At 41.5% G+C, this 144,179-nt stretch overlaps 1 protein-coding gene across 4 annotated transcripts; it reads left to right on the plus strand.

Annotated features, from left to right (window-relative positions):
• Window positions 1-303: 303 nt before the first annotated feature.
• BCL11B (BCL11 transcription factor B) lies at window positions 304-97,256 on the plus strand. 4 transcript variants are annotated; one of them, XM_031049332.2, is made up of 4 exons: window positions 304-1,179; window positions 14,704-15,072; window positions 42,747-42,962; window positions 90,118-97,256. In XM_031049332.2, exons 1-4 carry the CDS (start codon window positions 1,122-1,124, stop codon window positions 92,127-92,129), a joined length of 2,655 nt encoding a protein of 884 aa, XP_030905192.1. In that variant the 5' UTR covers window positions 304-1,121; the 3' UTR covers window positions 92,130-97,256. The 4 variants fall into 4 exon arrangements, with proteins under 4 accessions (XP_030905192.1, XP_030905193.1, XP_012984616.1 ...); XM_031049333.2 differs by having other exon boundaries at window positions 14,707-15,072; XM_013129162.3 differs by lacking the exon at window positions 42,747-42,962.
• Window positions 97,257-144,179: the final 46,923 nt, after the last annotated feature.

Here is a 144,179-nt window from a genome sequence, read left to right on the forward strand (position 1 = left end):
CACCGCGAAAGCGAAGCTGCACAAAGCCCGGAGCGGCTCCGAGCCCTGCATGGGCTCGACTTGGTGTGTGTGCGGTGTGTGGTGTGTGTGCGGGTGTGTGTGTGTGTGCGCGGGTGTGCGCGGTGTGTGCGAGTGGCGTTTCGTGTTCTCTCGCAGGGTACAGTGTTAAAAAGCCACCGCTAGTCGCCCCCAGTGCTCCTACTCTCTGGGTCTTTTTGTCTCTAGTGCAGATTAAACGTCACGTCCGCACTTGAACTTGAATTTTATCCCATTGTACAGAGGCAGCCCCAGCCATAGAGAGACAGAGCGCTCCCAGAGAACCAGGACTCCGCCATCTTCACATTGCAATATATAATAGTAATAGCCAGCACCAGCCCAGCTGCACTGGGGGCTTCCTTCCTTCCAGTCCCAGTGCCAGGCGAGGGGGGAAGAGTGCAAAGTGGTGCAGGAGCACTGGCAAGCCAAAAGCACCCGGGCAGAGCAGTGCCACTTGAACTGGGAAAGAGGAGACACAGTTTTGGCTACCCCTTTTCAAAAAAATTCTCTCTATATATCTACCCAGCAAGGGTCAATTTCTGAAAAACATTTTTTTTGGCAATTTTTTTTTTTTGTGTGTGGGCAATCCCAATTCTAGTACTTTTTTTTTCTTCCTGCTTTTCAGATTTTTGCTTTTTTTTTTTTTTTAATAATTTCTTCCCTTTTTACCCTCCTGGTGGAAAAGCGCACTTGCCAATTTGCCAAGCACTCTGGAAAGAGGGAAAAAGAAAAGTGTCACTGGCGGTGCATATCCTTCTAAGTTCAAGAAGAGATCTGGAAGTCCAAGTGGCAGAAGCAGTGGAGAAAAGACAGTGTGTGAAAGAGAGAGAGAAAAAAAAAGAGCGAAAAAGAGCTTTTCTTGATGATGATGATAATTTTTAATTGAGAGGGGATCCCATCCAGTGCACCACAGCAGCGACAAAAAGGAGGCGTTTTTTTTTCTTTTTCTTTTATTTTTTTTAAGAAGAACTCGATAAAGAAGAAGAAGAATAAAGAGGAAAAAAAACAGAGGAGGATCGCCCCCCCACTACATCCCCCCAAACCAGTGCAGCTCTCCAGGCGATGCCAGTGTAAATGCCAGGGCAATGTCCCGTCGCAAGCAGGGAAACCCGCAGCACTTGTCACAAAGAGAGATTATCACACGTAAGTTTGAACTTGGAACCAGACCGAGCCGAAATCGAGGAGCAAAATTAGGGAAGGGGAGGAAGCTGGGGGGGGGGGGGGATATGAGGAAAGACTCCAGGAGAAACCAAAGCTGGTAAATGACTTCAGAGAGAGGGAGAGGAGAAGGGAATTAAAGAGGGGAGGGGGGTGTGCGGCTAGGGGGGATGGGCTGGGGGTGGAGGGGGGGAGAAGCCCGAAGTTTGCTGTGCGTTTTTGCAGCGGTGCGGAGGTGAGGCGGGCAGGCAGGCGGCGTGGAGCGTGGAAGGCGCTGCTGGCGGGGCGAGCGTGGCGCGGGGCTCCCCCGAGGAGCGGGCATGGGGGGCGGCGGGGAGACGCGCGCTGTTCCGGGCTGGGCCGGGCCACCCCGCAGGGCTCTGCTGCTCGCCCCCGGCCCTGCTCCTCTTTCCCTGCTCCTAGGGTAGCGCGGAGCAGTGGGAAAAGTTGCTTCTGCGTGACAAGCGGGCCGGGGAGAGGGAGGCGGATCAAGGTGGGCAGCGAGGGTTGGAAGCAGCGGAACGGCCGGGGGGGTGCTTAACGGAAAGCACATGGAGAAGGTGGCCGGCCGGGGCAGCGCGGGCCGGCAACGGCGGGCGCCGAGCTCCCTTCGCGGGGCCGCGGGGCAGGTAGCTGGGCAGGCTGCGCCCCGCCCGCCCCAGGTGCATCGCCGGAGGGGGAGATAGCTCTCCTCCAAAGAGGGGAAGAAGCAGGATCAGCTCGGCTGGGGTTAGAGGCAGGACAAGGGCTGCAGAGCGGCCGGGGGCGGGAGGCAGTGTCTGTTGGTGGCGGGGGCCTCAGGGAGAGCCGAGGCGGGGGACGGGGCTGGGGGGCCCGAAATGCGGGCCGGGCAGCGGCACCGGCTCCTATGCCGGACCAGGAGCGGAGGCTGCACTTTCCCGAAGCTCCCATTGTGAAATGAAAACGCACACATACCCGCCCCCCCACTCCCACCCCCCTCCACCCCCCGAAAAAAATATAGGGAAGGGAAAGATAGAGCGGGGGGAGGGAAGGAGGCTCCCCCCTCCCCCCTTTCCAACTCCAGCATCCCCCCTCCTCCCCGTTCCCACCCCTAAAGCTCCAGGAGAGGGACGAGCGCCTGCAGGCACAGTCGGGGGCAGGTCCCTGCTCCGGGCACCCCGCTCCGCTGGTCCGCCGCTCCTGCAGAGCTTGTGCCGCGGGGGAAGAGGAGAGGGTCTCCTCCCGGGGCGCGGGGCCCCCAGGGCTCCCCGATGCTCCGTCGCCACCGACGGACGGGGAGGGGGTGGGAGGTCAGGAGGTCCCCATTTCCCTCCTGTAGCATCGGACCTGTTTCGGGGGAGGGCGGGTAAAAAATGCCCGGGGCTCCGTTTCAAGGACTGGGGGGGCGGAGGCCGGGATGGGGCCCCGCACCCCGCCGGGAAGGCCGGCCGGATGCACACCCCCCACCCCACCAACCGAGTCCGCAAGTTGCTGCGGGGGGCGGCGGCGCGCACGGAGCCAGCCCGGGGCTGAGCCTGAGCAGCAGCGGATCCGAATATTTATGTTGAGATTTTAAAGAATTTAAATAAATAAATAAAATATTCCCCCGGCTTCTCTCCCCTCCCCTGAAAGCCAAGAATAGGAGCCATCTGCCAGGAGCATTTGGTGCTTGCGAGCTCCTCTCTTTCTTTGTTACCGGTGATAAATTTCTGTTTGTAAGATTTCCTTGGGAATCGAGATATATATGTGTATATAATTTTTCCACCTCCTGTGAGATTTTTTCCTTTCCGGAACGGAGGGTTGTGGGGGGACGGTTTGGGTCCCGAAATCGCAATTTCTTTCGCTCTGTCTTTCCTTTTTCTTTTCTTTTATTTTTTCTTTTTTTTTTTTTTTTTTTTTGTGTGTGCCTTTTATTTTTTAACCCATTTTTCCTCCTCCCCCCCCCAGCCCATCAGCTGGTGGAACACAAATGAAGATGCATCTGGTATTCAGCTCTTTCTGGGTGTGTGTGTGTGTGTGTTTTTAATTCATTGTTATTTTGGAGCCAGATTTGCATCACCATAAAAGATGGCTTTCCCCCCTCCTCAATTCCCTCCCCTTCATTAACTGCATTTTTGTTTTTAACCATCCGGTTTGGAAAAAGTGTTTCCCTTTTTGTTGGTGGCTTCTTAATTTCCCCCACTTTTAAATTTTTTAAAATTATTTTTTAAGAAAAAGCATCCACAACCCTCTAAATCCCCCTGTGCAATTTCTGCTACTTTTTTTCTGTCTCACTTGTGAGGAGATGTGGGGTATTGAAAGGGGGTGCCTGGAAAATCTGGTTTGTTGCACACGTCTGAATTTGTTTAAAGGGTGAAACACTTATTTTCTCCCTGCTTTTGCTGCTGGTGAGGGTGGGGGTGGAGAAGAGAGCCAGGTAGGTTTGTTCTTCCAATTTGATCTCCTTTTCTGATCGCTTTACTTGAAAGTAAATAATGAGGCAGGAGAGCATTAAAAGGTACCAAGGAGCTGCGTGTACAATGGGTTTAGCGGGGAGGCTGGGGAGGAATGGAGAGCAGAGCGGTACGCAGCTTTCCTCCCTCCCCTCTTGCATTTATCTCTCCATCCTGAGGAAGCTGGCGGAGCAATCAGGCTGCATACTGAACAGTGGCAGAAAAAAATGAAGGTATCCAGGGGCGGTGGGGGCCGGGACGGGGGCACCGGGACGAGCAGCCTTGCAGCGCACAGGCACTGAGCCTGGGCTGCGAGGGTTGCAATCTCCGCACTCCTCGGGAAGGTGTCTGTCATTCCTGGGGAAAAGCAGCCAGGGACGCTGTCCTCCCTAAAGGGGAGTTCGGAAAGAGGAGGGCAACGGAATGGGAAACATTGCAACAAAATAAAGCTAACTCAAGCCAAGCCCCCAAAGCTGGGATGAATTGGTACTGTTTTAAAAAATCTTGCGTTTATGTCATGCTTATCTTGGGCTTCCCCCCCCCGCCCCCCTTCTCCGTTTTTGGCATCTGTGAGGAGAGTTACATTTCAGGATGGATTGGAGGTCTGTGCCAGGCAAGGGAAGAGATTGGGAGAGAGATGGGAAGAGAGGGAGAAGGGTTTTCTGACATTGCTCAGCTGGAGTTTATTGGGTTTCATGCTCTTGGTGTTTAGAGAAATGTTTAGATCCTGAGCGTAAGAGAAACAAACAAACACAGAAAGCAGGGAGGCTGCAGTGTAGCTGTGCTCCAGAGTTGAAGCGTCTCATTAGCACAGTGGTCTTTAAGACTACCAAGTGAAGTGGCCTGTTCGTCCTCACCAGGCTTACTCAGGTAGCCTTGCAGTGGGTGCATGTGTAGGACCAAACGTGGGGAAACACATGGAGATGAAAGAGAGCTCTGGACCTTTCTTCAGTGGTGTTGGGCAGAACAAACTTTGTAGCAGAGCTCACTTAGATGGCTGGACAAAGCAAAAGGGGTGATGATGTAGAGAAGAGGAGGCTGAGCTGTTGAGCTGCTCCGTGCAAAGAAACGTTATTTTGGTTTGATTCAAATTGCTGATTTTCCAGCTTAAGTTCTTTTTTTAACTTGAGAAATCTGTTTTCGAACTAGCCCTGCATTTTGCATTTGAAGGAAATTTGAAAGGCGAGAGCATGTGAAAAGCTCACTGGTAGCAGTTTTGCAGAGGGTGGCAAAGCAAGAACATTTTTGTAGAGCAGCAGCAAAGATAGGGAGGGAAAGGCACAGTAAAATCATACAATTCCAGGTAAAGCACCAGGTTTCCCAAGGAGGCTCTTCAGTACCTGGTCAACAGGTTCCTTAGGAAGAGTAATAGTTTCCTTTATTGCTTTGTATTTGTATGTAGTCATTAAAAACAATAATAAAAACCTTATGATTTTTTGCATGTCAAAGTTTTGCAAATTGCTTCGAGGAACTTCTCTTAAAATGCACTTAGATTTAGTGCAACTAATGCGCTTTTCCTGCAGGAAACCCCCACACCGATGTAATCAACTGTAATGCAAAGAAAATATAAGTGATGACTGGAGAATTGGTGAGGAAGTTATTATTATTTTGGAGATGGCTGACTTTTTCATAATATCCGCATAGTTGTGCACAGAGCAGCTTAGTAGCTTTTAGAAGACATTACATGTGTTGGCTTTAAATAGGACAGGAAGGAAAAAAAGGGTTCTGTGCTGTTGACTTCTATGTTACCTTTCATTTGACTATATTTGTATCGGGTTTACAGGATAGAAAAATAAAAACTGGCACATTTTCATAGTTCCTGGTCTTTTAAATTATTTTGTAAAAACCGGTGCAGGGTAACTGGACTGTGGATCTGGGTTGTTCTGTCCTTTTTGGTTGATGTGCTCAGTGGCTTAAATAGATGTACATCGGGTGAGAAATAATTTGCATTTTTTTGCTGGTCGGCAGATGCAGAGCATATTTTGTCAGCCTTATTTAAATACCGAGAAATAAAAGTCTTTAGGATTTTGCAACCTGGCTGCCTTTAGTAGGAATGGTTGGAGCCCTTGTCTTGCACAAAATTAATTTCTCTGCAGAACAAAGAGTTGTGTAGTGGCGTATTTGGTAATAATTACGACTTAGAGGAGCGTGTGCTCATACAAATTATTGATACCGGTTACCGAATTCAATTGACACCTCTTCGGTGGCTCTTCTAGGGCTGAGCTTGCTGCTACCAGATCCTTTCGCTTAAAGAACGCCTCGCACGAGATGTTCGCTTCTCTCCCACATTTCCTACCTGGATAGCTTTGCTCTCGGTGTTGTTTGTTGATGGAAAAATACTTTCCAAAATAAACTTTGCTGGCTTTTTCAGTTGCCTCGCAGAGTCTGCCTGGTGCACCGACTGCCAGTGGCGGGTGCTGGCGACTAGGGGGAGCTCCCGGCCCGCCGACGGTCGCCGGCGCCGGGATGCTCTGCCCGGGAACCGGCCGCCGCGGCTCGGGCCGCCGGCGCTGCTGCAGAACGCTTCCCTCTAAAGTTGTAGTATTGATTTTCATGCGAAGATCTATAGAACGCTCGCTGAGAGGGGCTGCCAGCCAGACAAATCTATTTTTAGCTAAAACGCAGCTGATTAATTGACTCGGGCGGACAGGAGTTTTTTAATTAAAATTAGTTTTTAACAGCGTCTTTTATTGTCAACACACGGGCTCTAAATTCTCCATTTGTTGTCAGATAGTGATCGGGGTAATGATACCTATACATGAGCGAGTCTGTGCGTGTGTGTGTGTGTGTGAAAACCCATGGAGATCCGTTTGTTTGCTCCAGTGGGTGTAGAAACACAGAGCGAGGAACCTGGAGTTCTAGGAGATGTGTACAGGAATAAAGCAGACATACATGGACATAATTTGGCATTGTCAGAAAGCCACATGTACCCCCACAGAGGGGATGTAACATTAGATGGTTTACCGTACTTTGAGCCTCAGGTCTTTATAGCAAAAAATCTGTAGCTCCTGCAAATGAAAATAAGCATTATTTATTTATTTCTTTTTCCTAGAGAATTAAACACAAAATTGCATCTGTCATATAGAAGTTGCTGCTGAGCAGCTCCCGGGCTGCTCCTTGGTGTTTGTGCTGTTCTCTGCTGCAGTTGGCTTGTGCAACGTGGACGGACTTTAGCGGGACTTTTTCTTGCCTAACCATACAATTCCGTGGCATACATATGGGGAGCTTTGATCAGTGGAAGTTTATTTTACCCAACCTGACAAATTCAAGTTATAGCATTATTAACATAGCACAAGCATCTTCTTATTTTTAGGGTGCAATATGTGGATGGAGGTTATCTTTTGACAGGAAAGCAAATTTTATTGTAACTTGAAAGAGAAGCAAATTAGGTCAGACAAAAGATCAGGGCTGTCATCAGCTCTACAAAAACCCCTTCACTCTTAGGTAGAGAGGGCCAGCAATTTATCTGATGATTTCTCTACTTCGTTTAATGTTTCAATTGAGCTAGTTGGAAGCATATAGACTGCAACCAGCTTGTTTGGCAGACGGGTAAGCTGAAAAGCACAATTCTCCGGGCTGCTGCTGATGCTAGTGTTCCCCAGCCACGGGGAAAACCTTCCCTTCTCCCCTCCCGAAACCTCAGACGTTGCCGACTGTGGCTTTCCTTCCATTCCATGACTGTTAACTTTTACCAAGAGAAGCAACGATCCCCCTGTCCTCCCCGTTGCTTCTGCCTGTCCAGCTCACACTCTGCCTCCCACTCATCCCATTCCCCCAGGTCGAGGCCCAGTGGAAAAGCCTCCTTGCAGAGACCTGCTACCCCAAAATGGCTTGCCACCTCCTTGCTGGAGTATTTCCTTCTTTCTGTTGCAGCTTGGTTTCCCTAGGGTTGTGTTGCAGTTGTCAGTTGAATCTGATCTCCCCTCGGCAGCCTCCAGAGAAAGCACACAGAGAAATAAATGGGGGCTGGGGGTTCCTGCCTGCTTTAAAGTTAGCTATGCTGTAAAAGCACTTGATGAAGCATCAGCATTGGCTGTAGACAGATTTATATATATGTATCTTTTTAATGGGGGAGGGAAAAGGCATCAATAATTGTGTGCATTGATAAGTGCATGATTCATTCAGCTTCGCTTACTACGGCACCTTCCTCTTTCGTGTTTATTTACTTTCTTAAAATGTATCTGGGCAGTCTGCACACCGTTCCTCGGCACCCACCGTTACAGCCTCAGAGGCAGTTGTGTGTTCAGCTCCTGAACATCAGTTAAATTTGCTCACTCTCTGCCCGTCCTCCCTCCCGAAAAGCTGGTGCGTGCACCGTACTGGAGACCCTTGCTGGAGCTTTAAGTAGCAGCTTCTTTTTTTTTTCCTTCTTTTTTTTTTTTTGAAAGGATATATAAAAAATTCCTAAAGCAGGCTATTTGAAAACAAATTAAGGCAGAGGGATGCACTTCATGTGTTGCAGGCACGTGCCAGTAGAAGGGGGTTAGAAGAATATCATCATTTTACTGGCAAAAGTGACACCAGATCGGGGATTTGATTAATGGTGTAGCATTCACAGGGACTTAGTTCTGTGTTTTTGACATATGCAAGTCTTTTGTGTTGTTGCCTCAGTGCAAGAAATTGTGTTTTTTTTTTTTTTTTCCTGGAGCAGCTGATAATTTGTGTGTGTGCTGAATATGCCCAAGGTACTTTCCAAAGACTAGGCACTAGACAGCATAGTATTAAAAAGGAATCCAAAGTTAAGGGAGAGGAAAAAAACACACTGGTTTACTTAACTTTTTTATGACCCCTTTTACTAAGCCACTGGAAGGAGCCATAAATTCACTGAATGTTATAATGAATATGCTTCAATGAAAGTAAAAAAAAGGCTTAAGAAAATTGTATATAAGCAACAGTGTGCCGTACACAATTGAGAAATACAGCCTCTTTAGAGCAGGATATTTGAGAAAGGAGCAGAGCTGTTGTGTATTTAGTACATGTTCTAAACTAATTACTTAATTTTGATCATGCCTTTTAAATGCCTTTTGATCATGCCTCGGGTAGAGAATCTGTGCTTCCAATATCATTTTCTACGCCAGTAAAAAGCCTGTACCCAAATATTGCTCCTTCTCCTTTTGTGGCACCAAGCGCTCCTTTCTCTCCTTGGTTGTCGTTTAGTTTTAAATAAAACAAATGTATTCACTGGGGAACAAAGAATGCTTTTATATCACATCATCACATCCCATTTTTATCTGCAGAGATTTACAGCTTCTGCAGTCTATAGAGGAGCCTATGCATTTTACACTCTCAAAAGCAGTAAATATTTTTTATGAACGTACAGTTTACTTAAGGGGAGACACGCCACTCCCTTCTTTAACACTGTACATAGTTTCAGATGAAATAGCATCTGATAAGTGCTGGAGAGTCACACTGATCCATGGATATTCTTAGCTTTTGTTCTGTTTGGGTCCAGCATGGTCATTGTGTCATTTTCCTTCTTCTCCATAAACCCTGATGTGTTGGCTGGCTCTTTGTGGAGGTGCTTGGGCTTGCTCCGTCTCAGGTGTGTACGGAAGGTTAAACTGCTTTCTGAGAGATTTAGGCTACTTCTGCAAAAGGTGTCTGATTAAAGGCATTGCAGCAGAGCCCTCTAACTCAAAGCTGTGCAGGGTGCAAACACATTGGAGTGAAACAGGCTATTTCACCCACCCTCCCTGCACTGCTGGGTCCCCATCCCCTCCATCCTGGTCCCCTTGCTGTTGGTACCTAGCAGGGGCTGTGCTGTGTGCTGGGCTCCATCTCTCCTGCTGTGGGCCACCACCACCCGCTATGCTGAGCCACTGTCCGGTGTGCGGGGCTGGTGTGTGTGCTGCGGTGGCGGATGTGACCGGACGGCTTTGGCTCGGCAGCTGCAGAGAGGCCACGCGCGGTGCGGCGGAGTTTTACTGCTGCTCTTGCTGCCTTTGTGCACTTCACACATGCCTGAGACTCACTCGGAAAGTGAGGCAGAGCTGCAGCTCATAACCCCGGTTTCTGGGGCTTCCCCATCACATTGCTTCTTTTGGCCAACTCAGCCTCAGACTTCTGTTTAGAAAAAAACATACCACAAACGATTGTTTTTCAGTCCTCTGAAAAATTAAAAATTGATGGCAGGTAAGCAGTGCTTAGAACTGCTGAGGGTGGTGCTGAGGCAATATGTAGGCATAAGCTCAACTCTGCACCTTGCAGCTGCAGGGTCCTGCAGGAGGCTCTGGAAACAGGTTATTGATAAACTTTGATGGCGAGGAGCTGCATTGCCCGCTTTGAGCAATGCTAGTCTTTATGCAGTGAGGATCCTGACACTGATTGCAGCGATAACCCAGCTGAAGAGTGTGTGATGCGAGCTTTTTCCGTTAAGCATGTTGATGTTAAAGTAAATGTGACATGTGGATGTTGATTGAAGGGACATCATTTTCAGGCCTGCTTTGCCCCAACAACACCCTGAAGAGCAAGTCACTTCTTTGTGCTGACTCCCCAACTAAGCTGAGCTCTTTCTGGATGTGCCTTCAAGACAGCAGTGACTGCATGTGGAGAAGGGTGCACTTGGCACACAGCGGCACACTTGCAGGCAGCTTCCCATGCCTGGACAGCCATGTCCCCATAGTGGACTCTGGGCTGCCCCAGCTTGTCTCAGAGATGGGTGGCTCCTGGGGTAGCCCACACTTCACCCCTCAGGTGGGCACCAGGGCAGGCAGTGGCTGTGGTGGGGTGCTGGGGCAGATAGGGTACGCAGCAGCACCTCTACAGTGAAGGCACTGGCAGTGCTTGCTTTAACCACCCTGTTATCAATTTGTGCAGAAATCGGCCGCAGAGAGGAGGTTTCACACGCAGCGCTTTGCCCTAGCACCAAGCCATTCCATCTACCCCCTTTTCCTGACTCCTTTTGATAGTGTGGGATGGGATAAATAAGGAAGAGAATAGATTGGCAACTTTTTGATCCCTTCTTACTTTGGTTCTGCAGTGCAATAAAAAATCAAGGAAATAAATTAGTGCTGCTTGGATCCAGCCTCACCCAAACCCTGTGAGCAGGCATCCATGGTCCTATCCTCTGAGGACTTGTAAATGATTTTTAGTAACACAGTCTTTTTCACTATTAGTGGGTAGGAATTTGAGACATCTGACAGACAGAAAGTAGTTAACATGTGCATTTGCTTTAATACTGGGCATGAGATTATTGTTTGCATGGGGCACATATGTTCTAATGATGTCACCATGCTGAAGTAGGAGCACTGGTGGTTTTGTGACAGTGCCTTTATGGAATTAAGGAGTTTGTCCACTATATTCTGGCATGGTAGGCAGCCAGAGAGCCTGGAGATGCTGCTTAGAGTCCAGGCAATACGTGTAATGTTTTTACTTTTAGAAGCAAATGATTCAGATCATCCAGTTGCATCAATTTGATGAAACCATCAGGTAACAACAGTGTCACTCATGTCCCCATAGATCGCCCATCCCTGACTCGCTGTTCTGCCTGGGCAGGCAATTCCAAGGCAGTCCTGCTTGAAGGAATCTCTGGGTGCAGGGAAAATGCCGGGCACACCTTAACACACCTGGAGGAACCAGAGCACGAGTCCTGGCTGGAAATAGCTCATTTGCATTTTTTTCCTTTTCCCACGTAAGGGAGATGAGATGTTTTCCATCCTTCTTTTTTGTGTGGTTTGATTTCTCCTTCTTAAAAATAATACAAATTAATTTTAAATAAATACTCATGAGGAAACATCCTCCTCCCCCCAAACCCAGCTACCAACAAACAGCAATAAAACCACAGAGTTAAATTCAAATAATGTGAAGCGACTCATTTGAAACCCACAGACACAAGTGAAGTCAGAACTTTAGATTGAGACTGGCCTAAATTGCCCCATTGGTATTAAAGGACTCCTCAAACAGCCTAAGATCTTGGCTATTGTATTAACCAGGCATGACCCGATGTGTTATGGGCTGGACTTGCAGGCTTTTTTCTCTTTTCCTTTGTGCGTTTTAAATCTCTCCTGTAATGTTACTTGAATGTAGGTTTTTAATGACTTGTCAATAGGAAGGATTTAGGTTTTATTTTTTATTCTGAGTAAAAAAAATGCAAATTGACATGGATAAAATGCATTTGAAGATCTATTCAGTATTTTGTTTTTCATTCTTTTATGCCTGTTTTCCATGTCCTGAATAAGGGGCTATAATACAGCTTCTGCATTCTTAGGTGTATGGCTGGTCTCATGCTTGATGATTTATTAAGCTCAAATCAGAAATAGAGTTGATAGCAAAAAGTCTTTTGATATTTTGAAACCCAATTACTACTGATCACGCAGGCCCAGCATACCAAGAAAACAAAAATCTGATTTTTGGTAATGTGACGACTGACAAAATATGAAGGAATACCAGATGTTATTTAAAAAAAGTGCCATTTCAGAGTCCTTGGAAAGAGAGTGAGCAAGTGTAAGCAAATAGGCATATGTGGATTTAACTAATATTTAGATGAAGTGTAGAACTGAAAAGAAAGAATTTGTAACACTTTACCTGGTCAAACCTCCTTCATGTTTCCACAGGTGCCTGATCAGGACCCTTACCAAGTGCAGCACTTTTGCTACATTCTTGGAAGAGCACAATTTAAATTGCAGGCAGAAAAATGTAATAAACCTCACATAAACAGATAATAAAGTTGAAATCTGTGCTTTTCCTTTTTTTTTTTTTTTTTTGGTACATAGAGATATATATGTATATATATATACATATATATATGCTCCAAAATTCAGCCTTTGTAATTTAAGAGATGCACTTCAATCTAAAGGCTCTACGGGAATGTTAGGTGAAACTGGTAATAAGCATTTTCCCCCTCTGGCACCCTATTTCCTTACAATCCTTGGTTTAGTTCCTGTTTTCATGTTGTCTTTTCCAGTTCTTTGTCCCATCTCCTGCATGTGTATCTGCATGCCTGTGCGTGCCTCTCTTTATGTTTTTTTTTTAATATTTTGACACACTGCTCCCCCTTAATAGGAATTCTTCCCACAAATAGCACGCACATTTCTAAAGGACCCTTTTCATAGTCCTTTTCTTTTGGCTCTAAAATGATGTATATGTAATTGGTAATTAAAGGTGCAAGCTCTCTTCAATATAAACAATATTGCTCAATGTTAGATCATTAAAGGGAACCACAGCACTAAATAATTACCTTTTGCATCGTGACACACTGTTCGCAGGCATCCACTCCCTTCCCTGCAGTCCCTGTTCAGCGCAGGGTTCTGGTTACATTTTCACTAAGGCAGAGGCATCTTTTCATGACATAAATTGGTGAATTAATTGCGTAGAATTGTCTTCAAACTCCTTTTAAACTTAGATTAAGGAAAAAGGTAATTAATGGTTTTCAGAATGAGTATTGTGCTGTGTATTTGGTAAGCTTGGTGTGAGTTAGGAAAACAAAGCCTTCCCGTGTCCATCATCTGCTCTAGCAGGATGGCCTGTGCTTGGGCGCTTCTCTGGGGTCCCCGTTCTTTTCTGCTGTCACTGGTGCTGCTGCGCTCTGCTTTGCTGTTGGTGAGCTGATACAACTTGCAATACAGCTGGTAGATATACTGGTCAATTATTTATTCTGGAAGGCGAAAATGGGGCAATTCTTTTTCTAAACAGCCTTTTTCAAGGCTCAGCCTTTTTTGTTGCCAGGTAATACATTTCACCTTCTACCTCTTGTCCCTTTCCTATGTTTTTTGTTGTTGTTTTGTTTTTGGGAGTTTGTTTTGTTTGTTTTTTTTTTCCAATATGCTCAAGAGTAGGACAAAACTCCTTTTGTTTTCAGCCACAAGCAGAATCCAGACCCGGATTATAACATCTCTTTATCTCGGTCTTACTTCTTTGAGATATTTATGTGACTTATTTTCCCGAGGAAATCCATAAGCAAACCGCTCAGGCTAATAGAGAACATTTTTCCTTCTATTCCTTTAATCCTGATTCGATTAGAGGTCTCAGTCACTGATTTACATACTGTTAGTTCCTGTTTTGTTCAGCCCAAATCCTATAGTCCTTGCAGAGGCAAAACAGCCTTAGGCAAAAGTCAGTGGAAATTTTGCCTGAGCAAAGACCAAGGTTTGTATGATTTGGCAGTTACACAGCAGAACAAGAAAAAACAAACCAAAAAACACATTTTGCCCCAGAAACAAATTCTGATCCATAATTATTTTATTATGTAACAATTATCTTCTAAATACCCATTAAAAACACACTGTGCTTTATTAATTGTGAAATGAGAAGTTGCTTATTTCTTAGAAACTGATGTAGGTCACTCAGAAATGCTTTTCCAGTCTTTGGGGGTAAATGGTATGAAATCCATCAGGTCCATGGGCCAGACTTAAACAAAAAACTTTTATTAATCTATATAGCAACTGTGGGGTTATTGGACATCAGGAAAATTGAGTGGAAGATTTCAGGCTCAGCCAATGTTCCAGTATCTTAAAAAAGTGCCTCATTCTCTTTCCCACTATAGACACTTCTGAAACCCCTTAAATTCTCATGAGACCGTATTCTGTTTACCTTATTCTTGCAAATAGTTTGCTGTAATTCTTGCTAATTGGTGGTCATTTAACCATGCAGGTGTCTCTGTAATGGGACATAGTGATACTAATTTTGCATGCCACAGGGAGCCTGATCCTGCTCATGAGCTTTCCTCCTCTCTGAAATAAGAGGAAAGGTTTGGATGTATAAGCTTTGCTGAATGGGGCATTGGCCAGATGGCTGGGAGACATGGTGGGAAAGAGAAGGTGGGATAAAAAGAGAGGAACTATTTCAGAAAGTGACTCGGGGCTCGAACATTTGCAAAATGGCTCTTTGCTGATATCCTTGCAGTGCTGGCAGCAGTGGGAAGGAGCTGTCAGGAAAGCTATGCCAGGTCAGCTTTTCCATTTTGTTTCAGGCAGGCTTGGTTACAAAATATATTGAAATCATTCTGGGAAAGCAGAAAAGCTGAAAAATAAGAGAAAGATCTAATCAAGCTTGGCTTTTTCGGGCAGGGGGAAGGAGGCTGAGCCTCTTGTGATGCATCCTTCAGTCTGTGAACATTCAAAGCAATCTCTTTCTCTTCTCCCCTCACCCCTCTCCTCTCTTTCTCCTTGTCCACGTAAAGCAGAGGCTGACCATGTGGAACCGGCACTCGCCGACGAGGATGAGAGCCTGGCAATAGCAGAGCCGGGTGGCATCAGCATCGCTGCAGGCGGGACAGACCCCGACTTGTTAACCTGTGGACAGTGTCAGATGAACTTCCCGCTGGGAGACATCTTGGTTTTTATAGAGCACAAGAGAAAACAGTGCAATGGCACTGGTGGTGCCTGCTATGAAAAGAGCATGGATAAGAGCAGCCCTCCCCCCTCCTCACGTGCCGAGCTCAGGAAAGTATCAGAGCCAGTGGAAATCGGGATCCAAGTCACACCCGATGAAGAAGACCGTCTTCTCACGCCTACAAAAGGAATTTGCCCCAAGCAGGAGAACATTGCAGGTACAGCATGTTTTACACTCAATCAACTGCCTAGGTAATCTCTTAACGAGAGCCCTCTAGAAAGTGCTGTGAAACAGAGGCTTCAGTAACAGGTCTTTGTAAGAGCCATTTTTCTGTAGGATCCCCATGGCTGCACAGGACTCAGGAGGGCTGTTCACCATATTTAATTACAGCTATTTGCCAGCTCCCAGAGAGAGGGTCCTCTCAATCCCCTGGGAGAACCAAGGGGCAGTCTGTACATGTAGGAAAAAGCAGAAAGCTGGGGTCAGAAAACGTTTCAGGAGCGTCCTTAAGCAAGTAACAGTGGTGGAGGGATAGGGGGCTTTGGTGAGATGCTCACTTCAGTCCAGATCGGATTCTCTTTGTTACATGCAGTCCCACTGGGAAGGATCAAATCCTGGCCCTACTGAAGTCAGTGGAAAAATCCTCTTCCTACTGACCGCAGTGGGAAGAAGATTTGGTTGCAAAGGCTAAAGCAGGGGTTCATTAAGTCCTTGCTTGCTCCTTTCACTGAGGTAGGCATCAGCTTCCTGGTCTGCATTACTTCCTGTGTCTGCTGTCCTGGGTCTCTTCAGACAGCTGAAGTTGGACCTCCCTGGGTCAGAGGTGGGCAGGGGTGTGATGGACCCGCCTGGGTGAGCTGACGCATGATGGTTCAGCAGAGCACCCAGTGTGGGGCTTCCTCTTATGCAGGGAGTTTCTCCCCTTTGCAGTGCTATGTTCCTCTACAGGGGTGAAAGGAAGGCTCTGCTCCCTGCTACTGAGTGGGAGTTCTGTATTACACAGGAGGATCTCACCTCAGACAGGCCTTTTTTGTTCAAATTGACTGTATCCCATACAGAAGACCTGTGGCAATTTGTCTTTGCTACCACTGTCCCAAATTTTCTAGGAATTGTCCTATGGGATCAGATTTGACAGTCCAGGAACCTGCCTGTAGTAGAGATGCTCCCATGAGGGGATTCCCAGAAGACTTGTGGGATGCTCCTATCTTTACAATTGGAGCTTTAGAGATTCCTGCTTTTAGCATTGGAGGTCTCTGAGTCAGTCCCACCATCTCTCATGGGCTTGGCCGTCATATAAGTAAGGAACTGCTGAACTCCACATGATCTGCCTCTTAATGAGAGGCACATGCCACCCATTTACTACCTTGTTGTCTTCTGGGAAACATTTTTGGGTGCAGCCACCATCTTGGCTTGGGGCAGCTCTTAGCTTTGGGGGCATTAGCTCTGCCACCTTGTGCTGTAGTGTTGTAAGCAGCCTTACTGTTGCTTACACCCTTGACCCCATCTTTTCCTCATCCTTTTTCAGCTTTCCCTGTCCTTTTTCAACTTTCCCCATCCGTTTTCAGCTTTCCTCATCCTTTTGCAGTTGTGTATGGATTTCTTGGCAGAGATTACTACCTCATGGTGTAGCAGCTTTGAAGGCTACATTTCATTCCCATTTGGTGAGAACAGAAGACAAGCACTCAGGACCTTCTACTCCAGTCTGTTGAAGTGCTCCTGAATGGTGCTGAGCACTCTCAACAGCTGTTATGCGAGCTGATGGTGCTCAGCCCATTCCAGAGGGTGCCCGGTGCTTAGTAAGGTTGGTCCAGGAGACCTATGCTGTCATTCAGCCCAGATCTCATCTTTTCCTAACCTGTGCACAAATTTAGTCTGTAGTGAAATACGTCAATGTTATACCCAACGCAGAGTGTGCTGTCCCGTCTCAGCTACTGGGGGTCAGCATGAATATCACTAACTCTTTTGCCACGCAGAAAATCTGCTGGGGGAGGGGTGAAAATGTGGAAAAGGCATAAAAAATATTTAAAAGCCAATCTGGAGCACCTAATCTCTTTCAGACTAAACTGAGTATCGAATGAAAATATGTAGGAGAGATTTTGAATTGAGAAAAATAAAAGGGTTTATCATTTGATTGGCATTTTCTCAGCAGTGCATGGAGATAGGGACATCCACTAAACAGTGCAGTAATAATGCTTTCTCAATTAGGAGCCCAGCTCCAAGATAAAAAGGTGCAGTGTCCTTCCATATTTTTTTTTAATAGCAGCGGATAGTTTTCAATAGTAGGATAAAAGCCTCACATTACAGCCGTGGAGGGTAGCCATGAAAAACCCACAGAAGTCATTCACTGGAAAGGCTTTAGTGGGATATACCAAACCCCTTATTTATATTTCAATAGAAAGGCTTTCTGCATTAGCCAAGAAAATCAGAATCTGCATTTAACATTAAAGGTATTTCCCAGTGAGCGGCTGTAGAGCATTGTTGTTAGATTTGTTAAAAAAAGAGACTAAATACGATTTCATAAAAGGGAAACTTAATCTCTAAGGCAGCTTTCTCCCACCCCACCACCCCCTCCCTTTATTTTTTTTTTGTAATAATGTAACAGCCTACAGTATTTTTACTTTATATGTGACGAAAGATATTCTTAGCCTTTCTGTACTGCAACAGGAAGAATGAATTTCTTTATTCCACCAAGAAATATGTAAAATAATCCCTTAGAAGTATGGGGAGATATGTTTGTTCAAAGCATTTAAAATGTTATTTTAATCAAAGGCACAAAACACTCTACATGCTGTGTCAGCTAAAGGAGACCATTACATTTTAACAGCAAATCGTGCTCTTTTTCTCCCCTCCTAGTCACCCCCCCCACTTTGAAACTAACTTTTTTTATTAAATAAAAAGGAGAAAAAGATTAAAGAATAAAAAAACTAAACTTCAGTGGCTCAAATATATAAAGTAATTTAATATGGTGGAAGCATTAATTATTTTAGCTTAATTGAATTCTGAGGACTGCAGTAGTTGCATTTTTGTAGACAAGCTCTGTTTATTATTTCTTTGTGTAGATTAACAGTAAAGGAAACATAGATAACTTTCAGTTATTTATTGTAAAATAAATGTGTCAATTCATGTGTAAAGCAAGCTGTTCAAAGATAATTGAGTCTTTATATTTGAAGAGGGAAGCCAGAAATCACCCACTCGCCACTCCAGCTCCCTGAAATATGCTGCCACCACTGCTGCCCTCGAATAGGTTTCAGCTCCTCTCCTTGATCTTCTGTTATTTTTGTAGACCTTTTTATTTGTTCAGAATGATTTGTGTGGCCTTCTGCAGTGTGACTAAGCCACCAAACCTTACAGCTTCCCATGGCTGAGTGCAGTGGGGGTATGTCAAGTGCTAAGCTTGGCTCTGCCATTGCACCCCTCTTCCCTCTGGGAGTGAAGATGTTGGGATGCAGCACCATGCTGAGCATTCACCCTGGTGCATGGTGCTCTGGAGTCATGAGGTCTTTCTTTTTGCCTTTCTTTCTTTCTTGGTAACTCCATTCACTCTGATCACTGAATGCCTCTTGACAAAGCAGACCTTGGGCCACTCTGAGGAAGGCAAGTACAGCTCAGGAGTTTATGAGAATTTGCATACATGCAACACAAATCTCCAACTGACTTTTCCAGGTATCAGTAGAGACAAAGGCAACTATATCTCTGCAATCAGCTTTTAAAGACTTTCTGACATCGTTTCCTGACTCGTAACTTGCAAATCCAAACTTTTCAAGGCACTTTCATTTAGTTACCGCTGTTGGTAAGGTGTGTATTAGCTGTGCGTCTTAGCTGGCACTGGGAGGACGTGACTTGCTTAGGAGCAGTCTGTCCTGAAAAGTTTTTATCTTTTTTTCAAATTGGCTGACCTGTTTGAAAATAATTTCTGCCTCTTGTACAGAGGGTGTGATAGTATCAAACAGATGTACCAGATTGTCGCACAGCAAAACACAGCCGGGCCAATGAGTTGGCTGCGAGTTATCAGTGCTTCTTTCACTTCACCGCTGGCAGGTATTTTGGAAAAAAATTACACCACTCTTGTGCTTTATACCTCTTTTTATATTTCATATTTATTAGATCTTGGGCCTAACCAGGTGACCTGTCCTGGTTGAAGAAGGCTGCTGCTGTCCTTTGACCAATGGTATTTCCTGGCTCATGGGCCACCAGGCTGTTTGTTAACAGGGCTCTCTGAAACAATCCAGGTTAAAGAAGTATCAGTCAGCTTGTGTTTAATGCTGTATGATTTTAGAGAACACTAGTGCCTCTGTAGGGCAGGCACCATTTGGACCAGACCTTCATCAGATTCACTGACTGGTCTTCAAGGTCAGGGCAGTGTACCTTCGTGGTCAGATAGCCACACAGGCAGCAATGGTTCTTGAAGACAGCACAGCTAATTTCTGCAAAAATGGTGCTAGAGAAGGGGAGAGGGTTGATTGGAATTCTTCGTTCATCCTATCCCGGCCGCCAGTGCTGGGCTCCATACATTATGTACTTGAACTAGATGTGCATCATGAAAAAAGGCTCCCTGTCAGAGGCAGGATTTAACTGCAACCCCTGCTCCATGAATGTTCATTTCAGGCTTTTGAATGGTAAAACTGCCAGTGAGAGAAACTAAATAACTCGCATGTGCTGGAAGCCAGAGATAAACACCGCTGCAGGTTGCCATGAAATAGGCTATTTGATATATTTAGAATTGTTATTTTTCTCCAAATTAAGATTAGTTAAATCCATGTGTGTTGTGTGAGTGATTGTTAACTCAATGGCATGGATTATCCTTTTTTCAAATCATGACAGCTAATTATTATTGCTGTCTACCCTGAGACATTCACTTACAATGTACCATTATGGACCCGTGCACCCATATTAACTGTAGGACTGAGCCAGCCATCGTGATGTGATGTCTTCACACGTGAGGAGGGGGAAATGTGAGCTGAATCAACCCGAGGCCTGTGGCAGCAATGTCAGGCAGGTTGGCAAGAGGTGTCCTGAGCAGTGCCGAGCTGGCAGAGGTCTCAGGGGCCATCCCCTTCCTGAGACTGCATGGCATCCAGTCCTCTTGCCAGCACATCCCCAGGGTGGTAGGTCTTGCAGGAGTGATTTATCAAAGCCAGGCCAGGAAGAACACTATGTGAAGAAGAAGAGGCTTCCAGAAGTGTGTGGTAAGAGTGCCTGAGAAACTCGGGCTGTAGCTGCAATGCTTTTTGTGAAGCTTTTCCAGGCTTGTTTCTTCCCTCGCATTAGCCAGGCTTTCCCTGAGCTCAGAAGAATTACGTGGCCTCCTCCTCCTCTGCTGCTTCACCAGGTATTTAGCAATGTGTTTTGCTAATTGGTGATGCTGAGCAGTGTGGGGGGGATGGTACACTGGAGATGCCAGCCTCTGCTCCTGTGAGAGTGGGGTTAACAAGCAAGCTTCCTGCCACAGGAGACCTCATCTGAGGTCCTGACTTGGCTCATGGGGAGAAAAACAACCTGGGTGATCTCAACCAGAGCCCTGCTTGTGCCTTGAGCATGGCGGGGGGGCACGTCAGGGGAGCCTGCAGTGGAGGCAGCCCTCCCATGGCTCTCTCTGTCTCCAGGCATGGTGAGGGGCTGCTGAAATAGGATCTTCAAGCTTTTAGGCTGACAGTGACCCAGATGGAGAACAGCATGGGGCTCTCCAGGAGGTGTAATCCCCACTTTGGGGGCTCCTAAGGGGGGTGGTGTGGAGGATGCCAAGGGGTAGTTTGGAAGCCCCTGTCATCAGAATGTCCCCCAAGACATGGCAGGGTTGCAGCTACAGTGTCTCCTGCCAAGGCAGCAGTAAGCACCCTGATAAGCCTGGGAAGAGTTAAAGGTGAGAAACCTGCTTACAAAACCCTTTCTTCCCCTTGCTTGAACTCCACCACACCCGTGTGGTACTGCCCCAGCCCCCACTGCTCAGCCCCAGCCCTGGGGCCACTGACCGCCTTCTCCCTGCCACTGTCTCCATCTCAGCTTGCCCTGGTCATTTGCTGCTGGGGCCCAGCTCCATCAGGCTCCAAGGCTTTCCTAGCATCCACCAGAGTCAAGTGTGAGATTGATCACGCGGAGTTTTAAAAGCAGCCTAAAAAGCTACTGAGGAATATTATGAACTCAATCCTCCCTGCCGGTTTTAGCTTTTTGTTTTATTCCTCTCACCATCCTGTTTTTCAGAGTTATTTTCCGTGCCCTGTGAGCTGTTACCTGAATTCCCACGGGCTGGGACAGCAGGTGCTGGTGCTGGAGGAGTGGTGGTGGGGGGGTCTGGTTTGTCCAGCTCTGCCCTGGTTTCACATGGGGTAACTCCCCTGAAACCGGTGGTGCCATGCCAGATTGATCGGGTGGCGCAAGCGGGGCTCTGCCCATGAATGCATGGGGAGCCAAACTACGAAACAGGAGCTCGCTGCTGGTTTTTCTCTGTTATCTCCCTTAGCTATAGTCATCTTAATTTTTATGTGTGACAACGCTAGGTAAAACCTTTTCGACAGAAGTGCCATTTTGTAGACTGATGAGAGGGGATTTAAGAAGGTCATTCAGTACACGTGGCCAGAGCTTTCTTGCTCTGGGGTGGATGCGCAACACGAGTCACTCTTTAAGAGGAAAACTTGCTTGTTTGTACCAGAGTGGCACTGCTGTTACCCTCTTAATTCAGTGGAAGGACTCTCAGAGGTAGAGCCCAGTCAAAATGTCACCCAATAAAATGTTTTTTTTGCCTTTATTTGAGCCATCTTGTGAAATTACTTGGGCCCTGTGTGGAAGACCAAAACCAGTGTGTATATCTCTGACTATTACTAGCATGGAAAGATTGGTAGTTTTTTTAGACAACATTAGTAGTAAATGATGAAAAGGTACTGGTCAGCCAGTCATTACTCACTTTTCTTTATAACTTTGTGAGCAGCTGTTAGGAGTGAAGTAAAAGTAGTGTTCAACCATTCCATAAGCTGCTTTTGCACTTGTGGGAATGTGACTAATAGCAATAGGCTTGTGTTCAGTGGAGTATTGACTGCAAAAAAGGAGTTTGTGTGCATTCGCAGGGGAATTTTGCACTTGAATGTAGCTGAAGGAAAGCCTATTTTGTAGAAGCACTATAAAACAAAAAAGCTCCCATACAGATAAAAAACATTGCTGTTTGTTTCTGATGGTGAGTAAATACATAAAGGCACAGAAATTGTTCCTTTGCTTCAGCAGGACAGAAGTGCCACTATAGCATGAGGTTGTCTCCCCTTGTGTCTTTTCCATAAATTGTTTTTCTTTCTCAGCCTGTGTTTGAACTGCACTGCCTAAACACATAGTGACCAAATCGGCTGTGACATAAAGGTTGAACCTTTCCAGGGATTTTGGAGATTGGAACATTTTTATATCATAACTGCAGAAAAAACCTCTGTGAAGTAATCATACTTTCTGTACAAGAAAGGCTTGGATTTCTGTGTCATGTCACATAACTTCAAAGGGCATAGATTTCAGGCTGAGTTTCTTAGCACTGGCTTCGGTGGCTGAGTGGGAAGATGGGAGCCCAGAGGGTGAGAAGTAGAAGAGTGTTGCCAGGTATAGAAAGAAACCCATGTTTCTCAGTGGGCAACACTGGAAGCTCTCGGCTTGGGAGATGTGCATGTTCACTCCAACAAGAGCATCCTTTTCAGCATGTTTCCTTCTCCCTGTTCCCTCCCACCTTCCAAATGGTAATTGGTGGGCTGTGCGCTAGAAATGTTATGAAAAAAAAAGAAAAAAAAAAGAAAAAAAAAAGAAGAAAAAGTGGGTGGGTGGGGTATCTGGGGATTTGGTGTCTAAGCTCAGGAGTTAAGCCGGAAATCCCAGAGATGTAATGAAAACAAAACGGACTTTTCACTCGCGCTGTGGCATTCTGGCAGTGAGAATGCTTTCGTGAGCCAATGTTTTCATTGTAGGTTTTCTCTCGAGAAGTAGTGGAAACGAATCGTTAACCCCTTAACAGGAATGAATGTGGTTGCTGCAGCAGGGAGAGGAGAGCTCTCTTGGCTCCTAGTTGCCATGTAGCAGTGCTTTGGGGTGTGTGTATGTTTGTATGTAGTGGGGAAGGTGGGGTAGATGCCGCTTGTAAGGAGTTTAATAATGTTAATGGCAGATGTGAAGTGGTTACTTAGTGGTTGTTGTTTTTTCCTCTTTGCGTGTATGCCTTTGCAGAAAAATTGAAGCGCAATCAGCACAAACCACAGTTAAGTTCAACAGCTTTTAAACTCGCTCTTTCTTCTGGCATTTGGTAGCATATTTCTTGACCGAGAAAAGGGGGACACTGCTGGCCAGTCCCTTGGCAGAGTCATAAAAGCTGCAGATGGAAAAGACCTACCAAGTAGCAGATCCCAGTTTTCTTGAAAAGTGGAAGTACAGGATGCGTTCTGTCACAGGCATGTTATGTATATAGCTTTAAATGTCCAGGAGTCTTGGATGGCGTTCAGCCTTGCAGGAGTAAGCCCCTTCATTAAAAACAAGGGAGTTTGGGGAGGAAGGGAGGCAGGAGTGTTTAATCTAATTTACTTTAACAGCCACTTTTGGTGAAGAGATTGTGTATCCCTGTCCTCCATGCTCTGATTAGGATGCATTTTATGTTGATATTTTATTTCACCTTTTGATCACGGTTGGCACTTACCATATTTCTCTCTCCACTCTCTCATTAGGATATTTTATCTGTGTATATTCTTGGAAACGGTACAGAGCATCAGCCCCTGCTCTGGCTAAAGAGCATCTCATCTAGCCTTTAGCATCTTGGAAGGGCAATTAAAATCATTACACACCTTCTTCCAGCTGTCCTAGATCCTGTGGTCCAGTCTTTGCATGCAGGTTGTGGGACTGTCGATGCTGTGCAGACTTTGTATGTAATTGCATAGCTGCTGCAAGGGGCTGTGCCTCTGCAGCTGACCTTGCTCAGTGTGTCTGGCCTCTGAATAGATGTTTGCCTTCTTTCTTCCCACTTTGACAGTTCTCCCCCCCCCCCCCCCCCCCCCCCCCCCCACTCTAGCCCCTCATTCTGCCCCAGCCCGCTCCTTGTCTGCTCATGCTGGGAAAGCATTGCTGCAGCAAGGTATTTGTGGCTGAAACTGCCTTGGAAATGAGCAGAGGCTGAGGAGAGAGTCGGTTCTCTCACATGCCCCTGTTTGAAGACGGAAAAAATAGGAAAGAGATGCTGCTGAATAAATGATAGTTCTACATGTTTTTTATACCACGCTGCTTTCATAATGGTCATTTAAACAAGGTGGTGTGGTGGGGGAGGAGAGAACAAGACGAGACTGCAGACAGGGATTAAACAGCCCTCTTCTTCTTTTAAGACATTTATTATTTTCGGAGTCAAACCTGTAGCCAGCTAATGTAACAGTAAAAGTCTCCTTTGAATTATTGGCAAGGCGCTCTGAAGTCTGCTGTTATAGCTGATGTACTTGCATGCAGGCAAAATCCAGATTTGAATTTAGCACCTACTTGTTTTATTTTCTTTATTAAACCAACTCCTGGCTCATTTTTTCCTTTCAATGCCTGCTTTTCGTTTCCCATTTTCTAGAGTGCCCTATTACTAGCTCATAAAAAGAGTTAGAAACTGAAGGGAAGTTTCCCGAGCAAGGAGGAATTTTGTTTTTTGGCCTTTTTTTTTTTTCTTTCCCTATGGCTTGGCCAGGAGCCAACCTGTCTTTCAACAAGTAGAGAGCCATTCCAAGTTGAAATTTACAGAGGAGAGTCCAGGTTCAAGGGCTGAAGCCCGCCAACAGCTCCAGCCTCTTTGTTACTGATTAATTCTGCAAGCGGTTCAGCTGGTTTGCTCACTTCTGCCCGCTCTTCATAGCACCACAGTGCTTCCAAGCCGGCTGTCCCTGCTTTCCCCCTTGCTTTTCAGCAGGGCTTTCACCTCTCACTGTACAGCATCCCCCCAAATTAATTTTAACCCCATGCAGTCCAAGCTGCACCAATTTGACTTTATGGTAAAATTACAGAAAATTCTTTTCCTCCTGGTTTTTTTTTTTTTCCCCCCATTCTCCCCCTCTCTTCTCCCCCCCTTTTTTTTCTTCCTTTTCTCTAGAGCTAATTTTAAATGTCTGGAGCTTCCCACTTTACTCCAGCTCATATTAACAATTGCTTCTTGGCATCACTTGGAACCCAAGTTCCCAGGTTTTAATTAGTTTACTCAAATGCAAGCAGCGTGGCAAAATAGTTTCTTTCAGCTTTACCTGCAAAGGATGTTTCCTGTCTCAGCAAGGGGGTTTCCCTTGCAGAGGGATTTGAAAGGCAGAAGTTTTCAAGTGGTCTCAATACGGGGCCCCACAAAAGTGAGCGTGGGAGGTGAGGGGGAGAAAGAGCAGGAAGGAAAAAGGAGACAAGAATTAAAAAAAACAACAAAAAAGAGTTGAGGAAAGTACCTTAAAATGAGGATGGTCCCAATCCTGTAACAAACGGGGTGTCAAAGCATAACCCTATTGACATCAGTGGAGCTCTTGCCATTGGCTTTAGGAAATGCAGGATTTCACCCGTAGCCTGCACTGAGCTGTAGGTATGCCAATGGTCCTCTTTCAGTCACCGGGATTACTGATATGCAGAAAGTTAAGCATGTCTGTAAATGTTGGCAGGATTAAGATCTGTGCTGGTATTTTCAGACCAAGTGAAATGCATGTGGGAGGTTTTTAAAGAAGAAAGTGCATGGGAGTTGAAGAAAAAGGAGAATATAGCCGAGCCTGCCATTTTTAAGTGCCTTGGGGAAAAACCTGGGTTGCTATTAAAAATATTGGAGGACTAATGTGTTGCTAATTGTGACACAATTAACTTCTTAAAAGTATTTGATTATGAGTCCCAGGAAAATAAAAAGATGGGGATGAAGAGCTAGAAATTCAGGCCTGTGCTTCAGTTTAAACATTTCTTTTTTATTAACTAGAAATAAAAGCAAGCCTTGAGGTTCACTTGGCCTTGCATTCTGGTTACTCTGCTCCTAAAATTCTACTTTTGAGTAGTTATTTAAAGAATTAAAAAAGAACAGCAACAAAGAAATGAAGCTCAAACCCAGCAGCTGTCTGAGACTCCTAGATGTGGCTTTTCCACAAAGCTCTTTAAATCTTGTTTAAACATTTCTCCAGAGCTGTTACTCAGGAAATAAAAATGTGTGCTGTTTGTCTATAGCAGATTAAAAGTTTACCTTTAATGTGACAGCTTCTCCAATCTAGTGTCGGAAATATGCCTCAATTTTAGGGTATTATGAAACAGGTCTGGAGCAGAAACAATATATTTAACTAAGAGAGAACGAGATAGAATCTGTGGGCTTCTTTCTTTAATGGTTTATAACAAGAAACCTTTTCTGTGTCTGTCTCTGAAACTTCTGTGCATACAAGTGGCCAGCACATGTAAACTACACTTTGAAATTTAACAGCTAACCTTAAAAAATCTTAAGTTCAGCAAAATGGAACATTTTTTTTCTTGGTCTATGGACAGCTCTTTGTAATGATCTGGCAGAGGAATCTAAAGTGTGATGGGTTTTTTTTTTTTCACTCCAAAACATTCATAATTTCAGCAGTAGAAAACTGAAGTACACCCGAGCTCTGAGAAGGCTCTCTCACATCTGCCTCTGCCTGTGTGCCGATTCCCTGGGGTCCCATTTATAACAATCTAACAAGATAGAATCTAGCTTTGAGTATCAGTAAATATGGCTAAAGATCACAAAACTGTACTCATAATTGTTCAAGACTAAAAGGCAGAATATAGTGTTTGATTAATGTTTATGGTACAGGGCCTTTTTGCAGAAAGAATTTTAAACAGTAGCCCCTAAGCCCCCCTAAAAACAACCCTGAGCCCTCACTCCAGCTTCCTCAGCTTCCACTGAAGGATGATACCCTCATTGTGCAAAGCACATCATTTAAGATGATACATTTTATTTTTGATTTTGAAGCTGATCACGGATAACAGATTAGAGCTATTGTAAGGAATGCAGAAGGTAGTTTTCTCTCAGCGGTGCTAGTACACAGGAGCAAGAGACATCTTTACTGGCCATGAGAAACACCCATCCCTCAGGTCAGGGAGCTTTTGGCAGTGCATTGTCTTGGACTGGCCTCATTCTTACCATGTCTGCTCTATAAATGAGGAAAACCAGTCCTCAATGCTCCCTATCTGACAATTAATGTTCATTAGAAATATTAAAGCAGGGACATGCAGTGGTGTCTGTCAGAGGCACCTAGCAAAGGCATTTGCTTATTTTGGAAGGACTGATGAGCTGGATTGATGAGATCTCTATTAGTGCTGGAGCCTTGGGGCTGCTCAGGCTAAGGTTTGTGCCGCTTGACTGGTAGCTTGCAGCAGGCATTACCTAGGTAGGATGATGCCCTGGTCGTCCTCACTCCCTCCATAGGAAGCCTGAGAACTCCTGTTGTCTTTGCTGCTGGGAAACTTCCCTGCTGTCTGGAAAGGTTTATTTTTTTTTCAGCGGTAGTGAGTGGAGAATACAGTACAGATGGATCTGCTTTTGTTTCATTAGCTCTTCTAAGAAGCTTGTTTAAATGTATTCACTTTGCTTCTCAAATGGTGAATGCCGGTGTTTCAAATATCACTGCTAACAAGGGGAAAAAAAAATCTTTGAAAAAGCCCATGCCAGGACTGTGTTAAAATGCTGGTCTAGAAATGGCAAAGGTGAGTCTGGACGTGCACAAAGAGGTGAAGATGCCGGGACAAGTTGGTGCTAGTTTACATTTAGAGTAGGTCCCTTTCCTGCCAGGGCAGAGCCCAGAGTAGATCGTGTGGCCCCAGCCAGCAGTGGAGCTAGAGCTGTGGCTAGCAGGCGGGGATGGGTGCTAGTGAGGGTGTTCAAGGGATGTGCTGAGTGGTGGCTGTGACTTTTGCAGTGAAAACCCATGTTTTGGGGAACAGGATAAGGGTACAGAGAGAAAACCTAGAAAGCCAGATATGTGTATGCTCCAGTGGAATTTGTTTCTTATGGAGGAAACTGTGGTCTTTGGGGCAAGGCAGTAACTGAAGTGTGCAGAGTAGAAATACCACCCCAGTGTGTCACATGGCACAAATCATGCTTGAATACTTGTTTCTCATTCTCATTTCCCTACACTTCTCTTAGCCCTGCCTGTGTGATGTCAGTACTAAGCAGAGCCTAAACCCTGTTCCCCATAACCCTTTTCCACAGTAGATCTTCATGATTTGATGGGTAAAGCAAAGGAGACCACCAGCCCTTTCTCTAGCCCTGCAATTCCACCCTTGTTCCTGGGAGTAGGGTGAGTCCAGGAGTTTTTAGTGCTAGTTGCTGTCAATTTTAACCCTCCCATCTCTGCCCCTGCCAGCTTTAAACCGCCCACAGGAGATATGCACTCTCATTTCTCAGATGAGGCAGAAGAGATGTGAATGGCTTTATTTTCCAAAGTACCAGCTGCATCTGGTGGGGGCTCGGGGAAGCCTGTCATGCTCAGCACCCTTCTGGATGAGGCCACAAGCATTACCATCCAAAATGACAGCAGGGAGCAAGGGTGATGGTGGGGCTATGGCTGTGAGAGCCTGCCCTCTGGTTCAGTGCTCACAGCTCTGCCCTTTTGTGCATGCACTGATATTTTGAACAAGCCCAAATCCCCCTGGGTCTCTGTGCTGTTAGGATGTTCCCTCATCCCCAAACTCCTCAGCAAAAAGGCTGGATTAAACAAATGTGAAATTACAGGCATGGCACTGGGGAGGGTGGTGGGCTGTCCCCTATTGCAGCCCGCATGCTGCCTGTGAGGATGGATGGAGGATGGGAGGCCACTTCCCAAACCTCAGCAGCGTTGCCACTGCAGGCATGGGGCCAGAAGATGCCTTCTGACTCATAACTGAATAGGCATCTAAGGAAATTTCACTTGTGAGTGTGCGATAAGGCCCTTCCTATGCGTGGAGATGGGAGCCCTGCAGCCAGGTGCCTTGGGTGAGATGCTGAGTTTGGCTGCATCCAGCCAAAGCTGGGTGCCCTCAGCTCCAGTGTGGGTGTCGGTCCCTAGAGGAGCAGGGTGTCCTCTGCACTGCACCCCCACAACTGGGTGCTGAGGAAGAGGCAGGAGGGAAAGGGGGGGGGGGGGGGGGGGAAGGAAGAGAAAAGATCTGTGACAAAATCATGCGACACCCACGTAAATATTGTTTTTATGAATTGGGTTCTTCATCTTTTGTTAGCAGCAGCTTGTTAATTAACAGCAGATTAGTGCTGCTTTCTTCTGACACATGAATATATTTTGGGCTAGAAAATACTTGTACTCAATAAAACTGTGTGACTGAACAATTCAGAAAGTACCAGCAGAGTGCCATAATGGATTCCCTTTTCATCCCCTCCCCCTGCCTCCTCCTGCTCTAAATGCAAGCAGATTTCTGCAGTCTAGTGCAGAAGAGACATGTTAAACACAGCTAAATAAATCATGTTTACTCTTGGCGTTCTTGGTAGTGAAAAATCTGTTGGCTGTTTTTACTTCCTTATTTCTCAGCATTTGCTTCCTACCTGTTTTTGAGCCTGTGCCCAGAAATAGTAGTTTTGTCAAACGAGTGGATTATGCCAACCAGCAGTTCCCTCTGCCAAAGAAGCTGCTGGATCACAGACCCTGGTGACTTCTTTCTTACAGTGACACTGAGATTCTCCCCCTTCCTCCCTCCACCCCATATTAGAATATAAAAGTATTAAAGTCTGGAGAGGGCAAAAATGTAAGCAGATCCTGGCAGTTTAAGAGCCCAGATGAAGGAAAGTTGAACTTCTGTTCCAGAAGCCCTCCTTCAAGCTGTTTGTGGAGGTGAAAGCACTGGAGATGATAGCAATAATAGGAACCAGCAGTTTTCCTTTGCTTGTTATCATTCACCCCCCTTCCCTTCCTCCTCCCCCCAAATGGGTGTGGGTTTTGTTTCAGTGCTGGGGTTTTTTGGGTGGATTTCTTTTTTTTTTCTTTTCTTTTTCCCTCTACAGAGAGCTTTACAGCTGGGAGGGAGAGGTAACTAAACTTTTGTTTTAACCAAATCAGCTTGTGAGTTCGGCTGTTGCAGGCATTGGACAAGCTCTGATTTTGGGGCTGAATTCTGCTCCTGACCTTGCTTTCCTGGACCACCCTGTAAACCCCTTGCTTTGGTGAGGGCTAATCCAAAGGGTCGTAGCTCCTTTTGCAAGGTAGGGTGAATGAAGATGTGGCAAACCATGCACAGCTATATGTGCATGTATTTTTACATATATATATATATATATATATATATTGCATCTCTGCTGTCACCGGCAGAGCTGCATCTACTGGAGGGCAGCAGAGCATAAAATGTAACTAACACCATTTTAATGCAATCTTGGGTATTAAGTGTTCTTCTTTGACCTCATGTGGCAACGTCTAGTCTGGACCTATCCTCCTCACTTCTTTTATTCCAGATGTCAGTGATCCCAGATGTGACTGTAACATGGATTATGAGACTGGTGGACTCTGTTTGGTTTTAAAATTAGAAAAAAGATTCTTTTTCCCATCAGAGCTTTGCATGTATTTACTCTTTGATCACATTGGAAGGGCCTTACCCTGTCTCCAGAGGAGCTTTAGTTCTGCTTTCAGTGGTAACAGGGATCTGGCCCATGCTGAATATTAGCATTTTAATGGCTTACTTAAAACCCCATTGCTGGTGCACTCACAGGGCTCCCTGCAGGAGGAGAGTCCAGCTCTGGGGTTTTGTAAAGCGATGTTGCAGTCTGCAATGCCTGCTGAAAGAGGGGAGTGAGGATGGCCTATTTGTCATAGATTATTAGTATTGTCAATAATAACATGTCTACAGTAGCCAAATTAATTCCTCCTTCCGCTTTACTAAGTCCAAGAAATACCAGATCAGTTTCAGAACAGAGGAAAAAATAAACAGAATCAAAGTTTGTATGTTATGATTCCTCTGAATTTCTGGTGGGAATACTCTGTGATAGATATGATATTTCCACAGAGGCTTTGGCTGCCAGTTTGCTTAATTACATTAAATAGTGGTATAAACCTCGGCAGAACATAAACCTCTGTTACAGCCAGTCATTACAATATTGAATCATAAGGAATAATGATACCAGTGCTAACGTGTTACATCAGTCTTTATTATATTAGTGATTAAAGTGTTATTTAAAAAATAAGGTTTGTTGTAGTGGGTTAGGTGTGCATGCATATTTTCTCTGATCACCTATTAAGAGACTAAGGACTGGATTTGAATTTATTACAGGGAAATAAAAGGCTTGCTTAGAGGAAGAACTACTAGATCGCTGCTTATGATTTTACAATTTGATTCCACTTGTCCTTAAGGAAGATTCATACTACTTACTTCAGAAATGCCATCTACATGTAGAAAATTAGGGTTAAAAGGACTACTTTGTTGAAACTAATTACAGGCTAGTTAAGTTTTTTAGTTGGTGACATTTTAGAGATTTTGCTTGTAAGAGGTTATAGAAAGATTTGGTTAGACTGTGATATACAGTAATAAGCTGCTGTTTGAGTATATTGACATTTTCATCAGAAACAAAAGAAAAACCCACTAGCCTTTATTTTACTGGGACGACAGGTATGAACTGGATATCACTTTCTCACACTGGCTGTGGATGTTTGAAGGAATTCTTTCGCCTCACCTCAGTTTGTACAGTATCTTTATTTATTTATTTATTTATTTATTTGAATACACTTTCCTGGGTAATCAACTTCAGTTTCCATTTCAAGCAGACCTGATAGTAAAAGTCTTTTTGTGTCTTATACTTTTATCTTACAGAGAAAGATGCTATTCTGTACAAATAAATGGCTGAATTGAGAGCTATGGGGAAATGTGATCCAGAAAAACCATCCCTCAGAAAAAATGCACTGTATGCAGAACAACTCATGTTTTCTTGTAGTTGTCTTTGCTCCTAGTTGTTCTGTCATACCGGAAGGAGCAAGAGCTTCTTTTTGTGTCATACTTGTGTTTTACCTCTCCTTGTGCAGGGTTCAATTATCCTATCTAATTAGCACTTGTGAGTGGCCAAATCCTGTTTCGATTCAAGTCTTTGGGTGAAACTTTGTATTATTTAGCATCAGGTTTGCAACATGCTTCCTCGTGCAAATGAAACGTCGGTTTATTATTTCCCTGTGTTAATTTACATAATAGTCTGAACTGGATTCCTGGTTGCTGTTTTATTTTTCTGCTTTCTTTCATTATTTAAAGGCTAGTTAATTTTCTAGCCTCTCTTCCATTCAGAGAGCATTATTTACTCAGTTGTGCTGGTCTCCAGTAAATTGAGGGCTGAAGCTTTAGATCCTCAGGGTTCCCCTCATTTGGTGGATTGTTTTACCATCTCAAGCTGATGGCTCCACTCTAATTTGACAGATTCAGTTATCAGACTTGGTCTCCCTTGTACACATGCAGCTGGATTGGTTTTCCCTTGAGAGATACAAAACTCAAAGGGGAAAAAAACTCATTTTAAAAATCTCTGTTGCTTCCATGACACCCCCTCCCCAGTCACTTGCCCTGCTTTGCTTGCTTAAAATTGCTTGGTGTCAGTGAAATGCTCTGCTGACTGTGAATGTGCTCCATGCACAGGGAAAAATTTGCAGATGATAAACATGCACGTTAATGGGACCCCTCCAAACTTGAAGTGTAATATATGTGTAGGCAGGTAGACTATTTTTCACATTGAAATTCAGCACTTAAAAAGTGCCTAGACTTACATTGCTTTTGGCAAGGGGTGAGCCAAAAAACCCAGGAGCTGTGGTTCTCTCTCAGAGCTAATTGTGTCTGTATATTAAGTTTGTCCATCTGTGCTTTGCAGGGATACCTGCATTAACTGATGGTCCTCCTTTGCATTTCCAGCAGTGAAACAGTTAACAGTGCTGCTGCTTAGTATATTGCTGTTGCAGAGTCTTTATAGTTTCCAGGACATTTAACTAAATCAGGTGGATGTCATTAGCTGATTTTCACAGATGGGGAGACTGAGGCACAGAGGGGCAGAGTGATTTCATCTGCCTCTATTTCCCAAAGTTCCCTTCCCTTCCAGAAATTGTTTGTGCTACCAAACAGCTGAAAAGTTGTTAAGGCCTCATCCTGCCTAATTCCACCAGTTATATATATATTTTTTTTTAGTGTTGGACAGGGACAAAATTAGAAAATACTAGCAGAAGGCAGAGATACTTACCCGAGCAGAAAATCCTGCTGTTCTCTTTTCCAGAGGTCATATTCTGCCTGAGGATGCTTGTGTGCAGTGCAGTCCTGAATGGCCAAGGCAGAGGAGAAGTCCACCAGTGTTACTCTTGCCCATCTGGGGCTCTTCTCTGGCCACTTAACTTCCTTTGGTTTAGCCTCTTGACCATGCTCTTATGGTCAAGCCCTCTGATTATTTGTAGTGGTATTTCTCTCTCAAGAGCTTGTATATATTATTATGTCCCTTGGAAACAGCTCTTTCCATCCTCTGATTTCCTTTTTTAATTCCAGGGCCTGTTAAATTGCTGTGATTGTCTGTTGGGGTGGTTATATGTTTCAGTTACATCAGGAACTTCTGCTGGTGTATAGAACTATTCATGGTATAATTAGGACAAAAATATTTAATCCCCACAAAGATTTTTACAACCATTGAAACTCCCACAGACTTAATCACAAGAGTTGGGGAACAAACTTGGGGAAATTGATGAACTGTTTATTGTCAACCCTTTATGCTTCTTGGAAAACAAACTCCACAAATCAGGGTGATTATTGTCACTTGTTAGTTTATTGTGGTAGCTTCTGGACATTGCAGCTCAGATGAGGGCACCATTGTGTTAGGCACTCTGCACCCCTGCAGCGAGAGCCAGGCTCTGCCTGGAAACGTTTCGGGTCTCAACAGACCAGATGGGCAGAGGGTGGGAAGGAGAAAGCTTTGCTCTTGTGAGAACATGTACTGTAGTCTGGGTGGCCCATGCTCTGTGATGTGCTCCCCAGCCCCATTCTCAGCCCAGAGACCTGCCTGCGAGATAAGAAAATGACCTGGTTTCCTATCACATCTGTTTATATGCTATATTTATCCCTGATGATGTTTTTAAGCCAAATCCTGCTCTTTTTTCTCCTGCTTTCCCACCTGGTTGCTGTCATAGCAGGGAATACGGTACTCCTGGGACAAAGCCTTGTGTTAGTGGGGTGGGCAGAGGGCATAGAAGGAGAAAGTGATGAATGCTGCCTTGGGGTAAGCAAAAGTCTTTATTCTCCCGTGCTTAATCAAGGTGAGCCAAGATGTTTCAGTTTTCACTTAGCTTCATGTTCAAAGCATAGACAATGGGCCAGGAGCAGGTTAAGATGAGCATCAGGTGGGAGGAGGGCCAGGTGGTCTTACAGGAGCCCCCACAGGGACCCAGCTCAGGAATGCTGCTGATGTCTCTGTGTGGCACCTGGACACTGATACCCCTGCAGACCTCTCACCCTGGCCCCACGCGGGTCCAGCAACAACTGCCATTTCCTAAAAGATGGGTTTGGCACTGCATATGCAATTTTGCAGGCATACTGTGGGCTACTTCTGGGAATCCACATGGTCTCTTAGGTAAGTAAAAGTCTCTACAGCCTGCCCTTGATGTTTGAGTCTCCAAAATACTATGTGCAAATATGTGGATGACCTAAAATGTTGATTTTTATGCAGTCAGAAGAGTTGCATGCTCAAAACAGGATATTTAAATATATTAGGATATTTATTAACCACACAGGGTGTTCCAAGCTCAGTTTATTTATCTTTGTAAAGTGCTTCCAGATCTTTGCGTGGAAGGCACTAGAAAAATGAAAGGCTTATTATTATTATTATTGTTATTATTGTTGTTGTTATTATTATTACAGCATCTAACTACTGACAGGCAACCACAGCTGCATGCTCAATTCAAGCCACTTTAATTTAGGGGCTGATTTTTACACTATTGACTCTTAATACTTTTTCCCATTGACTCCATATGCAGAAATGTGTGTTCACCTGCCCTGCTGAAGTATCATTATTCTCCAGAAATATGTAAATGGGGTGCTTCTAAAGAAAGGAAGAAAATGTGGCATAAATATTAAGTGTTCACATTTATATGGTAGAACTCAACTGCCATTTAAGAAGGGCTTCAAAGCAGCCAACTGTGTGAGCTGGTAGTTGCTCCTCTATCATTAAAAGAGAAAATGCATTGATTAAAATAAAACCAAGGAATCTCATAGACAAAGAATAACATTTACGGTGTTCCAGGGTCTGACATGAGCTACGAGCAGCCCAGGAAATGGAGCCCTGAGTTTCACAGTCAAGCGGTTTCACCAGCATGGTTGTGCACAGCCGCTTGTGGGTTATGTAATCTCACACTTCACCCACCCACACCCAGAGACAACAGGCACTGTCGAAAGGTCTTGGCATTATTCAGAGGGAAGGCTCCCAGCAATACCCCTGCATGGTGTTTAACCTTATCTCTACTTACCTTTAGGAGTTCCTTTCTCTTTTCTTTCTTCTCCTTCCTTCCTTCTCTTTTTTTTTTTTCCTCCTCCTTTTCTCTCCTGTGGTACATCAATAGTGATATTTTTGTGTCTCCAAAAATGGAGCAGATATAGGGAGAAAAATCCCATTAGCACCATGATGTGTTTTCACAGCAGCTCTGAAGGTTATGGTCATGGCCGTTTTGTGCATTTTGTAGCATTGTCCTCATGCTGTTATTCTTCTTCTTTTTTTTTTCTTTCTTATTTTTCCTTTCTTTTTTTTTTCCTAAGTAGAGTTGAAATGTTACATTCTGAAAACACCAGCTAAGTATTAAATGGTACCTAGCCTATGCTTTCTTTAGATTTTAAAATAGGAAATAATTAACCAGTGGTTTTAAAGTTCTCCAGAACAGCCAAACAGGCCTATGAAACCCCAGGATCTGATAACAAAGGTGAGTTGGTTTTCCAGTGCCCTGAGAGTTTGAAGACACCCTTACTCTGGCTTTTGAGTTACAGGAGCTCAACCATGTTTCATTCTGGTATAACACAGCCCTGAATTTAACTGTTTTTCGAAAAAAGACAAAGAAAACCCCAAAACCCAGGGATGTTGCTAGCTGCTAATTAGATGTATTTTAACTGCAAGGTCATTTTAGCAGCTAATATTGTTATGCATTTCAGTGTGAATCCTTAGTGAAGCTATTAAACTGTGAGAGCCTGAACTTACCAGACATTTTGTAACGTGGCTGGGTTTTTGTATCCTTGTTCAGAAATCTGTGGGGAGCGGAGGACCTTTCTGGCTCTGACATGGAAAACACATTTCTTACCAACTGATTACCAGGGTGGGCAGCTGAGACCTGCTTGCACCTTCCTTTTGCACCTTTTTTTTAGTCTTTAAATTTTTCACTACCTGGCAATAAGATTTCCTTTTTCTGTTGCACTCCTTTCCTTCTCTCCCGGGCGGTAGAGAAGCCCCATGGTGCACTTTCTAGCTGAGAATGCGTATTCAGCAGCAAGGACTGGTCTCGCTTATTTCAGGATACTTTTGACTCCTGCCTGTTGTATATGACAAGTTGGCAGCTCTCAGTAGTCGATGGGCTCTCAGCATCAGGCAGGCTCTCGCTTTTGTAAAGCAATAGCCCACAGCAGACAGCAGACTTAGCCATCATTTTCTGATCGGTTTCTCACCCAGAATTCTTACTTTGTAATTGCTGGGTTGCATTTCTCAGGGTTAGGATTTTCCCCCACTGTCTCATTGCATCAGTTGCTTTTATTCTCCTTCGCACTCTAAAACAAAGTGACTGATACAATATCCAAACTGATGAAAAAGAAGGGGATTTTTTCCATCCTTTATTAGCTCAGATTTGAATTGGGTTATCTGCCTATCTTGTTTATGAAATTTTGTGCTGTCTTTTCTGCACAGACTGTGACTCCCAAATCTTCCACAGCTCCATTTCCATATTCCTGCGTGCTTGTTCTTTGTTAATCACTTGGCAAGCGCTTATTTGAATATTAAAAATTTCTTTAATCATCAAAGGCAGGAGCACAGCTTCATGAATATTCATATTTTTTTCCTCCTCAGACTGGATTCTAGTTCATTACCCTGCAGTAAAGCCAAACAGTCATCAATCGCGCTCATTACAGCCGCTGGCGTTTTGATTGGCTGCCTGCTGCTGGTAGCCCGCGTCCCCCATCCTCCCGCTCTCCTCCATGAGCTGTCGTGTACCTGCCAACAACAACAAAAAAAAAATATATCAACAATGCAAGAATAAATTTCTCCGGTTGAAAAACAACTTTGCAAACTTGTCAAACAGTCCTTGTCACTTTTTTTAATTTTTTTTTGGTTTTACACCAAAAAAAAAAAAAATTAGAAGGGAGAAACTTGAGCTTTAGAGATGAATATTTGTCAAGAGAGTTGACGTAAGTTTCATTTGCATAATGACTTTGTACTTCTGCATTAATAAAATTTGCATATGAAGCCATGTTAATTACTCCTGATCATGCTTTTTGCATTCATGCATAGTAATTTTCTCCGACTTGTGAGAATTAATGTCTTGGCATGGGGGGAGGAAGGGGGGGAGTTGGGGTACTGTCAAATTTCTGTGCCAGTGCCCCTCAGTCACACTCTTTCTCCTTCTTGCTCACCACGTCGCTGTTCTTGATCTATGACTCATTTATGCATTATCATTCGAAATTCTTGGTAGAAAGAAATGTATCAATTCAAAGGGAATCCTTGCCTGCCAAAAAAAAATTTATAAATAAAATCCCTGAGCAAAATATAACAAGAAATCCCTTCCCTGCTCTCCTTCTTCCCTCCTCAGTGCAGCCTTTCCATTTCCAGCTCTAGCAAAGTTTTGTCTTGGCATCATAAGTCGGTGCAGGGGAACTGCTCCAAAACTGCTCTGTGTGTGCTGGCGGAAGAGGTAAAGGCTGGTGTGCAGGTGTGTCTGGCTGAGTGCCGGACTCTGTGCCTGAGTGCATATAATAGCATGTCTGCCTGTACCACTGAGTTGTTCTGCCTTTCCTGGGGGATGCTGTCTGTGTCTGCCACTTGCAGGGTGTGCATGCATTACTCTTCTAGTTGCTGTTGGAAATGTTTGTGCATCTGTGTCTGTGTATCCTCTGTGTGTGTGTACATGTGTGTGCATTTTGCTTCGTCAACCCTGTTGGTATCTGTATAGAAAGGCATGGTAGAAAGATAATACCAGGTGGGAGCAGTCCATATCAGAGTGTGTAATACAGATGAGACGTCTTGTTTTAGGAAAAGCTTGAAAGAAAAATCTGTTGGAAAGGTTAGTGAATAGATCTGTCTTTCAGTTTGGATCTGCCTGTTCAAAGCTGCTGCAATGGTACATATAAAAAACATCTCAAAACATCTGCAGTACTCTCCCTGAACATGACAGGCACAGGGCAGCGATGAGGCTGCAGCGTGCACTCTGCATTTGTAGCCATACACTGTTTGAACAGATGTTTTTCTTTTTATTGAGAGTTTTTTAATAATGGAGCTGAGCTTTAGTCTCTAACCAGCTACTGATTGATTTTCCATCACCAGAAAGGCACAGAGAGACACACAGAAAAACTTGGTTTGTGCCCTGTTAAGTGGTTTACATGTCTGCCTGTGTGCCTGCCTGTCTGCCTTGTACACAGATACACACCTAGGCACCCATCCAGGCAAGCATACAACACCCCAAGGAACACACCAGCTACACATGTGACATGAGACATGAGACATAAAGCAAGATCTCTTTAATTAAGGTTGAGTCCCCTGGTCTGTACCACACTGAGGTGGGACATTGTGAATACTGCTTGTACCTCCATCTTTGTATTTTGCTCAGGGTCTTTTCTGCAGATGTGCCAGGGTAGCGTGGTGTTTTACATATACCATATCATATGGCCAGTTGTGCCTAGGCTCAAGGAGAGACACACAAAAGAATTAATTTTATGCCTTGATTGTGGCTTTTGTCATGTTCATCTAGGCTCTTATGCTCATTTCCATCTTCTGGGGTCATGTCCAATTTGCCTTATTTTCTTCTTTGCAAGTTTAAAAATAGAAGAGAGCAAAAAAATTACTGTTAGTGGTGCCCAGGAGTCAACATAACCTGGCAGCTACTGCCATGTACAGGCACCAGCCTGCTTAAAGCATAAGGACAAAATCCTCCTTCACCATCAGCAATGCAGATCTTTTATTTACACGGTGACGGTCCCTGTGCATGTTTCACACTCATGCTGTGTGCAGAACTCCCCGTCCCATTCCTGCAGAATGAATGCAGAATATGTAATTCAGATCTGCAGTGCAGGTGAGTAATTTCCCAGAGCAGACCAAAGGGGAAATTCGAGCCTCACACATCTTTGTCAGCGATGTCCAAGTGACACAGAATGGTACGTGTGTGCCCGTTCATGCCTGCTCACCCCATGCAGATTGGATATTTGTTCTAAGATTGTACTGTGGTTCTTGTGGTCTGTTTTCCCTTAGTGCCAGCTGTGGCTTTGCCCTTCGTGGCAGTCAGGGGCTTGCAGGATTGTTTTCTTTTTGAAACCTATGTGCAACATGATGTGGTTGATCAGCTGTAGAATTCCAGAGATTGGCTCCCCTCCCTCAGCTGGTGCTGCGTGGGTTGAGCAGAAAACTCAGCACCACCTCAGGATACCGTCTGGCTATCTGCTTATGTCTATTTATCTTTTAATCTTTGTTCATTTTGTGTTTTTTTCATCAACAGTAGAGTCCCTGTCTTTTTTTTTCAGCTTGAAATAGAGCCTTTATGGGGAAAAGTCCTACAGAAGAGGAGCTAGAGAGGTAAAACATGGGCATATTCCTAGTGAACACAAGCTGAGCATTTCTGAGCACCACTGTTATTCTTTCCATAGCAATGAAGAGGTGCCATGTACCTAATGGTAGAGAGTTCCTTTTTGCCATGCCTTTCCTCAGGTCCGGTGGTTATGGTTTCCCCCTTCCATGATTTGCTACTAGGTCTCATTCTATAGGACCATCCCGATTTGTGAAGCAAATAAGCAAACCCTAAAAGCAAACCCTAAAGTGGCAGCAAAGATGAGGAGGAATCACCAGATTTGACTTTGCTCACAGGTGCAGACTCAGCCTCCTGGTCTTGCAGCTCCGTGGTCTTTGTCTCTCAGTACTGGACTCAGGAGTGGTGGTGGGACACCCTGAGCATCTGCCAGAGTCTTTGCCCATTCTTCTTCTTCTTTACAAACCCTTTCCTTTCTGACACTAGGTTAGCACCTTTTAAATTTCCTCACATATATATCAAAGAACAGAAAAAGACCTGAATAACATATTCAGTTCCATGACTCAGGTCAAAAAGACCTGAGTAACATGTTCCAGTTCACTAGCAACTGGTTCACATATTCCAACACATAAGTTTGTTAGGTACCTTATTAAAGCAGTTTGCTGGCTTGCCCCAGTACCTCTATTGGAAGGCTCTTACAGAATTCCTTTGCCAAGGTGGTTAGAAACCTTCTATTTGAAACCTTAGCTCTCATTACACACTAGAGGAGATGTATTGGACAAGAGCAGGGAGGGGCTCCCTGTACCCATTTGGTGAGTTCTTAGCATCTTCTTGGATGCCTCAAGGCTGTGCAGATTGTGACAAATCATTGCCAATGGATAGGTGGGACCCACCAGGACTAAAGAAGAGAGAGGCTTTTGTTCTCAGGGTAATGTTACCTGCTAGGACCAATGCACCTCTGTGTTAAAAACCCATGCAGTTGTGGTTGATGGTGCACTTGGTGGCTTTCATATAGTACCTCTATATCTGTGTTTGACAGAAATTTGTGATGATTTCCTTCAAAATCTGTAGTCTGGCACCATGATGTGCAGGGGGCTGAACAACTGCAGGACATGTGCCTTTAGTCACAGGGGGGCTGAAGGCATGTCTGAGATGTACCTGCCCCGTGGCCCTACTCTAAGTCCTGATTTCAAGCTCTCAACTTTCCCAGTGAGGACGATTACCCAGGCAGCCCAACATAGTCTATGCTAAGCCTATTTTTTTTTTTGTAATAGTAGGAATATAGGATACAATTGTTAGGTCATTGGAGGGAATCATTGCTACTTTTTGCTCATTCCATGAAAAAAAAAACAACAACCTTGTTATTCAGATATGTTACAGTGGCAGTAGAGTGGTTTGTAGACACATAGCAATCCATGTCTGATATCAGTTTTCAGATGCCCAGCACACACTCCTGCCCAGAATGCAGTGTAGGTACTGGATAGTAGTTATCATTACCTGCTTGTGTAATACTTTCAGAGAGATCAAACAGTTGTGAAAGCCAAGCAACTGAGCCCCCAAAATGAAAAAAAAAAACCCTTTCTCATCCCCTGAGCCACATAGATGGCTTCTATTTAAATCCAGTCTTCACAAAAGAGCACAAATTTTATCCTTGATGCTTGAAGCTCAAGTATTTACACAGGGAATTTAGACTCTTCACTTGTGGTTTTGGCAAAAGCTTCACACAAATGTTTTGCACTGGTGGTCTCTTAGCCATTTAAGATAAATGACAAAATCAAATGCAGTCCTTGCAGACTGGAGCACTGGATGCTGTGCCAAGGATGAAGTATCCCCATTTGCCTCATGTGTAGCTGTCAGATCAACATGCAGGCCTAGTTTCTGAATCAGGATTCTCTAGGTGGAGAGGCTCCCTTGGAAAATGTTGCTTTTTTAGGGTTGGAGGGAACATGGATAAATATTTGTTCTTGCAGCCACAGTGTAAGCTCCTTTAGAATTTTTTTCTAGAATTGGAGGGAATAGAATCATAGAATCATAGAATGCAGATAGATACTTCTTTCTGCCATGTTGTTTGGATGTATCTGCATGGTGCACATGCACACACAGGCAGATTTGCCACCATTAAAAAAAAGAGAGCATTTGCCAGAAGATACCCTCCAAGTAACACATATATTTCCTGATCTAAGTACGGGGGAAACTGTGGTTTCTGATCTACCACTGTGTGGTAACTATTGGCAAATGCCAGCTTTTTAATGGCGACCACTCCACCGCATATCTTCATTTAGAAGCTGCCCTTGATGAGTAGCTACCCTTTATTTAATAATTAAGTGCCAGGCATAGTTTTAAATGAAGGGGTGGGATTCTTGGTGAACGTAAAGTGATGCTCTTTGCTCGATTTCCCTTTAAACTCTGCTATGTTGCACCAGCCAAAACTGTGACTTCTACCTGATTCTGTGTGTGTATTTGTGCAGGTGTATATCGATATTTAAGGCTTGTGTCTTAGTTTTTCAAAGCTGTGGAACTCAGTTTGGACTAGTGCCAGGAGCAGGAGAAAACTCTTTTAAGTACAGCTTATAAATGGCAGGTGATTCCTAGAGGGGTTAAAAAGAAATAATATGGTTGGAGGTTACAGCATCATCTCTTAGCTACCGGGAGTGAGGCTGCTCCCTTCTTCACAGGCTCCATAGGAAAGTAGCCTGCATAGTCGGGGCATGCAAAATGCACAACTGGCTGCAGCTCAAGCAGCACAGCAGCTGCCAGTGCTTCCTTCTGGGAGCTCAGCTCCTGGCATCTCGCTGTAGCCATTTGAGCTTGAAGTCACCACATTTTGTCCAGGTTGGTGCGTGGAGCCCGCTTCAATAGCAGCTAGGCAGAATGCCTGCTCAGTTTTGTGTCAGCTCAATGCATTAACACAGCCATAAAACAATAATCCCCCTTTTGATTCAGTTCCTGAGCAAGTGCTGGTGGTGATGTCCACTGTCTCTGGCTCTGCTCTGTGCCACGGCCAGCCACCCCCCTCCATCACCATTTTGCCCCATTCTGTGCCCCCCACAGGCCCCCAGCTCTGGTTTGCAGGTCCCTGAGGTCTTTTCTTGGTCTTCCCCCACCTGGTGCGAGTCTGCCAGCCTCAGCCGGACCCAGAAGTGGAGCTCTGACCAAGTGTGTCGCACATTAGGCAGCCTGCACCCGCCTTGCCTGTTTCCCATGATGATGCCTCCTGTGTCCCTTCAGACTTAGATCCGACTGACAGTTTTTTCTATTGTTTTTTCTCCAGGGCCGTCCAGGCCTGCAAACCTGCCGGGGGCTCCCATAGCTGCCTCCTCCCACCCTCACACATCCGTGATCACGTCACCTCTCCGCGCACTGGCCTCCCTCCCGCCCTGCCTTAGCCTGCCCTGCTGTGGTGCACGTGCAGTCTCAGTTGGCGGGACTCAGACTGAGATTCAGACTGAGACGTCAGGCACATTTGGATGTCATTGTCAGTTGTCAGGTAATAGAAACATTTTTTTTTGTTGCTATCTGAAGGTCAGTAGTGCTGCCAAGTGATGTCGTCTTTGCTGTGGGAGAGCTCCCTTTGCTGGGTCATGTGGGGAAGGCAGGGAAAATGCCCTTAACCAACCCCTTTCCCTTCCTTCTTCCCCCTCCATCCTGGCGGAGGATGGGGAGCGGGAAAGGGTGTGCAACTCCTTCCATTTCCACATCCCTCCCCTCCTGCCTGCCCACCTTCAGCTGTCACCAGTGGCCACTGCTGGGCTGTTTGTGCCACGTTGTGAACAAATGTTTGAGACTCCTCACAGAACGTGATACCCCAGTATCAAGATTTCATCTCTCTGGGCTGTTTATTTTAAGCTTAATTGGATAACATTTAACATCTGAGGCTGGTTTGTTTTTTTTTCCTCCTTTTTTTTCCTTCCTCCCTAACCATTTGTATTAAAAGCTCTCCTCCACATCCATGTGCATGCAGGATGTATGTGCTCCATGCCATTGTCTCTCTTGCTTTGAGAAAATGCTCCTTGGTAACTTGCCATAGATCCCTTGCCTCTCCCCTGTCAGTTTTTCTTTCCCTTTATTCCTTTTGGATGCCTGACTTTTGTCACCGCAAGGAGGGGAAAGTGATGTGGAAACGAGGGTGTACCAAGCTAGCCAAAGAGGACACGGACATATTGTCGCCAGACCCCATCATTTCAGACCCGGCAATCTCTTTGAAATCAGTGGGTGTTTCAGAGTGTGGCTCAGTTGCAAGATTGGGTCTGTGGTGAGCTGCAGGCTGGAGAGGTGAAAATGGGGAGTGCTTAAAGGAAAATGCAGCCATGGCAAAATCCACAAGTGTTTACAGAGTCTCACTGTGGTGGGCCAAACCCCGCAGCCCTCATTCATGTTAACACGCATGGAGTTTTAATAGGGAGTTCCCAGAACGATGCTGGATAAATGATGCGTGAGGACCAGAGGATTTAGAGAGACAGCAACAACTGTCAGGAGAAAAGCCTTTGGGAAATTGCTCCTCATGCCCCCCTGAAGCTGGCAAAACTTTGCTGCACTCAGCTGTTCCTTCCGCAGGCAGTGGTACCACATGGCCACAGTACGCTATATTTCATGATAATGTCCTTGTGCATCTCTCATTGTTGTAACAGAGCAAGACAAAAGCAAGAAATTTAAACTTGCATCTTGGAAACCCTTGGTCCTGAAAGACGAATGTTCTCAGGAGGAGGCTGAGAGCACACTGCAGGATCCTGCTTCGACCCTGGGTAAAGCTCAAGGCCTGTGAGGAAGGCTCCTGTGCTTCCTAGGAGAGGCTCGACCTGCACCCTGCCACTTGCGAAAGGATATAGGAGTGGGTTTGCAACAATGCACTACGTGATGTGGTGCAGTCAGTGCATCCATGGGATTTAGTTAGATTTCCTAATCCAAGCTGCCGTATTAAGTGTGTGGGGATGCTGTTTTAATCAGTCTGTGCTTCATCAGCCTCAGCAAATTGTCCAGCTTGCCTGAGATAGGTGCAGAGATGGACTCTTCCAAAAGTGAGTGCTGGATCAGAAAGTAAGATAGTTGCTCTATCTCCCCGATTCCTTCCTCTGTGCCACCAGTAATCCAAACTGGAGCTGATCTGACATTTTGCTGTTCTCTGTCTTCACTGGTGCAGTATGCACACAGGTGCTTTTAGTAGGAAGGTAGTTGTAACAGTGAACTGGATGCCCTGGTTCCCTGTTGCTTCTGATGCCAGCAGCTTGTGGGGAGGGAAACAAGTACAACTAAAAATAGAAAAGGAAGGAAGGAATAATTTATTAAAGAACGTGGGAAGGCAAGGCTTTTGTACTTTGTGTACTTTGAGTTCTCGCTGTGGATTTGTGCACTGTGAGTTTTCAGAATTGCCTGTTTGCTGGGAGAGTGATGCCAGCTCTGTGGAGAGAGAGACCTGTTATCATGGCTTCCTGTAATTACTGCTGCAGTCTGCGGCACTTAGAGAATAGGTTATATCAAAGAGCATGCTACATGTTTATGACAGTAGTTGGTCAAGGTCTGCTTGGAAGAAACATTTTCTTCCCTTGAAAAAGGAGATTATATCTACTTAACCGTTTCTTAGCTCCCACAGTAATCACTGTATATGAGACTGCGCACGGTTTAAGCTCTGTGGCAAGGGTTATGGGATCTTTCTAGCTCCCAGAAGGTTTTGTGGAAATGAAAGAAAAGTGAGTTCTTTGTGCCGACTAATAATCTAGTGATGATCCCTGCATTGTGCCCTCTTTTTTTAATATAGACATTTACAACAGTCACTTGCTCCCTCTTTAGAGATCTGCTTGTCTTTCTGACTTGATTAGCCTTTTATTCTGTCAGCCCTGTTCTTGCTTCTGAGGAATTGTTTCCTTCTTTGAACAAAAGCCATCATCAGTTCCCACTTCCCCTCCTCCTTCATCATTTCTTACCTTTCCTGTTTTTCAGCATTCATTTAAGTCAGGACCTGGAGTTTTTCTGTGCAGTTCTCCAGCAGGCTGTGACTCTGAAGGCTTGAAGTTGCAGGTACTCCCAGATCTCTGCTGGGCACTCACAAATCAGGCCCTCAAGAGTCTCAGCAGTTTTGTCGTGGAGAATCTAAACTTCTGGCTGCCAGTGGGATTTGAGGTACATGTGCGAGAAAACTGCATTTGGAAATCTCCAACCAAGATAAGAACAATTGTCTGGAATGCTGAGTAGCATTCAGTCATGCACAGGGGAAGTCGTGCTGCTTCAGCCAGACCTGTTTGTGATTTTTAGAAATCATGCTGGTGGTAGTTTCTATCACAGTAAATGATGCTGGGAAGTCCACTTGGGTGTCCAGCATGCTGCTCAGCTGGTGCTGGTCCTGGTCCCCTCTATCTTTGTTCACTCGTTTTTGTTCAGGGCACCACAGGATGAGGAATTTGCTAGTAAAGGTGTGTGCTTTTCCATGTGATTAAAAAAAATAATATCTACCACTGGAACAGTCTCAGTATCTCTCTTTTTTTTTTTTTTTTGTCCCAGAGGCTTCTGTCTGTTGAATTGGGTTCTTCCGTTTGAATGTTTTTAGTGCCTATTTAATTAGAAGTTGGAAGAGAGTCATGAAATTCACAGGGTTGTGTAGCTTGGATCTAAAATATAAATGGGCAGAGCATTCATTTTGCTTTACCCCTTGCCAGATTAGGGTGCTTTTTTGAGCCTGCTTTTTATTTAATTTCAATGAATTGCAACTGCTCAGAGTAACTGTAAAACACACACAGGTTTTTTTGCATAACAGAGGCATGCAAATGATTGTTGAGAGACGTAATTATGTAAAGAAAAGTATATGCCCGTATGCAGGCACATATACATTGCAATGCTTTTTGTGGGGCTATTTTTTTCACAATACATCTTCATAAGGCTCTTTTTATGATGCTGATTTATTAATATTGTACATTAAGGCTTAAATTGTCAAAGCTGCCTAAGAGATTTGGATGCCCATTTCCCATTAAAGTTAACGAGAAATGAGCTTTGAAAATCTCAGCACAGAAGTGCATGGCACTTTACAGTGTGCTCTCCAAAGAAAGAAGTCCCTGCCTTGAAGATACTACAGAGCAAAAGCCCCCAAAATGGAATTATAATCAGCATAAGACAATGGGGACTGTAATGGCACAGATAATAATTTATCCCCCATGCTGCAATTCAGATATATACCTGATCCAAAATCTTTGGACCTGGGCCCATGAGTAAGTGTTTTATATACCTCTGTAAAGATAATTAAATCTGTCCAATACACATATATTCAGCTAACCAGTGAAACTGCTTCTTTCCCACATGTAGGTTGATGGAAGAAGGTGGAAAGCAATTATGATACTTAGCTGCATATATAAAAACAGCAAGTGGGCAGGGACAGCAGTGATTAATGGACATGGCTGTGAAGTTAAGGTCTAAAATAGAGGAATGCATGGGGCCATAGCACAGAAGAGAAGAACAAGCTCCTGTTATTTCAAGGAATCAACTATATTTGGAACTAGATGATCTTAAGGTCCTTTCCAACCCTAACTATTCTATGATTCTATGATTCTATATTAGTCATCATATCAGCCTTCCAGTATCTGAAGGGGGCCTATAGGGATGCTGGTGAGGGGACTATTAATTAGGGACTGTAGTGATAGGACAAGGGGTAACGGATTGAAACTTAAACAGCAGAGGTTTAGACTGGATATAAGGAAAAAATTCTTTACTGTGAGGGTGGTGAGGTACTGGAATGGGTTTCCCCGGGAGGTTGTGAATGCTCCATCCCTGGCAGTGTTCAAGGGCAGGTTGGATGAAGCCTTGGGTGACATGGTTTAGTGTGAGGTGTCCGTGCCCATAGCAGGGGGGTTGGAACTAGATGATCCTAAGGTCCTTTCCAACCGTAACTATTCTATGATTCTATGATTAGGATGTTTTGAAAATCACACAGTCATCTTGTAAAGTTAATATCAATTTACTTGGCTACTGAAATTCTACTTACAGCACCATTTAACAAATCTGGTGTTTTCTTAACAAATGTTAAAGTGACAGTGAAGATAAAAGAAGTACCTGTAAGTAAATAATAGGTTTAAAAAGAATACTTTCTCCTCATTCAATTATATCACTGTATTCATTGTGCTGGTTTTAAAATGGAGTCAGCCAATAAGGAGAGCTAGATTAGACCACCCTGCTGTAAAAATCTTGATGCAATTAATACCGTCTGTTTAGAAAACAGTATTATTTCAAAAACTTTTATGTTAATGATATAGTATGCACTCAGCACATTTCTTACTAGAACAAGAAGCAAGCTTTTGTTCACTCCAGACTGTGTTTTATTAGCACAGGAGGATCAATGGAAAACAAAACAGTAATCAAAGTGGAGAATGCAAACTCATCCAGCAAAATACTTCAACTCGCCAAGTCCAGGATGATGGCTGATACTCTACTCTTCATATTTTGTTGAGTAGAATCTCAAACAACAACAACAAAAAAAGAATGAAGAATCCACTAACACTTGATTTCTGATCAGCACTGGGTGCTTTTTAGAGAGGATAGAGAGGAACTGGGTATATGTGTCTGAGGGCAGACAAAGACCTATAGTTTCTCTGAGACCCTTTGTAAATGTATCTTTTAATCTTGCTGCATAGAGGTTTGCATAAAATAGGGGTTAACATTCAAGAGACATGGCCCTATTAGTCATGGTTACATGTATTTATTTATTTTAGTGAAATAGTTAATGCATGCTGCAGTGGAACTGACTTTGTAGACAGCACTCTACAGAGTGCAGGGATGTGCGAGATGTATATACTACAAACGGTAATGCATCAGTTTGAGTGTATGCATCCATCGTTTCATCTATCAATCTGTGTGTTCATCCATCTATCCGAGTATTAAAATCATATGTGACCTGTCTGTCTATGTAGCTCTCTGTCTCACCAGATATTAAAATCAGATCCAAACTCAAAATAGATGGATCTAATCACAAACTGATTTTTTGACTGAATGGTGTGTTTGTCAAGATGCAGCGAAGAGACCTTAAGACAGCAAAGAGGCAACTAAAATTAGGGTGCTGCATGGGGCAGTGGCATTGGCAATTCGAGCATGGCTGAGGCTTTGTTCTAGACAGATGCCGAATCAGTATAACTTTGTAAGCCCTAATTATGTCAAGTTAAAAACCAGCAGGAGCAATAGTGATATTTAAAGGTGCTTTAAAGTGGATGCCTGCCATTTCCAGACATACCAGGAAAAAATAGAAGTCCTTAATTACAATATTAACAGGTGGAACTGAATCTGATAGTCTTGGGACAAAAGGATTTAAGGCAACATTGCCTGCAGTGAAGACAATGCCTTCAACATTGAGAGAGTTAACTTGATCGCATACCACTATGCTAAGCCTGAGAGTCTGAACTCTTCAAACGCTACAAATGGAGAGCTAAATCAAAGAATCCTGTTTCAAATCCATCCAAGATGTTGCTGTTTTTCTCCTCTGACAGGAGAAGCATTTGGAAGTGCAGTTTCTTTCTTTTTTTATAGCTGTCTTAAAAAGGAGTTTGGATGTTTAGCACAGCTGGTGCTCATTACATTATGCACTATCAATAAAATAGCATGTGTAATTAATTTTTAATGCAGTGCTGTATGCAGCACTTTAAAGCAGTTACTGTATGGGGAGAGCCGACACCGGTCACTGACATCAGAAATATTGAAATAGAGGGCTAGATTTTGCATTTTTAAAGGGTGTATGTGTGAGTGGGGGAAGGGTAATTCCCAGCCAGAAATTCTCTGGCCACGATCAAATTTAAAAATATAGGAACAAGATGGATGAAGGTGATTTTATAATTTGCTTATTGGAATGAACGAATTTATTTCCTTTTAGAGTTTGCTGAGTGATGGCTGGGTTAGGAATAGGTGACTTTGGAGTATAGGTAAGCACCAGGGGACAGCACAGCAACTGATCCATCTTTGTTAAAGCATAAACAGACTTTGGTGGTATCAGGTGGGAGATGAGGCAAAAGGGGAGGTTATGGGAAAGCAAGCAAAATACATTTCTATTCTGTCTCATTGAGTTTTGTGGTTTTATTTTATTCATTTTTTTGTTTATTTACAGGGCTTCTTTCTTGTGCCTTGTTCCCATTACTGAAACCTCTTTTTTTACCTTTTTACCTCTTTTTTACTTGATTCATTATATATTTGGGAGTGTCGGTAGTTTGGAAGGGAGAGAGCAGCTTGGTTACAAAAAGGCACCACTAATAGTAAGGTGCCTGCTGCTTTGGCAGAAGACCCAAACAAATCACAGGGTCTTCTTCTGGTGTTTGTGTAGTACTTTCCGGAAGACACCAGCATAAATAAAGACTGCTTTAATGGGGCTTTAAACAGGCAAGGTTTGGGCACAATCGTAGCTTTGGGCAGCCATTTTGTCCAGAAACACTTTGGTTGTCCAAAGGATGAGCAGACCTATTCTTGAAGTTGTAGCATGATGTCTGTTCATATTCAGCAAAGAGACAGGAATGACTTTCATGTTTCTGCAGCAGAGTAACCAGCAGGGATGTTTTGTAGGATAGGATAGGACCAGCCCCTCTCTGCTGCCACACCTTTCCCACCCTTTTCAGGGAGCTGAATGCCTAACTTGGTGAACACTTCCTAAAAGGAGAAGAAATCAGATGCAGGAAGAGAAGGAAGGAAGCAATCACCTACAAAGCAACAAAATTAGGGGTAGTGTTTGTCAGGTGCCTTGCCTTTTGGTTGGGCAATGCATACTAGCTTTCTAAGAGCTTTTTTTTTTTTTTAATACACATGCAGGAGGCATAAATGTTTGCAATTATTCTTTCTTTCTCTCAGTAAATTTCCATTCATTTGTACATAGCATATGCTAAACAGTTCACTTGAACAGCCTCACCTGGCATATTCAAGATGAAGTTTTCTCCTGCCCCTTCAGCAGTAGCTTTTTGTCATTACTTTTCTTCTTTTCTAATTATTTTTCTAATAGATATGTGCGGATGTGTTTGTCTGTCTGAGCCAGAAAGTGAATTGAGCTGTTCAGCTTGTAAGAACAGAGATAAATCTCTTGTGTACAAATATAATGCTGTCAATGGGAGGAGGGCAAGCCATGGTGCATGGTGTAGGTAGCTGCAATGAGAACCACTCTTAGTTCACAAGCCAGAGTGGGAAAAGTGGAGGCAACAGTGAGGTACTGTACATTTTGTAATGAAATAGCTTTATTTTATTTTATCTAGAAGAACTGGATCACATATTCCTGGGGTGGCTCAGGTTTAGGCCAGAGAGCTGGAGAAAAAATTACCCTGTATCCCTCCAGAGCTGCCTAATTCAGAGGCCTGGGGTTCTTTTTTTCTTTGTTGAGTGCTTCATAAAAATAGATAAAAGTAAGAGTTCTGTACTCAGATGGGATGCTTTATGTTCAGAAAGGGATTTGAGTCAAAGAAGCCATGCTGATGCACCTCGTGTGTGCCCCATTGAGCCCCTGTGTGCTGTATGTTGGTCCTTCTTTCTGCTGAGCAGTAAACAGCTGAGCAACTGTTAGCAACATACATTTTTATGCTGTCTGCTTTCTTTTGGACAGGCTTTTCCCAAGCATTTTTGCAGTGTGTACAGAAATCTGGTAGGCTAGAGTATGGTACGTGCCTTTGCTATCTTTATTTCCCTCCTGGTTTTGTCTTAATCAAACCACTTCTGTGTCCCTGTTCCAGCTAACACAACCTGCTATAGCACAGTCAGTAAAACATACACTTTGAAGCAAGCAGGCAAAAATCCCACATAGTAAAGGCTTGCATTTTTTTATGAATTCAGTCGTTAAGAGTCAGAGGTCCTGGGACTTTTGGAATGAGGTTAATGCAGGCACTAAACAAGGTGATGGGGAGACACAGGCACTGGAATCACACCATGAAACAGTGCGTTCTAAATTATTGTCTTTGCTATTAACATAAGGAATCTCTGGTTAGAGAGACGCCAGTTTGCACAACATACCTGCAGCTTTTATGCTTGTTTAAATGTCACAGCTATTTGGAGCCAACTGTAAATGTATTATTTTCAGTACATCCCCTGGCAATGTGAGGGGAGCATCCTGTCCTTTCCGTGTGTCAGACTGTTTCCTTGCATGTCCTGTATTGACCTAGATTATTTCATGTGAGACCCAGATCTAAACCTGATCTTTATATCTCTTCTATGTCTGTGTGACAAGCATGATGCTTCCAGGGTATGCTCTGCCATGCTAGCAGTCCACTGAGGGCTGGGTTAGGGACTGCCTGGGGATGCTTAGTTGAGCATCTTCCTGTGAGGTGTTTTCTGACTTCAGTGGTGTTGTACTGTTGTGCCGGCTGTTAACATGGTCTATGGAATTCAGGAATGTACAGAGATTTAGGTAAGAATCAGATACGTACCATTTAAAAGTTTCCACTGTGATAAGACTGGAAAACAAAAATTCAAGGAATCTTGTAAGACCTCAGCATAGCACTAGCACCCTTTGCCTGCAGGGAAACTATTTTTCAGTTTGCACCTTCTAACAGATATTTGGGTTATTTTTTCCTTCCCTCTGTTTGAACAGGGAGAGAGCAAGTTCATTTATTATGGCATAGACAGGTTTATAATGCAAACTCCGTCCAAAAATTAGGTCTGACTGTTTATGGATTGATTAATCCAAATCCGTTATAAAAATGCGTGAACTGTTGATTAAACTGGGAACAGGATCATTGTGGTTTTGCCTACACTGAGGACAAGATTAGTGAGCAACTTTATCTTTCTGCAAAACCTCATATAAAATATAATGATAAAAGATATTCTTTCTCTATTCTTTTCTGGTTTCTCCTTAAACTGACCATACCTCCACTGTAAATTTGAGGTAGCAACTTATAAGTGCTATTGACTACTGAAGGCAAATAGTTTACTATCATTATCAATAGATGCATAGAATAGTTGCAAAATAATCCTGTGAAATTGCTGTAAACTCTCTGCCAATTTCCTTTGTACTTTCTATGCACGTTCTCCACAAGGAGCAGTGTGAAAGCTGCAGTGGTGCTAGCTCCTGCCTTCACCACTACTGTCAACGTTCATTAATGCAGTTGAGCACACTCATAAACGTCTGAGCTGTTCCCATATTTAGAGCTCTCTAGCCAGCAAATCTTCTCTTTTGACTAAAAACTCAGTGGTCAGGGTTTGAGGTGGCTGCTTGAGGTATAATTTTAATTCTGTGTCCTGGTATCATCCAGAGCTGTAAGGAAGAGTGTGTGGGAGACAGCACCATCACTGCCTTAAATAATTTGTTCCTTGCCCTTTCCCTTTAAGCTTGCCAGGCCATGTTTTGTGATTATAAGTTGAGATTTCTTAAATTTGTTTTCTCCTTAATAGGTAAAGATGAGTGAATGCTGTTTCTCACTTTCTCCTTGCTCTTCCTTCACAGATGTCTTTGCTATCTGGGGCCAGCTGGGACTACTGGGGAGGTATTACCCATGGGATTTCTTTGCCCCAGGGTTAGATTTGCCTCTCTGCATGGCAGCATAGGGCTGGATTGCATATAGCTCCTTTTCAGCAAGTTTCAGTGAGTCACCATCCTGCTTGTTAGGCTGTCTGATGGGAAGAGGTTTGCTCTGCCTGTGGCCACCCCACCTATGGAGCTTCTCCCTGTCTGCACCTTTCCCTTCCCCTGCTCTGCCCCAAACATTCATAGTTATTTCTTTGTTTAATATATAATTTAAATTTTGCCGTCAGGTAGGTCCTTCATTTATTGCTGTCACTGCCAGCAGTCCCTGCCGTAATAATTACAACATTTTTTCCTGAAAATCAAGTCCAAAGTGAATTTGCTGGATTTTGTGTGTTTTGATTTTTAACTCCCCATTTTTTTTTTAAGTGGCAATGACTGCTGAAAGTAAACACAGCGTGCAGTGAACAGACTTATTGGGCCAACATGAATTTTCTTAATAAGCTGGGGTATGTGTGTGCGCACGCGCGTGTGTATTTTTTCCCCTGTAAACCTTGCAATAAGGGTGCTGTCTCTTTAAATCCTAACTCAAACTTTACTGGCGATTTTACAGAGCCTGGTTTCATTTATAGTGGAGCCAGACTTGCTGTGTGAGAGCCGTCCGCATGCTGGAATTAGTCTTAAGCTTGCTTCTGTGGCGTTGCCAAATTCCATGTTTGTGTTTTATTTAGAATTCTTTTCACGGCCAGTCGAATCTGTTCAGGCACACATAGGCAGTGTTGCGCCCCATGGAGAAAATAAGCAAGTTTGCGTTTTCTTTGGCATAGGCCATGGCCACAAAAGACTGCGGTCTAAAAAAACATTTTTTAAAAGCTATTTTAACCCATAACAGATGTATAAAGTAGGCACACGCATGCCAGCTTCCTTAGTTTTAATTAAAAAATAATTACAGCTTTAATGGGATGCTAGTGACAAATTTGGATGAATGGTGGGTGACATTATCTCAAGGCTTGCTTCAACTTATAAATTAGTGCATTTCTCTTGGCCAGTGGTACAGATGAAATTAAATGAAGGAGCAGATTAATATTTCTTAAAGTTACATTGAACCAAATGAAAAATCAAATCAAATAAACCAAGGCCCCTTCTTCCCTCTCTTGCTCAGATTCCTGTTTGAGTAAGATCACAGAACATGCAGGAAAGGTTATTTTCCCTGGCTGATAAATGATCTGGCTAATGATAAACTGAGCTTAGGTTTGCAAGATACCTGTTCCTTTTGTAATTTCACATCGGTAGCCACATTGCCAAATTATTGTGATTAATGTCAGCAGGCGTGTCTATTTATAACCACATCTAACTAGCTAACACAGTACCTCCAAGCCAGGAAATCTTACATATAAAACAATCCCTACATGCTGCATGTTGCAATGGTTCTCTCTCCATACCTCGGCTAACTGCCTGCCTTTTGGGCTGCAATGCCGGCTGTGATTCTTCACATCTTTAGGCTATTTTCAGTCTGGGGCTTTTAAGGCTCACCAGAACTGGGCTAGATGCACAGGCTTGCACAGGTAACAACAATTTATATTTCTGAAGAAATAAACAAAGGAGTAATAAACATGTAATAAACTAACCCCAGATGGTATCTCTGCTGTTATTATGGTCAGGTGTATGCAGAGCTGGAGAAGCAAGAGAGAAGGATCAGCATGGGAGGCTGTGGATATTGAAGGAGGAGGAGAGGTCTGACAGAGTCACTGGAAAAAGTGTATACCCTCTTTCCATGCAAGCCTTCATTCCACCTATGGACACCCTAAACAGGTGCTGAGAGGAGATGCGACAAAGCAGGACAATTTTGTAAGGTGTGCAGCAGAGCACCATTTCCTTTGGACTTGCTTGTCCTACCTGGGTGCTTTCCAGCAGCAAAGGCAGCCCAGTGCAGGATGGGGCTTTCTGGATGGGAGCAGATGATGGCTTCATGATCTATGGCACAGGCAGATGAGGATCATTTTGTTTGACATTCTCAGATGACATTCTTTCATGAAACTTTTCATCTGCTTAACATTTAGCTCTCCTTACAAAAAAACCCTGAAATGCTGTGTATACATGTAATCTAAACGATGAGAGCTCTTCTTCACTCAGCCATTGCCAGTTTTCTCTAACAAACATACTACATTTTTTCCTCATTAAAATATATACACTTTTGAAGAAAGTTGAAGTAAGATAGAGTATCAGGTGTTTGGTGGGTAGCTGCTCACATTCCACTAGACCAGTCCAGATTTGTCTTGTGGTCATCTACAGATCATTTGCTACTAATTTCCAGGCAAATGTGGCAGTGTCCCTCACCTTGCTTGCTGAAAGCTGTCTGCCTTGTTAAGTTGGAGAAACCCAGCAAGAGGAAGCTGCTTGAAGTTTGAGCTAGTCTGGAGAACGTGAGCTCCTCAGAGGGATCTGTTTGATCCCTCCAGGAGGGCAGTGTCTCTCCTTGGTGTGCAGGATGTCCATTGCCTGAAGCTGAACCAAGCCATACTCTCCAAAGATGTGACTCTTAGGCTTTGTTTAACTGCAACAAAAGAGAGATTTTCCTTTGTTGATTGAACGAGGATTTCTGTGGTAACATTTTCCTGAGCTTGAATTCTTCATGAGTGAAAATGAAGTTCTAGCATTAAAAACATGAGTCACGCAGTGCAGATGAGAGTCATTTTTGCATTCCTGGGATTTTTGGAAGGGAAACATTACATTCACAATAATCCTTTCAATTATACCTTATTGCTAAAATAATCCATGAGGCATTCTGCAGTAGAGCCCTCTGCTATTTGGTTACAGTTGAGGCTTTGAAAATAACACCTGAAAGCTTTTAGTCTCCTGTGTGTCAGTATCTTAATTTTCTTTTTATGTTGCTGCACACAGGATGGTCTGGTGTCTTTTTTATTTACTCCTTAGGATTTTTTTTGTTTAATAAATAAGGCTAATTTGATCTGTTCTGATCTATCTCAAGTATCTAATTGCTGCTGTAAAGAATGATTAATGTCCAGTTGAAAGGATTCCACGTCTATAAATGAGAACTGAAAGCAGATGTTAGTTTGATAAACGTGTGCTATCCATTCCTTGTCTGCACTGGCTCAGAGAGCAGGCTGCTGGGGTATTGCTGTCTATCAAAAGAGAGATGTTAGATGCCACATACAGTTCAGAGTCACACACCCATCATGAGCTGAGTGAACAGTTAACAAATAATGTATCCCAGGTATTTTTTTTTTCTCTGCTTGTGAAATATCTATACACAAGACAGTGTTATCCTCAAATTGTCAGAAGTGCTTGACAAACTCCAGTTCAGGAGAATGCACTGTGAATTGATTATAACCAGGACTTTGTCTCTCAGTTTTTAGTCAGGGGGTAGCATTGGTATGTTATCCAAAGGCAGATAAGTTCAGCTTCCAGTGCTATTGCATGTGCAGTGCTGATTCTGCAGTTAATTCAACCCACAGAAAAAAAAAATGAAGCTGATAACTGTTCTCTTTTCTATCTGTGGACTGGCTAGGTGCTCAAGCATTTCTGGCAAATTAGGCAAATTGCATGGGTTCTTCAGTTTAGTAATGCATGGTGCTTTACGGTCCTTTCACAAATGGTTCTCTCTTGGCCTTTATGGTTCACCCCTCATGACAGTGTGTAACAAACAGCAGGTTAGCAGCTAGTGAGTGCCAGAGTGGAGGAGAAATTTTGGCCAAGGGCAGGCATTTCTGATAATGGCAGTAAGAACAAGAGAGCACTTGCTTTTTAAAGCCTCTTCTCAAAATCTTCCCTGTACTTTTAAAATGTTCACCAGGATTACTGTGAAGAAAAGAGAGAAAATAGTTAGCTTAGCAGATTTAATCACTTTGATTTTTTTTTTGTGAAATAGCCTTTGCATTTATATTTTTTGTAAAATCACTATTCAGGTAATGTCTGTGACCAGAACACTGTTTCACAGATGGACAGATGGAGATGTAATGACCAATACAAGTCTTCTTTGCTGTCCTTAAATCAGGCTGATTTGGATTGTGTATATGGCAGAAGGAGAAAAAAAGAGAGAGAGGAGGGGAGGATAAAAGGGACAGAGAAAGAACATGGAGTCATTGAGGAGGATACATACTGGCATCCCAGAGCTCTGGATGAGTCAGCTTCTGTACTGTAGTCATGTTAAAACTGCAACAAAGAATGCTTCCAGTGAGACCTTCCATCCTCTGGTACTTGAATACGACTCTAGGTACAGCAGGCAGGTGAGACATAGGAGAGACTGGTTTTACATTTAGCTTTTCCATTTGGATTGTAACTCTAACAACATTAAATTTGGATAGTATTATTTCTTAAAATCTTTGGATTTTGTTTCACAGTACTGAACTAAGCAGTGAAACTTTTTCAATTAAGTTAACTATTCTTTACTAGGGTAAGCCTTGGCCTGTTAGATTGTTTCTGATGACTTTTGCTGGCCTGTATCTACCTGACTGTGCTATAATGTCAGCAGTTCCCAACTGATACCTCACAAAGTGACTGGAAATCTCAAAAGTGGCCTAAAGTAAAATAAAAGGTAGCTCACTCCCTAGCGGGTCACATTTTCAAGTTACTAAAAAACGAAGCCTGCTTTTTGTATTCCTTTTCTTCTCTTTTTTTCCTTCTTCACTCTCTTCTTAGCTTTCTTTTCTTAGGAGAAGAAATGTAATTAATGCAAGTACGACTGTCCAAAATTAAGCTGGTGAGATACTCATGTGGCTGATATCATTACTGGTTAGTCTGCAGCACATGGTAAACTTAATTTCTGTGGAGGATAGCCAGGACTGAAGTCTAGAGATGGGGCGCAGTTTACAGTGTACTCAGCAAAATGTACTGGAGTTTCTTTTGGTGCAGTCTTTCGACTGCTTGTTCTTACATCCTTATATTGGATAGAAGACATCCTTGATCAAATCTGTAAAGAAAGCTATCCTTTGTAACATGGTGGCTTTCTCACTGCAATTAGTTCAGCCTGCTGAATGATCTGTGAATGTGTAATTTTTGCAGAACAGGGCTTGTCTGCAGTATTTTTATTGTTTCTGGAAGTGGTCACTAGAGCAAGTATTCATGTGCTATGAGTCAGTATTGGTTTGCTCTGGCTGCTTCTTAGCAGGTTTTCCTATGACTAAAGGTGTGCCTGGCCTGGAGAAAATCGTGGAACTCCCTTGTGTTGGCAGGGGGAAGGTGTAAAGTGGTTGGGAGCTGCATGCAGAGCACACAGTCCAGTGCACATCAGAGGCTCAGCATCTTTGGTCTGCATGGGCAAATACTTTGTTTTCCTTACACAACTGAGGGTATGGCTGTATGTTTTAAATCATGCATCTAAAATCAAAGGAGAACAGTGCACAGGGACTGTTCCTTGGAAAAGACAGCTTTAGCAGACCAACAACAGGTCTTTACAGGTGGAAGAAATGAAAGCATTCCTGTCCAGGAGTCCTCAATGATATCGATGTAAGGACCCTGTATCTAGCTAAAAAAGAAAAATCCATGTTGAAAAATAGTCAGTGGATTTGAGAACTTGCTTTATGCTTTTATTGCTATCTAGTGAAAACTATTGATAAGGAGATTCTTGTATTAGATGTCCTATTTCCTGCAGTTTGGAAAATCTAAATACAAGCCTTCACTGAAATTTCCCTGTGATCTTGGAAAAGTCCCATGATTTCACCATGGAAAGTCTTCCACCAATTCAGTAAGGAATTCCAACTCTTCATTCTCTGATGAGAGTGTTGTCAGAATAAACTTGGAAATTTCTGAGGTGCTCAAATAGTAAAATAATAAAAAGCTACAGAAACATAAAATGATAATTGTTTAGGCTAATTTTTGAGGAATTACTCATCCTGAGATTTACTGGATGGGATGGAAAGGAGACTGAGGCCACTGATGGTGAGTGATGTTTGTCTAGCTGTTACTGTGTTTAAAATAGTCACATGTGTGTAAGAGGTACTACTGTTACTCTCTCTGTGAACGGTGGATCAAATTGTGCTCTCAGGTACAGCAGCTCAAGACCATTGCAAATTAAGCCACTGGAAATCAATGGGGTTGCACATTTGTAACTGAGATCAGAATTCAGCTTGGCCTTGTGTGGTGCTTTGTGTGTTAATTCTTGCATCTAAATCTGAAAGAAATGGCTTTTTTATTACAGCAGTGCTTGAAGAGACCCCAGGAAAGTAAGGTGTAAATATTAGAGGCTGCCAACAGCTAGTGGCAGTTTCAGCCTAATAAACTTGAAGTAAATAACTTGGTGATTAGCTGGAATTGGCAGGCCACTTGAACACAGCGCTGACTGGGTATGTGGTTTTCCCTGTTCACACCTTAATACTGTATAACAGTACAGATAGATGCCTGGAAGATACATGAGTCTCAGCAGAACTTGTGCTGAATCTACCTTGACACATCTATTTGTGAATAATCTCAATGATAATAACAACAACAGTAAGTACTTAGTTAGAACCTTTCATCCCAAGGAGGCCAGAGCACTTCTAATTTGAAGAGTGAGCAGACACTAAAGAAAAAAAAATGAGGTATTACAGCAAGGATAGGTTTGCAGCTCAAATGCTGAACTGGGAAGCCAGCATAAATTGGGGTTTCTTGCTGCTGCCCCCTCCTTTCAACCCCCTACTTCTCCCCCCAGTCCCTCTGTGAACTTGGCTAGCTTTCTTTCCCCCAGTGTGTCTCTGTAGTAAGGGCTTGTGAGGCTTAATCTCAGGCAAGCAGGTATGTGGATAAAGCAAGCAGTGCAAGAATCTAAACAGAATTATCACGAATAGACTAATAGACTTGTATGTTCAGAGAAATTCAACCCATGGAGATTCATTCTAGGAAGAAATACGATGAAATAGCAAGGGAATAAATGAACTCTTTCAGGGCAGGACACAGACGAAGTTCATGGGAGTTATCAGAAAAATCAATTGCTATTGATTCAGTGAGCATTAGATCAGGCTTCTTGCTCCCTGTCTGCCATTAAGTTGTATGTCAAGAGACAACAGGGCATTTTGGCAAGGGCAGTAAGAGAAAGTTTGGCACAGTCCACTTATTTTTTTGCCACTGCCATGCTTCTCTGTCTTCTTACATGTGTGTAATGTAAGTAGCAAGGGAAGATTCTGGTTCGGTTGTCATTTGCTGCCTTTCTGAGTTACACTTTAATACGTAAGCTTGCTTTAACATTTTGTTGCTCTTCTGGATGACTTTACATTTTCCTTTGCAGCAATGAGGTTCTGCTGCAAGGAGGAATTCCCCTTTCCTGTGTAATAAAATGACCAGACTGGGTTGGCACTGTGTTCTCAAAGAGAAAAGGATATAAAATACTCAAACAGGCTCCCTGACAGAATTAATGCTTCACAGTATTGTGTCATTCCCGTGGCCTCTGGTTTTCAGTTACCCATCCCTCTTAGTCATTCCATTAGTCATTATTTTTGGTAATGGGTGTAGCTAAATGGTTTGATTGAAAGCACCAGGGTACAGTGTCCAGGTTTGTTACTTATTAATAGTGGCCATCATGTTGACATGTAGATTCCTAAGAATTTAATCTGTGTAGGGGTCAGAGAGTATCGTGTTTCTTGACTCCTCTGATCTCTGAAGTGTAGTCTTTGGATGGTTTAGAAATGGAGTGATAATCCTTAAAAATGCTGCAACTTGCCTGAGATTGTGCAGCATAGTTCATCTTTGTGGTTTCTCCCAGTCAGCCCTCACAGGTGAGTATGACCATCTTAGAGATAGAAAAAACCCCTACAGGGCTTGGGCACAGACTTGGTTAGTAAGTTCCCAGCCTCTAGAAATCCTTGTCTGGTCATGTCGCTACATGAACAACAGGAAAAAAAATCAGCGTATGGTTGAAAGTGATTTGCTCTGCGTTTGGATTAGGCTCATAATCCAGGTCAGCAGTTATCAAATTATCTTGCAGAAGATAGGAGTATTTTGGCTCAAGGTAGTCAGAATTGAAATGCATGACAAAAGTACACCTAAAATTCTTACTTAGGAGGGTTAAAATTTATGCATGGAGTATTTCTGATCAAATCGTAGGATTTTTAAAAAGAGAAGACCTGAAAGATTTAAATAAAACTAATTTTATTTTGTTGCGATTCAGTACTTGATTCCTGGAGCCTCCTAGGAAAGCAAAACAGGGTTGGCTCTGCAGTGTGAATCTTTGGGTTTTGAAGAAGCCAAGAATCTAGAATGGCTGCTTTATGTGCGATTTCTTAATTTCTGCAACTCTTGGGTGAAAGTCAGAGCTGTGTGAAGGTAGGTGTGCACAGTATTTTGCAAGCAGACATGAACTTGTTCTGCCCAAGCTTCAAGCCAACTGGACACAAGCCAGCCCTGCACCGGAAGCTGTACAGTTGCATGAGTGAGGATGTTGAGCTCCAACCCTGTCTCTCTGCAGGGCTTGTTAGCTTGCGTTTGGGGTTGTACTAAACCACAGCTACATGTCCTCTGCATTGGTGCTGGCTTGCGTCTGGCCAGGTTGGAGTGCAGGCAGGGTGAGCCTTTGTCAGCCTGCCACATACCACGTTAGACATACCCTTCCTCACCCTAGGTAGCAGTTTCTCAAGCACTTCATTTTCATTGAAGTCAGCATGAGCAAACGTTAGTCATCTTGGGTAGTGGCTGCCAAAGGAGGTCCTTTGTGTAATGCATAGATTTAGCAATATAGGCACTGACTTTGCATTACTAATATTTGGTCTGCTTTCTTGCAGTCCTTTCTACTCTCTTGGTCACTGTCAATCTCCTTTCCTGCTAGCTACTCCAGCACATAATTGCATCTGACCGTGGTGGTACAGTTGTCAGCCCTGGAGAGGTTTCTACACATTATCGCTACTCTCCCTCAGGCAATAGGCAATGTAGTTTGCCACCAGCCCTGAGAGGCTGGTTTGGAGTCTCTTGAAATTGTTGAGATCTCGACAGTGCATTATGGTGATATTGCCCTTTCTCTTCACCTTGGAGAAGGGAGTGGCAATTCAGCCATGAGAACAAGTGACTTCAGCATGCTGGTGTTTCTTCCCTAGGGAGTATAATAAAGGCTTCACCCTAGAGGGTACAAAGTATGCTGCACAGAGTCAAACAAAAAGAACAAAAAAGAAGCTGGTGTTGCCTCATGTTTCTAAGTTGTCTGAGCTTTGATTGGTTTCTGTAATTCTGTAATTGTAGAAGTATATTTTATGTTTCTTTTTATTGTCTGTTATTAATTTACTGTTCCTTACTACTTGGCATCTAGCCGAGGAAACTTGAACTTCATAGTCATATAAAAGCTTGAAATTGCCCATAAAAATTTGACATCCTTCACTTTTTTAGGTGCTAGCACTGGTGTTCTGAAACACCCCCTCCTTCCCCCCCACCGCCCATGATCTAGGTATGAAACTGTGGTCTGTTCAACCCCTCAGAAACTTCACGGTGGCTTCTGTCAGGTTTCTCATAAGCGTTTTCATCCTAAGAATTGAGAAGAATAACAAATGTTTGCTTTGCATCCATTATTAAAGTTTCAAATTGTGTTTTTCTTCCTACTGGAATGAAACCTAAACTTAAAGATTTCTAAGAAATGTAATTTTGTTTTAATTTTTTTAGGCAAAACCATGATATATTGGTTCAAATGCTGTGGCTTCTATTTCAGCATATTTCAGACCATTTGCAATCTGACAAAAGCAGTTGAATATGGGTTTCATGAGTACTAGGGCAGGTCCCTGATCATTAGGCCACTCTCTCTCTCTTGCACACTTTTTCTGATTAAACTTCACTCAAATTCAGCTCTTAATGCAGGACATCTTGGCTGTCAAGAATCTTGGTAACTGTTCTGAACAGCTCTAGCCCGTGGTCTTCAAACTTGTTTTAACTTTAAGTACATCACATCTGTAAGGTAAGATCTGTGGTGTCCTGTGAAAAGGAATGGGCTTTTTACATCAACAACATTGCTTGGCAACTTGGTACAGTTATCCTCCAAGAATTGTTTAGTGTGATGGACATAAGAAAAGCCTTCCAACCGTCTCTTCCATGCCATGCATATCCCAGCTAGAATCCAGATAGGATCTGAAAGTCCAGACATAGGTCACTCAGCTTTGGGGTGTTAGAGATGCCCTCTTAGACCTGGGAGGAAAGGAGTGGAAACATACATTATAGAATGGATGCACTTCACGGTTGAGAGATGTAACCTGATTTATCAGCTATCACAAAACACTCATTTAATTTCCATTGGTAAAGTTTTGGCTAGAACTGTTTAAGCCCTACTGGGTTCAGTTCACAGGTCGCATGTAAACTGAGCCCTACTCTCAGGTTGAGGAAGGGTGGGTGGAGAATCAAACCTTTCAAGTTTGCTTAGAGGATGAGTCTGAGAAATTCACACCTTCAAATCTCCTCATACTTCAGTCTTCCTCTACTCACACATACACTGAGCCCTTTTGTACTCTTTACTCAGGACTTCACAGTGATTCTGGTAGTACTTTCTCTGTTTGCATTTCTGTCTTTCTCTGCTGAGTCACTCAAAGTGCTATACAGTGCTTTCCTTCAGGGCTCTAGGTGCTGCCACTAATTAGTTTTTGCATTGTTATAAAGTACATTCAGGATCTGCTCCATGCTGAAGGTTACCTCGTTGCAGATTTGATCTCCTCTTGCTAATTCACATGCGGAATCTGTCTCCCTACCCAAGTTCATGAGAAGTGTGGTTTATAATTTGTAGAAAATATATGGCTACAGTTCTACTCAAGCTACTTAGAACAAACACCAGTGCAATATTGTGGCTTGTTAAGGCTGTTTGCAGCAGGATCTACATTCAAATAAAATCCAACCCCATTTCTAATAGGCAAAATCATGTTTTTGTTCCACAGCCTTGATGTGGCACATGCAAGAACTCTTTTTAATTCATGGTTGTGTCCCTGTCAGTGTCCCTTTCTTGAACATTCATATTAATCCCAAGTCTGTTTCAGTGTGTTGACCGTATTCTGTTCTTGCTTACACTCAGTTGATCACCATGAATTAAGTACTTGTAGTGGCAAAACATATTAAAGATGAGATAATAAAAGGATTTTGTGTATGCTTCCAATTACCTTAATGAGTATATATATTTTTACTTTGGCTGTAGAGATGTTTTAATATGGCTCCTCAACTTGGCACAAAGTAAATCCCTTTCTTCCCGTAGGTGTTCTATGAAAGAATAATCCAAGCCTGTGAGTGATTTAGCTGCATGGTCCACCTCACTTTACTCACAGTGACAATATAATTTATCTGTTTAAATACAGTACAGAACAAGTGGCTCTGAACATGTGGATTTTGGTGGAAGACACAGATTCCCTCTCCCCTGGGTGCTAGAAATAGCAATAGGCAGTCAAAATATTTCAGTCTCTCATTCTAACTGTATTCTGAGTATCTCTGAGTGTGCCTGTGTTTCATGTCCTGTTATCAATGCAGGAAAGAATCCTCCATCCTCGATAGCTTTTTTTGGTGCTTTTTGCAAACATGAGAGTGAAGAAGTAAGGGGGAGCTCTTCCACAACAAATATCACTGCATGCTCTGGGATCTTTTGGAAACAAACCTTTTCTTTTTTTTTTTTTTTTTAATATTTATCTTCCAACAGTCCTTATTATTAAGATATTCATTCTTATAAGGGGATGTTAAATAATTAAGCCTGTGGAAGGGGCAACATCAACAAATGCTGGAATATTTTTGAATAATGAAGAACATCTTTAATTTGTACATGTAAAATAATTGCGGGCCGATGGCAGGTTAAGCATTCATATTTATTAAAATGTACTTGCATCTTTTTTAAAGGAAGAAGGTTGTCGTTTCCTATACAATCCCTCAGCCTGAGCCACTTCAAGGCTTCCTTCTCTTCAGTAAAAAAGAATCAATTATGCCTTGCGGCTGCTTTTCCCCAAAATACTTTGATTGCCTCATTTTGTTTTAGCTGAGAGCACTCAAGTCATTCCTCTCTATACTGGAGGGAAGAGGGGTGTAGAAATTACCCAGTCTGTAACCAAATAACCTGGCCTTTAGCGTGGATTCCTAGTGATTCAGGATATTGACAGCAATCAGGAGTCTCAGGCTGTTGAAACTTCCCCTCTAATTGAACTGGGAAAGGTAAACCAGTTTCAGTGCTCCACACGCTGTAATTGCAATAATTTAATTTAGCTATTTAACCTGTAATTCAGTGGTATTTATTAAAGAGCATAGGAGAAAATGAGGCCATTAGGAGCCAGAGATGAATACATTGAAATGAAAATGAACACTTCTAACTGCTAGTTGACCTTCGTTTTGTAGCAGTTTTTATTAGGCTGGTCACGGTAATTACTGGGACGTGAATCATGGAGAAAAGTGAATAATTCTGTAATGAACATTTTTATTCATTATCTCACATTTTCAGGAATCAGAAAAGTATCATGTAAACCTGTCTCCAACGTTCTTCTTTTATTTGTTTTTTGAGCAAATAATGGTTTGTGGACAATAGCCCGGTGCAAAGCATCACTTCACTGTGAGAATTTGTGTCATGCTAAATTGATGGGACAACTGTGTTCTGCATGCAGTGTGTGAGGCTGTAGAGAATGCTGAGGGAAACTCAGCAGTTTGTAGATCAAGCTGGAACCATATTAGTAGAGGTAGCACATACTGGTCACTTGTATTAAAACTTAGAAGGGCATATTTTTTTAGTGTGAGGTGTCCCTACCCATGGCAGGGGGGTTGGAACTAGATGATCTTAAGGTCCTTTCCAACCCTAATTATTCTATGATTCTATGATTCTATTTTGGGACAAAAGCTGAGGTATTAAAATTTTCCAGTCACTTGTGCTGGGCTCTCTGGTCTTGAGTCCATTTACGCTGGCTCCTGCCAAGGGGCAGTTTGATTGGGAATAGGTTTTCCTGACCATCAGCGAGCTGTTCTGGGAAGCATCTTTGGAGGCTTCTGAATGTTTTTTGTAAAGCAAGAGTGAGGTCACTTCCAACACCACAATGTAGAGCATCCTCCATTCCACAGCCAGCATAGACCTGGAGCACACAGGTTGCCTCCTCAGGGTTTGCTTCAGAGGAGAAAGGGTAGAGGGAGAGCAGATCTGTGGCCCTGCCTCTTGCATGGCTGCTCTGGGACTGCAGTCTTGCTTGGGAGCAGGAGGAGGATCAGCATCCTGTGAGGTGAGAGCCCACGTGCTGCCCTGCACTGGTGTCTGCATGCTGTGAAGCACAGTGGCTGGGCGTCCTGTCACCACAACCCTTCCAGCCATGTTGTTTCATTAAATCTGCTCCTTTGCTGCAGCAAATTGTCAGGAGTTAGTGTCTCAGTGAGGAGGAGAACGGGCAGCGTTTTGGCAGTTGCGCTGTGATTGATATGCTGTTCACTGCTCTTGAACACTCTGATCGTTCTTTTTACCACTCTTGTTTTCTTACTAGTGTTATTAAACCAGCCAGACTCTACAGGGACGTGGCCTCCTGCTCTCCCATAGTTCACAAGATCTGGAGGGGTTTTTCTTTTCTTTTCTTGTCTTTTTTTTTTAACCATTTCTTTTTTAGTCTTTTTGTTTTTGTTAATTACTGCCCGATATAATGAGATGTAAGCTCAGTGAGAGTGGTGCAGTGAGGAGGGTTATTCCCCAGATCCCTCCAGCATATCTTTACTCTTCATGGACACAGTAGTTCTAGATGGATGAAGAGGGTGAATTTATTGATTGTAATTATTCATGCTGGAGAGGATGCTAATAGTTCTAGGTTTGAAGTTCTGCATACTGGAGATGATCTCTGCTAGTCATTCTTTTCTGTACTTAAAAGTAGCAAATAACCTACACTAAGCAGCAGTGATGGAAGCATCTGTCTTCTTGAAACTCTGATTTTCAGCTTGACTTTGAAAAGGAACATAGGTCTCATTTAACTTTAAAGTGTCCCAGTGATTCATATTCCCAAGATAGTTTTCCTAATTTCTTTCACTGTCTTCTGGCAAATGTCTCGCTGGGACTGACACTGACTTGAGGCTTGGTATTCAAATGGCTGAGGCTATATTTGTGTGTTTAAGGTGGTAAAAACAAATGGAGTTGTAAGTGATAAGGTGTAAATACTTTCAACATTCACCTGGGGTCAGAAATTGAGTGTAACTTAAAAACGGAGATTGGAAGAGTGTGCTGATAAGAGAGGCCCCAAGGAGCTGAGCTGAAGAAAGGGAATGTGGTATTTTCCAGTAGACCGATTTTCCTTTCATATCCCCTTACCTGCAAACTACCTTTTACTGTGTAGCCTAGAATCCTAGCCTGGTAAAGATACCACTGTTTGCACCAATTTTCTCTACCTGATACTGATTTAACCTCTACCTCACCAAAGAGACTAACTTGAATGCTGGGGATTGGAAAGCATTCACCCCCTCTTTGGAATTTGGCAGTGTGATCTCAGGGTGGCTTGCCAAGTCTTTTGTGGGGGGTTTAGTTACCTATGACTAGGTTTCTTTAGAATACTGCACATTCTTCTGGGCCTCTGTTCCTAAATGGAGCTGTACAAATACATGTCTGACCACCCCCATTCAGTTATCAGCCAAAAAACTTAATCTTGGGACAATCTAATCAGGTTGAGGTTTATTACTAGTAGTTTTCATCTAGGGTGGCTAGTTAACAATTATGGATGATATGTGAATGCTGACTCAGTATTGTCAAGATACCCAAGGATTTGAAAAGGCTTAATGCAGCTCAGAGTTTAAAAACAATTAGCAGATTCTAGGCTGCATTTCTTCTAAAGACAATTATTTGCCTTGTTTATTTAAATGGGCAGAACTGAATGTCCTTGCTGTACATTTTTCTACATCTACATCAAAGATACTGTAGTGGTGAGAGTTACAGATATTCCTGTACAAATACATATATATTCAAGATATTCCTTTTATATTAAATACATATCTTCTACACACATGCATCCATCCATATGTATATGTGGGTAGGTAATAAGCAATTTTACCCTTTCATTTTTGTTTGGAAACAAATGCCAGCCTGTGATAATGGTATACATTTTCTAACATAGGATCTTTTTAAGCCATAGACTCTGTCACTGGGGACTGCACTATGAGATAATTGACCTCCATGTGAGTTATGTGTCCTGAGTCTAAAGCAAGGGCACACGTAGTGGCATCAAAATCAATTATCTTACAATCCATCCTCCAGTGAAAAGGGCTACTGCTGTTAGAACAGACCCATGAAAAAGATTTGGATATTTTAAAATGTTTTCAATGACTTAATTCTTAGAAATAATATAATTGCATTAAGCAAAGAAATAGAATAATGGTGCTGGATTAAACTGTACTAAGCGTACCTACAGATGGACTTGGTATGAGCACTCACTAGCTGGGTATGACATCTCACTGGGGTATCACTGATGGAGTATCACCAAGGCTGTAGTAACTGGGCTGCCTCCATTGCTGCCATGCAGGTGACTGTCAAATAGTTGCATCTCCATTTTCTCTCTGGTTGCCATCTTCTTGTGTGTGTCAGGAAGCAGCAGAAGTAATGGACACAGCTGCTAAACTCTGAGGACAAAATCTACTTCCACTAACCCTTGCAAACCCTCATCAGGGTAAAATTATTTGGAGAGAGTAAAGGTATTTAACTCAGGGATGGTGTCTCCAGTCAGAGCCTGATCACCCAAATGATCATAACTAAACTATCATGTACTGGAACTTTGAAACTCTTCAATTGCCCAGTTGCTTGGTTACAGGACCATTTGTCATCTCTTCTGGTAGCAGGGTGAGAGGTGGGGGAACTGGAGGGAAGAGGGGAGAAGATTACATGGGCTGTTGAAAATGCAATGAGCACATTTGATCATATCTAATTCCCATTTATATTACTGTGGACATCCTTACTGCCCAGCTGCCCTCTCAAAGACTCAGAGCTATGGGATTTTTTGATGCATGAATGGAGACTGGGAAGAGGGCCAGCATGCAGGCTTCTTCATCATTTATTACCTTCTAGTTTTAATTGTTTCCCTACTTCTCTTGAGATATTTATCTAGGAGGAATTGTACTATGCAATACAGACACGCGAGGTGGCAACTGAAGATTGCTTGTTAGCTCAGTGCACCATAAAGTAGATGGATCTTAATAAAAGAGAGAAGAGTATTTACATTAATAGAAGAGGCCCATTTATAAACCTTTTATTACTGAAGTGCATAAGTCTGACTTCTGTTTGTCCATTATAGAGGTGTGGGTTATATAATAATCACCACGTAACTGCATTGTCTGTATCTTTATAGTAATGAAAATCAGATGTCTCTGTATGCCACATCGTTGCACTCTATTGTGTCTGCAAGGCTACATATATCTCTAGTGAAAGCCTCGGGTAGACTTACAGTAGGGTAAAATTTAGTCTGCTTAGATTCTGACTGGTGTTTCAGCACTGGAAAATTAAACAGGAGCTATCAGAAGAGCACTTGATGATAGGAGATAAAACAAAGGGGAACCTGGCAAAGGAGGGAAGGATAGCTAGTAAGGAAAAAATAGGCATGGACTGAGTGCACCACAGAGCATGATTGAAGGGAGGAATTTAGATCCCTAGTTCCTTGTATCTTCAGTGGTGCTTTGTGGTCCTTTTCTGTGGTCAGCTTTTAGATATTACCCTTGCTGCTGTTCGGATTCCCTCATCAGAGCCCAGTACCTTTGCCTCAGGCAGTACCTCTGGCTACCTTTCATGGTCCCTATGCTGCTTCCCAGCCCTGTCCCATCCTGCTGAAATTGTGCCACAGACATTCCTCCTTGCAAAGCTGGTGGCAGCTGTGAGGGGGACAGTGCATGGCCAAGGTGCAGAGGAATTTGGTCTGTGGTCAGTCAGCCTCCTGCACCAAAACCTGACACAAACACTTTGCTGTACCCAAGGGAGAGAGAACTGGCAGTGATATGTATGAAACAAAGCTCCAGCCTTCGCCAGTTGGTGCTTTATATTTTCAGAGCACCCCACACTGTGCAGGAGATGTGTCAAATCTTCTTCTCTGAATCTCTAAGGAAGGTCAGGCCTGTAGGCTGAAGCGGGAGTGACCATTTTAAGTCTTCTTAAATTTGAAGAATAAAAATATGCAAGTCTCTTTTCATGCTTTGCAGGGTAGAGAATTAGGGGAGCGTTCATGCCTCTGTCCCATTTTAGTCTTCAGGAAGGCAAGGTTTATGCATCACTCTGATTTCTTTTTTCAAACACAAGAGTGTAGTTGAGAGTAATTGCATGTACATCAGGACTTGGAAGAATTGAAGGCCAATAAATGCAGAGGATCTTCTGACTTGGAGAAAGTGGCTTTAGAAGCAGGCATATTTTAATCGATACCTCAAAAATCATTTTATTATTTCTCCCAACACTTCTCTGACCTTGAGTGTTTGTCTCACCTTTTGGGGGTATGAGGGGCTCCTCATTTTGTCATTGTGAAAGTTCATGTTATTCACCAGTCGGGACTCTTCTGTTTGCCTGGTAGCTAGTATTCACTGTTAGTTATCTGGGAGAATATTTGTTGACTTTGATGGGTCTGCTGAGCAGAGTCTGTGTTGCCAAGTTCAGTAGACAAAGCATATACACCAGATTTATCTATTCCTCATCCATCTTGACAAAGGGATAAATATTGACTCAAGTGCTCAGTCCTGTTTCCCTCCCATCCCTCCTCCTAGCAAAACCCAAAGAACATGTTTTATGGATAGAGCCAAATGACCAAGCTTACATAAAAATACTTTGTGCTTGTAGATATGAAATTGAATCAATTAGTCTGATTAACAGGTCATCTTTCCTGAGACAGCACACATCATTAGGTCTAAAAAAAATGATAATATGTAATTTATAAATATATATCATATGTATTTCCTAACGAGTTAGGAAAAACCTTTTACCATGTTGTATTTTTGATTGTATAATGAATGTTAAAGTATGTGAATCAGCTTAATTTTAAAATGCAAAGAGCTGAGTACCCTAATAATAAATCCGTAGGTGTTTGTTGGGAAAGAGATGCAGTTTGTGTGACTGATGAGATATTAACAGTTTTGACCTGATCTCTCAGTGACTGATATTGATAACGCTCATTTCTAGAGAGCACTGAGGCTCCCATACGGCACAGCCTCCATTGAGGTTGGAAGGGGGTGTGTGCAGCTCATGCTGAGTCCAGTGTTTCTAAATGGGGTACTTGGAGCAACCTGATTCCATTTTTGTGAATCATGGCCGTAAATTTAGAAAGCAGAAAATGCCTGTTTCATAATGCTACCCTGGCTCTAGCAATGCGACATTATTTTTGTTGTGTACTCTCAAGTGCTCCTCCTTGTCTGAGACGCCTCCAGGTTGGGGCTTCTCTTAAGGATTTGCCAGCCTCCTAGTTAGGAAACGTTTTCCTGATCATCAGCCTACACTGTCACTGGCTCAATTAAATCCCATTACTTCTTGTTATACCCAATGGGATCCCTCAAACAATTCCTTGGCATCCTCACTATCTGTCTCCTGTCAGACACTCCTGGATGCTCATCTGGAGCCTCCCGCCAAACTCTGGTTATAAGTCAACCTGATTGCTGGCTGCTCTGTGCATGTCCAGGGTCCTTCCCTTAGCCCTCAATTGCTTTCTTTTTTTTTGTAAATCTGGTGTGCCATGATGTTTTGGTTGGAAAATTACTTCTCTGTAGGGTTAAGCATCTGCCTGAGATTGATAAAGGCAAAACATTCCAGGCTGAATGTTGTCAGTTAATCCCTCTGTCACCCACTTCTCTCTGCTGGTCTCAGGGGTCATAGAGGAGGGAAGGTTGTTGATCACTGCTTGAGCCAGGGACAGTGACACCAAACTGTGGAAAATACTGTTACTTCTCAATCTGTACACTTCAGTCAGCCTTCGTTATGCACGTGGGCCAAATTCAGTCCTCACTTTCACCATTCCAGGTTGTTCTTGAAGTCAGAAACTGATCCACAGCAAGGCTACATGGGAAACTCTCTTTCCACAGAACTGTGACCCAAGACTGCATATAACCATATTCTGGGCTGCATCAAAAGGAGCGTGACCAGCAGGTCAAAGGAGGTGATCCTGCCCCTCCACTCTGCTCTTGTGAGACCTCACTTGGAGTATTGTGTGCAGTTCTGGTGCACTCAACATAGAAAGGACATGGAACTGTTAGAACAAGTCCAGAGGAGGGCCACAAGGATGGTCGTGGGCCTGGAGCACCTCCCATATGAGGACAGGCTGAGAAAGTTGGGGCTGTTCAGCCTGGAGAAGAGAAGGCTGCGTGGAGACCTCATAGCAGTCTTCCAGTATCTGAAGGGGGCCTATAAGGATGCTGGTGATGGACTGTTCATTAGGGACTGTAGTGACAGGACAAGGGGTAACGGGTTGAAACTTAAACAGCAGAGGTTTAGATTGGATATAAAGAAGAAATTGTTTACTGTTAGGGTGGTGAGGTACTGGAATGGGTTGCCCAGGGAGGTTGTGGATGCTCCGTCCCTGGCACTGTTCAAGGGCAGGTTGGATGAAGCCTTGGGTGATATGGTTTAGTGTAGGTGTCCCTGCCCATGGCAGGGGGGTTGGAACTAGATAATCTTAAGGTCCTTTCCAAGCCTAACTTTTCTATGATTCTATGATTCTATAATTCTGTGCAGCTTGCTAATTGGAGGGTGTTGTCAAATTGGAGGTAATTCAGAGAAGAAGAACAGAAGTGATTAAAATGTTGGCAGGATGATTTGATACAGAAAGATGGAAAGAACTAAAAATATATGAGCCAGTTAAATAAGGAGCAGGTAGAGGGAGTATGATTCAAGTAACAAAGAGCATTAGGGGTGATTCTGAAGTCTGACACCTCCTCCAGACTCCATTTCCATAAATTTGGAGTGAGGTTACAAAGTCCATTAAGCCAATGGGGCTTCAGTACTGGTTTGATGCTCCACACCAGGTGCATATTCAGAATGAAAGCTACAGTCTTGAATAACAGGTAAACTAAACTACATGTGAAATGACCATTAGGAATAACTTCCAGGCCATGACTGGTTTTCAGGTTGTAGAGTGTTTTCAGAGGTGGAAAAATAACAGATTTCAGCATAGTACTTTTAAACCCATCTCCTAGCATGAATGCGTCTTCCTTGTTTGCAGCATTTAAACCTAGATTAGATGTTAAACCTAGGAACAGAGCAAGAAACTATTCAGTCAATCAGAAATCAAGAGCAAACAAACTAAAGGAAGGACGGTTTGGGAAGGAGCCACCATATCTGCCTTGTACCAATCCTGAAGTTTTCCATCTGCTATTAGTTAGAAGTCAATCTCCTGTGGAACTGGTAAGGATTTGCTAAAATAAGAATTGTGTAAAAGCAGAGAGTGTGATTTTGCTGTCGGTATCACTAGGGAGTATTTTGCAATGGTCTGCGGCCGTGACATGCTCAGGTTGCACTTGGCAGTGCAAGTGTCCCTGTTAAATGCCCTGTGAGGCAGGCATCAGACATAAAACTGATTCAGTTTTTCTCTCACACCAAACAGAAGTGTTGAACTCATTGCTGCAGGATATCACAGGGGCTGGAAGTAACAAATGGGTTCAGAAAGGGACTAAGCAAAAAGAAAAAAGGAAGATTTGGTGGGTGGTTAATAAAAGTATTAATCTGGTCTGGTTCAACCCCTGGCACTGAAAGACTCTAAATCATTGATTGCTGGGAGATCTGGATAGGGTTTAGCTGTGAACTTTTTTCTACCTGATTTTTCCCTAAGCTTCTGTTGGTGGTCATGGTTGAAAATGGTATTATGCCTGTGGGCATGACCAAGGGGTTTTTTGTTTTTGTATGAGCAGGAGCAGTAGTATCTGGCTGATGGAATCTCACTGATTTCACTTTGTCCTTAAAGAGACCTCAAGGTTCCCGCCCAAGATGGAACAGATTTCCTGTGCAAAGCCAGTGCAGCATTTGGGTGTGGCCTGAACACCCTCTTCCACTAGTTTAACTAAAGTGGTCTTTCAGCAGGTTCCAGAGTACTTCAGAGTGCGGATTGTTTTAACTGATTGCCACCCCAGTTTAGCTGACATGTTTTAGCATACCTATAGACATTTACAGTGAGGAAATTCCCGATATAGCCAGTTTTAAGCTGGCAGAGATAGAGGCCACACTGGGGTTTGCACTGGTTAAAGTGAGTCCTTTTGATTAAACTTGTGCCAAATTCTGTGTGGACAAATTCTCATATTGTAACAAACCCACACATCCTCCCTTTCCTCTGACAATCATATCAGGCTGGTGAGTCCTATGGACCCAATCTAATAGAAATGGAATTTTTACCATGCAAATCTTATTACCTAAAGTGCCAATGAAACTAATGGGATTTTGGATAGTAAAAAATACTCTATATGTGATACATAGTTTGGAATATAAATTCATGTGTTTGTGGGTGGGGGGAAGTGTAAGGAAAAGTAGTTGTTACTGTATGTGGTCCTCTGAGGACCTGTTCCAACACCCCTCAGCTCCCCCTTGATCTCAGTGGGACCGAAGTGGTCTTTTAGCTTCTTGCTGAAAACATTGAGCTCCTTGCAGAATTTGATTTTCAAAATGCACAACTACATGTCTGTTTGGTTTACCATTCATTTGAGGGAGGGGAACAAATAAAAAATATCCTAAATTCTTTACTCCAAGGACAGACATCTAGAAGAATATATGTTTTTCCAAAGGGAACCATTTGTGCTGTGAAAGTTAGCTGAATGTATCAAGAACACAGGGAGCATTTGGACATATTTTGACAATCCCTGGATTAAAAAAAACCAACAATCCTGAATCTATTCAGATAACATTTTAATTTAAGCCTTCCCAATACACTCACATATATATGGTGTATGTTATATATATCTGCTAGTGGCCTTAGGCTGCCAACCTGCGTGGCAACTCTCAGGCTGAAGACAGTGTCAGCAGACAGATCCAGAGTTAATAACTGAAGTTCTGCAAATCCTGCAACCTTTAAAACTGTCTCCTGTAGTTCCTATATGTTGTGATAACAGCACAACTTGCAGAGGCTTCAACACCCCTTGTCATTGCTTGGGCAGGATTTCTACTGACTTTTCTGGGAACTTAGCTTATGTGTACATTCAGGACCCAAATATTTTATATTAAAATCTTTTAAATAACCTACAGTGTTGTGCCATTTCAGTGGTGATACTGATTACTTGGTGTTGTGGTTTAACTAAGCACCACACAGCCACTAGCTTGTTCCCCCTCCAGTGGGATGGGAGAGAGAATCTGAAGGGTAAAAGTAAGAAAACTCATGAGTTAAGAAAAGTTTAATTATGGATATAAATTAAATTATAATAATAATAAATAACAATAAAATTGCAATGAACGTGAAAATAACAAAAAGAGAGAGAAATAAAACCCAAGAAAAAAAATTATGCAAATTGAAAACAATTGCTCACCACCAAATGACTGATGCCCAGTCTGTTCCTGGGCCACTGCCCCCTGGCCAGCTTTCTCCCTAGTTTATATGCTGAACATGATGTCATACAGTATGGAATATCCCTTGGGTCAGCAGAGGTCAGCTGTCCTGGCTGTGTCTCCTTCCAACTCCTTGTGCACCTCCAGCCTGCTCACTGGTGGGGTAGCAAGAGAGCTGAAAAGTCCTTGTCTTAGTGTAAGCACTGCTCAGCAACAACTAAAATCTCTGTGTGTTATCAACATTATTCTCATCCTAAATCCAAAATGCAGCACTGTACCAGCTACTAGAAAAAAAAATTATTCTACCCCAGCCAAAAGCAGGACACTTGTTTTTCTGTCGCCTTGGAAGCAAAGATGCAATAAACAATACCTTTATTTTTGTTTTTATTTTAATGAAACACACAGAAAAGGCACTTTAGAAAAGTGGAGGAAAGAGGAGTAGGTCAGATAAAAACAACTGCAGTGTGATGTTCGTTTTTGTGGCATTGATAGTTCTTATTCCCAAAGAAAATAATGTCCTTTTTTATTTGCTTTTAACATTTTGCCCTTGGCATCTGTTCCATCCATTGTGGACTAACCTAGACTCTGTTCTCTGACGATGGGTTAAAGTGAGCACTTACTGAAAAGCATTCTGTACTTAATTACTTTTCCTTCTTCTGGAAGCTATTTTTTTTATAGTCACATGTTAATTGTGTATTAGTAGGCCTTTCTGATTAGTTGAAAACATAATGAAACCTTTGTAAACAACGGGGAGAAAGAGGGAGAGGGAGGGAGGGAGCGGGAAGGGGCGAGAAAGGGACAGGGAGAAAGGGAGGTGTGAAGTGGGGGTGGACCCGTTGGGGGGAGGCTGGTGAATTTTGAAAGGCAGAAATAATGCCGGTAGAAATTTCTGGGTTTTTTTGAATGACAACTTCCCTCACCCAAATTAATCAACTTACTTAACGAGAAATGAGATGCATGGAGATGCAAATTGCTGCCGATCTCCAAAAGCAGGGTGGCAAAGGCAGCAAGTTGGAATGGTGTGGAGGGGGGCTGAGCCGCAGCTGTCCACTAACAAGTCAGTTGTATTTGTAAAGGGCATGGAGCTGAATAACGGTTTTGTTATTGTCTTTCTCTCAGCCGTAGGTAGAAATGCTGCATTTGTTTCCTGAGACTGTTTCAGCGAGATAGATGTCCTCCTCTTCCATCTTGCCTGCCTGTTTGATTCCCACAGTGGATTCCTGTGTTCCACATGCACCCAAACCTCCCTTGATGGGCAGAAAATCTGGATGCATGAGGAACACAGGCTCGGGTGCTGAGTCTCAAACATGCAAGGTAATACCAGGAATTATTAAGTTATCTGCACACCCCTTAGAAGGGCAAGGGGAAAAAAAAAAAAAAACCCAAAACCAAATAAACAGTACTTTGGACCCAATTCAGTGATGCTCGGAGCCCAGCCAGAGCAGATCAGATTCAGTGAATCAGCTGAATCAGGCCCTTTTCTCAGAGCTGTTTTCTTTCCCTGGAAAGCTGCTCCTTAAACACAATTCACATTGGTTGTTTTTAAAAGGACTATCCTCTGTTTGCAGCGCTGGGTTTTGAACGGGCAGAGCCTCCCCCCGGCTCCAGTCCTCCGCCTCCACCCCCTTCTGTTGCTGCTTTAAAGAGCTGTGCTTATAGGGATTTTGCAGCTCTTCGTGTGTTATTAGAAAACGTGTGGCTGGGACGGTTAAAATGGGAGTGCTACTGTATGCAAGAGCAATGTTCACTGTAAGCAATCCAAGGAAATCCTGCCAAGGCAGTATATGAACAGCAGCCAAACAAAACACAGGCGCCTTTCCAGTGAAAACCAGCACACTTCTGCAAATAGAGGAAAAATTGACTTTCTGATTTGGAGTGTTTCTACAACTAAGAAGAATTACTACAGTGATTGTTCTAAAAATATTTTTCGGCAGCACATTCTCAAAGGGATGCTTAGTATTGTTTAATTACACTTCTCTTAGGTGATCAGTCTGGATTGTATAGAAATAAAATAGGAAGTTTTTATGATTTTCTCTTAAGCCAACACTGGCATAATTTTCTGTAGCAATATAGTGACATAAACCACCACCTATTTAAAGATCAAAAATAGTTTTTTTATCTTTGCACTTCAGGAAATATGATTGGAGATTCATCTTTCGCAACTTCATAGTCATAGATTGCAATTTAACTGCTTAATCTAGAGCAACCCCCAAGACCCCTACTTCTGTAGCTGATGCATGTTATTTTTCATCTGAAGTATTTTATGCCTTCCTCCTTCCTCGCACCCTCCGTATTTAGCCTTTTAAAGCTTCTGGTTGTTTTCTTCTTTGTTTACCCAGCCTGGGATTTTCCTTTACAAGACTTTTGAGTCTTGTAGGAACACTTTAGTGTAAGATGTCTGGAGATATTCATGCATTCAAAAAATATCCGTAATGATGGAAATTGAATGGAATTCCACAAATTTCTTTATTACCAAGAATAAATGTTATTTTAAAAAATATTTTGTTAAGTCACAGCTACATTTTTTTCAAAGGATTGTTACTAATGGAGTTTAAGACTGCAGTCAGTTTATCTGAAGTGTGCTAAAGAAATAAGTTCTACAGAGAATTATTATTATCCTTTTTTACTTCCAAAATGCAACATAATATCAGCATTAGAAAAAGCAACAGAATTGTCAAGGATTAATTTATATATTTGTCCAATTTCAACTGTTTTTCTTTTAACTAAAGATAGAAAAGATACTTTACTAGATATGTCTCCATTTATTCTTCTGAGATATTCACATCTTTAGGCTTATAGTTGATGTGAACTGAATTTTTCTTCTTTTAATTACACCTCCACATACCAGATTTATCCCTACATTGAAGACAGTGTATTGAGGCTAACAAATTCCAATGTGGAAGAAGATCCTCATCCAGAGCCCATTGAAACCTGTGGAAAGATTCATATTGACTTTGGTGGGCTTTGTATTGGGATATTAAACATTAATTTCCTCTTTTTTTTATTTTAACTACTCATTTTCAGGGTGAGGTACTCTTTACTTTCAACAAATCTTAAAGTTGCCCTAATTTACTAAATGAAATTGTGCTGTATTTACCATTCAAGCAAAACTTCCAGTGGGGTGGAGCTGTTGTGTAGGCTTCTCCCAAGATAAGATTGTGGTTTTGAAAGTCTGGTTGGAACAGACGAGGAAGGACAGACCTCTGCCCTGTGCTCGGCCCCCTTCCTTCTTTGTGCGTAGTGCTATATTCATAGCCACTCTTAGAGAGAGCAAATCATGTATATATACATATATACACACACACATCTATATGTATATATATAAAAATAAAAGAAAGCTTGAAAATGTAAGCATTTCTGCTTTGAGTGTGAGGGATATCATCTGCTGTGTTCAAATTAGGACATGGAAGTTGTGGCATATGCCGTGTCAAGGCACAGCAACACAATTCTGTATCTTTAAATGTTGATGCATCACAGTGAAACCAGGTGAGATCTGGCCCCAGGTGCTGGCTCTGCATGCATTGCTAAACAATTTTTAAAAGATGCAGATTGGGTGGTTGGAGGAGGAAAAAGTAGGTCTTTTTCTAAATAGACCTTTTTTTTTGTGAAATATATTGTAGGTTTAATGCAATGATTAAAAAAATGATTGACTTAAGCTTCGTACATTCCTCTGATAACAGCTTGGTATAATCCAGTCCTGACCTGGCTCCCCATGATGTGCAGTGCTAGTTATCGTGGAGCCTCAGTTATGCCAAGCTGGGAGAAGATCTTATTGAGACCATGGAACTCATTTCACTGGGGACTGTACACAAATGTTGAATTAAGTGTCCTTCACAGAATTACTCTACAGGGAAAGCTTGGATGCTGAAGAGGTGCTCCAAGGACTGCTTCTGCTTTCCCTGTCTGCACATCAAGAGCCTACATGGCTTGAAAAACAGCTCCACAGCAAAGTTTTTTCCTTCATTCCTTTCAGTGTAGATCCAGTTTTGAATCATTTTTCTTTCAAGTCTGTAAGTTCAAATTCTGTGGTCATGAGAGATAAGGCATCGAAGTAAATTTGCAGTTAATTTGGATAGTGGTCTATGCTGAAGGTGTGTGGCTTCTAAACCTAATTAGAGGTGTAGTTTGTTACAGGCAAAAATTATTGATATACAAGGAAGGTTTTATTCGGAGACATCTGTAGGTTGGCAGCTGTGCCAGCCATGTCTGTTCTTCTAAGTAACGGAAGCCGTGCAGTGGGAATAGCAGTGTTTTGGTGACAAGTGTTGAGAATATTGGTTGAATTGCATTATCAAAATATTTTCGTTATTTTTATTATTACTGTTCTGCAAGCAGAGTTATGAGCCTGCCTATGTCTGTGTGCGTGAGCAGATGAGGTAGAGAAGGAGGACTGTTATTTCTATTTTTTTCAGTCACACCTCCTTAGCATTTTGTATATATCAGCATTCTAGCCGAGCGATTTGCTAATTGCGCTGGAAGACTCACTTTAAATTCAGGAATACTGAAACTTTGCAACTGTAACATTTTGACTGGCGAGAATGACCAGTCTTCTTTTCTGTTTCGCAGTGAGCTAGTTGAAGGAAGCTGGCATTGTCGCAGAGTGAAAGCTCTGCAGAAGTGCCGCAGGTTTTTCATATGGAAATGTGAAATAATGGGGTGATTAAATAGAGCTGTATATTAAAGTACATCTGACATTAGAATTAGCATAATGTGCTCTAGCCCTAGGCTGAGTACTTTATTTGCCATCTGCGTCGGACCAAAATCCCCTGGGGAAGCGCTAAAATATTCTGAATAAACTCAGCCCGAGTTCTTATTGAGAGTAAAATACCATTTGTGGCACGTCGTATTGATTCGTCTTAATTGCGGTGCAGAAAAGAACATTCAGTTGCTGATGACTTTTGTACTCTGTGACAAGTCGGCTGGAGTTATTCTAACACTGCAGTTGGTTAACCTGAACAGACTGCCGTGTTCAGAGAAGGAGAAAACCTTATCTTCGGTAGCATAAACTACCGTATCATCTCCCGGCTTTACTCCTTCCTATCTTGATGCAGCATCTTTTTCTTTCCTTTATTTTTCTAAATATGTATTATTCCCCTAAACCAGCAGCAAATGAACTGAGGAGGGAATAGGGCTTCACTGAATCAGTCCAAAAATTCAGATTCTTACCTAGTTACTCTCCACAGTCTCCCTCCCCACATTTCCACCCTCACATCTTCTTTAAAAAATAAAAATCCAGAAACATCTGACCAGCTTTCATCTAAGGGAGTGAAAATCAGTGGAACTTGTCCTTGAGGATCCATCTCCAGAACTATTAGTTCAAGAGATTTATTATGTATATTCTGTAAAATGCTGTGGCTTCTCCTGTGCATAAGCCCAGAGTCTTAGTCGGTTATAATGGTTTGATTTTTGTCAACTCTCCACTCAAATAGGTTGCTGAATACCTTTGAAAAAGTGCTTATAACATGCATAAAAGATAAATATTTCGTCTGAAGGAAAATACTTTGATGCTCCATGCAATTCTGTAACATTCATAAGGTCCAGTTTTTACCCTATAATTGCCTATCATTATACACAATTTACATATTCAAACATTCTCTACAAACCTTAGTCTAGCATGTTTTTATTACAAATTCAGATCAAGGGAATAACCTTTAACTTCAGAGACAAATGAGACAAATTTACAAGTGCATGTCTGCTGTTTTCTTGTGTTTTATAAATCCCTGCAGACCCGAACACTTTTGCTATAACGCCACTCAGAACAATATACATATATTACTACTTGTTTGTAGTGCTTCGGTAATGAGTCCCCTTTGTATTAGATAACCTATATAATTCAGCATCTAGGCCCTCCATAACGTCAATTATCTCCTCATAGCTAAATGTACATTCCATTAAAACAAGATTTACAGCCTTTATAATACTTCTTAGGATTGAACATGGAGATTTTGTGGATTTAAAGAAGCAGAGATGGGAGTTAGCATTTGTTAAAGAAGCAATGAATTAAAACAAAAATGCTATTTCATTTACTAACTATGAATAGGCATCTAATACCCTTAAGAAATAGTTGTAGTAAAACATACTGAAGTACTTCTGGGAAAAAAGAAAAAAAAAAGAATGGAAAATTTGTTTTCACTCTTTGGCTTTTTTATTGTTTCCTAATTTATTTTTTATTTTTCCATTATATGACATGGACAATTTCCTTTATGTATCCTCCTTTAAGGTCCTATTCAGATTACTGAGCATTCTTGCTTGTAAGATGAGAAAATGTCACCTTAGAAAAGTCTGTGGGAAAAAAAAAAAACAAGATCCCAGAACTTGCCAGTTTTCAAACAAAACTACTTACAGGAAACCGATTTAAGGGGAAGCTGCTGGCATATTTCATATGTTGTAGAAAAGACTGACATTATTTCAAATACATTAGAATACCTTATGCAAAGAAAAGGCCTAAAAGTGTCCTTGAGCATTACAAGTGTTTTTCATGAATGCTTTAAATGGGTTCCTATATATTAAACCACCACCAATGGGTAGTTCTATGGTCTTTTCATCTTATGACTGAGTACTTCTGCCCTACACCCCCAGTCCCCCCATATTACATTCTCCATTCTCACTGATTTTTTTTCACTATTTTATACAGCAGGTTTGTAAAGCATCCTCGCAATCTGCTAGTTGATGTCTTAGGTTCAGAAAAACTAACTAAAAGACACAAAACTGTTTAGATGCTAAAGGTAGATTCAGTTGAAACTGTTGTATCACAAAGGGCTAATTTAAAAGTTAACTCATTCACTATTGATCTTTTAATATTGATTTTCCTGTTTGCTCCTTACTTTTTGCACTTCTCCCTTTCTCTCCTTTATAAATTGTCTTTGTATTTGAGAAATTAACACCAATTAGTAGAAGGTGTTCAGAGATGACAAACATGTTTTTTATCTCCCTTTTTAATAGCACTTCTGGGTCAAAACCCCTGTGTCGTGAGTTCCATTTTTGGTATGCAATTTTCTTTCTTTTTCTGCACTAAGTAAAAGCACTTCTTACACTTCTGTAGGCTGAACATTAACTTCCAGTAAGCCACAAGCTCTTTTAAGGAATAAGAAATTTGACATGCAGAAGGAAGTTGCCCAAAATGACTATTGACATTTTATACCTAAAAATATAATATTGCCATTTTGTAATGCACTTCGAAATTAAACTGAGCTGTGCATTTGGCTCATTTATGTGAATCTGGCAATACAGATCTGAGGTATGATTAAGTCTTACAGAAAATGGGACTATTGAACACAAACTGCATCTTCAGCCAAAGGTCGCCTGTGTCCATTAAGAAGCAGGAAGCGTCTGTTTGTGTTATGCATGGCTGTAGTCTGCCTGCAGTCTCCTTCTTTTTCTCTAAGTATAAATGCCAGAGAGGACATATAAAATGCTTCTGGGGAAAGTTTAATTGGAAAAAAAAAACCAACAAAACCACCACAACTTGGTATATTCATGTAAGCCTAGTTAAGATCCCTGTTTGTGATAACCTAGTATAGTTTATCAAGAAAAATTCAAAGACTGGAACGGTCGTCATCAGAGCTACTTTAAAATCATAGTATGGTAATTAAAATCAGAGTTTGGCTAAGAGTATGATTTTAAGGTATTATGAAAGGATTGACTTTAGACACACAGCATGACAGTCTGACTTACCAACTACGTGGCTGGCAATTAATCTTTTTGTTTTTTGACTCACATGATAAAATAGTTGATTTGACAAGGAACATATTATTACAGGAATGATAAACAGACAATCCTGCCTAATAGAAAAGGAACATAGCTGAAAAGCCCAAATGGCTTCAGAAAAAAAATAGGCTCCCAAGAGTGGGGCAGCATTTAATCCACTAAGGACAGAGTTTGGCAGTTGGCTTTAACATAGAAAGAATTAATAGTACATGAAAAATAGTAGTGTAATATAAATACTTTTTAATATTGGTGTTAAGCAGTGTTATTGTAGACTTTTTTCAACAGGTAGAAAATGCTCTCAGGAAAATTCACATTGCTAATTAAAATCAGTGCTGGGAGCGAGAGGGTCTTGTGGGATTTGTACGTTCTCTTGGCATAAAGTTTCTTGCATAATATCTGTAGAGAACTTGCATTCTCACTAGTCAAGGTAGAAACAGGATGGGGAAAGTGGTGAAACACAAGCAGTGTGTGGGAGAAGAATATTGCATGAAGTTGTGATTTTTCTTCAGTTTGAAGATGGCACTAGAAGAGATAGGCTATTCAAGGCAAGGTAGAAAAAGAGCACAGGGTCTAGAATGGGAGGAAACACAGTCTGTTACTGAGAAGTAATACTTTTTGATTACTTCTTCTTTCTTCAGACACCCTTATTTTTCCATCCATTTCTTAAAAACATTTAATTTTTGTTTCCCTGTCACATTCCTTTCACTGACCTCATCCTGAGTTTCCCCATTTCCAGATGATGACAGGCTCAGTGGCCCCTCCTGCTTTGGCTCTTGCACCTAAACCTTCATCTCCTTCACTGAGATGCACTTCAGGTCAGCTGAGCTTTACAAGAGAGAGTGGCTGTTTATCTGAGTGGAGAATTGGAGGTGCTTAGGTTGTGAGACTGCAGGCGTCTTGCTAAGTCATAAAATACCAACTTTAGTTGCCAGTTGATGCTAACTTTACAAACCGTTGGTGATAGTCCCTGTCACCCTCAGCAGGATGTGCTGCAAGACACTCTTGAGCTCTTTCTTTAAACAAGGCAGTGTAGGGATAGATGCACTGTGTTAGCTCCGGGGATGGGAGAGGAGTTGCCTTGTTTTACATCTTCAGTTCATGTTGCCATCAAAACAAAATTAAAATGAAGAGAGGTAGAAAAAGAAATGGTTCCCTTGAGTGGAAGTAGTTACTGGCATTGGACTGGCTGCAGTGATCCTCACCCAGGCTTGGACCCTACTTGACACTTCTGTCTTTTTTATTGAGACTGTCAGTACCTCTGAAATGGAGGTAGGAGTGCTTCCAAACTATCTGGGGAGTGCAGAAAGGATAAATCTCTTGATATTGGGTGTGCTCAGCATATGTTTATTCAATCAGAAACACATGTAAGTAAACTTTCTTGCTAACTTGGACAATTTAGAGTTGTAATACGGCTTATAAAACCTTTTCAGCAGAAACACCTATGTTAGAGATATTTTTGTGTACCCAATCAAGCACTATGTATGAGCCAATTATAGTTCACACCGCAGATCCACTCTGCAGACACCTGGAAAATATTTGGCCCTTGTCTAGGTGACCTGTCAAACCACATATAACCATATATTTTCTTTATTATGAAACACTAAATCTTTCCAGTATTTAATGCCCTTCTCTTTAATGTCAGCCGGTCTTATAAGGAGACTTGTTAAACTAGTGTTCTCAATTATGGCATTTTAATTTAATAATAATTCAATTAAAGGTGTGTTTTTTATGGAGCATCCACACTACCTTTTTGGCATTATTAGAGTAACCATCATAATAACAAAAAGTAATTATTTAAATGTTCATTAAAAATGAAGTGGTGGAGAAGAGAGTAACAGTGGTGGAAAGATCGGAGGAACTTAATACATGTCTGTTCCTGAGTGCTACAATAAAAGGTGTCCTTTCTTTAGAGCTTGCAAGTTTCTACTTCTCCTGAACTTCTAAAGGTGCAGTAAAGCATTATTAAGATTCTTTAACATTTTTATTTCTGCTGTTGTAACTTTGTAAAGGGAACCAGAAACGTTATCTGGGAAGTACTGCTAGAGGTATGGCAGTGGTTACGTGGATCTGACTGCAGGTCCTCGTTGCAGTCCTGGCAAGGGGTTATGGGTAGGTGATTAAAGAGGGGGAGTTTGTTCTCTGTTACAGCTAATGGAATTATTCAAGCATGCTGAGAGGAGGATTCATAAGGCACTGGATGTCACTGTAGCCCAGCAGAAAATAATGAATTTTAAACAGTTCTTACCATACGCTGATTATTGTTTGATAGTATCCAGAATAACTGAGGATATTTTGAAGGAAATTTATCTCCAGGGCAAAGGAGTTCAGTGTTCAGGGTATATAGAAAGTTAAATACCTACTGGGCAAGGAGGATCCTCGTATCACTAAATGATACAAGTCAGACTGCAGAGGACAGATAAGTCAGGGTGTTCAGGCTGCCTGGTGCAGTGGGATGAATGCCCATAGACCCACACTACTCTTGCTCTGGGATGGGCAAACTGACCTGTCTTTTCTCACTGTCCTCCATAAGGGCAGAATTTGGGAGGCAGGATCTGAATTTAGCTTTGTTGTGTGCTGTTCGTGGATTAGAAAGAAGCTCATTATTGCTTTGACATTTTGAACGGATCATAATCTGTCATGCAGTAATGAAGGGAACACATTTTAATATTTCTGGAAAAGACCATCTTTTGTCATAATACTCAGAAAAAGCAAGAGTGTTCAACAAGTTCATAGTTTATAATTACCTGCTTAAGGAGATGATACAGGAGAGATTTTTAATCTACCAAGTAAAAACATTAAAAGATGTAATGGTTGGCAGTTTAATTCAGCAATTTAAGCTGGGAAGAAAAAAGTTTTTTTAAAGCTGAAAATAGTCAACCGTTGCCACAGACTGCTCTGATACTTAGTGAATTCTTTCTCACTTGGTATTTCTAGTTCAAGTTGGGAGATATGTTTTTTAAAAGACATGAAGTGTTTCAACTGAAAATCTCTGGGCTGGATATCTGTACGAGGTGCAGACTAAATAGTTTCCTATGTTTTTCATGTATGTGTAGGTAAGACAAAATATAATCTTGAATTGTATGAAGAAAGATTTAAATTAGGCATTTGGGGAGCCTTCCTGATAGTAAAGGAGGAAAGGACTGAGGTAAACTTTGGGAGGGTTGTAAACTCTCCATCAGGGGCCTTTGAAATATCTGACATAGTTATCAACAGATGCATAGATATGGATGTCCTTTGGGTCAGGAATCAGGCAAGGGCAACCCTTCAGGTTTATCCCAGTCCTCTCATTCTTTAATCTCACTATCCTTCCTAGCCTACAAAACAATATTTCTGAACCTATACACCTGTATCTCAGTAGGATCCAGGCCTACAAACCTGTCTCATGCCTGAACTCCAGTGACAGTATTTGTTTGGCTTTAGAGCAACCTTAAAGCTACTGTTGACTGCCTAGGGCTCGTAGCCTGGATGTTGCATCTCAGTACATATATCACATCTATCAACTAACGTAAAGATAAAAAGTTATACTTGAGCCATCAGCCCTGAAACTCATGCCTAGTTGCAGAGTGTAGGGTTGAATCCATGTGCAATTCATTGAACAGTATTCATGAAGTCTTAGCTTGTGCTTAAGTCTAGACACATTAATAATTTCATCACTATCCAACACAGCACTTCAGCCTATGCTTAAGTTTCACTGATGTTGATAACTCACATGGTCAAAGTCACGCAGGTGCTGAAGTGATAAAGACTGCATGTGGAAAAGCCAATATAGCTGGTTATCATAAAGCAGGTATTTAGCCAGACTTCAGTGCAGGTGGCAAGGGATTAAGATAGCCATATATCAAAAGTAGCCTTATAACAAAGAGTTTTATAGTGTAGGTGCACTGCATTATTAAATACAAGGATCACTCTTGAGCAATACATGGCTGTTTCTGGGCATGTTTAAAATATTTAGCAAGTTTTTGAATATAAAAATGTTCGGATTGGATCTTCAAAGAGTTTTTGACATTGTTCTGTTCTTAAAAGTGAGCATCTACACTGCTCAGGGCAACTTCTAGGCAAGATACCATGAAGTGATAATATGGAAATGAACATTTTTTTTTTTTTATTTTTTTAAATGGGGTATCTGGGGAGAGTCTTTGAGGGTTGTGAAAGTTAAATGGCAGACACATAGGCATGCACACATGAACACTCGTGAAGCAGCCAGAGACTGGTAGCTAGGTAGCCTGCCATCAATTTTGCCATCAGGTCAGGGTCTCTCGGAGTTAAGGAGCATAAAAGCTAAACAAAACAAAAAGGAAGACTGTTTTATGACTGCTAGCTTGTAAATCTTAGCACTAATAGGACTAATTTGCTCTGTTCAAAAGAAACTAAAAAGGAGGGGGATTTACTTTCCTCACTTGAATATCACAGAGGTGAAGTTTTGGAGGACAAAGCAAAACATCTCAGTTCCATGTAACAAGTAGTAGCAAGCATCCAGCCAGCTGCCATTTTGAGGGTAATTTTTTTAATCAGCCATTTCAGTTTTAGATTTGCCTTGATCCTCAGTCTGCTCAGGAATTTTTCTCCTTACGTATGTGCTGAAGTAAACGTATTGCTGTTGTTGTTGTTGTTGTCTAATACACAGCTTTCTTCATCCTGTCAGCTCTTGAGCTAAGCAAGGGGAATGCATGCACATACACACTCTCACACTTAATTTTTTTTAAAGAAAAAATCCCACAACAAAAAAGAATGAAGAAAGAATGCATGCTGTGACTTTAAAAATGAAAGAATCGAACAGCTGTGGGTAATAAATCGATTAATTAGAGTGGATAAAATGAAGGTGAAGGGTGCAGAGCACTCTTTAATTTGAAGATATATGACCTTGTAAGATGCTGCACTTCATTTGCTATTATATCACACTTCAGAAGGGGCTTTATTAAAATCTATTCTAGGGTGAGCTGAGGTAAAACATATTGTTAAAAAAAAGCTTTTGACAGAGTATGTTATATACTTTAGTCTGCTTCAGTGATTTCTGTCACTTTTTATACTATACATGTTGCTGTGCAAGAAAATTAAAGGTCTAGACATTTTCATCATATTTCTGTAAGAAACAGAAATTTAAATATTTGAAGTAATAATGGGAGCATTTACTGTTGCTTTGGCTGCAGAGCTGATATAAAACTCCCTAACTGCCTCAGTACTGAGTAGATTTTTAAGGGATAATGTATCAGTTCCTTTCCGTGTTTGTATGTGGCTTTCATTAATGTCAATAGCAGTTACTGGCACTTTTTCCAAGCTGAGTGCAGTTCCCAAACTTGTGTTTTTTTTCCAAGAGCAGTTGTTAGAGAGTAATCAAAGCAACTGGGTCTGTCCCATACAACGCAGTGTGCAGGGTCGGGGCACAGGGGCTGATGTGTTGTGTGTGTCTTTTCTTGGCTGTAGAGAGGCAGCTTCTCTGAAATCAGGGTCTGAAGCTGCTATCCACAGCAGTAGCCCTACTAAATCAATAGGAGCTTGAGGAGCTGCACCACATTTATCACCTACCTTTGTAAATAAGTCTCAATCTGATAGATGCTTTTTCCTTTACGCTTTTATGGATGTACACTGGGTGATAAGATTAAACAGACTGACAGGCTGATAGGTAGGCAGATAATCCTCTAGCCTCCTTGTCTAGGGTTTTGTAGGTTTTGTTAGCAGTAGCTGTTCCTGCAACTGCCAGAAGAGGGGAATTCAGTCAGCAGAAATCCTATTTTTTTTTCTCTTTTTTTTTTTTGACTGTTATGAGTCATTCCTCTTTACAAAGGTAGTTTTGATAATACAGCTCTGTTCACCTTATAAACTCGTTCTCAAGCTCAAGCATTGGGCTTTTGTGAATTGCAGTCCTCTCCATCTAGAAAGGGGTCATGTAGATCAGCTTTGGATCTGCAAAGGGGCTGGGATAGGGTTTCATTTCATTGTTGTGCACATATAGGTCAGGGGGGAAGCGTGGTTCAGGCTTTGAACTTTCAGGAAGTTTAGTGCCTTTAGGTGCAGTGGGGCCATCGCTAGCCAAAATATGTGCTTTCATAAACAAACAAACAAGAAAGAAATTAATTTTAGATATTCTAAAATGGGTAGGGTTTTTTTCAGGAAACCTCCCCCTCATTTAAAACAACAACAACAACAAAACAACTCCTGGATCATGATTTTCAAGTTGACACATACTTATGAGTTTATCAGAGTCTTGCAGAAGCATTGAAAAAAAGGAGGAGAGGGGGGAAAAGTGCTTTTTTAAGATAGCACATAGTTTATATTGTGCTCAGGACTGGAATTTTCTAGCTAGCAAAATTATGACTGTAGTGCGGACTTGCCCACACTTGTTCTTTATGTAAAGCTGAATCAAGGTTAAAGGAATGCTTTCCACCTTTATGCAGTCATTCAAAAAGGCTAGAAAGGCAAACAGAACAATGTTTTTGGCTCCGGTGAGCATTTCTGCATTGGAGGGCAGGCTCAGGCTCAGAAATTCTTGGGACCCAGTTCAAGCACGGCCCGACGTTTGTTACTGTTAATTGCAACTGTGCTGTTGGCTTTGATTACCGGATGTTTCATTTGAGTGGCTTCTTGGTGTTTTGGCAAAAAGAATGTCAAAGTGGTTTATGCAAGGGTATGTTTTCCAAGCTCCTGTTGATTTGAATCGAACTTGTGCAGCTAAATACCTACGTAGTATTTTAAAAATGGAAGTGCTGGCATGACTGAAGCATGTATAAATTAATTTTAGCAAGATCTCAGGGGACTGCTGCATGAAGTATATAAAAATATAAAATGACAGAGTGAGAATGACACTGAAGCTCCTTGCAGGTGCCTTGTAAAACCTACCACACTGCATTTTCCTTGGTTTCTGCCTGTAGTAATAAATCCTTTGAAACAAAATCCTTTTTGTGGAATAAACATGTGAAAGGATGTGGATCCTTCTGCGTCATAAAGGAAGGTTTTATTTGCAAGTTAGAGGGTATAAACATATATAGCACCAATGCGTACGTGTGATATTTTTCATACATGTTAAGTGAATAAGTGTGGTGAGTAAATGTGCTGTTCAACAATTTATATCAGTCAATACATTGCAATTAAGTCCTTCTTTCAGAAATGCCAAGGAGGAAATGTGTTAGCAAAATAAAGTGCATGCCAACTGTATTTAAATGTTCTCTGCTGTATTATTTTTTGAGTGTTCTTTCTCTTTTTCTTTTATAGGTAAAGATGAGCCTTCAAGCTATATTTGCACAACATGCAAGCAGCCTTTTAATAGCGCTTGGTTCTTGCTTCAGCATGCCCAGAACACACATGGATTCCGCATCTACCTGGAAACAAGCCCTTCAAACAGCTCCCTTACTCCACGCATCACCATCCCTCCTCCTCTGGGACCGGAGACTGTTGCACAGTCCCCACTGATGAATTTTCTTGGAGACAACAACCCTTTCAATCTTTTGCGAATGACAGGACCCATCTTGCGTGAACACCCTGGCTTTGGTGAGGGTCGGCTCCCAAACACGCCTCCGCTGTTCAGCCCACCACCTCGTCATCATCTGGATCCACATCGCCTTAGTGCCGAAGAAATGGGGTTAGTTGCCCAGCATCCCAGTGCCTTTGACAGAGTTATGCGTTTAAACCCCATGGCAATTGAGTCCCCAGCGATGGATTTCTCTAGAAGGCTTCGAGAACTGGCAGGAAACAGTTCCACCCCTCCGCCAGTCTCACCCAGTCGCACCAACCCTATGCATCGCCTGTTGAATCCTTTTCAGCCAAGTCCTAAATCACCTTTTTTGAGCACCCCACCACTGCCCCCCATGCCCCCCAGCAGCACTACACCTCCCCAGCCTCAGGCCAAGAGCAAGTCCTGTGAATTTTGTGGGAAAACATTCAAGTTCCAGAGTAACCTTATTGTGCACCGGCGCAGTCACACGGGAGAAAAGCCCTACAAGTGTCAGCTCTGTGACCACGCTTGCTCCCAGGCCAGCAAGTTAAAACGCCACATGAAAACGCATATGCATAAAGCTGGCTCCATGACGGGCAGGTCAGATGATGGACTGTCCACCACTAGTTCCCCTGAGCCAGGCACAAGTGAGCTCACCGGAGAGGGACTGAAATCCAGTGAGGCAGATTTCAGGAATGAGAGCGATCCTTCCCTGGGCCATGACAATGAAGAAGAGGAAGAGGAGGAGGAAGAGGAAGAGGAGCTTGAAAACGAGAGCCGGCCAGAGTCAAGCTTCAGTATGGACTCGGAGCTGAGTCGTAACCGAGAAAATGGCTCCAAGTCACTGCCAGATGAGAAATCCCTTGTGTTGGGAAAAGTCATAGAGAATGTAAGTCTAGGTACCATCCAGCAATATAACGACATGATAGCTGAAAAACAGAAGAGGAGTAGCTTCATGAAAAGGTCTTCTGACCAGCGAGACTTGTGTCCTCGAGACCTCTGTCAGAGAGATCCAGCTGATGAAGACTCAGTGGTAGGAGAGCTAGACCGCACTGAGGAAGGGACAGTCAATGGAAGAAACTTTGGCCCAGGCGAACCCTTCCCAAACTTGTTCCCCCGCAAGCCAACACCTATTACAAGCCCTAGTTTAAACAATTCCTCTAAAAGAATAAAGGTAGAGAAAGATTTGGACTTGCCACCAGCAACAATAATACCTTCTGAAAACGTTTACTCCCAGTGGCTGGTAGGGTATGCAGCATCACGGCATTTCATGAAGGATCCATTCCTTGGATTCACAGACTCCCGACAATCCCCCTTTGCAACCTCCTCCGAACACTCATCGGAGAACGGGAGCCTGCGTTTCTCCACCCCGCCGGGGGACATGCTGGACGGGGGGCTCTCAGGGCGCAGCGGCACTGCAAGCGGAGGCAGCACCCCCCACATCAGTGGTCCCGGCCCCGGTCGACCCAGTTCGAAGGAAGGGCGCAGGAGCGATACATGTGAGTACTGTGGCAAGGTCTTTAAGAACTGCAGCAATTTGACGGTGCACCGTCGGAGCCACACTGGAGAGCGGCCTTACAAATGCGAGCTCTGCAACTATGCATGTGCCCAGAGCAGTAAGCTGACGCGCCATATGAAAACGCATGGCCAGATAGGGAAGGAGGTCTACCGCTGCGACATTTGCCAGATGCCCTTCAGTGTTTACAGCACCCTGGAGAAACACATGAAAAAGTGGCATGGAGAACATTTGCTGACAAATGACGTCAAAATTGAGCAGGCAGAAAGAAGCTAAGGGCCCTCCCCACCCCCCGCTAGGTTAAATTTCAGGGGTCTAGGTAACATTTTATTTGTACAGTTTAACTATTGCCAACTGAGAAAAGATGACCTAACTTGCCTCCATAAACATAACTTAGCATAAATATGGTAGGTGCCAGACTTTGGCACTTAAATATAACCTGTGTCTACAAAGTTCTATTAAACCCGAGGGTTGATTAAGGCAGTAAAAATTGTGGAGCCTTTTAACTGTGCAATAATTTCTGTATTTATTGGGTTTTTGTAATTTTTTGGCATGTGCAGGTACTTTTTTTATTCTTTCTGTTTAAATTTCTTTAAAATTTTGTTGGGTATCCCTTTTTAATTTTACCCAGTTGTAGCCTGAGATTACTTGCATTGTAGTGGAGAAACATATCTTTTAAAGTTCTAATTTTTGGGCCGCTGCTTTGTTGAAATTTAAGCTAAGCATGTGTAATTTCTTGTGAAGAAGCCAGCATTTAAACAGAAATACTCTTTTTTCCCTTTTTTTTTTCTTTCCCCTTTCCTCATCTTAAATAACCTTAAAGATTAGGGATTACAAAATTGTACAGCGGATAACAATCTTAAAATTAGCACTTTCTTTTGGAATTGGATCAAATATGCAGCACTGACAATGTCGCTGACGATAGAGGCCTTTTCTAGATTGATTTAATCACTAAAGTTGTGGCAATGGATAAAGCATAGGTCCAGAAGGCAGCTGCATACAAAATCCAGAAACATTCTTAATTGTGTGTTACTATCAGAGATGGTCTTTTCTTGCTCTTAAAAGCTGTGGCAATATAACGGTGCCATTTCATCACTTTTTGGGTTTCTTTCCCACTGTCTTCCCCTCCTGTTACTCTTCCCAGAGACAGTAAAAGTATCTCAAGTATCACATATTTTCAAACCTTGGAGGAGCCAAATACCATCTTTTTTTTTTCTTTTTAAATGACAAAATCATAAATTTGTGCTCAGGACATCTACTTTAGTTCATATTTGCTGTAGTTAAAATAATTACTAAAGGATGGGAAAGTGTGAATTTTGCAATGAAAAGCCTCAACTCATAGGCATTTGGTTTATGAATAGAAATATTAGAACTATCTTATATGATGTGCAATGATGTTATTATAAAGAAGGGAAAAATAAATTCTAATTGCTTTAGCTGTCTTGGCAAGATTCAGCTCCTACTGAAGCTGGTAAGAGTTTTCTCCTTGACTTAATTAGGACTAGAACTGCATTCAGATAAAAGCATTACAACAGAAAAAAAGTAAAGAAAAATACACCTGCTCTACTTTCAAATTCCAAATTTTTTAAAGCCTTTTACAACTAATACTAGCCAACAGTGGACAATTATGGTTAGATATTTTAATTATGTTGACCCGCACTTTAAAGCTTTTGTTTGTGGTTAAGAGAAAAGTGGCTTCTCAACAAGAAATTACATCATATTCTTCTATTTGGCCCAAAGGTGGGTTAAACTGTAAGGGAACAACTGAGATTAAGTGTCAGTGTTGCTAAGCATGGCATTCACAATACTGGCACTATAAAGAAAAATAAATAAAAATAATTTATTGGACAGTTTTTGTACTGCCATTCAATTTGACGTGAGTGCCTTGAAAACTGATCTTCCTATTTGAGTCTCTTGAGACAAATGCAAAATGTTTTTGTGAAATGGAAAGACTTTAAAAAAAAAGTAAAACAAGAAAAGTACATTCTTTAGAAAAAAAGAGCCACATTTACTTAAAAAAAATAAAAAATTACTGGTTGAAGATAGTGGACATGAAAATGCCATAAGACCCAATCAAATGAAGATGTATACCCAGCACAACTACGGACATCCATTAGCTGAATTATTCTCAGCCTTTTTTTTTTTTCAGGACAACGCTGCTTAGGAAATGGAATGGAAATGAGTTACTGCTGAATTAAAACTCAAATGACACAAATTACAAGTTGTTATCATTGAATGAGAAAAACAATTCAGGAACAACGGCTAATTTTTTTTAAAAGTTAAATTTAGTGCACTCTGTCTTAAAATACGTTTACAGTATTGAATACATACAAGGGTAAAAAAGAAATTGTGTGTATGTGTGTTTGAGCAATCTTTTTTTTTTCAAAGTTTGCTTAATAGGTTATTAAAAAAATGCCATAATGGCCATGTGTATATTGTTTTCTTTTGGTGACGGGGTTTTAGTATATATTATATATATTAAAATTTCTTGATTACTGTAAAAGTGGACCAGTATTTGTAATAATGGAGAATGCCTGGGCATTTTACAAAACCAGAAAGAAAAAAAAAAACTTCTTTTTTCCTTGAAAATGTTGCAGTAAAATTTAAATGGTGGGTCTATAAATTTGTTCTTGTCACTGTAACTGTAAAGTCTTGAGTTTTAGTAAATTTTTTTTCTGCCTTGGGTGTTGAATTTTTATTTCAAAAAATGTATAGAATCTTGTATTTGGGGATTAAAAGGTGATTGCTACACCCTGTAGAAAAAGTATGTAGAAAAAAGTGCTTAATATTGTTATTGCTTTGCAGAAAAAAAAAATCACGTTTCTGACCTGTACCTATTTTTCTCTTTTTTTCTCCCCTTCCCCCTTTTATTCCCCTTCTGGAATGGATATTGATATTGGTTGATTCATATGATGTAGGCACTTGCTGTATTTTTACTGAAGCTTGTAATTTTTTAACTGTACGCTTGTCCTTTTAAAGGGATTTAATGTACCTTTTTGTTAGTGAATTTGGAAATAAAAATAAAAACAAACAAACAGGCTGCCATAATATATTTTTTTAATTTGGCAGGATAAAATATTGCAAAAATAAAAAAAAAATTTGTATGTGAAGTCCTTATTGTACAGGAAAAAAAGGGGGTTGTTTGACGACCTTTGAGTAAAAGAAACAAAACAAAATAATTAAGTGCTTTTTTATTTTTAATTTTATGTTGTTGTTGCTCACGAATAATTTTAGTTGTATATATTTTTTTTGTCAGAAATGGCCTACAAAAAAGTGCTGTTCCCACAGGGCTCTAAATAACTTCAAAGTTGCCTGGACCCCTTGCATCAAGGTTTTACAGGTATGGTTGAACCAGGCTGGATGGTTATTGCCTATTTGTGTGAAATGAAATTCCATTCCCATACAGGTGTCTGGGGTGACATCCCACAGCTTCCCCACTGATCTGAGAGAGAGGAGATTCCCCCTCTGCCCTTCCAAACAAGATGTCCCACACATCTTCCCTCTCCTGGCCAACCCACACTCACTGCTGCCCACACCCTGCCACTGCCCTCTGGAAGAAAGTTGTTTTATAGCAAAAAGTGAGAGCTGTTGCGTCCACTTTGACAGAAAATGGTAAAATGCTCTGCTGTTGGTACAGCTGTAACCGGGTTGAAGTAAAATTAGTCCAGGCACAGCCCTCCTCTTCCCTGTCAGAACAGGACCTACTCCATGTACAGGTCTTGCCAGTCCATGTTATTAGCTGCTTTGCTGCTCTTCACTCCTTGTACATTCCATAAATTTCTGAATGTTTGAGGGACTGGGATGAAATCCTGTGCCTTTTGATTTCTCTCTTCTTTGCAGTTCTTTCTCTCTCTCTCTCTCCCACTCTCTTCCCTTTTGGGTCGAGGGGAAGACAGGTGGCAGAAGAGGCAGTGATGCTCTAGTGAAGGGGAGAAGGAGAAAATCCTCACCGCTCTTGCAGGAAGTGACGGTAAAACAAAACAAAAACAATGACAAAAAATATTGCCATGCCATGCAAGATTTTTCTTCTGCTTTAATCTTTGCAGAACTGTTGAATCAATTGGAGAAGCATGGGTGTAACAGCAGGGAGAATTTGGTCCAGCTACCTAACAGATAGATATATGTCTTCCTGGCTTGAGCAACATATCCTTAAGTCTTCTGGACAAATTCTGGATCTCAATTTAACTGATACAAATCAGGAATTATTCATCACCCTTAGTCCTGGGTTACTCCCGCATAGTTGAGGATAGAATGTGGTCCCTTAAAGGCATATTTTCACTTTTTGGTGAAAATTCAGATCTCTGGCATTCATACAAACCCAGTCATGTCACAGAACTCAGCAGAATCCCTTGGACATGCATCAGTGTAATAAAGATCAGAAGTTAACTGCATATTTTCAGGCCACAATTAGTTGATTTAAGAAAGAATTTAATCTTTCATTTTAGTGCAAGTTGCTTAGGAGCTCCAGTCTTCCTGTTGTTTTTAATTATCCAGGATGGCTAACACCAGCAGTTATCTACTTTTGTGACTTAGATCACTAAAACTAATAAGTCACCCAAAAGCACAAGGGTTGTGTTTCTGCAGACTGTAGTGATAATGAAATGGCCTTCCTTTTCTTCTTGCTTAGAAGAACTGTAGTTTACTAGGCCATAAGCACAATATAACATAGACGTAAAAAGCTAGAATGCTGCCGTAGTTATTTTCAAAATTTAAATGGGTTTAATTATTATTTTAAGGTTTAATTTCTTACTTTCATTGTGTCTAGTCCTGTTGTCTTTGAAGTCCAGAGCAAAACTCCAGCCAAATGTCTTGGCAAAAGAACAGGTCCAAAAACCTGGTTTTAGATACAAAAAACCCCAGTTTTTAAATAAAGGGTCAAAAAATCAGCATTTCATCCCAGTCCTATGTAAAAGACAGTCCAAGGTTTTGTTTATCACAGGCAAACTCATTTTTATGGTGCTCTTTGTATTTTAGAACTGCAAAGCAAAGTAACATTGATTTAAGTTGTTTGCATTTGTACCGGCAAGGCAAAATATTTTTATTACCTTTTTCTATTACTTATTGTATGAGCTTTTGTTGTTTACTTGGAGGTTTTGTCTTTTACTACAAGTTTGGAACTATTTATTATTGCTTGGTATTTGTGCTCTGTTTAAAAAACGAGAGCACTTTTTTTTTATTATGGATAAAATGTTGAGATGGCTGGAGGTCATTTCAATATGGCTTAGTGAAATATTTATTGTTCCTTTTATTCTCTGTACAAGATTTTTGGCCTCTTTTTTCCCTTATTGTCACAATGTTGAGTTCAGCATGTGTCTACCATTTCATTTGTACGCTCGTTCAAAACAACGTTTGTTCCAGTTTCAAGTTATAAAAATAAATTGGACATTTGACTTGATCTCCAAATCTTGTCTTTCCTGTTTTTTTTTTTTTTTTTGAAATTGAGGGGTGGGAAGGGGAGAAAAGAGAGGAGTGAGGAGCTTAAGCTTCAATACAGATGATAGAACTCATGCTGTATTTTCTGTCAGTTCTTATGGGAGTCAGTCAGGAGAGAATTCTTGTTTGGGGAGGACATATGAACACCTGTGTGATGATAAGCAGATGCTCAAGTCCTGCTTACATCCCTTGGACTTAAATAATAACGTAAAGTCTTTTCTGAGTAGGGCTCTTGAGAGAAAATGGTAGGATAATGCTTGAGACAGTCAAACTTCTCATATGAAATGATATTACGTTTGGGACAACTAGCGCAATTTTCTGAAGACAGTGAGAAGAGTTTTGCTCTTGTGTTTCTTTCCATCCCCATAAACTTAACTGTGTGTTGTGTGCACCTAAGTTTGTGAATGTGTTTTGCTTCTTGGATGCCAGCATAAATAGGGAGAACACTTACCTATTTAACTGGGAACTGAATTTGGTTGTTATTATTTGGTATTATTATGTGAGAAGCACCAAAAGGTAACTGCAGCTAAACATTTGCTCCTCCTCCTCAGCTGGGGACAACGACATGCACAGTTAAAGGCAGAATTTTGCACAATTTGCAATTTGAGGATAACAGCTGACAACTGCATGCAGTTCACTATCCTGATGCTCTTTATCAAGGCAGCCTGTTAGCAAATGCGTGGAAATCTTAAATGAGAGAATTGTTATTGAAACCATTATTGGAAAGCTCAGGAAAAATTGGGAGTTTTGGAGACCAGATTCTGATTTCCTGGAGGCCCTGGTCCAACAAACCATGTAACAGGCTTGTGATTCAAAGCAGGTGGGTAATTGAAATTCATTTCAAAGGAACTGCTCCTGGTCTTTAAAGTATTTGGCTCAACTTAGAAGTCAGGAGGGGAAGCTAAGTGGTTTGTGCTACAGAAGAGCTCTTACAGATGGTCCCTTCCTGATCTCAGACTCCCTGAATCTACAATCTAAATTTAGCTATGTTTAAGTGCTTTGCTGGGTCAAGGCTTTGAAAAGTTGCACTCATGAAAAACTAGTGAAAATGAAATCAGAACCCAATGCCAACAATTATATTGGTCAATAGCTCACGCTTTAATTTCCAAAATGCCATGTTTGTTTTGAATACCTTCTGCAGTGAGCTGTAAAAGCTGTTATATTTTACTCCTAAATTTTGTACAGTTTGCATTTGAAGGGGGTGCTTTTGACACCCCATAAACATGACTTCTCTCTAGTGGATCTTTACACTGCTCTGTCATTTTGTCAGCTTTAAAGGCATTGCAGGCCTTGCAGATGTCGGTGTGGTGTTGGAAGATCTAGCAGCAGTAGCTGCTGCTGTGCATCCTGGCCTGTGGCCGTGAGGGTTTGATAGCACAAGGGCACTTCCCATCCACTGCTCTGCTAGGGTAGGTGTAGTTAGGTATTTGTCCATCAAGGAGAAGCATGGACCTCCTGGAAGCAGTAATGCCTTAACTCATCACTATTGGATCTGCTAGCACTTGTCTGTCAGAGCCCTGATTACTCACACACGTTAGCATGAGGAAAAAATCAGGATTAGGCCCTTTTGACAGAGTAAATGTGAGAAATCACACAAACAAGGCTGCAAACAACTAAATACAAATGAGTTTCTTAGCAGCATCCTCTGGTTGGATGCTCCTGTTTTGCACATGCTTCTGTTACACGAACTCTATTGTAATCAGTAAAGGAAAAAGGTTCAGAAAAATCTTTGCTAAATCTAAATGAAACTAATGAAGTTCAAACTTTGATATGAAATAAGAGGTATTTTAAGTCAGCTTTGTAATTATTATAATGAAGAAATATGTTATAAAGGTGATTTAATTTCTGAAGGGCCTCATTCCTCACAATGTTTCTACACCATATTTCTTTAGATTCAACAGATTTACTCTGGATTTACATAATTATTCCATGGATTGAATCTAGCTTAATGGTTTTACATACAAAAAATTTAAATAAATCATAAGAACAAATAACAGAATAGAACTGGCAATTGAACTCTAACTCCATAACTAAGACGTTTCCACCAGAAAGCGTAGTTAGCAAGTTACATTTACCCTATCAAAGGACAGAAAGATGCCATGTGATCTGTACATCCAATTAAAACAGCTTGAAAACTGAGCAATCAAAATGGAAAGCTTGTGAACAGACCAATAATTATATACCAAAATCATTCAGGAAATAATTTTGAATAATGAATATATTTGAGAAAATTGTGATCTATTTGCAGACAGCTTGTAAGCAAAAAAGAGGCAACATTTGCCTAATAGTTGATTTGCTTTGAATTATTCTCCTTGCTCAGTTAAACACTGACCTTTAGCTACTCATTGACAACATGCATTTCACTATCTGACAGATGACAGACTGTTCTCTGGGATCACATGTAGTAGGGATGGAAAAGACCTATTCACTCCTTTTGTCCATCCACAACCAATTCAAGATTATTTTTTTCAGTACATTTCCTCAACAGGAGATTATGCAGAACAGAATAAAATTTAATTTTATACCTACCCACCCACCGAAAAAAACCCTGGCTGTTAAGAAAAGATTCTTCATTCAGTTTACTCACTGTCCATTTCCCCATGGGTTTAATCACAGGATATAATGACATGGTACTACATTTATTAAGAGCAGACATCTGCTTTAGGGCTTGGTTGGACTGTAGTTTGAGTGTGAGGCTAGTTCCAAAAGACATTCTAATTCTTCTATTTCCCATAATAATTGGGAGCCCATTGCATTATACAGGCAATTTACTGTTTTACAGATTATTTTCTTCTGCACAAAAATTAGACGTCGGGTTCCTTTGATGTGTATCTATTTATTTATTTCTTGTTTTGCCAACCTGTGAAATACCTCCTGTGCAAGTGAAGACCACCGACATATTTTCATGTAGAATTGGCAAGTGCCCAGGCTGATTATGGTAGAAGTCATAGGTATCATCAGAGAACATCAAAGCTATGCAAAATGTGAAAGAAAACAATCATGTTTTAAAGATTCTTATAAGCTGGCTAGAAATTACAGTAATGCAAAAAAAACCCCGTTGCTTTTTAGAAATATTGTAAGCATAAAGAATGGATCTCCAATGACTAGCAAGTTATATGCATGAGTGTTCAAAAACTATGTATACATTTCTGTGTACTTAACAGATTCAAATTTCAAGTGCACTTGTACAAAGCTAAAGTATAATATTGATTTAATTTGAATTTCTCCTAATTACACTATATCCTTAAGATTGCCAGTTTACTTCAGCAAAGCTGATTTAAAATGGGTATTACAGTAATAAATGAAGACCACTTGCTTCCCCTATAGAAATCACAATTGGAATAGACATTGTATGTGGGCAATGCCTATATAACATTCTTGTAGACACAAAGTCCTTAAGATGCTGGATTTTACTAGAAACTGATAGATCATAAAGCAAAGTTCAGTGAGTAGCCGGACTAATGTGGGGCATGTGAAGTTTCCACAATGCCAAATTACCACTATGAGGTATGTTTATAATTATTTTTCTCACTGTATTTATTAATTCATATGAAAAGATGGACATAAGTATCTGCTTGGGGGATGTGAGTCTTCACTTGTCGTGGTGGTCTTTTTACTGGTGTGAGATGTGGAATGATGAGTAAAACTGAAATAAATTACAAAAGCCAGGGACACATGTAAACACCCCAGAATGAACTCTTGTAATTTAACTCTCCATGATGAGATGGTGAGAAGAATTTTTGCAGTGAAAAAGGAAGCCAAAGGAGTAAAGTCTTCATATGATATTTTCCCAATGTGAACTATCAGCAAAAATAGGGAAAATTGATATTGATAACAATAGTAGCTTCTATTCAGGATGTGGCTGCAGCAATCTAGTCAGAATATCACAGAATACTTTGAATTCTTAGCAGTTATGTAACATAATGCAGCTTCACTGACAAAGGCACCATTCCTGCAAAATACCCCCAAATGACTGATAGAACGAAATGGTACAATTTCAGAATTAGAAGAGGAGAGGGAAGGAGATATTAAGAGATATAAACAAAGGAGAAAATAATGTTTCACATGGTAATAATGTTCAGATGAAAGGAATGTGTTGGAGGATCACTGATGAATCAAGCCTGTTAGACATTTCAGAATACCTAAGTGAAATGGTAGTTTAAATCCCAGTTTAGAGGTAACTTCAGTTCTAAGACTCACTGATTTTTAACAAAAAGCCTTGCGTTTCCAAATGACTTTTGGAAATAAGGCAGTAGTCCAAAAATAATTTGGAAAAAAATCTCCTGTCATATATGTTATTCTGCTCATATTCCAATGCTTAATTTACAACTTTTAATGCCTGAACATTTTTGAACATAGAGAAATCAGAATGCCAGACTTATCCTGTTTCAGTTTATGGCTTAACATCATCTTTATGAAAGAGACACCTAACTCCTCACTCCTCATATTTCAGGTATAGAAACCCATCACTATACCCAACAGAGAGCACAAATTCAGGGTAAACAGCACATGGCCAGGACAGTGATCTAACCATTTTAGCAGATATGACAAACTGCAGAATATTTTCCAGATCAGTATGGCTCATAAGTGTTCTAGTAGTCCTATGGAGAAAGTCCACCCCTGATCCTACGATACTCTGCAGCAAATACAGAAATGCAGAACAGTGGAATTGACCAGTGGAGATGGAGATATGTTTCTGAAGATGGATTCTCTTCCCAGATGTGGATCTGAAAGCAGGCTATTTTTTTTTTCAGTAGCAAGTTAGCGAAATACATTTTCTAATTCTTTGTGGGGGAGCAAACCAAAATGGGACACAGCCTGGTGTGAATCAGCTTTGCTCCCTTGTGCCAAGGCAGCTAGGCTTACTCGCGTATCACCTGAGAGTTATTTTCACATTTGTGCTGTCTACCCCAGCTTGATAGATGGTTTTAATATCTGATATATTTTTCAAAAATACTAATATGTTTTTCCTATTTTTTTAAAGCAAGAAGTGTTTTAAACCATATTACCTTGATTGCTTTGCGATACTGAGACATTCCCAGTAAGTCAGTCCTCAAAAAGAGTAGCAGGAAGCATTATCTCTTGGTAAATTAGACTGTGCATGTCAGTAGGAACTCTGTGATGTATGTGAATGATCAGCCAGCAGAATTAAGTAGCTTTTTTGTCATTTCAATCTGACGTAATCTCTCAAGCTATTTTTCCCAGAAGTATGTACTTGTCTTGATATGCAGAAACTCTGGCCACAGAGTTCACATGATTTTCCATACTCAGAGACTGTTTCTTTTGTTAGCTCTTATTCAGACATGATTTCATGTTACCACTTTAATCCTGGTGATGAGTGATTCCTCAGTGTAAAACCAGTATGTTTCACTTCACCATGCTGTTTTCCCACAGATGAGGTTTTGGTCAATCTTCTCCTGGCCAGGCAAAGACTGGACACTGAATTCTCCCTAAATTGTGAGAGTGAACTGATTTGTGCAGGTAATTGTGCCTTGAGGGAAGTTTCTCAGCTCCTGCAAAACACTCCAGGCCCAGAGGACTGGTGATCCGCTTTTGCAGTTCTCCCACACAATAGGCTGCTTAAGAAAAATAGAAGCTCAATTCAGATACTTTGAGCACAGAGGGCAGTAGGAAAATCCACACTCCTACAGGTAATGTGTTGTTTGGCTTGCCTCTATGTCTACCAGGCACACCTCATATTTCAGTTTGTTCAAATTCCTACATGATCCTGATTTTCTCTTCAGGGTATCTTTTCTGTTCAGGAAGAGGGACATACAGCCTGAGGGAACAAAGCCATCTTGGAGGAGTCATTCTCAAATCAGAGCAGGTTTTGAGGGATCATTACCAGGAGAAATTCTATGCAATGTTTCACTGAAACCTTGGATGTGTTGAAGGTTGGTGGTGGTGTTCAAAGTGATTTTAATATCTCACTAAGTTCACTGAACAGCTTTTGGTCATGAGAAAAGAACATGATGTATCACAAGTGACAGGGAGACAACAACAATGCTGTTGCAAAATAAGGCAGATACCATGGGATGTACCAACAAGATAGTGCCTGCAAATTGTATCATGTACTCTGTCCATTCTGGCCATCACTGGTGAGGACTTTGGACATTCAGCTGTGGGTTCAGTTCTTTCTCCTGAAGAAAAATGTAGGCCAGTTGAAGGATTTTCCTGAAGGGAGCAAAGGAAGTGGTCAGAAGTCTACAGTGTATGTTTGATGAAAATACTGAAATAATTGGCATTGTTTATCCTAAAAAGAGCAAAAGAAAGAATCAAAATGAAGCAGGAAGTTAACTCTTCCCAAGTAGGAAAAACCATGTTGTAAAGATGTTCTCCCCTTCCATGGTTTCATCATATGCCTCCATGGTACCTGGAAGAAGAAACATATCCACTGCGCCTTCACAAAGAATTTCACCCTATACAACTCTCAAATCGTTTCTTTGGCAAAGCTTTCCTTTTCTCACAAACCAGTGGTCATGGCTCCATTGATTGGCATCCTAAAAGAGCAGAGATTTTTTAAAATGTTTAGTAAACAAGGGAGTTCAATGGCAACACTTGCCTTCAGCCAAGATTTATCAAGCATAAGTAAAGACCTGTGGACCATATTCAGACCTGGTGTAAACTAGTGCAACATAATCTTTGAAAGAGTTCCTCCTTCTTCCACCAGACCCGAATTTAGCCCTTAATTTAACTCAGAGAAAAATGCAAATTAGCCTAATTAAATATACAGTTCAAGCAATCAAGATACTGGTTTTATACTATATTGATCTATTTTAAAATATCAACGTAGGACAGCTAAAAGCAAAGGGGGCAATTAATGTCTTTTCCTGGAAAGGTGTGAAAGGTACCTGTCAGGTTTCATTAAGTGTATTTATTCTTTCCTTTCAAATTGTGTCTCATTTGAGCAGACCACTCTTCTGGGTTAATGGTGACAGAAGACAGCAGCACTGCTGTAAGCATCCTACACAGCAAATGTAGCCTATTAGTGAAAGATGGGAAATCCTGAAAATGAAACACTTTATTGTTAATGCCTCTGAAATACCCCATATGCCTATAACTGTCTCAGAGAAGCAATGGTGGAGCTTGCTACTTCTGGCTTTGTGAGAAAGTTAATATCTTTGGGCAGTACATATAAGCAGCAAGAATAAAAAATATTATAGGAGCTTTCTGAATAGGGGGATCTGAAACACAACAAAGTTAAAATTATTTGTCCAAGGTCATACAAAAAACTGTGAAGTAAACAGTTTTGTGTGGATCTCCTGAGTCAGATTCTGGTGAGTTTTCATCTTGTTTCTCCTCAGTCCTAAAGGAACATCCATTCTTTGGCAGATGTGTTGTGATGGCAAGCTACATCTGAAGGTGTAAGAAAAAATGCTTTTCCATACAAGCTTCACCCAGAGCTTGTTCAAGTCTCTGAAAAGTCTCCCATTTTTTTTCAATGGGCCTGCCAAAAACTGTGAGAGACAAGGACATCCTCTGCTCTCAGGGGGAGCACAGCACAATTGTGCTGGACCACAAGTGATGAGCCTACCTCAGTCAACCAACACACCTGAGAAGTCAGAGCCTGACCTGACATGGAGAGTAAGAAGCAGGAGGGTGTTTTTCTACTGGACTTGCTGAAGTGAAAAGGATGGGAGGAGAGACAAAAGAAGTGAGAAGAGGCAATGGGCAAGGAGTCTCTGTATTTCCTGGCAAAACTTTTGCCATGTCTTGTGTGTATTTCTGTGAGTTCTTCCAGAGCAAGTACTGCGAGGCTGTGATCACAGCCATACATTTTGCAAATAACCAACAAATGTGACCAGCCATAAGTGTCTGAGTTGTGACCTTTGATGGTGGAATAGATTTCCCTCATGATGCTGAGATTCTCTGACAGCTGAACCTGACTCCAAGTTTACATGTTTTGTCAGGCCAGCATCTTTCAGGGTTTGTGGTTAGGGTGGCCTCAGTGACAGTCACTGTTTTCAGTTCAGGCTGTGAAAGAGATGCTGGGCCACAGCAGCAATTATTTGGATATTTCTCCAGCTGAAAATCTGCACATCTCTGAGCCTGACATTTTCTTCTCAGTAGTTCTTAATGTTTATATGGATTTTTAAGAAGTATAATTTATGCCAGTGCCATTTAATGATGCACCTTTAACCAAAGATAAAATACTACCCATGCTGCTTCTGATTTAGCCTTTTTGGCCCAGTTGCTGCACATCATTTTAGCAAGGGAAAGGTTGTCTGCAGCATGAATCCCCCAACCAGGGAAACTACTTTGTCTTAATTACCTCAGGACAAGAGAGTGCCCCTGAAGCAATCATCTTTGTTTGTTAACACACCCTATCTGCTGCACTACTCCCCATAAATAAAACATGACCAAGATTACAATGTCATGTTCCCATGGACTCCAGACCTTGGTAACTGCTCAAGTAGAATGCACAAAAACATCCCACAGCAACCTGGTACATATTGGAGGGCATATTGAAGGGATGTTTCTCATTCCTAAGCAACCACATGCATACTGACTTCTAATACTAAACATGATGTTTGTTTGAATGCTAACAGGACGTATAAGACATACTCTTTCTCGCCTTTGTCATGGGTAAACAGCAGATCCCAGGCCACATCTCTGGCTACTAAAAATCAGCAGAAGCTCCAAGATCTGGCCAAAGTGTTTACCTTCTGCAAATTGCCTTATTGGAGCTCACACCCACAGTATTAGCAATTACCATGGCATTTGTAGGAGAGGGTTGTAGGTGATGTTAAACAAGATTTAAGGATTTGCAATTGTTTTGTCTTAGTTTTCTCTTGTTTTTCTCTGTGTTTGTCCATTAGTGCACTGCCTGTGCTCCGTAGGCAGGATGGCACTTGATTGCTCAGGGTATGATAAATGAATACTACAAACAAACAGGCCTCTTAAACGTCTGGGAGGGGGAGGTAACAATACCAGCTGTGAAATAGTTTCCTAGGTTTTGATTCTTACAGGCAAAAATGGAGTGTAGGGTCACTCTTGCACTGAATAGTGTCTTAATCTGTGGTTGATTTCACTAAAATTAAGGGGCACTACAAGGCTGGTTTAATGGTGGTTAAAATAAGGGCAGTGCAGTATTACCTCCTCTGAGAACAATTCTGTGTTAGAGTAAGGGGTAGAATGAAGATTACCACGTACTCAGAAATGGCCTCCTGCTCATCCTAGGAGGAAGGCATGTTCTACTGCCATCTGTAAGGGTCTTTGGCTTCTGGTGTAGTGGCAGTCTGGACCAGCGTGGTAAGAGTAGGTAAGAATGGCTGGTTGGAGATCTGGCACTTTCTGCTAATTCTGCTGTGCTGCTTAGGAGCCATGTGGCATCAAAAGAGTTGAAGAGGGTTTTCTGATGTTCTGGTTGTACAGGCCACTTCTGTTACAGAAATGCTCCATTACACCTGCATTGCATATCTGCACATGTAAGTCAATTTCAGAGTACTCTCAGCTGTCCCCTGCTGTCTTTTTCTTAAAGAAACAATGTTTTCCACTGTACTCCTTTCTGTCCTGAAGAAAAAACCACCATTAATTCTGAAACTGCCTTCTACTGGTACATAGATCAGCTACAAAGACTACTGGCAGTGCTGGTCCTTATGCAGAGAAGGTTCACAGGGAAGATCCAAGGTGTGGAAATAGGATGATTAAGAAAATGACTCTTTGGACAATGAAAGAGATATCTGAGGTCTGTAAAATAGTGAGGATGGATAGGGATGGATGAAATGATGCTGGCTGGGGAAGATCAGAAATGGTTTTTCACCCCATGTGCAGGTAAGCTGCAGGACTCTTTGCAGTATATGTCTAGAGATTTGCATGCTTTAAAGGGGAGGCTCTGCAAGGCTGCAGAAAACAAACCTGAGGATTTCTGAATACACAGAAACATCTCTGGCCTAGAAAGTTTCTGAGCCACAAAGGGCTGGGAACTGGAAGGCTATTTAGAGAAATGTTGTACATGTTGCCTTGGTTTTAGACACTTCATATGCACTTGTATTTGGGCACTGCTGGAGAAAGAAGTTTGTTCTGATCCCACACATTGCTGCTATAGTCATATTCAAGGGCTGACAGTCAAATCTGCATGGCTGGTGTTATAGGCTGCTGTATGAGCTTCACTTTTAAAACAGTCTTCAAAGGCCCTTCTTGCCGGGGCCATGTCATATAATTGCAGCAGTGCCGCTGTATTTGTTCATTCATAATATCCCTGTTTCTGTCACCTATAACTTACAAAAAAAAATATCCTTCTATGACCAGTCAGCTCTCAGTGCCTCTGCTCAGAGAGCCATTTGTGCCAGCTGCCCTGGTGCTTTGTTGTGAGAGAGACAAACATCTTCTGCAAGAGGAACCAACAGCTCTTTTTATACAGGACACCAAACAGACAGCAGAAAGGGCACACAGCTGACAGGCTGCTCCATAGATTATCAAAGGCAACTGCCTGCTAGTGTCTTGACCTAATGCTTTGGTCAGGCCACTTCATTCACTTGTGATTTCAGAGGTGCTTTTTGAAGGCAAAACCTCTTTTCTCAGCTAGTTGCTTTAAATGTAGGACTCTAAGTCTCTGTAGAATACTCCACTCCTTTTAATGATTTGTGCCATGTCACTTACAGAGTTCTGTCTTTTTCCCAGCATTGCAATAAAATGATATTTCCCTCTCTTGTGCTTTTTCCTACTACTGTACTTTCAAGTTTTGTTTTGTTTGTTCAGTGTTGTCTTGATAAATTCAGTATTGTTCTTCCTGCTTTCCTCTTTCATCTTTGTCTTTATTGTTCTCCTGATTTAAAAAAAAAATCTTCTTTATTTCTTGAGCTTAAATCTCGATATCTGCCTTCTTATCTCTTGCAGTTGCCTTGTTTCCTCAGATACATCCCTGGCTTTTATCTAGCATCTCACAGCCTCTCTTGGCAGCTTTCTGCTATGCATCTTCTGTTTCTTCCTTTGTAGCACCATTATTCAGGTGGGTTTTACTCTGTGATTTGCTGGTTTGCATCGCTCTGGATGGCACACTGGAAGTTATGTAAGCACTGGAATTTTTTATTCAAAAACTATAAGGTTAAAAAGTCTAAAAAAGGAAGGGGCTGAAAAAGAAGGATGGCCAAAGCAATAGGATAAGCTCTAATCATTTACTGCAAGAAGAATCCGCTGGACAACAACTTTGTTTTGCAGGGAAATATAGTGTGTGTGTGAGAGGAAATCTCCACATTGTATCAAACCAGTGTGGCTCTAAGTCTCTGTAGCTAAGGGCTTGGCCCTGGTTGTTAATTCATTTATCTTGCTCAGAGACCTGTCATCTGCAGTGTATTTCAGTCATTTTGCAGCTGGGGAGAGAAACCTGTTGGGGCAGATTTATGTGTCCGTGCAAAGGAGTAAGGCTATTGTGAACCTGCCTGTGCCCAGGTGTGCGGGTGGAGCTGCTTCCCTCTCCCACGGGCAGGTAGACAGTGGCTTCCAGGGACGGTTGAGCTGTCATGGGGAGAGCTATAGGCTGGTGGTAGATAGGCTGGATGGCTTCTTGCTCTGAGGAAAGGGTAGGAGGGGGACTGCTTGCTGCCAGAGCTGTCTGTGAGCTTTCAGCCTCCCTGGGCTGCTCCTGGGCTGACTCACTGTCATCACCTACTGCTGTCTCAGGGTTGGGCCTGGAGGTATGATCTGAGCCATGTTTTGTTGATGAAAGGATCACATAACACAGAAAGTCTGATTTACTGACCCCTGAGCCCTATTAATCAAAGGCTGGTAATCAAGGAGGGAGGGGGATGGGAAAAATCACATTTAGTCCTGTGTAAACACTGGTTATTGGAGGCCACTTGTTTTCACATGATACAACTAGGGGAGACTCCAGACAGACCAGCAGAGTTAGCAGACAGAAACTGGCCTTGTAAATCTGAACTGCCAGTTTTTGCGACAATGAACAAAAATGTAATATTTTTAACCAAATGTATGTGTCATAACTTGGTGACCTCAATGAATACGCTTTAATTAAGTCCTTTTGTTGCTTTTCACCCCTTTCCCCCAAAGCAATTCCAAGGTTTTGAAAGGAGCCAAGCAAAGTCTGTTGTGATTATTATGTATCTGACAGAACTGGGAATGACCCACAACTATAAAACCACAATACACCAGCTCCCGTCTTTGGCTTTTAGGCAGGACTAGCTGTAGCCATTACTGGGGTAATGAGAACTTCCCAGCTCTGTGTGATATGTTGCAGTCATCCCTTAGGGCGAAGCTGTGTACCAGCTGCCCTGAGCCTGCACTCTTCTGAAATCGGGACCCAAGCTGATGCATATCAGCTCAGGATCATGGCCCAGAGACATTTGCCTTGGGAAAGGGACATTCTGTAACTATTACTGGAGTTGGAAACCTGGCCTGAAGGCATGAAACACAGATCATAGGAGCTGCAGGTGGGATGGAACTATGGAAGCCCTTCAAACAAGTTTCAAGAAAAGGTTCAGAAAGCCTGGGTGATGTTGAAGATGCAAAATAGGGGACAGACAAAAGAAGCAAGGAGAGAATGAGGAATGCATGGGAACAAAATCCAGGCCAGGGAAGTAGGAAAGCAATGAGAAAGAGCAGGGCTTTTATGGGAGGTAAGGATCAGTGTTTAGCTGAGTTTCAACACAGGGCACCTGAGCAGGAAGTGGGAGAAGGAGGAAAGATTTGGAACTTGGAAGTGTTCTTTTCCCAGTTGGGATAATAAGATATAAGAGGACAAGGAGGTCCCTGCAAGATGGTAACTGGTATGATCTGAGGCAAAGGGTTACCTATGAGTGGGGCTGCAGAAGCATGTTTGAGATTTCCTTGCAGAAGCAGGTGGGGAAAGGAGCTTGGTTGAACAGGTAATTATTCTGCTTTTGCAAACCTATGGAGAATGGTCTGAACTCAGAAGAGAATCACAGAGAGTCAGACCATTGAAAATAACTAAGTGGATGATCTCATTCCATTATTTTTAACTCCATATACCATTGATAATTAATTTGTCTGACACTATATTGATTTTCTGTCTCTTGTTTTATTGTCAGTGTTTTGTATGCAATATATAACTGGTAAAGTTACAATTAACCTGTATAGACCTGTACAAACATATCTGTGTATGTTTAGAAGCACAATATGAACACGATGACTTGAAATGATGCTTACAATGTACAGTAAAATATACTAATGAAAAAAATTATGAGTGGGGTCCTCTGATGGATGTGGGTAGAGCTAGAACTGATGCTATACTAAGCCCTGTTTGGGGAACATAGTAGATACCTCATCATGAAATTATTCCTGTTTCACCCATATTTAAGCCATAAGATCTGTACAAAATATTCTTCTGTAGATTTTTTTACCTAAGTGATTAGCATTTCTAAGGGAATACTTGTATTCAAGCCAAATCAGAATACTTTACATTTCTTAAAAGAACTTCCCTTCTGATAACATTAAAAAACCTTGATATGCATATGCTAAACTTGTGATTCTCTGTTTTTTCTTGGTGGCGTGATATTGTGTTCATTACCTTACATGTAAGCTTTCTTGCCTCTAGTACAATTAATTTTGAATGTCCAGGATAGCTAATATGTGCATTTACACACACAATGTCCTCCTTCTTTGACTTAGGTTTTCAGTCCCACACTGTGAAACTCAATCATCAGGCACAGCAGTTGCTTTTGGCAATTTGCTGTCATAGCTTCACCCTCACTATGTAAGTAAAACCATGCCCTGTCTCTATAACCAAAATGCTAAATCCCAAAAAGGAACAGTGGTCTCCTGTGCACTTTGGCTTCTGCACTATCAGCTCTGTATGTCAGGATTGCTTTGCTTTGAAATCAAAATGCACAGGGTCAACTGGAGATTGTCCCATAGAAGCACCTCCCAACCATGATGAGAGTGCTCACATGTCCCCTCTCCCTCCCAGCTGTTCATTCTCCTGCAACTGAGATACCTGGACCCTCTAAAATGTATAATACATTTGCAATTTCCCTGATGACTGCCCAAAACTGCCCTCCTGGCTGCCAGCATCTCTCCTGGACAAACTGACTAAACATCCTCCTTCCTCTCATGATACACGTTAGCCATCATGCCCATGCAGTGTTGTCACATCTTGCAACAGCTTCTTCTGGATTTTACATTACATTATGGTCTGGAGGTACCTGAGTCCTTAAGATCTGGGAGGATGAGTAGGCTCCTAGCTCTGAATCCCCAGCCTCTGAGCACATGGGAGTTCAGTCTTAGTCACCAAAGCTTCCTCCTGAAGTTAAATGGGATGAAAATTTGTTTCAGAGGTTGCTTGGGGTGTTAAATAGAGCTACAGTAGCTATATTTTTCTCTTCTTGTCATCATTCGACTATGTAATGTAGAATTGTAGATCATTCATATCATCATTCGACCTTGTAATTTCTGATCAGAAATGGGCCCAAGCCAGAACTCTTCACTTGAAATCTCTGGGGGACACCTGATGTTTATCCACTGAAGTTTGTAGAAAGCTACATAAATGGTGTTCTGGTGGTGGTCACTAATTGTTATGTTCTTCTGGCTCAAGAAAGCGCTCTTTGGTAAAGCTTGTCTCTGAACAAAAGTATTAAGGAAGCTCTTCATCTATTAGAACAAAAGCTTAAGAAGCTAAGGACCATCACAAGCCTCAGAGTCTTCCACTCCAAGTGTGAGACATGCTCTGTGACCTTGCTTTATCCAGTATGCAGCAACATGTGCAGACAAAACCAGAAAAAAAAAACACAACTAGGAAAACAAGAGGCCTGGCGCCACATACTCCTCCTCCATGGGGAGATGATGAGAGAACAAAGAACATGTGATGGATGTGAGACACATCACATAATATGATGTCCTCAGATACTCAGATGAGCAAGTATCCAAGTTTTTCCAGGACAGAAAGACACCTGAATTTCTGCAACAGATTTCAATGGAAAGTGAAGATGCTGGGGTGAGTGGTTCAGTGCCACAGTACTCTTCTTGCAGTGACTGTTCATGGATCATCAAATTTAGTGGTTATTATAGACATGTTTTCTTCTGGACATTTCATGGCATTCCTGACTTAATTAAAATCATGTGTTGTACTGCTGTGCTTTTTTATTATTTATTTTTTTTTTTTAATTTTATTCTTCCTTGTATGTAGAATGTCCTAGTTTGACTGCTGGTCTGGTGGCTATTTTCCAGGAAAACTGTTTTGTAACAGCTGGCACACGTTCCTTGACTAGCTCATAGACTATCAGAGTTGAAAGTCTGCCTGTAATCATGTAATGGAGAAAGGGCATGTTTTTAACTTACATAGTGAGGGTGAAGCTATGACAGCAAATATCACTTTCCTTACAGGGAAAACTATAGATAGGCAAAAAGAAAAAAAATAATTATGACTGAAGGAAGAAATTCTTCAGTTCTGCTCCCACACTGAGCGACTGGAAATCTGTAGGTGCATATTGCTGGTACCTGCTGTGACTACTTGCCTCTGGGAGGATTAATAATAACCAATTCCAATACTTCCCAAAATGAGGAGCTGTCTTCAGTGGGGAAAACAAATTTCTTAGTTGCTTTTTGGGAGTGGACCTTTGAAGAGAATCCTTCTGAAAATGAAACTTCAGACAACCAACAGCCATCATTTAATACAGTCTCACTTAAATCTCACAGGGAGAACTGAAATGATAAAGGGTTTTGGGAGTTTGCTGCCTGTAACCATCAGACATATCAGTTCCAATTCCAGTCTTCAGCCACTGTAGTATCATAGAGATTGTTGCATGTGATGCTTTTTACAAATTCTGATAATCTGGCTTTGTGATTTTTCAGGGTGTACAGGAGAGAATGGTTCACTGGGCAAGAGATGTTTGTGATATATTCAGGGGAAAACAATTAATAGATTTCTTTGTCCCTCTGAGTATTTTCTCAGTTGGTGGGGTTTGGGAAGATGTGTAATGGAAAGGCCTGACAGGGTTATTGGTTACCATAGGAGTTGCCTGTCTCCTTTACTTCCTCAGCTGATCCCTCTCCCATGATTTACATTGTTCTAAAGGCCAACAATTCAGGGCATTTTCAGCTTGCTTGTCTCTCTGAATTTGAGTTGAGACACAGCAAAATTCTGGCCTTAGAAGCCTAAGCCTGGCTCTAGTTGCTCCTCTATTGCAAACTGTCCTTGTTGCCTGGGGCTGAGAATCAAAAGGTCTGCCCATCTATGGCTTTCTGGGTGACATCTCCAACCAGATACCTGCTGAAATGAGACGTGCTCTTCTAGCATAGATCTAGTCTGCCTAGTGTAAAGATTCAATCTGGAAAGCAGGCTGTAAGGCACATAATTAAAAACGAAGTTGAAAATTATTTAAACATGAGTCTTAGCAGGGGAAAGCTGCGATCTGAATGTGTGTTTTAGCACACTGCAAATATTTATTGGCTGTAGATACATGAAATGTATCCATTGACTTGGCTTCCTTTTGGAGGTGGGTGCCTTGATACGGTGTGTGAGCTGCGCACTCAATTGACATGTAGGACACAAAAACTGTTTAGCTGCAAAAAATGGGACATCATAAATAGTGGGATAGTTGTCTGCCTTCTTGCAGTCAGCATATTTGGGTTCATTATCATCTGGGTTTATTATGCCAGGTTTAATGCTCTGATGACTGTGGCTGAGTGGAGTGTGGTTGGCCTAACACACTGGCACAGTGTTAATGTCTACCCATATTACAGCATATAGACATGCTATGTCACTGTTCCTATGCTGAGCAGAGGTTGGTCTCAACAGAAAAGTTAATTCAAAATGATGGAATTTTCTGTTGTAGATAGTAAGAAATGGAAGTGTTAGATTTTGGGTCACAGTGTACAAAAAACATGATAGGAAAACCAGCATGCATTGTTCCTGCAGATAAAACCAAAATAAACAACAAAACAAAGGCCTGCAGAAGCCAAAGAAGCTGCTAGAGAAAATGTGAAATCCACTTAAAAGAGAAAAAAAGCAGTAAGTCAGCACAGCACTAACAGGTAATGCAAAAGGTGACAAATAACATGTCTCTTTAGAACCCCAGACAATGCCTTCTCTTTTACAGCTGTTGTCATTTCATTTGAAGGACATTGGTAGCTTCATCTTTACTGCACTCATGGGAAGAAAGGAGAAAAGGCAGCACCTAGAAGTTATACTTCCCTGAAAGGGAGTGTTAAGGGTTATTGGGTAAGTTAAAAAGGTGAACAAAAAGTGAAGTGATGTCCTTGGTGTTTGATGTTCAAACACAAAAATAAAGAGAGCCAAAGCAGTGCATATTTCAGGTTTTAGTCCTTCCTATACATATAGTCCTCTCTCATGAGGCACTTCTTGAAAGCAGAGTTTTTGAAGATATCAGATGTAAATGTATCACACAAGCAGCCTATCAAAACACAATATCCCTTCTTGGGAAGCCACCTTTCCTAATGTGCTTTTTTTAGAGTACTTAAAACAGCAACATTAAATGCGGTTAGCAGAACTTTTTTTATACACTTAAATTTCTCATCAATTGTATAACAACATATTTCACACCAAGTTCTTTCTTTTGTAGTTTTTATGAGCTTCCAGCTTGCTTGGAGAATTAAGGTATTTTATTCTGGGTTTAAGAGTTACTTTTTAATGCCAGTATTGTACAAAGTCTTGTGTTTACCTTGCAGGCATCTTGATGTTGGTGCCAATGCAATTTACTCTTATGATGATAAAAGACTGGCTTGTACTTGATTCCTCTGTAAGCAGGGTGTTTTGAAAGTATGTTCTGATGTTTACTGGTTGTTTGTCTGCTGTGTTCCTTTCCACATCCTGCTGAGTCTTAGTACCACCTTCATGTTAATGTCCTGAGTTTGTAATAGTGTGTATCTGTGATATTTGTGAATAATGTGCCCAGCCACTGCTCTGTGAGATGACTGAAACTTTATCTTATCAAGACACATATTTTCCTCACAAATACATTATTTCTCCTGAGCTTACATTTGATCCCAGCAGGGTCTCCTGATGGTAGTTTTGAGATGTCACTAGTTCATCACCTATTTTATGCTTTGAACTTTGATTCTCAATTTTTTTCTTACTTATATGTTGGCTCTAATAAAGCTCTAACAACACAGGGACTATCTGCATTCATCTAGATATCAACCTGGTAAGGTCTTGCATGGGAGCAATCATCTCTCTGTATTTTTTTATTCTCATTGAGGTTTCCTGTAATAGGCAGGAATTTTTTTCCTTTCTCTACTTGACCAGCTTTCACATGTGCTACTAAATTGTTCAAACATTGCTAATAAACTGGTGTCTATTGTCTGAAACTACACAGTGTGGGATAACATTCATGATGAAATGCTTTACTGCTTTGTTTGGGATGGTCACTGTGGTAGTGTCTGACAGTTTGTCTGTTTCCAGGAGGACAGTTTTATGTTAAACAGTATAGCATGAGCTTATCCCTTGTTTTGACCAGACCTTGTTTTTTCTCAAGATGCTATTCTCTGCAGTGCCCTGGCCAGCCTCCAAGTCAGGGAATAATTTTCTGTCTATAAAAATCCCTCTCGAAGTTACAAACCGTTGAGTTCTAAAGACTCTTGAATTTTATTTGCCAGGATGAGGAAATGTCAGCTTAAGATAATGAGGAGAAAGACCGAGATTTTTCTTTCTTATTTTTTTTCCAGATTTTTAGGAAATAGAACTTGAGTTTTTATTAAAAATCTGCAAAATGTTTTGGAATGTTAAACATTTTTCTCCTATTTTTTAATATATCCTCTGTTTCAGGCAGCTGTTGGGGTGTGTATCTCACAAATCAATCTGTACTTTATTACAAAAAAAGATGTTATGGGATTGAACTGTTACATCATCCTCAAATCATGTCTTTCAGTGTAATGAATGATCAATTTAAAATAGCATTTTTTGTTTGTTTAATAGACATTTTGATAAAAAGTTCATTTTTATTAAAAATGTATTCATAAAAACATATTTCTCTCTTCTATTTTCCTCAGTTTTCACTGACTGAACTGAGATTTTGTTTTCATGCAAATCCTTTCAAAAGAAAATTTTATCAGTTTTCTTATTGCATAACTAAAATTGCCCAATCATCTCCAGTGTTCAAGTAAAAGGTTTGCAAAATGTCTGCAATGAGGAAGGAAGGTATGATTTATGAGCAAAAAATGGCTTGTATTTGAGCAAAGAAGTCTGTTTATCAGACTGCATGAAATCCCAAGTCACTGGAAAAAAAGAAACCCAACAACAAAAAAATGCACACTGGCAGTGTCACGAGAATGAAAATGGAAGTAGGAAATTTGTGTATTGTACTGTATGGAACAAAATAGTTAAAGGTTGACATGTTATTTTTTGGAACGAGAAAAATGGAATTAGTGACAAGTCCCTTTGAGATCCTTTGGGATGGAAGATGGCACATAGTGGCAGGATGCACAGTATTTGCTGTATTATTATAATCTTTCTAATTGTTCTGAGAAATAAAATGTACTTTGCTTGCCATCCTGTCCCTCAAATTTCCATCCCCTCTTAGAATATGCATTTGAACAGTATAAAATGATGTTTTGGCAAGCCCTGTTGAAGATAATTACACAGACACTTTATTTAGGTCAAAGCAACTGAGACTACAGTTTCTTCTTCCAAGTTCCTAGAGATTGTTATTTTTACAGAGGGGTCATCTGCATAACTTAGAAATGAAGAGGCCCTTGCATTCTATATATGGCTTTTTTTTTTCCTCCTGTTTGCCTTTGATCTGCACAGAATGAGGAAAACCTTCTGCAGTTTGAATTTCAGAATGACACGAATTCTGACTTTGGAGAATCACAGTGTGCTAGGAGGAAAAGGGAGAGCTGGTTAATCTTCTACAATGTTTTCTGTAAGAAAGGAAGGAAATATCTTAGTAGCATGTTGCAATAACAAGTGTGTTGTGTGTGCGCGTGCACATGTGTGTATGAGTGCACGCGTGCGCATGCCTCCAACTCTGTGGTTGGATTTGGCACAGAGAGCCCAACTAATAAATAAAGCTCTGACAGGTTGTGTTAATCATTGCTACTCTTGGAAAACCACTTTCGTAGGCTTTAGTTTGTAAATCTTATGCATTACTCAGATGTTTAGTGCTCTCCTTCTGGGGAAACATTTTGTAAATCACATGTGTAATTTTTCCTCTGTAAACAGAGCAGGAGAACCTAATTTTGGGGTTCTCCAGATTTACAAAATAAATGTACAAATTTGCAAAAGCCAGTCCCAGGCTATGCACTAAAAGTTGCAATTACTGATGCATCCTAAATAGAACAGGAGGCATATTTTACAATGATATTGCCAGTAAGCAGTGATCTTGTGTGATGCATAAGCATAGGAAAAGCTACAGCAATTCACCCATCATCCAATTCAGTGATGTTTCAGAAGACTTGAATTTGGCTTACTCTTTTCTCATGCAAAACTAACAGACTAAGAGTACTTGGATGTAATATATGTTGATATTTTCTAAATAAGTGAAGAACTATGATCTCTTCATGCTTTTCCATGAACTATGCATCTGACATGTTCCATATAAAATTATTAAATAACAGGACATTATGGGCAGAACTCCTTTAGTCCCTGATATTATAGTAGATGATTTTCCTATGTTTTTATATAGGAGCTATAGAATACCTATGTACTCATTCATATCTATGAAAGCATAATCACATATTTTATGTGTATATTATCATAATTGTGTTTAAAAAAGCTATTGAGTTCATAGAATATTTATTAATGTCAGAAAATGTCAGAAAAGCTCTTGCTGTCTTGAGACTACAAGCTGAAAACAGAGGGGTTTTTTTGTATTGTCACAGAACTCCAAAAGTCCTTCTGTAAAACTGCAGCTGTGTGGTGCTCTTCGGCTGATAGCAGTGTGGAGGGATGGCATCAGTCTCCTGCTGTTACTTACCAAGTGATTCCCTCCTTGGCTTAGTGCTAGGGGAATGTTCTCCTTCAGTTATCGTAGATATTATATATATATATGCACATATACATATAATTTTATTTTTTGGAAAATAATGGAATCTTTCTTTAATCAGAAATAGGAGAAATTTAGCATATAATTAAGTTGGTTTATTTTGGGGTGCTTTTTTTTTGAAAACATATATGCTACAGGCATGCTGAATTCCATTGCATCGTATGCTACTTATTTTTCAGAATTGTTTTTCATTCTTCTATTTCCTATCTTATAATAGGTGTAGAAGCAAAAGAATCATCTAGGACCAAAAGGAAAAGAAAGAAAGGAAAAAAAAACACCTTTGCTAAGGTGATGGAATTTTATACAATCCTTTATTTACTCAATCAGAGTATGGCTGTCCTGTGAAGTGGAATCATTTAATTAGGAGATGGTACAAGTATTCAACTGAAGTGCTACAGCTAAATTCTGTAATTGCCACATGGAGCATTAACTGTATCTTCTTGTATGCTGTCTGCTTCTGTAAGACTGCATCAGTATGATCTATTGTGCTATCAATATTACTTCTTATATTCAATGGAAACTTCAGTGACACTCTGCAACCTTGTCAGACCCCTGAATAATTTGGAGTTGAGTTGGTTGGACCAATTATTATAAAGGAAAATGATTACAAGTTTCATCTGCCAAAACTAACTTTTGACTAATATTCATTTAGTAGCTTAGACTGAATTATCACATGATCCAGAGTGACTGTGTTTTAAGATGGCAAACAAAATTAAATGATAGTAATTGCAAAATAGTTATATAGAGGAAGGAATCTTAAAAAAATTCTTGTCTGTTCATGTCTATATATTTATGGACAGGATGGTATAGGTACCCAGAGACATTGAAATAATTTTGGAGAGTTGTTTGAAAGGATCAGCTCAGGAAAGTCAAAGGGAACATTACAAATTACTAGGTAAATAATAGAAGGAAAATAGAAAGTGTGATTATGTTATTATACATGTTCATGACATATCTGTATCTTAAATACTGTATGCAGTTATGGTTATCCTGTCTCAAAAGAGACAAAGGTAACTGAAAGAGAAATGTGATGTGTTTTGCCAGCTGCAGGAATGCCTTCCATACACTGTGGATTGGAAAGAGAACTTTTAGCTTGGAAAGAGCTTCTGAGGGTAAGACAGAAGTCAGTAACATAACTAGTATTGCAGAGAATGTGATTAAGGAAGGATCAGGCTTTTTTTTTTTTCACAATCGAGTGAAATTATTAGGGTTAAACCCAAATCTTTTTTTTTGTGCCATGCATAAACAAAATTGGGAATAGGCTATAGTGGACTTGAAAAGTAAAAATGAGTTAAAAAAAGAATTAGGCTTATTAATTGAAATCCAGATGTGTTTGTTAAACCATATGTTCCAGAAGTAAACTCTGCTTCACAGGGTCTTTAAAACTGATTGAGGGAATCTTGGCAGGTAAACTGGAGCCAAAGCCCAATCTGGAGCTCAACCTCTGCTGCTTCCCCAAGTATCCATCACTGGGCACAGGCTGGTCAGATTGCTGTCTGATCCAGGATGAGTGTTATGTTCTTATGTGTCCAATGCTTAGAAATCTTGTAGATTTATATTGTTATTTTTATTAGCTTTTTTTTTTACCATCTTGAGACCTTTTGTGTGCTGCTCTTTGCACACTTCTAAGTCTGGTCAAACAAATCTTGGAGACAGTCCCTGTGCTAATGGATTTGAGTATAAAAACAAGCTGTGGGAGAGTCCACAGGAGCTTGGAGAAGTGACTTGCTTTTGCTTGCACAGCACTGAATGCTACTCAGGAATAACTTTATCTAGCTGTGGTGAATTCTTGACCTTGTTAAAATCAATGGTATAACTACTTTTGGCTCCAAAAGAGTTAGCTCTTCACCCTTTGTAATGAAAATTCTGTAGATGTTAGTATACTGTATTCTGAATTATGATATGTATTAGAATAGGTTAGTCCAGGCTAGAAAAGTAATTAAAGACTGCTCTTTCCAATTAATGGAAGCCTATTTACCTTACTTTCAGAAACTCTGAACTGCTTCCATCACTGTGCGTGATACTTATCACAAGCTGCCTTGGTGATTATCCAGTAAGGAGCTGCAACTCTGAACTCACAGAGAGCTCTGAGAACCCAGAAGAGGCAACAGACAGTACTTAAGAGACAGCATGTACCCAGCAAAATCAGTTTTTAAATGAGTTCATCCATTTTTTCAGGTATATAGATTCTTGCCCTGCATGTTGGTGCTCCAAGTCTTACTCTGTCTAAATTTTCTACCTGCATAAATTAACTTCAGTATGGAAAAACCCTGGGGAATATAGTGGTGCCTGTGAAAGGGGGACCTGGATGTTCTTGATTACAAGATGTATATCTCAAATAGAGTAGGAATGATTTAAATCCAGATTATGACATTTGTATTCTTTTCAAGTTAGTCTGCATAGGAGAAAACTTATTAACATCTCAAATCTACAGTAGAAAAATTATTTTCCATATAAAGATAAAAATCTTCAAGTTAATTTTAAATGTTACACATTTGTTTTTTTTTCTTGGTTTGCTTTTTCTTCATGAGATTTCTCTTGTCTCAGTGTGTTTCATGAATAATAATCTTAAGCCTTCAAAATAACAATAGCACTTGGATTTTCTTCCACATTAACTGGACTACATTTTTTGAACACATGCTAGAGATTTGGAGCCACATCCTTGTGAAAACTGAATCAAAGGAGCTTTGTTGATTTACACAGCCTGAAGACTTTTCTCTGTGTTCTGGGCTTTGCTGCTAGCCCCAGATTTCATGCTACAAGAAACCATGAGAGTTTCCATCATCACTGTGTAAGTGGCTCTATGCTCCCAAAAGCTAGGAGAACAAGAAACACAAATGGTCTGGAGAATATTAGTACTAAAAATTGTTTTAAATTTAGTAGTACAAAGTGCAAAGTATTTAACTTAGAAAACAATAACAAGAATTTCTGCTGGCAAAAGGAGACTTGGTTAGAGAGAGCGAATGACTTCAGCTCACACACTGCAGGCTAATACAGAGATGTGCCTAAGCCCCTGGCAATGACGTGGCTGTTAAAAAAGGAATGAAGTACCAGGTAAGACATGCCAAGCAGAAATAGAAAAATATTAATGATACTATGTCAGGCATCAGAAGGATCTCCTCTGGAATGCAGTGTACAACGCAATTCTTCTCACTTTTACTGAGTGAAGATTAATTTAAGTGGAGCAAAAATGTGCATGTGAATTTACTGGGAAGAAGGCAGGAAAGCAACCTGTTTCAAGTAAATAGATGGAAAGAGCTCAACAAGAGATGCTAGTGTCCTGCCTCAGCCCTTGTGCCTGAGAGCATAATTTCTAGCTTCAGAAGCAAAAATGGTATGAAATAATCCAGACCACCATCCTCTGGTCAGACAATGGTTGATAGCTACGTGTAGACCCCAGAAACAATTCTTTCTTATGTCCTTTGAGATTTCACAGCTTGCTTTCTCACAAATGAATTTTAATACATCCGTCAGTCTGCTTTAGCTAGGAAAAGTAGCATACAGTATGCCACACTGAAACTATTTCCTATCCGTTCTCCATATGGATACCGTCAGAGTAAGCTGCTTCACATAAAGATATTCTTAGTGGGAGCATAACAGCATCTGCGTGAGGATCTAACAGGAGATTAATTCTCCCTAACTGTAGGTGCCTAAGGTGTTTCACATAGAAGCCTAGTCGTATCCAGAGGGCAATCAGATTTTAGGTGGGTTGGAACACCCTGGGGAGATGTCCCTCTCTTGACTAGGCAGTGTGATTTGGCACTTTGATTTGGTGTCTCAGACAGAGTCTCTGTAACATCTCATAGGTGAATCCCTCCCCTTTGTGCAGGATTGCAGGTGTGCTGTGAATTCTCACCTCAATGTGAACTGACTTCAAGATGAAGACGAAGCCAGCATCAAAGAACAAAATCAATGGTCGCTTTGTCACTGAATTGAAGGCAAGAGGATTAGGTTTAAATTAACATTCCTACCCAAAATATGGCTTCTCAAAATGTACACTTGCTGTGAATCCCTTCCTCTCAGGGTGCAAAGACAGTAGTTAACTCATTCTAAGTTTCTTTACTGGTTGCTTCTACATGATTAATTCAAGCCTCTAAGGAAGAATTACTTCCAGGTTGACTTTTCAACCAGTTGGAATCTCTCCTGTCAGGATTATGAAGCTGTCTCCCACACAATTTAAAAGTCTCTTTGATGTAGCCTGTATCTTGCTTTAGCTGCACAGTAAATATCTGGGAAATTAAACTCTCCAATGGGGAGGGTATCCTGTGGTTACATGTATCTTGAGACTTGGTCCAAGAATTATTATTCTTGCTTTCCTCCAGTCTTGGTGATCTATAGTGCTTACCTCCTGTAGATTCCCCTTTGATTTTCATTCCTTTTGTCTTTATCCAAGAATTTCACTACCCTATTCTCCATTTTCATATTGTCGTCTGCTGGCATTGGAGATGTTTTTCACATGCAAAACCATCCCTCCTCTGTCTCTTCCCGTTGTATTGCTTCTATATAAATTGAACCTGTCTGTACTGATATTCTGGTTATGAGAATCATTTTACAAGGTTTCACTTGCACTCATACTTTCCATTATTTAGTGATATTTCTAGTTCTTCTTGCTTGTTTCCCATACAGAATTTCCATTCACATAAAGCCACTTTATGACTTTAGTACTTTTATTATTCATCTTCTATTTCAGAGCCTCAACTTCTGTCTTATTTTGTGTTTTAAAAGCACACACTTGAGTTTTTTGATTAAGTAAAAGCTTCTCCTTTCAGCTTGTTTTAAAGCCCACATAACAAGCCAATTTTATACCTGAGAAGTTGTCACTCTTTCTGTTTTAGTGGAGACCATCTAAGCAAAGCAGCCATCTCTCATCACAGGAAAACCTTTTCTCTGTGCTGTGGGAGAATATAGTGATTGGTGTTTCATATCTGTCTTAGCTTTTTTTCTTTTTTTTTCCCACCAATGCATTGTATTGGAAGGCTCTGTGAAAAAAACAAACAAAAAAATATAAAATCACCTGGGTTGATTTCAGCTTTGTTTCTTTCCCTGTTTCTCTTCCTTGATCTCTGAGGAGGTCTTTTATAGCTGTTCCTTAGGTCAGAGATTGCTTATCAGAAAAATCCCTTCCTTCCAAAGAAATAAATGAATAGAACAAAACTAGATGAATATGAAACAAATGTTTCACATTGCTGCAGTTATCAGTATGCTAATGTCCGTGCTCTGCAGTATTGCTGTGGAAATACTGCGGTATTACTGTGGAAACGGTGATGTGGGTTACTAAAAGAAAGATGATCTACTGTCAAATGGCTGCCAAAAAAAGAGGGGTCAATTTCTTTATGAGCCTTCCTATTAAAAAGAACAGCAGAAAACTGAAAGTCCAGTCTGATTCACACTGTTGCAGATTTTGAGGGCTGAGCTCAAGGCATCATAACAAAATTGCAGCCAGAGCACTCCAGGAGATGTTCCTTGGCTATGCAGATCACTGAAGGAATAAGCAGAAACATTATTTGTATTTTAACAGATAAATGTCAGTTAGCTGTTTTCCTGTTTTAACAGGGAATTTGAATGACGATTCCTGAGTTTCTCTGAGGTTGGTTCATTTAGAAGCACTCTTTGATATTTGTGAAATGCCACCTTTCTATGAATATGTTTGGCAAAGAACGAGAGAACTATTCATTAAAATTCAAAAGTACATAAATGACAAATAAGGAAGTAATTTAGAGGTTGTATTTGGCATGTGGGGTGTGGAAACAAACCAAGTAGCCTACTGCAACTTTGACTGTATTTGAAGTTACGTATTTAACTCATCCTTCTGATCCCAGGCTGGTGGGAGTCTGCAGAAGAAGCGTTTTCAGTCCTGTGAGAGGCACTAGGTGTGCTTTGTACTAAGGTCAAGTGATGGCCTCTAGACATGGTAAGGCCAGGGTAAAGGCTGAAAAGCTGGGCCATCTGCTGCTCCATGGGGGTGATGGAAACTGGAAACACTGGCAAAAACAAATGACAAAAGAACAAATAGAGAATAACCAAGAGCTTAATTTTTTTATCTATTGACACCTGAGACCAGGAACAGGTGTTGTCCAACTGATGGCAATTTTTTTCTTAGGAAGACAGTGTTACCTTTTCACAAGGATTAGAAGAGTTTGCTTTGCCCCTGCTGTTCTTGGAGCTGGCATGACTTTGGATATCATCTTGAGCAGGGCAACTTGAGGAGGGCTTTTGCCTTGCCTGGGCTTAGAAGCCCAAGATGCTGAATATTCATAGGTATTTGTACTTGGAATAGATAGATGAAACGTATACTGGGATCACCTGTATATGTCAACCGCACTGTCAGCATCTAGAAACAGAATGATTTCTACTCAAGTTCATGTTACCTACCAGGCAGAAAATGTCTCAGAGATGTCAAAGCTTCCTTTGCACAAGCAATCGTCTTTGCATGCCACAGCAATTGTGCAGACTGCATTACATATCTGTGTTGCTGCCTGGAGTTTGCAAACATGCCTTAGCTCCCTTTTCACAGGCAGTCGCTTGCATAGGAAAAGCTAATGAGTTCAGAGGCAAGGATTGAAAATAAGCAGTATCATGAAAAAATATTGCAGAAGCTATCAACCCTACTCACAAAGAAAGAGAAATATCAGTCAATTATTCTTTCTCATAAACTCATTGATACACACTAAATTCAGGAACTACCTTTACTGGCTTGCATGCCATTTTGAGGTACACAAACAGCACGGTAACTTCATTGTTCACAATGGTAATTAAGTCACTACATTATCTCATCACAGTGAGTCACTTAAATGGCATCACTGTTGCAAGATGGGAAAATTTACCAAGCTGGAAAATTATGGGTCAGATTAACTCCTAGTGTAACATTCAGAAGTATTATGCCCTGGATACATTTGGCCCACCCTTTATAAATTAGATTGTGTTTAATGTGCTTTGGAGAAGAGATGAATCAGACCTGGTGTCTGAAAAAAAGAAAAAAGAAAAGAACCTGTCTCATGCTTTTAGTTTGCCCATTCCTTGGGGCAAATGGCTGTTGAAGTTGAGGAAATAATCCCTTGTTTTTCCAGAAGAGGCCTACCTGGACCTTCAGCAGTAGATCACCAAAAGAGTGTATCTTCTGTGCCAGGTCATGAGAGTTCAGTGCAGAGTTGTACAGTAGAAAGAGCATGCCTGCAGTCTCTTAAAGACATCAGACTGCTGTAAGTCAGCCATGCACACAGCCCTTAAAGGATAGCTGCAAGGTACTTAAAGTTATAACATCACACACAATAGTCTGAGATGGGAATCGAGTCTAAAATATACAACTACATTTGAAACATGGTTTAAAGCAGGCCATGAATATCTATTTTTTTAAAAGCCCCTGTGACTGAATTTTTCTTTTTACTGTTATTTTATTTTTTTTTTTAAAGAAGAAAAAACAGAAACTGTCGATACTGTAATATTTTGTACTGATGACTCGCATTACCCCTGAGTGACAGCTCCTTAACTCAATTGCAGGAAAGCATGGACATCATGCCCAGGTAAACATTCATTAACTTTTCTTGACAGCCCTTTTTAAATTAAAGGGGGGGGGGGGGGGGAAATGGTGCTCAAAGTTGCTGCCAAATTTGTCAGCTCTGATCTTGTCCTGACGCTAAGCCCAAGCAACATTTATCAGGTTTCTTTTCCGAGGGCACTGGTGTGCTCAAATCAAAGTGGGTGCCACTGTTTCCAGCAGACTTGGGGCTCTGGCAACCACTGCCATGGTGGCATTCCCAGCTGGAAAGCACGTAGACCAAAACCTCTCTGTGGGTGCAGTGTGGTGCTCTTGGGTTATCATTCTGTGGAAAGAGTTAAGTGTTTAAAGATGCGGGTTCAGGGAAGGAGAGTCTGAGCCTGTTGAACTTGTTTTTCTCCCTCACAGAGCTGCCCAAGTTTACAGTCTGTGGCTCTATCCGTAGGGCTTCAGACAGCAATAAAAGGGAGGCAGAGGTTCCCTGACAAAAGCCTGAAACCCTGATATCTCTTTTGTTTTCACCCTAGTCTATGGCCACTGACATTACTCCCTTACACCATGGATGGATAATAAGCCCCCTTCTCAGGAATAGAAAAGCTCTTATACATTTTAATGTGACCTTAGACAGTGCTTTTCAGAAATCACAGGCACATCTGACTACACTTGAGGTTGAATTGAGCTAATGGCATTCACCTCATCTTTAGATGCAAAATTGGAAGATAAAAAGACCTTGATGTGAAAAGGAAAGGGGGGTTGTGGGGAGCGGGGGTGGGGGGAAGAGGAGCAGATTAGAGATATTGCTTAAAAATCTTATGATTGCTAGTTGATAACGAAATGTCTCCTTCTCTTTCTAAAAACCCTATGGGCTTGCAAGATGTCCTTGCGCTTTTATTTTTAATGATAGAATCTTTTTATTCCCTGGCCAAGGAAATTTCAATGTTGCTGCATATGTGGCCAGGAGATACGTTGACCTTTAGCAAATCTTATTTTTAAAATCAGATGGAACAGTTATTGCAATATTCCAGCCCTGTAAGATTAAAAAAGAGCTTTCTTCCTCTGTAATCAGACGTGGATTAAATTTATTAAAGGTGCAGTATCTCTTCTTTAAATGACACTTGCCAGTCATATTGAATTCTAATAAGCCATTTGAAGATTTTGTACTCTCCTGCTTTTATTTTTTTTTAAGCTGAAACCAAGGCATTATAAAAAGAGTGGGATAACTTATTTGACTAGCAAAGAAACTTGATGTTAACAGGAGAAGGGCAGCAGACAAAAGAAAGCAACTGAAACATTAATGAATGATAATGCTGAGCAATGAAACATGCAAAGGAGCATGCAAGGAGGAAATTCAATGTGGAAAATGCATTTTAAAACTGGAGTAAATCTACTCAGTGAAGAGGTGCAATGGCCACAAAAAAAAAGGCTTTAAAAAAATCAAGTGGTGTGTTTATTATAATAATTTCAGTTCTGTTCCTGAGCAGAACTGACTGCCTGTTGGGTGTATATGCATATTTGAGAATATGAGACCAGTCAATCCTATTTAAATGTGTTTTTATTTGCTAAGTACGAAGGGTTGCTTGGGGTTGTCTGAACTGTAAGTAAAGCTATAATCCTTTCTCTTGGGAGTGTACAGAATGGCTAGATGTCATTGTTTTTGACATTGTTTTTGATATTTTTGATTTGTATTTGACATTGTTTTTGATATTTTTAAAGCAAATTTGGGAAATTATTCAACAGCTTCTATTAAAATGAATCTTTTCTGAGTTTTCATTGAAAATCATAGAATCATAGAATTGTTTATGTTGGAAAAGATCATTTAGTCCAAACATTAACACAACACTGTGCTGTGGTTTAAGCTTGGCCAGTATCATGTCCACAACTAAACCATGTCCCTAAGTGCCACATATACATGTTTTTAAATACCTTCATAGATGATGACTCCACCACTTCCCAGGGCAGACTATCCCTTTGTGTTTGACAACCCTTTAAGTGAAGAATATTATTTTTAATATCCAATCTAAACCTCTCCTGGTGCAATGTGAGGCCATTTCCTCTTGTACTACTGCTTCTTACTTAGGAAGCTTTCTTGCTCATCCAAACCATGAGTAGGCAGTTTCTCAAGGAAATATGAGAAATAGTGTCAAAGGCTTCAATAAAGTCCAGGTGCACAATATACACAGCCTTTCCCTCATCCACTAAGTGGGCCAGTGTGTCACAGAATGAGATGATGTGAGGCAAGCGGGACCTGCCTTTCCTAAATCCATGCTGACTGGGCCTGATTGTCTCCTTGCTCTGTATGTGCCGCATGATGGCACTCAAGATGATCTGCTCTACAACCTTCCCCAGGACTGAGGACAGACTAACAGGCCCGTTGTTCTCCAGAGCCTCCTTCTGGCCCTTGTAGATCGGTGTCACATTTGCTAATCTTCAGTCAGCTGGGACCTCCCCAGTTAGCCAGAACTGCTGGTAAATGATGGAAAGCAGCTCGGTGAGTATTTCCACCAGCTCCTTTGGTACCCTTGTGTGGATCTATCCAGCCCCATAGATATGTGTGTGTCCAAGTGGTGTTAGAAGATCACTGACAGTTTCCCTTGAATTATGGGGGGTTCATTCTGCTCCCCATCCTTGTCTTCCAGCTCAGGGGGCAGGGTACTCCAAGAACAACTTGTCTTACTATTAAAGACTGAGGCAAAGAAGGTGTACCTTGGCCTTTTTCTCAACCTTTGTCATTATGTTTCCCCTGCATCCAATAAACAGTGGATATTCTGGTTAGCTCTCCTTTTGTGTTAATGTATTTGTATAAACACTTTTTATTGTCTTTTATGGCAGTAACCAGGTTAAGTTGTATTTGGGCTTTGGCCTTTCTAATTTTCTGCCTGCATAACCTCATGACATCCTTGTACTTTTCCTGAGCTGGCTGACCCTTCTTCCAAAGGTCATAAACTCTCATTTTTTTCCTGAGCTCCAGCAAAAGCCCTCTGTTCTTAACCTCTAAGTGTGGGTCCAAAAACACTGATGGCACAGGAAATGTGAAGTGTACAAGGACACTCAGGAGAAGTTTGTCATTAAGCATATCCATCTTTTCAAAATAATTACTAGAGTCTTAATTAGGAGTCTGATCTATGCTCTCTGATTGTGCCTAGCAAAGGAGCCTCTCTATCTGACCTTCCCAGTCTTACTTAGCCTACATTTTTGGTGGTTCTGCACCTGCTTGCCAGAATCAGTCTGGATGTGTGATAATCATGGCAGGAATCTTCACAAATGACATCCTGAAAAAAAGGCAAAAATCCAGTTTTGCACCACAGTATACAGAACCCGGGGTTGCATTGCTTCAGCCCAGGGTCTGCATGGGATCTCAGTCAGGATGGTGCTGTAGATGCACCAGGGCTACTGTCCCTTCCACACCAGCCTGGAGAGAAGCTGTCCAGCACCAGGCCCCGTCAAAGCACCTTCCAGCTTTCCACCATGAACTTCCCAGTTGTTTTTCTGGTTTCTATCTCTTATTCCCCAAGAGATGCCTGTTATTAGAATTATATATATGGTAGTGTGATACACAGAGTCAAATGTATCCCCAGGGTGACTTTGCTGACACCAGTAGATTAGCATGTGCTATAAATTTGGCCATTCCCATGATGCAAAAACCTTTTCTTTTTATCCCTAAATAAACATTAATTAAAAATTTTACATACATAAAATATATGAAAGGAAAAAAAAACCAAACCCAACTGCTCCTGCATTAACATTATAAGAAATACCACTTACAACAGTGGAGGCTAGGAAATTAAGTAATTCAAGCTAGTCTAGAAAATTGAAGCATCAGTGCCAGCTAACAGGAGCTGAGAATTAACTACCTGACTGCAATTTGTTAGTCATATTATTCCCTTATGATTTTCATTATACATAGGAAAACAGACCTGCTTTAAATGTGTGATTTTTCAAACCCAGATGGTTTAGGAGCCTTAAAAATTGTAAATCAAAACCAGAAAAGATTAGTCTCTTCATTCTGCGTCTCTCTTTCTCTTGTTTTTATTCTTTTTTTGCTTGCTTGTTTTTCTTTTTCTTTCCTTCCTCTTTCTTTTCATTTTTCTTTTCTTTTCTTCTTTTTTTTTCTTTCTTTCCTTTCCCTTTCCCTTCCTTTCCCTTCATTTGCTTCTTTTCTTTTTCTCTCTTTCTTTCTCTTCCTTTTTTCTTTCTTTCTCTCTTCCCTTCCTCCCTTCCTTCCCCTTCCTTCCTGCCTGCCTCCCTCCCTCTCTCCCTTCCTTCCCCTTCATTCTTTCCTTCCCATTCCTTCTTTCTTTCCTTCTTTCCTCTTCCTTCCCCTTCTTTCCTTTCCCTTCATTCCCTTCCTTCTCTTCCTTCCTTTCTTCCTTCTTCTCTTTCTTTCTCTCTTCTTTTTTCTCCTTTTTCTTCTTTTCTCCTTTTCTTTTCCTTTCCTGTCTTTTCCTTTGTTTTTTCTTTTTTCTTTTTTCTTTCTTTTTTCTTTCTTTTTTCTTTGCTTCTTTTTCTCTCTCTTTCTTTTTCCTCCCTCCATTTCTTTGTTCTTTTTTTCTTTTTTTTCCCTTGTTTACTTCCTTCCTCCCTCTTTCCTTTCCTTTCCTTTCCTTTCGTTTCCTTTCCTTTCCTTTCCTTTCCTTTCGTTTCGTTTCCTTTCCTTTCCTTTCCTTTCCTTTCCTTTCCTTTCCTTTCCTTTCCTTTCCTTTCCTTTCCTTTCCTTTCCTTTCCTTTCCTTTCCTTTCCTTTCCTTTCCTTTCCTTTCCTTTCCTTCTTTTCTTGCTCACTTTTGTTTTCTCTCTTGCTCTTTCCTCCCCTCTCTTCTCCTCTCCTAAATAAAAATTATTACGAGGGTGGGCAATTATTTCCTATGTTTTAAAATATATTTTATATTGCTTCTATGATATTGTACGATGCCCCAACCACTTCAGTGGGGGACCACTTTACAAATAAAATTATTATTGTTATGCTTAGTGCACATGTCAGCAAGTGTTCATAAGAAATAAGTGACTGGTACCCTTGCCCTCCAGAGACTGAGAGCCTTATTTCTTCAACTTGACTTTCACTGGCCTGAAGTTTGAGTAAGAATTAGAGTCACTTCTAATCTTGTTCTTCCTATTGGCACAAGAAAATGAGCTGTCATTGAGTAGCACTGGCAGTGAAGGGCCATTTTTATAATTCCTTCTACATCATATGCTATAACCACATTCCCCTTTTATAATTTGAGGATGTAAAGTTTTCAAATGGGAAAAGAAAAAAAAACCTCTTTACAGTTTCAATGGGACCTTCTGGAAGATTCATGTGTGTTGTGTACATGGAAGTGTAGGTGGGCTGGCAGAAAGTCAGGAATAATCTTAGATTGTGTTAATGTTAAAGCTTAATAAGCTTGGTGCAGTATATGGAGAAGCAGTTGGTCCTAAGTTCTTTAATAGTTCTTTAATAGATAATTTTTTTACTTTAGATGAACTGTAAAGAAAAATGATAATGTAAGCACTGGTAGTTACTCTAGGTTGGGATTTAAGATTACAGCATTTAGTAAGATTATATATTTGATGAATAAGGCGAGGTGGTGTGTGTCAGCCTTTGAAGGGGTTACCTCGCCTAGGAAGTGAGTATTAACAGCATCTCAGCCCTACCAAGATTAATGTCAGTGGAATCAAAACTGGCATTAGCAGAGCACTGTTGTCAGGAAGCTCACGACAGTTCAATAACTTTAACACACTGGGTAGATTTCAGCATGTGTGTCAAAGACTAGTACTGCTTAAAAAGGCATGTGGCAAGTAGGCAGTTTTAATATACAGATCATAAAAGATTTGAATACCAAATGTACAAGTGTTGAGTATTACTTGTGGGTATTTAGAAAAAAAAAACAAAAACTTTTTTTTCTTTTTTTTTTTTTTCTGCCTCCTTCTCCCTCTGTTTTTAAATTTATTTTAGATGGGGATTCCCATCCCTGAAGAATTAGTATCTGGTATAATACAACCTGTATAGCTGTCAATGAACCTAATGAGGAAACATGGATTATTAGCTAATGGTAATAGAGAAACAGTATATAAGAGAGGGATGAAAATCGCTTTTGATGGGTTTGTTAAACATGATGTTGTATGCTTCGGGTTTGATTTTCACTTACTTTTATGTTTTATGCCATGTTTTCTGTGGCACTATTAAGGAGTTCAAGCACTATAAAAAAAACCCCAACTATAAATGTCCATTTGCTAACTAAAAAGGCCCTTCGCTGATCTTTGAAGCCAGAGGAGCACTGATGAAAGCTGGTAATAAGTGTATAGATATGTTTTTAGGGGTACTTGGGGAACTACACCTGAGGGCCGTCCCCCTACCCTAACCCTTCCTCGAAGGAAGAAACACCACGAGCCCACCCTTTGCCTTAGTAGGTACACAGAGGCCGGTGCCATCCCATGAAGACCGCGGGGCCCTGGGGGCCTCGGGGTCAGCGGCGGGGCCGTGTGGGACCGTGGAGGGGCGGTGGAAGCGGAGCTGGGTGCGAGCTGCCGGCTCTGCCCGGCCCCGCGCCCTGCCCTGCCTCGGGGGAATGGAAAACTGGAACGGGGATTTGTTTTTGAAGCGTCTGCGAAGCGGCTGTGCTCTGCTCCCCTCTGCTCCCGCCCAGCCCATCCGAGAGCGGGGATTTTCTGGTTTTAGCAGTGATGTAAACTAGGAACTATTTTATTTTTCGGCTTGCTTTGTCAGACCTTTCGAGCTCCAAGCAAAAGGCTTTCAGCCTTTGTGCTCTGTGTAACGGCTCCCCACAGCCCCGGTTTATGTACGTGTGCACTGTCTGTGGCTCGTACCCTGGTTTGGGAGCTGCAGTTCGACATAAACACTACTGCTTCTTGGGGGGAATTTGGGATTAATTTCTCGAAAAGAGATAGCAGTTTAATTACAGGTCAAATACTGATATTATGTTGTGCCACATGTTTGTCAGAGTGATAAGTTCGGGGATGTTTGTGTCTTTCAGAGGTGAAGAAAAAGACATTCAGAGAGAAAGATTAATTTGTCTAACTAAAATATGAAGTCTTGGAAAACCAAACCAAAATGATAAAAGAGGACAGTCTGCTTGTTTGCCTCTGGTATAGGCTTTCCATAAATAAAGGAATTTGGCTGCAAATGATCCGAAGTAATATTTTAGCACAAGCCTTAAACCACACACTATTATTATCTATTCCCATGCTTCTCTATATATATTTCTACAGATATTTTTGCTGTCCTTGCCATTGTGGAAGCACAAGCCTTCTCACAATTCTCTTTTATAAGTTACTAGAATTTGAAAACCTAAATCTGACTTTTGGTCTGCCCTGATTCTTTAATAGCTGCTTCAGCTCTGCAGTTTGCTAGTGAAAATCCAGAACTGCTGGAGAGAAAAGATAAATAAATAAACCCCCCAAATTATTTGCTTTAAATGTGTGAAGTGTTCCAATAATTTTAAACAGTTTAATTTAAATTTTAAACTGCAAATCTTCAACCTCTAATCACTTCTAAACTGAAGTGGTTTTAACCAAATGTGAAGTGCTGCAGAGTTTTAAATGATTATGCCTGGAGTAGATGACTGTAAACTTTGGAGAGGGTTGAAAACTCTCTTTTTTTCTTTCTTTTTTTTTTTTTTCCTTAAAAACAAAAAACCCAAACCAAGCAGCATTACACAGCATTAAACTATTTCTGCTGAAGAAGACAAGGGGCTGAGAGGGAAGCTCTATTAATACTGCAAGACCAAAACACTGAAAGGATCAAAGCATTCGAGAATTTTCAGAGGCACAAAGTCCAGCACCAGGCTGAGGCAATGTAGAAAGCCTGAGAGCCCGTGTAGGGCAGGGGATATGCTGGGCTGTGGGTGTAAGGCAGGGGGCGTGCCGGGGGATCAGTGGTCCCCAGGCTCCTGCGCTGCGGGAGGGCGAGCCTCGGCGAGGCTCTATGGAGAGGAAGGTATGTGTGCAGCAGGGGGATGGTTAACACTTCCAAATTTGCAGCTATGTTTTTAGGACTCTTTCCAGCATTAGCTTCTCTTCAACATTTTTATTTTAGGGCTTTCAGTCTTTGCATTATGTGTTTTTCCTGTTTGAGGGAAAGAGTAAGAAACTTAAACTAGAATTCAGAAGCTGGTCCAGGACTCGGCTCCAGCTGGAAAAACACATGTGCTGGCATTCAGCTCCTGTAAGCTCCTTTCTGACTATTTTGAATGCTGGCATTGTTACAATAGGCAGGGGAACAGCCATGATAGCCCAGGGTGACAAATTGCTCAGTCTTGTGCATATATGTTTTTGCCTGGCTGGTTTTTATTAGCAAGTAAGCATCATCTGCGGACTGCACATTCTTTCCCTTTCATTTTCATGACCCCGTCCAGTTCAGACGACTGACAGATTCACTATGTGATTTCCAGCTTTTGATGATAACTTTTTGACAGCAGTCCTTATCTTTTCTTTAATATTATTATGATGATTATAACAAAGGGCTGCATGTTGGGCAGTGTGGAAATCAGACTGGGTGCTGCCTCCTAAACTCTGGTGGTAACTTTGTGTTGTTTTAACAACAAAATAGAACACAACTTCATGGATTAAATGAGGAAAAAGGGGGAGAACTGCCAAATCTGATTATTTGGATTACTGCAAAAGGTAGGTATTTTATGTCAATAGGTAGCTATTTTGTGCCATACTCCTTCAAGAAGTACTTCAAGGTACTCATTTAACCTTCCTCAGGTGAGTAATCCCATTAATTTAAGCAGGACTACACATATGTGTGTAAGGGCCAGGACCTTATTATGCAGAGAAGATGTAAATAAACATCAACTTTTCCCCCTTTGGTTAAAAGGAGACTCTTGTAAATTAATGAAACTAAATGAACAAACAAAAAACAGACGAAAGAGAAAACATCCCTTCTTTCTGAAAGAAAAAGCCTTACATGCATCCCTTCAGATTTGGCAGCCTCTTGTCTCTTACAGACTCTGTTTTTGTTTGCTTAGAGATGGCTGAATTACTATTTTTGATCCTACCACTTAGGATCGTGTGCTAGAAAAGGGTTCTCATCAAAGTCTCCCAGTGGGGCTGGACAGGATCTCTCCAGCATGAACCCTGGTCTCCAGCAGGGACAATGAAGGGAAGGTGGTGATGGATAATTTTTGCTGTGCAGTCCCTCTTTTGCGTGGGAATTTGCATGAAAGATATAAACACACTTAGTGTGTGCAAAAGAGAAATAGCTACTTGCTGGGCATTTGCTGAGGAGAAAGGTTTTGACTTTGCAGCTTGCTTTCACTGCTGGTCAAAGAGCTTAAACTTCTCATCCTCCAGGTTTATTACTCCAATTTTTGTTCAGTTTTGCTGTCCTTTCTGAGGGTAGAGGCTGGTAGAGGACACTAGATGCAGAAGACTGATTTCTTTCCCACTCCAGTATCCATGTTGTAGAAAACTGACTCTTGAATTTGCTGGTCATCCTTTCACCATGTGAGTTAGATGCTGCTTTGTTATTTTGATCTGAAACAGCTGCTAAGGGAATCTTTGCAACTGAAGTTTTGGTGACAAAATGGAGATTACATCCACAAACAGGCTCCCAGACATGTCTCCTTCCTTCTTTGCCTTACAGGGAAGGAGGTGAGTTTAGTATTAGGAAATGCCTCTGGAGGTTTCATGCTAGTAGAAAATACTCCTTTGCTTTGGGAATTCAGTACTGGCATGATAACCCCTTTTCAATTCTGCAGTGCAGTGAATGGGTTGAGTCAGGGCAGAATCCTGTATCCCTGTTTCGCAGATGTTCCTCTTTCATGCATTGAGATTTTCCAATCAGTACATCCCATGGTTGGACCCAAGCAGTACAAGATAAAATCAGTCCTTTCAGTGGGTGGAAAACCAGTCATGAATGTATGAAAACTGTCTGGGAATATCCACACTCTTCATTAAGGTCTTTGTGTATACCGAAGTTGGTAGAAAACCTCCTGCCTTTGGATTAGATTTATACATGGATTTCAATGATCAGCAGAGGTCTTGTTACAGTTTGCTGTCTCGGCTAAATGCTGGGGGTTGACCTCTGAAGGTACAAAGTGTGTGCTGTGACAGCACAAGTGAAGAAACTGGGCTTTTATTTTTCTGGCTAAATCAGATTCTCATATCCTGTAGATTGACTGCTGAGGAGGACATTTAGCAGACTGTGCTCCTTTGTGAATCTGGTCAAAGCTTTTGTGCTGAAATGTTCATTCCGTTAAAAACACACTTGTTTGCTGGCACTGAGATATTTCAAAAGAACAGGCCTGTTCTAACACATCTTCCAAGTGATTTCAAAACTGGACAGTGAAGCAGATTTCCATCAAAACCAGCCTAGCTCCTCGTTGCTCCTTCCTTACTGTCCACCCTCTGGGCTGTCTGGGCCAGGGTAGTTGCAGATGTCATACCTGCTGCTCGTGTGGCCCTCCTGCAGCCCCAGGGTGCCCTTGCAGCTGCCAGGCAAACCTCTGAGGCAGCAGGTTCTGGGGCTCCTGGACACCCTGCTCTCATTGTAGGGCCATAGCTGAGCTGGAGGTGCCTGTGCTTGGGCTCCCCTGCACTCAGCACTTTTAACTAAAGTATTTCAATCATTTACAGTGTCTTGAATTCTCCTTTTCCATACCCAGCTTTGAAACCGTTACTCTGATGTGGATTTTTTGTTCTTTCAAATCTGCAGTTTCCCTCAGAAAGATAAATCAGAAAGCCAGTACTATTCATGTTATGCACCTGGCTAACATGGCCTTAGAAAATAAAGTGATAGAAATGAGTGAGAGCATGAACTGGCAGATAGAGGGGTGTTCTCTAGTGTCAGAAAATAAGTATATAGTGCCTCACTCTGCAAACACGGTGAGTGCTTATTTTTTGGGGCAGTCTGACACCTAAATGAGACTGTGCCCTGGGAATAAATGCGGAACTTTGGACCATCAATTTTTATAAGGCAGTATTGCTCCCTTTGGGTGAACAGAGTAATGAACTTGTGGTGGATCTGTCTCTCTGTTTTGCTGGAGGCTTTTGTGGAACGTGGCTTTCACTGAGGTTTTGCCCCTTCTCTGCAGGCTGCACCAGCAGTGTGTCTTCTCCTCCTGGCTACTGCCCAGCCAAAAAACTGAATGGCCCCCATCACTGGTTTCAGTGGGGCTGAGGGACAGCTCTCTGGAGCATGGTGAACAGTTAGGTGCTTTCCATCACTGTGCTGTTCCGTCAGGGAGGTTAAGTTTAATTTGCTGGCTAATCTCTGGTGGTGAAATTCATTTCTGCTCTGTCTGTTTAGATTGTTGTGACATGCAACCAAGCCAGTGTCCGCTGGCTCCCTTTGCTGCCAAGGGCTCCGGGTGGAGTGGAGCAAGGAGGGGTGCTGGCTGCTAGTAGCTGCTCCCCTTGTGCTTGGCCTTGATGCAATGTAAAGAGACATACCTGCTTCCTGTGCAGAGCCCTAGTAAACTCATCACACTGCAAGTGTTCATAATACTGGAGGTCTGAGGTCACCTGAGTTTCGTCCCTTCCTTTGCGACTTTTAGCACATAAATCAATGTGACCTCCCAGTTCCTCTCATTTGGTTTGTTTGTTGTTTTGTTTTTCATCATATAATTTTCTCACACTGGGTAGGGCAGGAATACAAACAGAAGAATAGAAGGAAAAGGTGAATACCTTCTGGTCCTGCTCACATGAGACATTTCAAAACTTCTACATCTCTCTCAGTATTTTGGCTCTGGTTTTAATAACTTTTAATCACTTTCCTCGTTAGCCTGATTGTTCATTTTTCAATATGCTCCTTTAACTACTTATATACCTCACAAAGAATACTGCAGAGAAAGCAAACTAATTTGTTAGAAAAGCAGAACCACATGGCATTCCATATTGGGCAGATTTGTGATGAGCAATTAATTATTTCTATTTTCTCCCTCCCCAGTTTAAATACAGTTTAAGTTGTTGATGTTAATATTATCAAACCAACATTTTTATATCATTTGCCAGGCTTGACAGAATTAAGTGGATTTCTTTAAGTGATAATAGACATAATTAATTTGGTGTGTAAGTTGCTTTGTCGCCTTTGAAGTTAAGTAAAAAATGAGATGTTAAGACTGAATTAGTGCTATTTAATTGGAAACCATTATAAAAAATAAACTACATCCACGGTAGTTCCATGAAATAAAACAGAGTGTACGTATAACTGCAGAAATTAACAATTTGTGGTTGAGTGTTTTGCTTTAATAGCTGTAAGAGTGGCAGCAGTGATTGCAAGTGCAGTGGAGAGAAGGCAGAGCAACACAGAAAGGGCAGGGCTGAGCTATTTGAACATGATTGACAAGAATAGTTACATGAAATTTCTTTATAGGTCACACAAACAGACAGAATGAAACCATTGCTCTTGGAGATAGTGCAAGTGTTTCATTTTCCTTATTTCATCTTTTGTAGTCCTATAATAAATAAAGAGTGGTTATATGCAATGTTGATAACTTGCAAAGGATGTTAGGCTCTGCCATGTGCCTCTGCACCTGGCTTAGTAGATATTTGGAAGACAGAAGATGTTAGCGTGTTTAATGGCTTTTAACATATAGCACTGCTTATCAGAAGGCCATCATGAAAAATGACATGCCAGAGACCTGGCATTCTCCTGTGCATCAACTGGACAGCCTGGAAAATCTAATCTGTGATATCAGTATTATGAATTAGATATTACTCTCAGATATTATCAACTGATTATCAGCTCAGTCCTGTGTAAGGTAAAATTTGACTGTTTATTAAAATTAGTAGGTTTCTGGCCTCCTTTTTGTCTCAGGAATAACCTGATTTAAGTCTTCAGCTGTTAGAAGAAAATTCTGGTTTTATTTTCACCCATGAAGTCAAAGAGCTGTGGAAGAGGAGTATGTGGAAGGAGGGGAGAAAGCATGGAGTTGACTTTCCTCAAGTGAAGGGCACCCTAGTAATACCCTAGTAAAACCAGTAATTCCCTCCAATAATAGTGGTTTAGGCAAGGTAGAAAATGGGTGCTATATACAACTATTGTGAACGGGATGCTCTCGTTTATACTGGATGCCAGTTAGATAAAGCCGCCTGTGTAAGTGAAGAGATTACAGCGGTTCCTACAAAAGGATGAAAACTAAAGCTTTTATTCTTGAATTTGCAAGGAAATAGTGTGGATTATAATACCAAGATTCTTTTCCCCCCTCCTACACCTTTGTTGACAGTGAAAACACCACACCAGGTTCATTCTTGGTCAAGTATGTGCCCACAGACCTCTCCAATCTGGGTGGAAAAAAGAGGGGGTGCTGTTGAGGAGTAAACAGCAGATGCCTGTGGTCACCTCTAAATTACTGTTTTGGTGAAAGGTACTAATAGCTGCCATCAAGTGAGCCTTTGATCCAAAGACAGTAATAGGTCTCATTAAAATCAGTGGGTTTGCCAAACACTCCTTTTCAGGCTCTGAAGAAGCAGCAACTGAGCCTCTTTAAATAGCAGAAACAATGAAGGGATTTCAGACATCACATGCCAGGTCAGAGCTGAGCATGTAGGCAGGGGGATTTCCTTGGTGGCACACAGGGATTTTTATTTGTAGCTGCTGAGCATCCAATGGCAGCAGAGCCATGTGAAATCAGGAATAGCAGTTATGAGCAGGACTGTGGTGGCAGGAGAGGAACTGAGGGTCTCAGGTGCCGAGCTTGGTGGTGAATTCTTGTACAGAAATGGGGTACCAAACCCCCCTCCATATTCAGGGAAACATACCTCTGGTTTGGCAAAAAAAAAGAAGTAAAAACACAACCTAGAGAAGATCACTGTACTGTGTCACTGTTTTCTCATCTAGAGTGGTCCTAAGGGGAACTGAATGCTGTTTAACTGCTAAGACCAAAGGAGCAACAGTGATACACTTGAAAAACAGTGAAGTCAATGGAAGACTCCTGTTGCCTTTTGTGAGCTCTGGGTCAGGTCAGGGATGCCAAGAGTTTGATACTGCTAAGATGATTATCTCAAGGGGATGTTTCTGAGGGATCTGTACAGCGGGGGAGACAATACTTGCTTTGCCTGGTTTTGACAGTATGTCATATTCGATGGATGCTCTCTTCACTTTCCAGCTTATGACAGGCTGTAAGAGCTAATTAAACAAACTACTAAATTCACATGCTTCCTTCAAAGGAGCACACATTTATCCTGCAAACAGTTAATACCTACTATCATGGGTATATAACTAGTCAGTGTGCTATAACACATATTGCAGAGCCTACTGAAGGCAGATATTGCCAATTAACACATGATATTACCAGTCAGCATTCATGCCATTTATAGAACACGTTGTCTTGCTGCTACTGGAGCTTCAAGACCCACAACAGTATGAAAGCATTTTTAAAGTAGGATTTTATATCAGAGAGGGAGTAAAGCTTGGTTTTATTGAAGAGGTGAAAGAGTAACAAAGGGCTGAACTGCAGGGAAAGGAGCAGCACTTTACAAACACACAGAAAGACAAAGTCTCTGCCCGGAGGGTCTTATAGTGTCAGGCCAAAAAAAATCTGTGTATGAGACATCAGAGAATGGCAATGGGAGGCAGGAAGGAAGGAGACAAGGTGGTGTGAAAAAACACGGGTGTGTACCCTAGAGAACAGCTTTTTTATATTGTGCTTTGTCAGCAGATTGTGGAGGTAGGGAAGGCTTCCATCTCATGGGCAGCATCAACCGGAAGCAGAGTCTGAAACAGATATTTAAGAAAGGACAACAAATGGGTAAGAGACCACTTTCTACTTCGACAGGTTTGGGCTGCCTGGAGAAAAAATAATTCTTCAGGCAGTAACAAGCAGCTCTGTGTTCCTGTGAGTTATGCTGACCTGGAAAATACTTCGATGTGGGCATTTGCTGGAGTATGTTTTATTCCTCCCCACTCAAGAAAAATGGTTCTTACCTTTTCTTCCTGTTCCTTTTCTGTCACTGCTATACAGAAAGGCTTCCATGGATTTCTGTCAGTACTTGAGGCCAGAGTGTGGTATTTTCCTCTTTGCCCAAAGTGTACTCAGCAGCAGAGGGATTCTCCAGCTTGAGGGACTGGGAGTGGCAGCCCAGGGGTTAATGAGAGAGATGGAGAGGCTCATCAGTGAGGAGACACAGGACAGAAATACATAGCTATGTATTTTTTTTAGATACATATATATAAACTAACCAGAAAATAAAGTCACTACAGAGAAAGAATACTCCCTAAAAGTGGTTTGGCATACAATTTCTTTTGAGACATTAATATATGCTGTCTCTAATGCTGCAGTTTGTAAATCAGAAGAAAAAATTAGCTAGCACCTTAGGCTGAAGAAGAACAAACCAGGCCTGGAAAGTCTTATCATGCTTCATTGTCCATTTCAGTGCAGCCCTGTGGAGAAGGACTTTGGGGTGTTGGTTGATGAGAAAATGAACATGAGCCAGCTTCAGTGTGTGCTTACAGCCCAGAAAGCCAACTGTATTCTGGGTTGCATCAAAAGGAACATGACCATGCTCCTCTACTCTGCTCTCATGAGACCTCACTTGGAGTACTGTGTGCAGATCTGGTGCCCTCAACATAAAAAGGACATGGAACTGTTGGAACAAGTCCAGAGGAGGGCCACGAGGATGATCAGGGGGCTGGAGCACCTCCTGTGTGAAGATAGGCTGAGAAAGTTGGGGCTGTTCAGCCTGGAGAAGAGAAGGCTGCGTGGAGACCTCATAGCAGCCTTCCAGTATCTGAAGGGGGCCTACAGGGATGCTGGGGAGGGACTATTCATTAGGGACTGTAGTGATAGGATAATGGGTTGAAACAGGGGATGTTTAGATTGGATATAAAGAGGAAGTTCTTTACTGTGAGGGTGGTGAGGTACTGGAATGGGTTGCTCAGGGAGGTTGTGAATGCTACATCCCTGGCAGTGTTCTAGACCAGGTTGGATGAAGCCTTGGGTGATATGGTTTAGTGTGAGATGTCCTTGCCCAGGGCAGGGGGGTTGGAACTACATGATCTTAAGGTCCTTTCCAACCCTAACTGTTCTATGATTCTATGATTCTATTTCTTCTCTTTCCTTTTCATTGAGGAAGAAATGTTGGTGCCTCTTGCTGCAGATCATATACTGATATAAGCTGGTATTAGTATCTCATGAGGGATGTATATTTTTTTAATGTGGGTTTTTTTTTTTTCAGCTGAGGTGCTGTAGTATTATGCTTTGTATTCTCCTGATGCTAAATAATCACATTGTTCTCACTCAGCTTGTCAGGAGATTGCACTGGAGCCTCTGAGGTGACTGGACCTGGAAACTTGCTAAAAAGAAAGATAGGTGAATAATTGCTAGGGGTATTTTAGAGGTGTTTCTGCCTCCTCTGTAATTAAGAAAGCACAGCTTGGGGTTTATATAGATGTTTGCACAATTTTTTTTCTCATTTATTTTTAACAAGAGAAGTCTGAGTAGTGCTCCCTTCCTTCATCTCATTTCCTATTTCTAAATGCTACGGGAAAAAACGAAACAGAAAGGAATTAGCAAAGTCACCTCTGAAAATGTGCCTCTCCCCCTCATCCACTGATGGGAAGTGAATACAGAAGATAACTAATGCTGTGTTTCTCATTAGTCCTAGATTCAAAAAGAAAATGAGGGGAAACCTGAAGGTTTGTAGTGCAGGTGTCTTTTCTTCATAATGCTGGTTTTTAGTAGTCACTTCAGCCTTGAGTGTTTTACATCAAAATCATACTGTTCAATTACCTCATTTAATTCCTCTATAAGATTCCACTGGTCTCCAAGTACTCACAGTTCCAATCATCTCTAGTAGTATGCAAGGGCTGGTGAACTTTTTCAGCAAGCATTTTCCATTTCTTGAGGCCAGACATTGTGTATCCTCTTCATGGCCACAATGGAAATTGCCAGGGGATTTCTATGAGTTGAAGCAGATTCTGAGGATGGCTTCAGTGAAGAAGATTTCTTCACAACATTGTTCTTGGAAAAGTCGTACAATACAACCATACAACTCAGATGGATATTTTCTCCCATAGTACCTACTGTAAAAAACAAACAAACAAAAAAAACCCACAAAAAAAATTTTACCAAATAGTATAGCACTATGGTAGGGCTCCACATTTTTATTTCACTGCTGGTGAATCTAAATGCTGAGCTAACAGAATGTAAAAAATTGTTATGGAAGTACAGAGTGAAACATTCATAGAAATTTTATTTATCTTTCAGGTAGTTTCTTCTTAAGAAAAAAATCAGAATTGCAGAGTAAGTCCTTTCTAAGTTTTATGTGAGTTCTGATTAAAATAACTAGCTCTTTTTTAGTAAAAAGTTGCTTGTTTTTACCAAAATTCACAAAAGCAGCAATTTTCATAACCTACAAGAACACAGGAAATTTTGAAAATTGTCTCTACCCCTAAATACCTGGAGGAAAATGACAGACATTTGGTTAGCTTTACTGAACACACAATGTGCTCAATGTGTGGCCTTCAGTGAGATGTTTCAAGGTATTTGGATCCAAAATACCTCTCTCAGTTATACTGAATGTTCTATCTTCAATGTAGCACTCCCATTTGTGGGAATAGGAGCTCTGATATTGATCATTTGAAGTTGCATATTGCTAATGTTTTAGCCATAAACTTATCATAACCCTAAAAATAAAATTCAGCATCTTCCCTGAGGTGGATTGAAATGCATATTTTACAGACGCCTGATGAAATTTCTGAAGTTGCATGAGGTTTCTTTTAAAACTTGATTAAAAAGGTTCTCTCTGTGTTAATTTATGAACTGTTTTACTTTAATTTGTGCCTGCCATTTAAAGAATAAAGCATAGCTGAGGTGCACCTTGGTGGTTTTTTTTCCCCACAAACCCTCCTAAAGTGCAGAAATCCAGTCAATCACTTTCACACACCCACAAAAAAATAATGGCTTGACCTGCTCGTGGCCAGATCTGACATGCCCTGCTGTGGTGGGAAAATTAATTCACCTCACTACATTGCAGTCACCCTCAGCTGAGTCCTGCAATTATTTCATTATGATCTAACTAAGGCTGATAACAGATCTCATTTGATACTGCGGATGGCTGGGGGGGCAGCATGGGGGTGGGAAGTGGATGCCCTCACATGTCAAGCCTTTGCATCTAACCAACTGAGCTTTGAGAAGCTTTCTTGCCTGATGCAAACGGGGGTGATTAAAGACATGTTGTGCCCGTCTGTGTAGCTTCCACTGATTTTTCTCCCCAAGATGCTGTACTGTTCATTTAGCATATTTAAGAAACTAGAGGCTTTCCATCTTCTGGAGGGGGAGGGAGGGATGTTTTTAATGGACTGGCTGGAGGAGCACACTCAAGAGTCCAGTGTTTTCTGAAGAAAGGATCCATTATCATCTTTCTTTCCTTTTTTGTTTTTGTTGTTTTTTTTTGTTTTGTTTTTTCACCTGTGCTGTGACAGATGGACGAAGGAAACCCTGGAAAAGTGTTAATTGCTCTTTTTTTTCATTCAAGTGGTTCCGAGGTTCAGGAGACCCTCTAATTAAAGAATCTGTGAGTGAGCTGGGCATCTGGCCTCTGCCAT

Source organism: Melopsittacus undulatus, chromosome 4 (assembly GCF_012275295.1).
Source record: "Melopsittacus undulatus isolate bMelUnd1 chromosome 4, bMelUnd1.mat.Z, whole genome shotgun sequence".
Lineage (NCBI taxonomy): Eukaryota > Metazoa > Chordata > Aves > Psittaciformes > Psittaculidae > Melopsittacus > Melopsittacus undulatus.

What these genes read in the sequence shown, in the direction of transcription:
- BCL11B (XM_031049332.2), top strand. Translation starts at nt 1,122, where the DNA reads ATGTCCCGTCGCAAGCAGGGAAACCCGCAGCACTTGTCACAAAGAGAG. An exon ending in ACAAAGAGAGATTATCACAC is followed by an intron (nt 1,180 to 14,703) that starts GTAAGTTTGAAC and finishes GTCCACGTAAAG; the next exon opens with CAGAGGCTGACCATGTGGAA. An exon ending in CAAGCAGGAGAACATTGCAG is followed by an intron (nt 15,073 to 42,746) that starts GTACAGCATGTT and finishes TTTTTTCTCCAG; the next exon opens with GGCCGTCCAGGCCTGCAAAC.